Raw genomic sequence first — 126390 nt, forward strand, 5'->3', positions numbered from 1 at the left:
TTTTCAACGATTTCAAATGAATACGGTGATGGCGACGAGCGCGATACTTTTCCGCATAGAAATTCAGCGATGATGGCGAAAACCTCGGCAGCGGGACATTTCGCACCTAATTGAATATGCCCCTTAGAGTGGCGCTCGGCAAATGAGCAGCTGTATAAAGGAGAGTGCCAGGCTCCTAAATAAGGGACATATCATAGAAAAAGAAAAACAGCGCTTGCTGGGTGTATCTATATCTAATAAATTCTCATAGGCGGCTTGGTTAGTAAAAAACACATTTAATATAGTCTAAAACATTTCAATATACCATTTAAAGATATGGTTGGTAAAACAAATTTATATACAGTATATAGCCATGTAATTAGCAAACCTGTCCATGAGTAACACAGTGTGCACTGATCCAATGTAATCCATAATTCCAGAGTCCCGGTATAAATCACTCACACCAGTAATAGATTTATTAGTGTGGATTTAGTGGTATGTTCCGGTTTATTGTCCAGTAGAAAGGAAAACTTGTGTTACCCCTTGTAGATCTTAATTAGCAAGGCGTCCGCACAGAACGTTCCATCAAAGGATAGTAGATGATCTGGGCAGGTATCACCACTTGTATCACTGGTCCGGAAAACACAGGCAGGGAAATCCTATGTACAGTATATAACACAGACACATTTAGCAAAGTTGGTGGGAAAAGCATTTGGGTCCCTATGTGCCAGCTGATGAGAGGATTTCCGAGTTAGCCAGAACCAAATGTCCCGGTTCTGTGGAAGGGCAGCTGTAGGGGCAGCGGGACCGTTGTGGATAGACCATAGGGCTGCTCTGAGTACAGGACAGGACCCAGCCACACACCTCCTGTCAGGGAAAGCAGGATGCAGCGCCTGGATCCACCAGCAGCATCACTGCTCCTGTCTAGCAACCAGAAATCCTGACCTGCAGACCAACTACATCAGGTGATCAGGCAGCGAGCTTACAAGCGCTCTCACCGTTACACCACTGCATCACACATCCCCCACCGGCTGTATCCTCCCACAGCTGGACACACCCATCAACAGCGCAACGCTGTACACACCTGGGCACACCTGCTCCAGTACCGTGGACATTACAGTACCGTGGATATTACAGTGCCAGGCTTCTGTCAGTAACTACTTATTACCTGCATTGCGATAATCCACCGTCTCCCATATATTTTAATCGATTTAAATTGATGTAGAGATACAATTCTACCTTACTATCAACTTAATCATCACATTACCTTACCATGCTATACCGCCCTATACCATCCCATTACATTATCTTACCACCCTACACCATCCTACCACCTTATCTTACCACACTATACCACCCTACACTGTCCCATTACATTATCTTACCAAACTATACCACCATACACCATCCCGTTCCATTATCTTACCACACTATACCACCCTACACCATCCCATTACATTATCTTACCACACTATACCACCATACACCATCCCGTTACATTATCTTACCACACTATACCACCATACACCATCCCATCACATTATCTTACCACACTATACTATCATACACCATCCCATTACATTATCTTATCACACTATACCACCATACACCATCCCGTTACATTATCTTACCACACTATACCACCCTACACCATCCCATTATATTATCTTCCCACACTATACCACCATACACCATCCCATTACATTATCTTACCACACTATACCACCCTACACCATCCCATTATATTATCTTATCACACTATACCACCATACACCATCCCATCACATTATCTTACCACACTATACCGCCCTATAACATCTCATTACATTATCTTACCACACTATACCACCATACACCATCCCATTACATTATTTTACCACACTATACCACCATACACCATCCCATTACATTATCTTACCACACTATACCACCATACACCATCCCATTACATTATTTTACCACACTATACCACCATACACCATCCCATTGCATTATTTTACCACACTATACCACCATACACCATCCCATTACATTATCTTACCACACTATACCACCATACACCATCCCGTTCCATTATCTTATCACACTATACCACCATACACCATCCCATCACATTATCTTACCACACTATACTATCATACACCATCCCATTACATTATCTTATCACACTATACCACCATACACCATCCCATTACATTATTTTACCACACTATACCACCATACACCATCCCATTACATTATCTTACCACACTATACCACCATACACCATCCCGTTCCATTATCTTATCACACTATACCACCATACACCATCCCATCACATTATCTTACCACACTATACTATCATACACCATCCCATTACATTATCTTATCACACTATACCACCATACACCATCCCATCACATTATCTTACCACACTATACCGCCCTATAACATCCCTTTACATTATCTTACCACACTATACCACCATACACCATCCCATTACATTATATTACCACACTATACCACCATACACCATCCCATTACATTATTTTACCACACTATACCACCATACACCATCCCATTACATTATTTTACCACACTATACCACCCTACACCATCCCATTACATTATCTTCCCACACTATACCACCATACACCATCCCGTTACATTATCTTACCACACTATACCACCCTACACCATCCCGTTACATTATCTTACCACACTATACCACCGTACACCATCCCATTACATTATCTTACCACACTATACCACCCTACACCATCCCATTATATTATCTTCCCACACTATACCACCATACACCATCCCATTACATTATCTTACCACACTATACTATCATACACCATCCCATTACATTATCTTACCACACTATACCACCATACACCATCCCATTACATTATCTTATCACACTATACCACCCTACACCATCCCATTACATTATCTTATCACACTATACCACCCTACACCATCCCATTACATTATCTTATCACACTATACCACCCTACACCATCCCATCACATTATCTTACCACACTATACTGCCCTATAACATCCCTTTACATTATCTTACCACACTATACCACCATACACCAGCTCATTACATTATTTTACCACACTATACCACCATACACCATCCCATTACATTATCTTACCAAACTATACCACCCTATACCATCCCATTACATTATTTTACCACACTATACTATCATACACCATCCCATTATATTATCTTCCCTCACTATACTATCATACACCATCCCATTATATTATCTTCCCACACTATACTATCATACACCATCCCATTATATTATCTTCCCACACTATACTATCATACACCATCCCATTACATTATCTTATCACACTATACCACCATACACCATCCCATCACATTATCTTACCACACTATAACGCCCTATAACATCCCTTTACATTATCTTACCACACTATACCACCATACACCATCCCTTTACATTATATTACCACACTATACCACCCTACACCATCCCATTACATTATTTTACTACACTTTACCAATCTACACCGTCTTGTCACCTTATCTTATCCCACTATACCGCCCTACACCTTCCCATTACCGTATTTTACCACCCTACACCGTCCCATCACCTTATCTTACCACACTATACCTCCCTATACTGTCCCATCACCTTATCTTCCCACACTATACCACCCTACACTGTCCCATCACCTTATCTTACCACACTATACCGCCCTATAACATCCCTTTACATTATCTTACCACACTATACCACCATACACCATCCCATTACATTATATTACCACACTATACCACCATACACCATCCCATTACATTATTTTACCACACTATACCACCATACACCATCCCGTTCCATTATCTTACCACACTATACCACCCTACACCATCCCATTACATTATCTTCCCACACTATACCACCATACACCATCCCGTTACATTATCTTACCACACTATACCACCCTACACCATCCCATTACATTATCTTACCACACTATACCACCGTACACCATCCCATTACATTATCTTACCACACTATACCACCCCATTATATTATCTTCCCACACTATACCACCATACACCATCCCATTACATTATCTTACCACACTATACTATCATACACCATCCCATTACATTATCTTACCACACTATACCACCCTACACCATCCCATTACATTATCTTATCACACTATACCACCCTACACCATCCCATTACATTATCTTACCACACTATACTGCCCTATAACATCCCTTTACATTATCTTACCACACTATACCACCATACACCAGCCCATTACATTATTTTACCACACTATACCACCATACACCATCCCATTACATTATCTTACCAAACTATACCACCCTATACCATCCCATTACATTATTTTACCACACTATACCACCATACACCATCCCATTACATTATCTTACCACACTATACTATCATACACCATCCCATTATATTATCTTACCACACTATACTATCATACACCATCCCATTATATTATCTTCCCACACTATACTATCATACACCATCCCATTACATTATCTTATCACACTATACCACCATACACCATCCCATCACATTATCTTACCACACTATAACGCCCTATAACATCCCTTTACATTATCTTACCACACTATACCACCATACACCATCCCTTTACATTATATTACCACACTATACCACCCTACACCATCCCATTACATTATTTTACTACACTTTACCAATCTACACCGTCTTGTCACCTTATCTTATCCCACTATACCGCCCTACACCTTCCCATTACCGTATTTTACCACACTATACCACCCTACACTGTCCCATCACCTTATCTTACCACACTATACCTCCCTACACTGTCCCATCACCTTATCTTCCCACACTATACCACCCTACACTGTCCCATCACCTTATCTTACCACACTATATCACCCTACACCTTCCCGTCACCTTATCTTACCACACTATATCACCCTATACCATCCCGTCACCTTATCTTACCACACTATACCACCCTACACCTTCCCATTACCTTATCGTAACACACTATACCACCCTACACCTTCCCATTACCGTATCTTACCACATTATACCACCCTACACCTTCCCATTACCGTATCTTACCACTCTAGACCGAATTATCACCTTATCTTGCCACGCTATACCACCCTACACTGAATTAACACCTTATCTTACTAGAGACTGGAGGAAAGGCGCATTACATGGCTGCATCTCATGCAACCACACTAGATGGTTAAACACAATTTACATTACTCTTTGATTTCCATTGTGTGTCTGGGTGTTGGCAGTGAATGGGGAAGAAGGAAGGGTTGAGTGTGTGTGTCTCGGTGCTGCTGGTGTATTGGTAGTGAATGCAGAGGGAGAAGAGTATGTGTCTAGGTGCTGCTGGGGTGTTGGCAGTGAATGCAGGGGGAGGGGAGTGAGTGACTGGGCACTGCTGGGGTGTTGGCACCAAATGCAGGTGGAGGAGAGTGTGGATCTAGGTGCTGCTGGGGTATTAGAAGTGAATTCAGTGGGAGGAGAGTGCATGACTAGGGGCTGCTGGGGTGTTGGCAGTGAATGCAGGGGGAGGAGAGTGAGTGACTGGGCGCTGCTGGGGTGTTGGCAGTGAATGCAGGTGGAGGAGAGTGTGGGTTTGGGTGCTGCTTGGGTATTAGAAGTGAATTCAGTGGGTGGAGAGTGCATGACTAGGGGCTGCTGGGTGTTGGCAGTGAATTCAGGGGGAGGAGAGTGAGTGACTGGGCGCTGCTGGGGTGTTGGCAGTGAATTCAGGGGGAGGAGAGTGAGTGACTGGGCACTGCTGGGGTGTTGGCAGTGAATGCATTGGGAGGAGAGTGTGACTGGGCGCTGCTGGGGTGTTGGCAGTGAATTCAGGGGGAGGAGAGTGACTGGGCGCTGCTGGGGTGTTGGCAATGAATGCAGGCGGAGGAGAGTGGGTTTGGGTGCTGCTGGGCTATTAGAAGTGAATTCAGTGGGAGGAGAGTGCATGACTAGGGGCTGCTGGGGTGTTGGCAGTGAATGCATTGGGAGGAGAGTGTGACTGGGCGCTGCTGGGGTGTTGGCAGTGAATTCAGGGGGAGGAGAGTGACTGGGCGCTGCTGGGGTGTTGGCAATGAATGCAGGCGGAGGAGAGTGGGTTTGGGTGCTGCTGGGGTATTAGAAGTGAATGCAGTGGGAGGAGAGTGCATGACTAGGGACTGCTGGGGTGTTGGCAGTGAATTTAGGGGGAGGAGAGTAAGTGACTGGGCACTGCTGGGGTGTTGGCAGCAAATGCAGGGGGAGTAGAGTGTGGATCTAGGTGCTGCTGGGCTATTAGAAGTGAATTCAGTGGGAGGAGAGTGCATGACTAGGGGCTGCTGGGATGTTGGTAGTGAATGCAGGGGGAGGAGAGTGTGGGTCTAGGTGCTGCTGGCGTATTAGAAGTGAATGCAGTGGGAGGAGAGTGCATGACTAGGGGGTGTTGGCAGTGAATGCAGGGAGAGGAGAGTGAGTGACTGGGCACTGCTGGGGTGTTGGCACCAAATGCAGGTGGAGGAGAGTGTGGATCTAGGTGCTGCTGGGGTATTAGAAGTGAATTCAGTGGGAGGAGAGTGCATGACTAGGGGCTGCTGGGGTGTTGGCAGCGAATGCAGGGGGGGAGAGTGAGTGACTGGGTGCTGCTGGGGTGTTGGCAGTGAATGCAGGTGGAGGAGAGTGTGGGTTTGGGTGCTGCTGGGGTATTAGAAGTGAATTCAGTGGGAGGAGAGTGCATGACTAGGGGCTGCTGGGGTGTTGGCAGTGAATTCAGGGGGAGGAGAGTGAGTGACTGGGCACTGCTGGGGTGTTGGCAGTGAATGCAGGGGGAGAAGTGTGCATGACTGGGCATGGCTGGGGTGTTGGTAGTGGATGTGGTTTAGAGAGTGCGTGCGTGTGTGTTTACTAGATACTATGTTGTGAAAAATATCAGAAAATATTTTTCCAACATGAACTGTTGACTTTTTTTATTTTTAATATTCAGAGTAGTTGCGTGACATTACATGAAGATCTTGCAATATGTTGCTAGAATTTGTTACCTGTGCCGTTAGTTTCTGTGTTTGTTATTATGGCAGGAATTATCCAAAGTAGTAGAAAAATTAAGTTCAATGCGTTTATCATTTATTTTATCTGCCACTGTCTCAGTGTATGCAGACAGGTCATTTAGACTTGGACATACGTCCATTTACAGAAGCACATGTACTTCAGTATCTAGGTCTTTGTATAACAGTAGCCTGCATCGTTTTATGGCTCTTTAATAATCGAATGAGATGTAGCAGGGGCGCCAACAGCGGCAAGCCAAAGCCGGGTACAGTAAGGGCGTATTCACAAAATGATGACAATTAGTAGTGAACACATATATCTAGGCCCTGTAGGAGGTGTATAGCTTGTGGGTACTGGACGGCACATTGATGACGATGACTCCAGCTATACTATCCTTATACCCAGATCTATGTTATAAAGGAAGCTTCATGAGATGTTTCCAAGCCAACATATACATAGAATTGTGCATCTTTTCCAATGTATGTTTGGAGTGCGAATGCGTACACTTCTAAATGAGCCCCATAAAGTCTATTTTCTCCAAGTCTTTTAAATTGTCTTTTAAATAAAAATATCAAAAGGAATAAGAAAAATCTTAACGCACCGAATCCGTCTACTGTACTGTAGCGACCGATATCTATCAGCCATAATTATTCAAATGTACTATGTTCAGCATAAAAAGCATTTTTTGGGGGAAATGTTAAGAGAAAAAATAATGCTCTTACATACCCCGGAGATAAATGGCGCTCACTAATCATGTGACCTTTTTCCGTGGCTCCTGAAGTAGAATAATGATGAGATTATTTCCATTTTATTTCTGGTGTGAGCAGAGACGCTGGCAGCGTTTGTAGCTCGGCGTGATGGATTCCCCAGGAATACGTTTGGAGAATCAGGTGGTTGGGAGAGTTAACCCCTGGCCGGCTTCTCCTTTGTTCTCTCTCTCCTCTACATAAATAAGGGGTATTAGAATTGATGCGGTGCTGGTGACTTCATAAAGAAAGTGTCCATTAGTTTGGGGGAACTTCACACCCCTCCTTCCACCCGAAAGAATTTAATGTAATGAACCGTTATTTGTTATCATAAACGTATTGTACCTTGACTAATCGGTGTCTGGGCTTTTTGCACTTATTGCGTAAAGTAACCTTAATGCCGCCTGTCCCCGCCGTGCGTAAAGACACCTAGGATATATGTTACAAGATAGAATATTAATTGATGTAATATGTCACCATCCCAGACTATAAAACAATTCATTATTGGTCTATAACCATCTGGTCTGATAGCACCATCCTTGCCATGCCTAAGATATATCTATATATATATATATATATATATATATATATATATATATATACACACATCTGTGTCCCGCACGTGGTATCCGCTGGACGACCCTAAGGCGGGATATTTAATGGGAATGAGTCTTGCAGTAAATATACAGAGAGGACGGGTTTTGGCATAAATAGTTTAACCAGATACTGTAGCTGCCAGAGGTGGAGACATATAGCCTATATAGGGTCCTGGTCATTTACTCTGTCAGTAATATACATGGGAATTGTAGGTATTGGTTTTTATTATTATTATTATTATTATTATTATTATTATGTTTTATTTAAATAATTTTATATTTCTTACCGTTCTTCCTTATTTCCATTAAGTTACCCATAGTTTTATTATTTTGACACCACTCTTAAGCTTAACTTAACTAATAAATAAGACACAGACAACTATATAGAATTGGAAAAAGAGGTCACAGCCAAATTTATTTATATCAAATTACAATTGAATTAATTAGTCCTGGTGGCGAAAAATCAGCGCTACCTCCATCTACAGCTCGTAATTAATTGTTCGCTTTACCAAAAATGGGGTGGAGATTTTCCACCCCGTGCGCAAGCCATCCTGGGTAGTACCACCTCCCCTTAACTAGCGCAGTGCTGGTCCCTCCCTAGGATGAAGACCTGGTTCTCCCCTAAAGTAATAACCGACTCGCCTCTCTCAAAGGGGGAATGCTAGCCAAGCTCTGCTGCGCTAAACTGAGCCGCCGAGGAGCACTGCTTTCTGCCTGCTGCGCCCCATCTGTTGGAACAAGAAACACAATATATTCCAACGAAAACATATTCGTACAAACCAATTTCTCAGTATGCCGGGTGGGATCACAAACTGGAAAGAGGAAGTTGACTCCTCCTCCAGCCTTAATATACTAGTGCTAAACCCCGCCTCCACGGGGCAGGAGAGGCGTAATCAAGCTCCGGTCGTCTTAGTGTCATACAAGGGGTGCTGGGAAGCAGGCAACTGATGCCATAGTCATTCTGGAGATCTGATTTTCACAGATCAAATTGCCGGTGGACAAGCTGCTGAGCTGGCCAGGTGCTGGGCATACTGTAGCTTAATAGGGATAAGTAGATGAGGACGTATTGTGGGTGCATCAGGTGGTCTCCTTTGTCCTGATTTTTCAGTCGGCAGTGTTGGGAGATATGGGTTAGACTGCTGGTTTTGACTAGTAAGATGATTACTCTTCGTAGACATTTGATTAAAAAAACTAATTAAAAAACTAATTGGATTAGGAAGTGAACAAAAAGGAAAATCTAAAACGAGGTGTGAAGGCGCATTACCAATTGTTATAGACTCCAACAGCAGCAGAAAGTGCCCACACACATATCCTACGTCTGATATATGACAGTGCTGTCACCGTGTTATAGCAGCAGAAAGTGCCCACACACACATATCCTACGTCTGATATATGACAGTGCTGTCACCGTGTTATAGCAGCAGAAAGTGCCCACACACACATATCCTACGTCTGATATATGACAGTGCTGTCACCGTGTTATAGCAGCAGAAAGTGCCCACACACACATATCCTACGTCTGATATATGACAGTGCTGTCACCGTGTTATAGCAGCAGAAAGTGCCCACACACATGTCCTACGTCTGATATATGACAGTGCTGTCACCGTGTTATAGCAGCAGAAAGTGCCCACACACATATCCTACGTCTGATATATGACAGTACTGTCACCGTGTTATAGCAGCAGAAAGTGCCCACACACATATCCTACGTCTGATATATGACAGTGCTGTCACCGTGTTATAACAGCAGAAAGTGCCCACACACATATCCTACATCTGATATATGACAGTGCTGTCACCGTGTTATAGCAAGTGCCCACACACACATATCCTACGTCTGATATATGACAGTGCTGTCACCATGTTATAGCAGCAGAAAGTGCCCACACACACATATCCTACGTCTGATATATGACAGTGCTGTCACCGTGTTATAGCAGCAGAAAGTGCCCACACACACATATCCTACATCTGATATATGACAGTGCTGTCACCGTGTTATAACAGCAGAAAGTGCCCACACACACATATCCTATGTCTGATATATGACAGTGCTGTCACCGTGTTAAAGCAGCAGAAAGTGCCCACACACACATATCCTACATCTGATATATGACAGTGCTGTCACCGTGTTATAGCAGCAGAAAGTGCCCACACACACATATCCTACGTCTGATATATGACAGTGCTGTCACCATGTTATAGCAGCAGAAAGTGCCCACACACATATCCTACGTCTGATATATGACAGTGCTGTCACCGTGTTATAGCAGCAGAAAGTGCCCACACACACATATCCTACATCTGATATATGACAGTGCTGTCACCGTGTTATAGCAGCAGAAAGTGCCCACACACACATATCCTACGTCTGATATATGACAGTGCTGTCACCATGTTATAGCAGCAGAAAGTGCCCACACACATATCCTACGTCTGATATATGACAGTGCTGTCACCGTGTTATAGCAGCAGAAAGTGCCCACACACATATCCTACGTCTGATATATGACAGTGCTGTCACCATGTTATAGCAGCAGAAAGTGCCCACACACACATATCCTACGTCTGATATATGACAGAGCTGTCACCGTGTTATAGCAGCAGAAAGTGCCCACACACACATATCCTACATCTGATATATGACAGTGCTGTCACCGTGTTATAGCAAGTGCCCACACACACATATCCTACGTCTGATATATGACAGTGCTGTCACCGTGTTATAACAGCAGAAAGTGCCCACACACATATCCTACGTCTGATATATGACAGTGCTGTCACCGTGTTATAACAGCAGAAAGTGCCCACACACACATATCCTACGTCTGATATATGACAGTGCTGTCACCATGTTATAGCAGCAGAAAGTGCCCACACACACATATCCTACGTCTGATATATGACAGTGCTGTCACCGTGTTATAACAGCAGAAAGTGCCCACACACACACATCCTACGTCTGATATATGACAGTGCTGTCACCGTGTTATAACAGCAGAAAGTGCCCACACACATATCCTACATCTGATATATGACAGTGCTGTCACCGTGTTATAGCAGCAGAAAGTGCCCACACACACATATCCTACATCTGATATATGACAGTGCTGTCACCGTGTTATAACAGCAGAAAGTGCCCAAACACATATCCTACATCTGATATATGACAGTGCTGTCACCGTGTTATAACAGCAGAAAGTGCCCACACACATATCCTACATCTGATATATGACAGTGCTGTCACCGTGTTATAACAGCAGAAAGTGCCCACACACACATATCCTACGTCTGATATATGACAGTGCTGTCACCGTGTTATAGCAGCAGAAAGTGCCCACACACATATCCTACGTCTGATATATGACAGTGCTGTCACCGTGTTATAGCAGCAGAAAGTGCCCACACACACATATCCTACGTCTGATATATGACAGTGCTGTCACCGTGTTATAGCAGCAGAAAGTGCCCACACACACATATCCTACGTCTGATATATGACAGTGCTGTCACCGTGTTATAGCAGCAGAAAGTGCCCACACACACATATCCTACGTCTGATATATGACAGTGCTGTCACCGTGTTATAACAGCAGAAAGTGCCCACACACACATATCCTACGTCTGATATATGACAGTGCTGTCACCGTGTTATAACAGCAGAAAGTGCCCACACACACATATCCTACGTCTGATATATGACAGTGCTGTCACCGTGTTATAGCAGCAGAAAGTGCCCACACACACATATCCTACGTCTGATATATGACAGTGCTGTCACCGTGTTATAGCAGCAGAAAGTGCCCACACACACATATCCTACGTCTGATATATGACAGTGCTGTCACCGTGTTATAGCAGCAGAAAGTGCCCACACACACATATCCTACGTCTGATATATGACAGTGCTGTCACCGTGTTATAGCAGCAGAAAGTGCCCACACACACATATCCTACGTCTGATATATGACAGTGCTGTTACCGTGTTATAGCAGCAGAAAGTGCCCACACACATATCCTACGTCTGATATATGACAGTGCTGTCACCGTGTTATAGCAGCAGAAAGTGCCCACACACACATATCCTACGTCTGATATATGACAGTGCTGTCACCGTGTTATAACAGCAGAAAGTGCCCACACACACATATCCTACGTCTGATATATGACAGTGCTGTCACCGTGTTATAGCAGCAGAAAGTGCCCACACACATATCCTACGTCTGATATATGACAGTGCTGTCAGCGTGTTATAGCAGCAGAAAGTGCCCACACACATATCCTACGTCTGATATATGACAGTGCTGTCACCGTGTTATAGCAGCAGAAAGTGCCCACACACACACATCCTACGTCTGATATATGACAGTGCTGTCACCGTGTTATAGCAGCAGAAAGTGCACACACACATATCCTACGTCTGATATATGACAGTGCTGTCACCGTGTTATAGCAGCAGAAAGTGCCCACACACATATCCTACGTCTGATATATGACAGTGCTGTCATCGTGTTATAACAGCAGAAAGTGCCCACACACACATATCCTACGTCTGATATATGACAGTGCTGTCACTGTGTTATAGCAGCAGAAAGTGCCCACACACACATATCCTACGTCTGATATATGACAGTGCTGTCACCGTGTTATAGCAGCAGAAAGTGCCCACACACACATATCCTACGTCTGATATATGACAGTGCTGTCACCGTGTTATAACAGCAGAAAGTGCCCACACACATATCCTACGTCTGATATATGACAGTGCTGTCACCGTGTTATAGCAGCAGAAAGTGCCCACACACACATATCCTACGTCTGATATATGACAGTGCTGTCACCGTGTTATAGCAGCAGAAAGTGCCCACACACACATATCCTACGTCTGATATATGACAGTGCTGTCACCGTGTTATAGCAGCAGAAAGTGCCCACACACACATATCCTACGTCTGATATATGACAGTGCTGTCACCGTGTTATAACAGCAGAAAGTGCCCACACACATATCCTACGTCTGATATATGACAGTGCTGTCACCGTGTTATAACAGCAGAAAGTGCCCACACACACATATCCTACGTCTGATATATGACAGTGCTGTCACCGTGTTATAGCAGCAGAAAGTGCCCACACACACATATCCTACGTCTGATATATGACAATGCTGTCACCGTGTTATAACAGCAGAAAGTGCCCACACACACATATCCTACGTCTGATATATGACAGTGCTGTCACCGTGTTATAGCATCAGAAAGTGCCAACACACACATATCCTACGTCTGATATATGACAGTGCTGTCACCGTGTTATAGCAGCAGAAAGTGCCCACACACACATATCCTACGTCTGATATATGACAGTGCTGTCACCGTGTTATAGCAGCAGAAAGTGCCCACACACATATCCTACGTCTGATATATGACAGTGCTGTCACCGTGTTATAGCAAGTGCCCACACACACATATCCTACGTCTGATATATGACAGTGCTGTCACCGTGTTATAGCAGCAGAAAGTGCCCACACACACATATCCTACGTCTGATATATGACAGTGCTGTCACCGTGTTATAGACTCCAACAGCAGCAGAAAGTGCCCACACACATATCCTACGTCTGATATATGACAGTGCTGTCACCATGTTATAGCAGCAGAAAGTGCCACACACACATATCCTACGTCTGATATATGACAGTGCTGTCACCATGTTATAGCAGCAGAAAGTGCCCACACACACATATCCTACGTCTGATATATGACAGTGCTGTCACCGTGTTATAGCAGCAGAAAGTGCCCACACACATATCCTACATCTGATATATGACAGTGCTGTCACCGTGTTATAACAGCAGAAAGTGCCCACACACATATCCTACGTCTGATATATGACAGTGCTGTCACCGTGTTATAGCAGCAGAAAGTGCCCACACACACATATCCTACATCTGATATATGACAGTGCTGTCACCGTGTTATAGCAGCAGAAAGTGCCCACACACACATATCCTACGTCTGATATATGACAGTGCTGTCACCGTGTTATAGCAGCAGAAAGTGCCCACACACATATCCTACGTCTGATATATGACAGTGCTGTCACCGTGTTATAGCAGCAGAAAGTGCCCACACACACATATCCTACATCTGATATATGACAGTGCTGTCACCGTGTTATAGCAGCAGAAAGTGCCCACACACACACATCCTACGTCTGATATATGACAGTGCTGTCACCGTGTTATAGCAGCAGAAAGTGCCCACACACACAAATCCTACGTCTGATATATGACAGTGCTGTCACCGTGTTATAGCAGCAGAAAGTGCCCACACACATATCCTACGTCTGATATATGACAGTGCTGTCACCGTGTTATAGCAGCAGAAAGTGCCCACACACACATATCCTACGTCTGATATATGACAGTGCTGTCACCGTGTTATAGCAGCAGAAAGTGCCCACACACACATATCCTACGTCTGATATATGACAGTGCTGTCACCGTGTTATAGCAGCAGAAAGTGCCCACACACACATATCCTACGTCTGATATATGACAGTGCTGTCACCGTGTTATAGCAGCAGAAAGTGCCCACACACACATATCCTACGTCTGATATATGACAGTGCTGTCACCGTGTTATAGCAGCAGAAAGTGCCCACACACACATATCCTACGTCTGATATATGACAGTGCTGTCACCGTGTTATAACAGCAGAAAGTGCCCACACACACATATCCTACGTCTGATATATGACAGTGCTGTCACCGTGTTATAACAGCAGAAAGTGCCCACACACACATATCCTACGTCTGATATATGACAGTGCTGTCACCGTGTTATAGCAGCAGAAAGTGCCCACACACACATATCCTACGTCTGATATATGACAGTGCTGTCACCGTGTTATAGCAGCAGAAAGTGCCCACACACACATATCCTACGTCTGATATATGACAGTGCAGTCACCGTGTTATAGCAGCAGAAAGTGCCCACACACACATATCCTACGTCTGATATATGACAGTGCTGTCACCGTGTTATAGCAGCAGAAAGTGCCCACACACATATCCTACGTCTGATATATGACAGTGCTGTCACCGTGTTATAGCAGCAGAAAGTGCCCACACACACATATCCTACGTCTGATATATGACAGTGCTGTCACCGTGTTATAGCAGCAGAAAGTGCCCACACACACATATCCTACGTCTGATATATGACAGTGCTGTCACCGTGTTATAGCAGCAGAAAGTGCCCACACACACATATCCTACGTCTGATATATGACAGTGCTGTCACCGTGTTATAGCAGCAGAAAGTGCCCACACACACATATCCTACGTCTATTATATGACAGTGCTGTCACCGTGTTATAGCAGCAGGAAGTGCCCACACACACATATCCTACGTCTGATATATGACAGTGCTGTCACCGTGTTATAACAGCAGAAAGTGCCCACACACATATCCTACATCTGATATATGACAGTGCTGTCACCGTGTTATAGCAGCAGAAAGTGCCCACACACACATATCCTACGTCTGATATATGACAGTGCTGTCACCGTGTTATAGCAGCAGAAAGTGCCCACACACACATATCCTACGTCTGATATATGACAGTGCTGTCACCGTGTTATAGCAGCAGAAAGTGCCCACACACATATCCTACGTCTGATATATGACAGTGCTGTCACTGTGTTATAGCAGCAGAAAGTGCCCACACACACATATCCTACGTCTATTATATGACAGTGCTGTCACCGTGTTATAGCAGCAGAAAGTGCCCACACACACATATCCTACATCTGATATATGACAGTGCTGTCACCTTGTTATAGCAGCAGAAAGTGCCCACACACACATATCCTACATCTGATATATGACAGTCCTGTCACCTTGTTATAACAGCAGAAAGTGCCCACACACACATATCCTACGTCTGATATATGACAGTGCTGTCACCGTGTTAGAGCAGCAGAAAGTGCCCACACACACATATCCTACGTCTGATATATGACAGTGCTGTCACCGTGTTATAGCAGTAGAAAGTGCCCATACACACATATCCTACGTCTATTATATGACAGTGCTGTCACCGTGTTATAACAGCAGAAAGTGCCCACACACATATCCTACATCTGATATATGACAGTGCTGTCACCTTGTTATAGCAGCAGAAAGTGCCCACACACACATATCCTACATCTGATATATGACAGTGCTGTCACCTTGTTATAACAGCAGAAAGTGCCCACACACACATATCCTACGTCTGATATATGACAGTGCTGTCACCGTGTTATAGCAGCAGAAAGTGCCCACACACACATATCCTACATCTGATATATGACAGTGCTGTCACCGTGTTATAGCAGCAGAAAGTGCCCACACACACATATCCTACGTCTGATATATGACAGTGCTGTCACCGTGTTATAGCAGCAGAAAGTGCCCATACACACATATCCTACGTCTGATATATGACAGTGCTGTCACCGTGTTATAGCAGCAGAAAGTGCCCACACACACATATCCTACGTCTGATATATGACAGTGCTGTCACCGTGTTATAGCAGCAGAAAGTGCCCACACACACATATCCTACGTCTGATATATGACAGTGCTGTCACCGTGTTATAGCAGCAGAAAGTGCCCACACACATATCCTACGTCTGATATATGACAGTGCTTTCACCGTGTTATAACAGCAGAAAGTGCCCACACACATATCCTACGTCTGATATATGACAGTGCTGTCACCGTGTTATAACAGCAGAAAGTGCCCACACACACATATCCTACGTCTGATATATGACAGTGCTGTCACCGTGTTATAGCAGCAGAAAGTGCCCACACACATATCCTACGTCTGATATATGACAGTGCTGTCACCGTGTTATAGCAGCAGAAAGTGCCCACACACACATATCCTACGTCTGATATATGACAGTGCTGTCACCGTATTATAACAGCAGAAAGTGCCCACACACATATCCTACGTCTGATATATGACAGTTCTGTCACCGTGTTATAACAGCAGAAAGTGCCCACACACATATCCTACGTCTGATATATGACAGTGCTGTCACCGTGTTATAGCAGCAGAAAGTGCCCACACACATATCCTACGTCTGATATATGACAGTGCTGTCACCGTGTTATAGCAGCAGAAAGTGCCCACACACACATATCCTACGTCTGATATATGACAGTGCTGTCACCGTGTTATAGCAGCAGAAAGTGCCCACACACACATATCCTACGTCTGATATATGACAGTGCTGTCACCGTGTTATAGCAGCAGAAAGTGCCCACACACACATATCCTACGTCTGATATATGACAGTGCTGTCACCGTGTTATAGCAGCAGAAAGTGCCCACACACACATATCCTACGTCTGATATATGACAGTGCTATCACCATGTTATAGCAAGTGCCCACACACACATATCCTACGTCTGATATATGACAGTGCTGTCACCGTGTTATAGCAAGTGCCCACACACACATATCCTACGTCTGATATATGACAGTGCTGTCACCGTGTTATAGCAGCAGAAAGTGCCCACACACATATCCTACGTCTGATATATGACAGTGCTGTCACCGTGTTATAACAGCAGAAAGTGCCCACACACACATATCCTACGTCTGATATATGACAGTGCTGTCACCGTGTTATAGCAGCAGAAAGTGCCCACACACATATCCTACGTCTGATATATGACAGTGCTGTCACCGTGTTATAGCAGCAGAAAGTGCCCACACACATATCCTACGTCTGATATATGACAGTGTTGTCACCGTGTTATAGCAGCAGAAAGTGCCCACACACACATATCCTACGTCTGATATATGACAGTGCTGTCACCGTGTTATAGCAGCAGAAAGTGCCCACACACACATATCCTACGTCTGATATATGACAGTGCTGTCACCGTATTATAACAGCAGAAAGTGCCCACACACATATCCTACGTCTGATATATGACAGTGCTGTCACCGTGTTATAGCAGCAGAAAGTGCCCACACACACACATCCTACGTCTGATATATGACAGTGCTGTCACCGTGTTATAGCAGCAGAAAGTGCCCACACACACATATCCTACGTCTGATATATGACAGTGCTGTCACCATGTTATAGCAGCAGAAAGTGCCCACACACACATATCCTACGTCTGATATATGACAGTGCTGTCACCGTGTTATAACAGCAGAAAGTGCCCACACACACATATCCTACGTCTGATATATGACAGTGCTGTCACCGTGTTATAGCAGCAGAAAGTGCCCACACACACATATCTTACATCTGATATATGACAGTGCTGTCACCGTGTTATAGCAGCAGAAAGTGCACACACACATATCCTACGTCTGATATATGACAGTGCTGTCACCATGTTATAACAGCAGAAAGTGCCCACACACACATATCCTACGTCTGATATATGACAGTGCTGTCACCGTGTTATAGCAGCAGAAAGTGCCCACACACATATCCTACGTCTGATATATGACAGTGCTGTCACCGTGTTATAGCAGCAGAAAGTGCCCACACACACATATCCTACGTCTGATATATGACACTGCTGTCACCGTGTTATAGCAGCAGAAAGTGCCCACACACACATATCCTACATCTGATATATGACAGTGCTGTCACCGTGTTATAGCAGCAGAAAGTGCCCACACACACATATCCTACGTCTGATATATGACAGTGCTGTCACCATGTTATAGCAGCAGAAAGTGCCCACACACATATCCTACATCTGATATATGACAGTGCTGTCACCGTGTTATAGCAGCAGAAAGTGCCCACACACACATATCCTACGTCTGATATATGACAGTGCTGTCACCGTGTTATAGCAGCAGAAAGTGCCCACACACACATATCCTACGTCTGATATATGACAGTGCTGTCACTGTGTTATAGCAGCAGAAAGTGCCCACACACATATCCTACGTCTGATATATGACAGTGCTGTCACTGTGTTATAGCAGCAGAAAGTGCCCACACACACATATCCTACGTCTGATATATGACAGTGCTGTCACCGTGTTATAGCAAGTGCCCACACACATATCCTACGTCTGATATATGACAGTGCTGTCACCGTGTTATAGCAAGTGCCCACACACACATATCCTACGTCTGATATATGACAGTGCTGTCACCGTGTTATAGCAGCAGAAAGTGCCCACACACACATATCCTACGTCTGATATATGATAGTGCTGTCACCGTGTTATAACAGCAGAAAGTGCCCACACACACATATCCTACGTCTGATATATGACAGTGCTGTCACCGTGTTATAGCAGCAGAAAGTGCCCACACACACATATCCTACGTCTGATATATGACAGTGCTGTCACCGTGTTATAACAGCAGAAAGTGCCCATACACACATATCCTACGTCTGATATATGACAGTGCTGTCACCGTGTTATAGCAGCAAAAAGTGCCCACACACACATATCCTACATTTGATATATGACAGTGCTGTCACCGTGTTATAGCAGCAGAAAGTGCACACACACATATCCTACATCTGATATATGACAGTGCTGTCACCGTGTTATAGCAGCAGAAAGTGCCCACACACACATATCCTACGTCTGATATATGACAGTGCTGTCACCGTGTTATAGCAGCAGAAAGTGCCCACACACACACATCCTACGTCTGATATATGACAGTGCTGTCACCGTGTTATAGCAGCAGAAAGTGCCCACACACATATCCTACGTCTGATATATGACAGTGCTGTCACCGTGTTATAACAGCAGAAAGTGCCCACACACACATATCCTACGTCTGATATATGACAGTGCTGTCACCGTGTTATAGCAGCAGAAAGTGCCCACACACACACATCCTACGTCTGATATATGACAGTGCTGTCACCGTGTTATAGCAGCAAAAAGTGCCCACACACACATATCCTACGTCTGATATATGACAGTGCTGTCACCGTGTTATATGTGTGTGTGGGCACTTTCTGCTGCTATAACACGGTGACAGCACTGTCATATATCAGACGTAGGATATGTGTGTGTGGGCACTTTCTGCTGTTATCCTACATCTGATATATGACAGTGCTGTCACCGTGTTATAACAGCAGAAAGTGCCCACACACACATATCCTACATCTGATATATGACAGTGCTGTCACCGTGTTATATGTGTGTGTGGGCACTTTCTGCTGCTATAACACGGTGACAGCACTGTCATATATCAGACGTAGGATATGTGTGTGTGGGCACTTTTTGCTGCTATAACACGGTGACAGCACTGTCATATATCAGACGTAGGATGTGTGTGTGTGGGCACTTTTTGCTGCTATAACACGGTGACAGCACTGTCATATATCAGACGTAGGATATGTGTGTGTGGGCACTTTCTGCTGTTATCCTACATCTGATATATGACAGTGCTGTCACCGTGTTATAACAGCAGAAAGTGCCCACACACACATATCCTACGTCTGATATATGACAGTGCTGTCACCGTGTTATAGCAGCAGAAAGTGCCCACACACACATATAACACGGTGACAGCACTGTCATATATCAGATGTAGGATATGTGTGTGTGGGCACTTTCTGCTGTTATAACACGGTGACAGCACTGTCATATATCAGATGTAGGATAACAGCAGAAAGTGCCCACACACACATATCCTACGTCTGATATATGACAGTGCTGTCACCGTGTTATAGCAGCCGAAAGTGCCCACACACATATCCTACGTCTGATATATGACAGTGCTGTCACCATGTTATAGCAGCAGAAAGTGCCCACACACATATCCTACGTCTGATATATGACAGTGCTGTCACCGTGTTATAGCAGCAGAAAGTGCCCACACACACATATCCTACGTCTGATATATGACAGTGCTGTCACCGTGTTATAGCAGCCGAAAGTGCCCACACACATATCCTACGTCTGATATATGACAGTGCTGTCACCATGTTATAGCAGCAGAAAGTGCCCACACACATATCCTACGTCTGATATATGACAGTGCTGTCACCATGGTCAGTTATATCACAATGCTGTCGCCGTGGTCAGTTATATCACAATGCTGTCGCCGTGGTCAGTTATATAACAATGCTGTCGTCGTGGTCAGTTCTATAACAATGCTGTCGCCGTGGTCAGTTATATAACAATGCTGTCGCCGTGGTCTGTTATATGACAATACTGTCGCCGTGGTCTGTTATATAACAATGCTGTCGCCGTGGTCAGTTACATGACAATGCTGTCGCCGTGGTCAGTTATATAACAGTGCTGTCGCCGTGGTCTGTTCTATGACAGTGCTGTCGCCGTGGTCAGTTATATAACAATGCTGTCTCCATGTTTCAGCAGCAGGACCGGAGCGTAGCTCGGCCTGTGTACATGAGGAAGGGAACTCTTTCTGTGATATTAATTAAATCCATCCACAACGATGGCGAGGAGACCCTCCCCAGACACCACTTGAGCAGCGTTTAATAGCGTACATTATAAAACTACTCATTGCAGAATATTCTCTTTCCGCTGGGGCCCATAGAGAAATGATTGCTAAATTAATTGAGATAACCCAGTGTCTGAAAAGCCACCTGGAAAGAGGGCCCAGCTTGATCTTCTCTCCAAATACTGAGTGTCCCAGAGGGGCGCTTAGCACTTTATAATGCTGTCCGAGCATGAAGGCTGCACGCTTCATGGCGAGCCCCAGGAGAGTTCTCCATATGTACCATCCCTCCACAGTCCTATTTCCCTGACATAGCCTCGCTCCCAGGATGCCGCATTGTGCCCCCATCCAGAAGTGCTCTGATCATCCAAGAGAGCAGTATAAATAAATGTACTTTCTACAACTGGACATTTGTGCATCGCTGTAGGTTACTTATGAGTATATTAACCCTTGTGTACACCAAGAGAAAGAAATACTCACATTACATTACACAGACATTCTAATGTAGACTAGGAACCCAAGGATCCCTAGTCTTTATACTGGGGGCAATTCACACACCCCTACATGCCCCTTACATTATCTCAGATCTCCCTGCATGCCCCTTATAGGCCCCTCAGACATCCTCGCATGCCCCTTACATTATCTCTGACATCCCCGCATGCCCCTTACATTATCTCAGCTCTCCCTGCATGCCCCTTATATGCCCCTCAGACACCACTGCATACCCCTTACATTATGTCTGACATCCCCGCATGCCCCTTACATTATCTCAGATCTCCCCGCATGCCCCTTATATGCCCCTCAGACATACTCGCATGCCCCTTATTGGCCCCTCAGACCTCCCTGCATACCCCTTACATTATCTCTGACATCCCCGCATGCCCCTTACATTATCTCTGACATCCCCGCATGCCCCTTACATTATCTCTGACATCCACGCATGCCCCTTATAGCCACTCAGACCTCCCTGCATGCCCCTTACATTATCTCAGACCTCCCCACATGCCCCTTACATTATCTCTGACATCACCGCATGCCCCTTACATTATCTCAGACCTCCCCACATGCCCCTTACATTATCTCTGACATCCCCGCATGCCCCTTACATTATCTCTGACATCCCCGCATGCCCCTTATATGCCCCTCAGATCTCACCACATGCCCCTTACATTATCTCTGACATCCCCGCATGCCCCTTATAGCCACTCAGACCTCACCGCATGCCCCTTACATTATCTCAGACCTCCCCGCATGCCCCTTATAGCCACTCAGACCTCCCTGCATGCCCCTTACTTTATCTCAGACCTCCCCGCATGCCCCTTACATTATCTCTGACATCCCCGTATGCCCCATATATGCCCCTCAGACATCCCCACATGCCCCTTACATTATCTCTGACATCCCCGCATGCCCCTTATATGCCCCTCAGATTTCACTGCATGCCCCTTACATTATCTCTGACATCCCCGCATGCCCCTTATATACCCCTCAGATCTCCCTGCATACCCCTTACATTATCTCTGGCATCCCCGCATACCCCTTACATTATCTCTGACATCCCCGCATGCCCCTTATATGCCCCTCAGATCTCACCACATGCCCCTTACATTATCTCTGACATCACCGCATGCCCCTTACATTATCTCTGACATCACCGCATGCCCCTTATATTATCTCTGACATCACCGCATGCCCCTTACATTATCTCTGACATCACCGCATGCCCCTTACATTATATCTGACATCCCCGCATGCCCCTTATATTATCTCTGACATCACCGCATGCCCCTTATATTATCTCTGACATCCCCGCATGCCCCTTACATTATCTCTGACATCCCCGCATGCCCCTTACATTATCTCTGACATCACCGCATGCCCCTTACATTATCTCTGACATCCCCGCATGCCCCTTACATTATCTCTGACATCACCGCATGCCCCTTACATTATATCTGACATCACCGCATGCCCCTTACATTATCTCTGTCATCCCCGCATGCCCCTTATAGGCCCTCAGACTTCCCTGCATACCCCTTACATTATCTCTGACATCCCCGCATGCCCCTTACATTATCTCTGACATCCCCGCATGCTCCTTATATGCCCCTCAGACCTCACCGCATGCCCCTTACATTATCTCTAACATCACCGCATGCCCCTTAAATTATCTCTGACATCCCCGCATGCCCCTTATATTATCTATGACATCCCCGCATACCCCATATATGCCCCTCAGATCTCACCACATGCCCCTTACATTATCTCTGACATCACCGCATGCCCCTTATATGCCCCTCAGACCTCCCCGCATACCCCTTACATTATATCAGACCTCCCCGCATGCCCCTTACATTATATCTGATATCCCCGCATGCCCCTTATAGGCCCTCAGACCTCCCTGCATGCCCCTTACATTATCTCTGACATCCCCGCATGCCCCTTATAGGCCCTCAGACCTCCCTGCATGCCCCTTACATTATCTCTGACATCCCCGCATGCCCCTTACATTATCTCTGACATCCCCGCATGCCCCTTATATGCCCCTCAGATCTCACCGCATGCCCCTTACATTATCTCTGACATCCCCGCATGCCCCTTACATTATATCAGACCTCCCCGCACGCCCCTTACATTATCTCTGACATCCCCGCATGCCCCTTACATTATATCTGACATCCCCGCATGCCCCTTACATTATCTCTGACATCCCCGCATGCCCCTTATATGCCCCTCAGACCTCACCGCATGCCCCTTATATTATATCAGACCTCCCCGCACGCCCCTTACATTATATCAGACCTCCCCGCACGCCCCTTACATTATCTCTGACATCCCCGCATGCCCCTTACATTATATCTGACATCCCCGCATGCCCCTTACATTATCTCTGACATCCCCGCATGCCCCTTACATTATATCTGACATCCCCGCATGCCCCTTACATTATCTCTGTCATCCCCGCATGCCCCTTATAGGCCCTCAGACTTCCCTGCATACCCCTTACATTATCTCTGACATCCCCGCATGCCCCTTACATTATCTCTGACATCCCCGCATGCTCCTTATATGCCCCTCAGACCTCACCGCATGCCCCTTACATTATCTCTAACATCACCGCATGCCCCTTAAATTATCTCTGACATCCCCGCATGCCCCTTATATTATCTATGACATCCCCGCATACCCCATATATGCCCCTCAGATCTCACCACATGCCCCTTACATTATCTCTGACATCACCGCATGCCCCTTATATGCCCCTCAGACCTCCCCGCATACCCCTTACATTATATCAGACCTCCCCGCATGCCCCTTACATTATATCTGATATCCCCGCATGCCCCTTATAGGCCCTCAGACCTCCCTGCATGCCCCTTACATTATCTCTGACATCCCCGCATGCCCCTTATAGGCCCTCAGACCTCCCTGCATGCCCCTTACATTATCTCTGACATCCCCGCATGCCCCTTACATTATCTCTGACATCCCCGCATGCCCCTTATATGCCCCTCAGATCTCACCGCATGCCCCTTACATTATCTCTGACATCCCCGCATGCCCCTTACATTATATCAGACCTCCCCGCATGACCCTTATACATACTTGCCTACTTTTGAAAAATAATTTCAGGGAGATTGAGAAAGCAGCACCTATGAGTGCATGTTACAGTGGGCGTGTACTGATAAATCTGAGAGGCGTGTCATACATGTGATGGGCGTGTACTGATAAATCTGAGAGGCGTGTCATACATGTGATGGGCGTGTACTGATAAATCTGAGAGGCGTGTCATACATGTGATGGGCGTGTACTGATAAATCTGAGAGGCGTGTCCTAAACCTGACTTGCGTCCACATGTAACCCAGCCCAAAAGCAGTTAGTAAGATCTGTTTGTTGATGAAAACACACTAATACTTTGCAGAAATTCATAGGGATCATTGTGCCTTATAATAACCAATGCAAGGAAATGACACTAATGATCCCATTTGAATGTATATATCTCTGTTCTTTAATATAACAGCTTCATAATGGGGGTAAGGATGAAATGAGGGAGATTGCCAGACTCTTCAGGGAGACAGGGAGATTGCTACTATTTCAGGGAGTCTCCCTGACAATGAGGGAGAGTTGGCAAGTATGCCCTTATATGCCCCTCAGACCTCACCGCATGCCCCTTACATTATATCTGACATCCCCGCATGCCCCTTATATTATCTCTGACATCACCGCATGCCCCTTATATTATCTCTGACATCACCGCATGCCCCTTATATTATCTCTGACATCACCGCATGCCCCTTACATTATCTATGACATCCCCGCATGCCCCTTATATGCCCCTCAGACCTCCCCGCATGCCCCTTACATTATCTCTGACATCCCCGCATGCCCCTTACATTATCTCTGACATCCCCGCATGCCCCTTATAGCCCCTCAGACCTCTCCACATGCCCCTTACATTATCTCTGACATCCCCGCATGCCCCTTATAGGCCCCTCAGATCTCCCCGCATACCCCATACATGCGCCTCAGACCTCCTCACGTGCTCCTACGACCCTCCCTTGTGACCCTTACATGCCCATCAGACCTAATTGGGTGGCATATACATTCCCATCAGATCTCCCAGCATGCCACTTAAAGAAATATATGCAGTGGAGCAAGTACTGCCTTGATACTTGTTAAATAGGCTTCCCCATGCTAAGGCAGTCTTACCACCTACACCTTTCATGTGAGAGGAAGCCCTTATGATTGTAGTACTGTACCTGCCATGCTTAGGTTCCATTATGCAGCATTCAAGACCGTTGTGCGCTGTTCATCCAGCAGCCATGGTCCTACCTACAGCGTCCAGGAGAGGAGGAGGGAAAGGCGTAAAGAGGCGAGAGGTGCGACAGGAGGGGGAAGGGTGTGCTGCAAGAACAAAGTGAATGGGGGGAGTAGATGGGAGATAAAAGAGGAGGAACAGATGGGTTTAAGAGGACAGATGGGATAAGGGTAAAAAGAGGGATAGGCACACATTGGGGAAGGGTGGGACCGAGGCATCCATGAGTCATGGAGACAGAGGCACACATTGGGGAAGGGTGGGACAGAGGCAAACATTGGGGAAGGGTGGGACAGAGGCATCCATGAGTTGGGGAGAGAGAGACACGCATGGGGAAGGGTGGGACAGAGGCACACATTGGGGATGGGTGGGGCAGAGGCATCCATGAGTCGGGGAGACAGAGGCACACATTGGGGAAGGGTGGGACAGAGGTATTAATGAGTCGGGGAGACAGAGGCACACATTGGGGAAGGGTGGGACAGAGGCACACATTGGGGAAGGGTGGGACAGAGGCATCCATGAGTTGGGGAGACAGAGGCACACATTGGGGATGGGTGGGACAGAGTCATCCATGAGTCGGGGAGACAGAGGGGAAGGGTGGGACAGAGGCATCCTTGAGTCGGGAAGACAGAGGCATCCATGAGACGGGGAGACAGAGGCACACATTGGGGAATGGTGGGACAGAGACATCCATGTGTCAGGGAGACAGAGGCACACATTGGGGAAGGCTGGGACAGAGGCATCCATGAGTCGGGGAGACAGAGGCACACATTGGGGAATGGTGGGACAGAGGCATCCATGAGTCGGGGAGACAGAGGCACGCATGGGGATGAGTGGGACAGAGGCATCCATGAGTCGGGGAGACAGAGGCACACAGGGGGATGGGTGGAAAAATATATCCCATGTATAGGGGGGACAGAGGACTGCGTGCGCACCTGGTCTGGCTGGTTCCCTGAGTGAGGGAGGTAGAGAGGGGTTTCCAAATGCCTGATTATAGAGCGAGTGTGGCCAGTCCATGAAGAGGGCAGCATTAGCACTTAAACAGCTTTAATATACATCATACATAGTGTATTGTGTGTCATAATTCCAGCATATACAGGACCAGTGATCACAGTAACCCATTATATGTGTCATACATAGTGTATTGTGTGTCATATATCCAGCATATACAGGACCAGCGATCACAGTAACCCATTATATGTGTCATACATAGTGTATTGTGTGTCATATATCCAGCATATACAGGACCAGTGATCACAGTAACCATTATATGTGTCATACATAGTGTATTGTGTGTCATAATTCCAGCATATACAGGACCAGTGATCACAGTAACCCATTATATGTGTCATACATAGCGTATTGTGTGTCATAATTCCAGCATATACAGGACCAGTGATCACAGTAACCATTATATGTGTCATACATAGTGTATTGTGTGTCATAATTCCAGCATATACAGGACCAGTGATCACAGTAACCCATTATATGTGTCATACATAGTGTATTGTGTGTCATAATTTCAGCATATACAGGACCAGCGATCACAGTAACCCATTATATGTGTCATACATAGTGTATTATGTGTCATAATTCCAGCATATACAGGACCAGTGATCACAGTAACCCATTATATGTGTCATACATAGTGTATTGTGTGTCATAATTCCAGCATATACAGGACCAGTGATCACAGTAACCCATTATATGTGTCATACATAGTGTATAGTGTGTCATAATTCCAGCATTTACAGGAACAGCGATCACAGTAACCATTAGATGTGTCATACATAATGTATTGTGTGTCATATATCCAGCATATACAGGACCAGTGATCACAGTAACCCATTATATGTGTCATACATAGTGTATTGTGTATCATAATTCCAGCATATACAGGACCAGTGATCACAGTAACCCATTATATGTGTCATACATAGTGTATTGTGTGTCATAATTCCAGCATATACAGGACCAGTGATCACAGTAACCATTATATGTGTCATACATAGTGTATTGTGTCATAATTCCAGCATATACAGGACCAGTGATCACAGTAACCCATTATATGTGTCATACATAGTGTATTGTGTGTCATATATCCAGCATATACAGGACCAGCGATCACAGTAACCATTATATGTGTCATACATAGTGTATTGTGTGTCATAATTCCAGCATATACAGGACCAGTGATCACAGTAACCCATTATATGTGTCATACATAGTGTATTGTGTGTCATATATCCAGCATATACAGGACCAGTGATCACAGTAACCCATTATATGTGTCATACATAGTGTATTGTGTGTCATAATTCCAGCATATACAGGACCAGCGATCACAGTAACCCATTATATGTGTCATACATAGTGTATTGTGTGTCATATATCCAGCATATACAGGACCAGTGATCACAGTAACCCATTATATGTGTCATACATAGTGTATTGTGTGTCATAATTCCAGCATATACAGGACCAGCGATCACAGTAACCCATTATATGTGTCATACATAGTGTATTGTGTGTCATAATTCCAGCATATACAGGACCAGTGATCACAGTAACCCATTATATGTGTTATACATAGTGTATTGTGTGTCATAATTCCAGCATATACAGGACCAGCGATCACAGTAACCCATTATATGTGTCATACATAGTGTATTGTGTGTCATAATTCCAGCATATACAGGACCAGTGATCACAGTAACCCATTATATGTGTTATACATAGTGTATTATGTGTAATAATCCCAGCATATACAGGACCAGTGATCACAGTAACCCATTATATGTGTCATACATAGTGTATTGTGTGTTATAATTCCAGCATATACAGGACCAGTGATCACAGTAACCATTATATGTGTCATACATAGTGTATTGTGTGTTATAATTCCAGCATATACAGGACCAGTGATCACAGTAACCATTATATGTGTCATACATAGTGTATTGTGTGTTATAATTCCAGCATATACAGGACCAGTGATCACAGTAACCCATTATATGTGCCATACATAGTGTATTGTGTGTCATAATTCCAGCATATACAGGACCAGAGATCACAGTAACCCATTATATGTGTCATACATAGTGTATTGTGTCATAATTCCAGCATATACAGGACCAATGATCACAGTAACCATTATATGTGTCATACATAGTGTATTGTGTCATAATTCCAGCATATACAGGACCAGCGATCACAGTATCCATTATATGTGTCATACATAGAGTATTGTGTGTCATAATCCCAGCACATACAGGACCAGCGATCACAGTAACCCATTATATGTGTCATACATAGTGTATTGTGTGTCATAATCCCAGCACATACAGGACCAGCGATCACAGTAACCATTATATATGTCATACATAGTGTAATGTGTGTCATAATTTCAGCATATACAGGACCAGCGATCACAGTAACCCATTATATGTGTCATACATAGTGTATTGTGTGTCATAATCCCAGCACATACAGGACCAGCGATCACAGTAACCATTATATATGTCATACATAGTGTAATGTGTGTCATAATTCCAGCATATACAGGACCAGTGATCACAGTAATCATTATATGTGTCATACATAGTGTATTGTGTGTCATATATCCAGCATATACAGGACCAGCGATCATAGTAACCCATTATATGTGTCATACATAGTGTATTGTGTGTCATAATTCCAGCATATACAGGACCAGTGATCACAGTAACCCATTATATGTGTCATACATAGTGTATTGTGTGTCATATATCCAGCATATACAGGACCAGTGATCACAGTAACCCATTATATGTGTCATACATACTGTATTGTGTGTCATAATTCCAGCATATACAGGACCAATGATCACAGTAACCATTATATATATCATACATAGTGTATTGTGTGTCATAATTCCAGCATATACAGGACCAGAGATCACAGTAACCATTATATGTGTCATACATAGTGTATTGTGTGTCATATATCCAGCATATACAGGACCAGCGATCACAGTAACCCATTATATGTGTCATACATAGTGTATTGTGTGTCATAATTCCAGCATATACAGGACCAGCGATCACAGTAACCCATTATATGTGTCATACATAGTGTATTGTGTGTCATAATTCCAGCACATACAGGACCAGCGATCACAGTAACCCATTATATGTGTCATACATAGTGTATTGTGTGTCATAATTCCAGCATATACAGGACCAGTGATCACAGTAATCATTATATGTGTCATACATAGTGTATTGTGTGTCATATATCCAGCATATACAGGACCAGCGATCATAGTAACCCATTATATGTGTCATACATAGTGTATTGTGTGTCATAATTCCAGCATATACAGGACCAGTGATCACAGTAACCCATTATATGTGTCATACATAGTGTATTGTGTGTCATATATCCAGCATATACAGGACCAGTGATCACAGTAACCCATTATATGTGTCATACATACTGTATTGTGTGTCATAATTCCAGCATATACAGGACCAGTGATCACAGTAACCATTATATGTGTCATACATAGTGTATTGTGTGTCATAATTCCAGCATATACAGGACCAGTGATCACAGTAACCCATTATATGTGTCATACATAGTGTATTGTGTGTCATAATTCCAGCATATACAGGACCAGTGATCACAGTAACCATTATATGTGTCATACATAGTGTATTGTGTGTCATAATTCCAGCATATACAGGACCAGTGATCACAGTAACCATTATATGTGGCAGTAGGGCCATCATGCCTGAGCTGAATGGTTTTATTTTAGATGTGGGCACCTTCCAGAGCATTAGAGCGAGTCTGGGGGAGCAGCAGAATAACCTAGCACTGCCCTGGACATATATGTACTTAGTGGGCTCTATAGCAGCAAATTCCTATCAGTGCATGTTTTCCAGATCTCCTAGTTGGTGCACAGGTTATTTATTACTGACTGATACATGTTAAAAGATCCACAGGTGGTGCTAGTTATTTCATTTGTGATACTGAGAAGAACATGCAGCACTAGTAATCTATTATACTACTATTTCTATTGTGGTCATGGTGTGGGCTGGGGAGGGGGGTTTCCAGGCAGACGGAACCCTCCCCTGCGTTTGCCTATGGAGGGATACCCAGGAATGTGCCCCCCCGGTAATTGGTCTCTGCCAGTGCTGATGTTTACAGGTGGGATCATCAGTGCCGAAGGACCACGTTGATTGCGAATCCACATTCATGTTTGGGATTCAGTTTGTGAGAAACTCTTCATTGTTATACAAACTCACTAAGGGGTCTATGTACTGAGCCTTGGAGGGAGATAACGTACCAACCAACCAGCTCCTCACTGTCATTTTTCAAACACAGCCTGTAACATGGCAGTTAGGAGCTAATAGGCTGGTACTTTATTTTTGTTCACTTAATCTCCATCCAAGGCTTAGTAAATAGATCCCTAATACTTATAGACTTAGGACCCTATTATTAATATAAGCATTGTGGCCCTGATAAATTCCTCATTGATGCATATCACAGCGATACCAAATGCGTTTTATTGTCTCCTATTATCGGTCCCTCTGCACACTGACTGTACCGTATGTAGCGCCGCCGAGAGCGTCTGGCCAGCTCTCCCCTATCTACTGCCACTGGCCCCACCCCTTGTGTGATGTCACGTGTTTGGGGGCAGGGCTGACACAAAATGGCTGCTAGACCTGCTCTGGCACAGGTTAATGAGTCCATGATTGCGGCTAGATCCAAGTTGGAGAAAGGACCTCTCTGACGTCACAACCACGTGACCGCTGCCGCAAGGCTGGGCCGCTCCTGTGTTACCATCCACGTGGGCATAGAGAGGGAATCTAATTTTGTGGCGAGCGAAGCGAGCCTGTGAGGGGACACTTTGGGCCCCTTTGTAATCCTTGCCCCTCCCCCTTTTGTTGCGGGTCACGTGCGTGTGACGTCAGAGGTCCTTTGCAGCATCCGATTCTAGACATTACCATAAGTCCAGATCACAGTCCCCACTGACAATAGGGTAGACGACTGTCTGCAGCGTTATTTAGCCTAATACAGGGGATGTCTCTGCTCTCTCCCAGCTTATATAGCCCTGGTACCTAAATATACCATTTGCGTATGATTTTAAGATAATAGGGGCATGATAAACAGGGAAGAGGCCTAGGTCCAAACAGGTGTTACGGATGGCTCACAGGTCACTGACTCCCTAATACCTATCCATGTTATATACGGAGTCAGCTCATAGAGGACTATAATAATACGTAGTATGGAAATTCATTCTCCTGCCTGTCTGGAAGATGCACAAAATGATCAGACTAATAAATAGAGCATATTCTTATTTCCATCCTTCCTTCTCTTGTTACTGTAATCAGATGTGGGAGGTATTATACTGCACAGCTAGAAAACATATTATTAACTGCTTCTATTGTTGATTTTTTTTCAATTGTCCAAAAAAAAAATATATATGTGCAGAAATCCTCGTTATGTAATATACATAACATATAATAGTTATACACTCTGCTTTGCCACGTGGGCCATGGACATACGAGCGTCCCCGTCATGCAGAGCACCAGGCCTAAAGAGATGGATAATAAAAGCAAAGCCCACCAGCGGTTACTGAATGACTCTCATTACAACAGGCGGGATGTTTGTGTACAGCTAATGGGATGTTCTGTATACAAATGTTAATTCTCTTCAGTATTATTCAAGACACCAGCTGATGTGAGCTCTAGGAAGCCCCCTGGGGGGGACGCTGGCATCACTGCCTCCCTCCTGGGGGTCCTACATGTTGTCGCTTCATTAAGCACTAAATGGTTACATTAATCCTAACTGCCCTTCAGAGATGTAACTGTCACTAATGATTTAGTCCCCTCCAGATGAATGGAGCGTTTACACCTCTCTCAGTAACAGCCGGATGGAGTCACCGCTGAGATTACTGGGGGCACAGTTGGGGGCAGTGACATCGGCCTGAGGGTTGCTGGGCACAGTGTTAGTGTTAGTGGTAGGAATCCTATATAACAATATCTCAGTCAGATTCCATACAGCCACATCACCATTAATATTTGGATTAAATAAATATTTTTTTAATGTAAGACTTTGATATGTTGTTGTTATTGACATTTTTAACATTTATTTATATGGCGTCTGCATACGTCACAGCGCAGTAATATTTATTTATTATTAATAGCTATTTGTATAGCGCACACGAATGCCGCAGCGCATTACAGGGGGTATTTCATCATACCCTGCCCCAGTGGAGCTTACACTCTGTCTAGTAATACTGGGCCTTGCTGTATTATTACATAGACAAAGCGGTAAGAGGGCGCCGCACACAATCTTATATATCTGCAGGACTGTAGGAGTTTGCTGCATGGGGGGATACATTGGCTGGTATTGGTGAAAGCACATTACATGTGTACAATACATAGGTTCTTCCCACGCTCTAGCTGGGTCAGGTCTAACAAATATTCTAGATTGTGAGCGATGTTTCACCTTGATGGGACAAGAAAAATGGCAGTGTGAGAACATATAACATAACATATAACATCAGATATCGGACAGATCAGCTTTTTAGGGGACGTGGAGCCCACACATAATTCTTTCTTTCATCCATAACCCCTAGTCAATATTCATTGCAAAATCACTGTTCCTAATCCTTCTGCTGCCCGTGGGTGGGAATTTAAACCTATATTAAACGTGTTTCTAACCAATCTACTTGTGAGCTGATAATTCACTGCTACTATGTATCACATGAGTTTGAGCAGATATGTCTCCCCCCTCCTTTACTCCCACACCCCTTTTATTATTCACTGCGATGGAACCTAAAATTCCTGGAAAATCAGCAGCAGAAGAAGAAATGACATCTGCAGATAATGTTACATGAGGGTTGGTGATATGGCCATAAGTGGACATGAATACTAAGGGGAATATTTACTAACGTGCAGGTTTTTAGAAGTGGAGATGTTGCCCATAGCAACCAATCAAATTGTAGCTATTATCTAGAAGATACTAGATAAATGATAAGTAGAATCTGATTGGTTGCTATGGGCAACGTCTACATTTCTATATACCGCACTTTAGTAACTATACCCCTAAGGGTGCGTAAACGCTGGACACGCCTGGGCTGCATTCAGCGCAAATAGATCGGTACAGTTACGATGCCACCATTACACAGCCAGTGATCGTACTGTAAGAATTATCCATCTTTTTTCTAATGCTGACCACATACATAGCGATGTGCACACGATGAGCCCATGTGTACGATTAGGGTACGATTTCCCTTGAAACTCTCCCCGGCAGCTCTGCACATGATCTCCACACGATCTCCACACGATCTCCACACGATCCCCACACGATCCCCACACGATCCCCACACGATCTCCACACGATCTCTACGCGATCCGCACGTGATCTCCACACGATCTCCACACGATCCGCACGTGATCTCCACACAATCCGTACACGATCTGCACACGATCTGCACACGATCTGCACACGATTTGGTGACCAATCTTCATACGATCTCTCCTGCATCCAGACTGTCACAGTGCATCGCCTCCTAGATGGTCAGATGTGCCCTACTGCACGGCAGATCTGACGATGCGATGTGCGACCAGCGGGGACGCGCTTCGCATCGTGAGTGGGGACTCACGATTTACTGAGGATTTGGCCATATTTTACACGATCTGTCATTGCAATGTGTCGGAATCGGCCAGATCGGGTAAAATATCACTATGTGTGTGGCCAGCTTAAGATCTGGTCATATTTGGGTACTGCTAGACGTGGGAACAGAAGAAGATATATTGTATTGGGTGACATTATGGCTCAGTGACATTACTGCATTATTCTATGTTACAGACCCTCTCACCCCACATGTGCTGGTACAAGGCACAGAATGTAATTACAGAGCCTCTTCCTAATGAGAAAGGTAACACGGCCTCGCCACCTCTTACATCTTACACCATTGTACAAACCTAAAGTATTTTCTGCTCTATTGGAAAACCATAAAAAACTTTGTTTTTGTTTAAAACTTTCAGCAACTCTCAGGACGTCTGTGATTGCGCAGTTTTCTGTAACCATGAGCCACGTGGGAACATTAATGTGTATATATGTGTATATAAATGTCATTTCCAGTCTCCTCCTGTGAGGTCGGTCGCTGGTTATGTTTCATAGGTAACAATGGAGGTTTTAGGAAGCGTAGAGCTGACTCCGGAACGATGACGGTCATCTGGGGAGCAGGGAATATGACTTGTGTACACTGTTGTGCATTAGTGATGGAGAGACTAATAACACGCCTTACCTTACACACTGTGGACACCCCTTGTGGTTTTGTGTCACCTGAATTACCTGGTGTTAGATGGTGATTGTGTAAGGCTGGTGGGATTAACAAAATTTTCCACACATTACTCATTCATTTCCTCCTGTTGTGTTGCCGGCCATTGGGAATGAATCAGGTTACCCACCTGCTAGGGGAGGAAATCCCTGTTCAGTCTCTGCCATTCCAACTAGAATAACCTGATTATTGTGTCTTATTTATTTATCTTCCTTAATACGGACGCACGGATTGGTTGGGCCCTGCTGCCTCCTGAGCCAGGGTGAATTGACGTTACTAACCTCATCCTTGTCCTCACCTCACACCTCGTAAAATCACACGAAACAACTGATTATATAACATTTCACAATAACCCCAGAGTCTAAAACCCAGACAAACCAACTGCGCGCCCGCTTTGCACAAACCAGTGAAAGGTACACTGACTGGCTTCAGTCTGTGCAATCTGATTGTTCAACCGAAAGTGATGAAAAGATCAGATCAGATCTGAGAACACACAAAGAGGAGCACATTGCACAATGATTGTAGTTCAGGCCTCGGAGATGGTGGCTGATGACCGCCCACATGTAGCACTGAGAGTGACCAGCCACTCCTCTTTCCTCGTTTATTGCGTCCGGGCTGTAACAACGCGGCATAATTCATATAAATATTATAGATTAAACAGCAGTTTATCAGACGACATTTTGTTGAGATGCGGAAACTGCGGGCGGCCTAGGCCTGGCCCAGAGGAGGAAACAGCCACAGTCCACGTCTCCCCTCCTGCTAAGCAAGTTACTCACATGGTTCCATCCTCCCAGATTATGGGAATATTTCTTTCTGCATCAATTAATGACACCCGGGACAGCCAGATTGCTGAGGGCTCCCCTTCTCCTGCTGCCTCTAGACACACAATGTGCCAAGTCCAGCAATGCTAAGTGTATATGGCTTTCAAGATAAGGAATTGTTGAACAAAATGTCGCTCTTTAACCCTTCAGTGCAGTTGACATATAATCTTCACTATATAGTGTCCGGCTTCTCCAATAATGTCTGCAATGTGCACAATGGCAAGTTTCATGTTGTTTAGCTGTGTTGGCAGGCTGGTAGTTAGCTGTGTTGGCAGGCTGGTAGTTAGCTGTGTTGGCAGGCTGGTAGTTAGCTGTGTTGGCAGGCTGGTAGTTAGCTGTGTTGGCAGGCTGTGGTAGTTAGCTGTGTTGCCAGGCTGTGGTAGTTAGCTGTGTTGGCAGGCTGTGGTAGTTAGCTGTGTTGCCAGGCTGTGGTAGTTAGCTGTGTTGCCAGGCTGTGGTAGTTAGCTGTGTTGCCAGGCTGGTAGTTAGCTGTGTTGGCAGGCTGTGGTAGTTAGCTGTGTTGGCAGGCTGGTAGTTAGCTGTGTTGGCAGGCTGGTAGTTAGCTGTGTTGGCAGGCTGTGGTAGTTAGCTGTGTTGCCAGGCTGTGGTAGTTAGCTGTGTTGCCAGGCTGTGGTAGTTAGCTGTGTTGGCAGGCTGTGGTAGTTAGCTGTGTTGCCAGGCTGTGGTAGTTAGCTGTGTTGCCAGGCTGTGGTAGTTAGCTGTGTTGGCAGGCTGTGGTAGTTAGCTGTGTTGGCTGGCTGTGGTAGTTAGCTGTGTTGGCAGGCTGGTAGTTAGCTGTGTTGGCAGGCTGTGGTAGTTAGCTGTGTTGGCAGGCTGGTAGTTAGCTGTGTTGGCAGGCTGGTAGTTAGCTGTGTTGGCAGGCTGTGGTAGTTAGCTGTGTTGCCAGGCTGTGGTAGTTAGCTGTGTTGCCAGGCTGTGGTAGTTAGCTGTGTTGCCAGGCTGTGGTAGTTAGCTGTGTTGCCAGGCTGTGGTAGTTAGCTGTGTTGGCTGGCTGTGGTAGTTAGCTGTGTTGCCAGGCTGTGGTAGTTAGCTGTGTTGCCAGGCTGTGGTAGTTAGCTGTGTTGCCAGGCTGTGGTAGTTAGCTGTGTTGCCAGGCTGTGGTAGTTAGCTGTGTTGCCAGGCTGTGGTAGTTAGCTGTGTTGCCAGGCTGTGGTAGTTAGCTGTGTTGGCAGGCTGTGGTAGTTAGCTGTGTTGGCTGGCTGTGGTAGTTAGCTGTGTTGGCAGGCTGGTAGTTAGCTGTGTTGGCAGGCTGTGGTAGTTAGCTGTGTTGGCAGGCTGGTAGTTAGCTGTGTTGGCAGGCTGGTAGTTAGCTGTGTTGGCAGGCTGTGGTAGTTAGCTGTGTTGCCAGGCTGTGGTAGTTAGCTGTGTTGCCAGGCTGTGGTAGTTAGCTGTGTTGCCAGGCTGTGGTAGTTAGCTGTGTTGGCAGGCTGGTAGTTAGCTGTGTTGGCAGGCTGTGGTAGTTAGCTGTGTTGCCAGGCTGTGGTAGTTAGCTGTGTTGCCAGGCTGTGGTAGTTAGCTGTGTTGCCAGGCTGTGGTAGTTAGCTGTGTTGGCAGGCTGTGGTAGTTAGCTGTGTTGGCAGGCTGTGGTAGTTAGCTGTGTTGCCAGGCTGTGGTAGTTAGCTGTGTTGCCAGGCTGTGGTAGTTAGCTGTGTTGCCAGGCTGTGGTAGTTAGCTGTGTTGCCAGGCTGTGGTAGTTAGCTGTGTTGGCAGGCTGTGGTAGTTAGCTGTGTTGCCAGGCTGTGGTAGTTAGCTGTGTTGCCAGGCTGTGGTAGTTAGCTGTGTTGGCAGGCTGGTAGTTAGCTGTGTTGGCAGGCTGGTAGTTAGCTGTGTTGGCAGGCTGTGGTAGTTAGCTGTGTTGCCAGGCTGTGGTAGTTAGCTGTGTTGCCAGGCTGTGGTAGTTAGCTGTGTTGGCAGGCTGGTAGTTAGCTGTGTTGGCAGGCTGGTAGTTAGCTGTGTTGCCAGGCTGTGGTAGTTAGCTGTGTTGGCAGGCTGGTAGTTAGCTGTGTTGGCAGGCTGGTAGTTAGCTGTGTTGCCAGGCTGTGGTAGTTAGCTGTGTTGCCAGGCTGTGGTAGTTAGCTGTGTTGGCAGGCTGGTAGTTAGCTGTGTTGGCAGGCTGTGGTAGTTAGCTGTATTGCCAGGCTGTGGTAGTTAGCTGTGTTGGCAGGCTGGTAGTTAGCTGTGTTGGCAGGCTGGTAGTTAGCTGTGTTGGCAGGCTGTGGTAGTTAGCTGTGTTGGCAGGCTGTGGTAGTTAGCTGTGTTGGCAGGCTGTGGTAGTTAGCTGTGTTGCCAGGCTGTGGTAGTTAGCTGTGTTGCCAGGCTGTGGTAGTTAGCTGTGTTGGCAGGCTGGTAGTTAGCTGTGTTGCCAGGCTGTGGTAGTTAGCTGTATTGCCAGGCTGTGGTAGTTAGCTGTGTTGCCAGGCTGTGGTAGTTAGCTGTGTTGGCAGGCTGTGGTAGTTAGCTGTGTTGGCAGGCTGTGGTAGTTAGCTGTATTGGCAGGCTGTGGTAGTTAGCTGTGTTGCCAGGCTGTGGTAGTTAGCTGTGTTGCCAGGCTGTGGTAGTTAGCTGTGTTGGCAGGCTGGTAGTTAGCTGTGTTGGCAGGCTGGTAGTTAGCTGTGTTGCCAGGCTGTGGTAGTTAGCTGTGTTGCCAGGCTGTGGTAGTTAGCTGTGTTGCCAGGCTGTGGTAGTTAGCTGTGTTGGCAGGCTGTGGTAGTTAGCTGTGTTGCCAGGCTGTGGTAGTTAGCTGTGTTGCCAGGCTGGTAGTTAGCTGTGTTGGCAGGCTGGTAGATATACTTTCTTAGGCCTCACCACTTTGGGTCCTGTCATGTCCCCCCAGAAGTGCCCCCAGCATTTTTTATACTGGTCCCCATACAGCCCCTTTCCCCTCCCATGAAGACACTAATGCATTGCCAAGTGCACCTTCTTCCTACATGGGCATGGCAGGGGCAGCTGTCAGTGGCACATCTTCAAACTATTCTGGGATTGTGATAGGAGTCCTGACATCATATTAAGACTGTCCGCTAGATGTAGTGTATAACAGTCCTCCCCAGCTGATTAGCATGACCTGACCTTCTGTCCTGTAATAGTGATCAAGTCTCTGTAACTGGGCCAGTGTATCACTTGCACTGTGCGCGGTCACGTAATTCATGTTCATATTCATCACCAATGCCTCCACAGGTCAGGCTCATACTGAGCAAGTAAACGTTATTGTTATAATTAATGTAGGCAGCGCTAAATACTAAATCTGAAATAACTGGTCGCAGAGCTATAATGAGAGGTGTGCGAACCTTGCCACCACCAAGGGGGCAAAGCTGGGGGGTGGCATAATCGCTGTCCGTACAGCACCTGTTCCTAGCTTCCGGCGTGCCTTAGGAGGCTCCTCACTACATAGAATGCTGTAGGGCACATCCTTAGGGTGCTCCTCTTTCTGCTCTCCCAGAGCTTGTTGCATGATGTCATGACATGAAGTATGCCTGGGACAGGTTGTGCGATCACTGCATGGACTGTTTGTGCTTCACCAAATTTGCCTCACAAGCAGCCTTTTCAGAGAAAAAAATAAATTGTTAAGTCATTATAAAATAGGAAATGAAAAAAATCAGTGCTTGTGTAAGTGACCAGCTAGTTTGTAATGACAATGACACTCTATATACAGGCTGCTGATTAGTAGATTCACACAGAGCCAGTAACATAGCAAATCTCCAATTATAAAGTCTCCAAAAGGTGCGGCACTCAGGGCATATCCAAAGAAAGAACACCGACATGCACACTGAATTAATCACTGTTTGTGTCAGTGTTCTTTACATGGATATGCCCTGAGTGCCGCACCTTTTGGAGACTTTATAATTGGAGATTTGTGGAGGCACCTGGCTAAATTATTTCTTTATATGAGCGCCGGATTATTTCTGACCAGATTATATATATATATATATATATATATATATATATATATACACACACACACACTAACTTCTCGTGGGAGAATTTATGCCAGTAGTCTTTTTTAACCGAGGTTTTATTAGATTGCCTTGTAAATGACATTAGTCATTTTTACTTCTGAAGACAACAGAAAAGAGTTAGTTTTGACATGCAAAAGGGCCACGTAAAGTTGTCCATGAGCAAATAAAAAACAGTTTCCACTTAGGTCAACTCCTGCCACATTGAGGGGTATATTTACTAAAGTGTGGATTTTTAGAAATGGAGATGTTGCCCATAGCAACCAATCAGATTCTAGCTATTAACTTCTACAAGGTGCTGGATAAATGTTAAGTAGAATCTGATTTGTTGTTATGGGCAACATCTCCACTTCTAAAAACCAACACTTTAGAAAATATACCCCTGATCGTCTCTCCCTGTGCTTTTTTTATTGTCATGCCAAAGTAGATTCTTACTGGGAATTGTACTTGTTTGAAATTAAATAATTGTTTTTCACAAAAAAAAAAATTTAAATAGGAACTTTAAAAAAAAGGAAAAAAAATAAAATTTTGTATCAATAAACAGGGCTTACATCCATTTGTCTAAAGAAACCGGATAATATGTATCGATCTCTTCATGGCATAAAATAAAGTCAATCATTTTGATATATCTTTACTGGGTTAGGCAGCATAAGCCAAGAAAGCACTAAGATGTCCAGTTTTTTATTGACTTGCGTCACCAAAATTGTCACTGTTCGGCTCCCTTTTGTCATACATTAATGTTTCATACACCTAAACCTTCCTCAACAAATGCTCTATAGAATAGTGAAAACTGCATCAAAATACATCCAGTGGTTCTCGAGATTAGCCCGAACCAACAGACAGATGCCTACCATTGACTTTAATTTATACTAACTATGTGTGTATATACATACATACATTTATTTGTATTATAGTCCTTTATAATGATTCAGATAAAATTAATTATTAATAATTAAAATAAAAATATATTCTAATTTTCAACATGATTGCATTTGTCTCGTAGTGCATTTAATAATAATAATTATTATTATTATTAGTGAGCCTGGGCACATTACCACCTTATTTAACAAAAGTTGATGTAAGCAGTTTAAAAAATATTGTATTTTTGCATCTAAATTTACAATTTTTTCTTCCCATTACTAAAGGGAGTGCTGTGTTCTAATTATTAGACTAAAATTACTCTTTGATAATGGTGAAATTACAATGCTTGTAACCATTCTAGTGGTAATACGTTTAAATTGATAAAACAGTGTCAATAACGCAGTGAATATCATGTTAATAAAAATAATGAAATGATAAATCTAAATCTTTAGGAAGTGACTGTTCTACTTGATTTTACCATATTTGTTTTCTATCCAAAATAAATCTATTTTGGGAATGTCATTGTTCTTTAATTAACCATAGCTGATCCTCAAATCCTTTAATTCTTGTGTATATTTGCATAAAGCATCTACCTTGTTTTTTTTATAATTGTGTGTGCGTTTACTGTATGTCTGTGAGAGAGAGATATCGCACTCAATATATTACATAATATATTTGTGGAATTTCACTTCAATTTTGTTGCTAAATATTCTGTTTATATTAAAATTATATTATATCTCCTTCATTTAGTGTTCTACCCAATGCGGTCTTTAGTGTTTATTATAATACATAATATTCTAATGTATATTAAAAATAGTTTTGTTTATTATTTTTTGCTTGTGTTAGTCTGCATATTGTCAGTGTTTCTTCTTAGTATGTAAAACAACATTTAACAAAAAAAAATTTGACAATTCTTAACAAAGCGGGTTCATTCCATGCTAATAAATAATTTAATATTTAAAAAGGTTTGTTACTGGTTTCAAATAGTTTTTCCTAAAAGACTGTTAAATTATTTCTGGTTAGTAAATTTAGCCAGACAGAATTAGCATTTTTGCTGACAAATTTATTGAATGTCTTGAAATGTTTGATCATTAAGGAGCAAATAAATAATACACATTGACAAACACATATTCCACAGCATTCAGCGTACGAGGAACAATTTACATACTGAATTTTTAAAACCAATAAACCAAATTGCTTTTATTTGCCATTTTAAAGAGAGCAACGTTAAACGATACAACAAAACTGTTAACATAAAAATGATAGTATAAACTTAAATATTATTCTTTAAAAAATGCACTGGATGTTGAACTGGGGATATAACGATGTACAGTGAAAATGATATAGGAATATTTTTTATTTTTGGCAACAGATTTTAAGTGCAATTTCAATGCAATGAGATGTTGACATATTTTACACTGTGTGGAAAAAGTAACAAAATGTTGAGCAGTTGGTCCGCCGAAAGGAGATTTTGCAGGGGAGGAAAATCAACATCATTTAAGAGATGTCCAATCAGTTTTAGTTAAACAAAAAAAAAGTATATACCCCAGCTCATAAATTGATCTACAAAACGTATTTATTCATTTTCAGCTTCCCTGCAGCATTAGTTGCTATTGTAAATACGGGGATATATATATTTTTAAAAATTATATTTACTTTGTAAAGCAGTTGTCTATTATTGGACCACTCCTCCATACAAAGTCCTCCATGTACAGTAAATGGAGGCAGCCCCCTAGGGTTATTCCCACCTTATTTCTGCATATTACAGGCCACTTGTAGCCCTTGAATGGAGTTTCATAAATGGCCAATGTCCACCAGCCAAGTGACCATCGGCTTTGTCACAGAGAAACTCCTATGGTGATTCCCGCCCTATTGTCTGTATATGAGGGGCATGTTTCATTAAGGAGTGGATGTTCCTTTATGGTTTTCGATGTCACACAAGGTACATCAGTTCTGCTGCTTCCTTCTCCATTGCACCATGTTTTTAATAAGGAAAACAAATTGTGGGTATTATTCCACAGAAGATGGTGCTAGATAACTTGTATCATACATCACAAGGATAAAGATGTAAAAGATACATAGAAGTCTTTTTCTTTCATTCTGCGCACATTGTAACAACACAGAGTAGATCAATTATCACCAGAAATGTAGCAGTGGAGTCACAGAAGTCCTCGATGAAGATGTCCAATCTCCTCTTGGTCACAGTACCTGTCTGCGCCTTTATAGCCAACTCCCAGAGATACGTTCTGATTGCATTATGCCTTCCTGTCCTGTCCTTTCCAGAATAAAAAGTTTACCTCCAACTTTCATTTATATAAACAAGCTGGGTTCAAGTCTCGTCAAAACTGGGCATGGTCCACTTCATCTAACCAAGAGGCCGGGCTGGCAGGAAAGTCTGGGTATCCACCACTACTACCAGTAGAAAGATCAGAATTTGGTCCACTTGCTCCTAATACTCTCATAGAGGGGGCCAACACCTGCCCACCTTGAGCCATTATGCCCAACCCAGCATCTGGGAATGCCAAGCTTGAAATCAATGGCTGGTGGCCCGACATGGCCTGTAACGATGCTGGCGACTGAGGTATTCCATAGGGGCTGTTAGATCTCAGGTCGTGATACTGGTCTGATGCTGGGATGCCTCCATGTTCCAAGGAAAAAGCACTGTTGCTTCCAGCCTGTCTACCCAACACTGGAGACGCCTGGTTTAGACTGTTATAAATCCCATTGGAATGGCTCATCTCTGACATGGTGGGCTCATCTGCAATAACGAGAGATAGCAGAGTTTGTAAGATGATGCTTCATTTCTGTCTAACATAATGTTACTAAGGATCCATGTCCCATCATGTATTCTATACGTACCTAGCTTGCCAACACAATCTTCCTCTGACACCTATAGACTTTACTGCCTTAAGGTACCCCTCTGCTAAATGACCTAATTTTACTATTCCCAAAGCTACTTGCAGCCCACCTACCACCAACATATTCCTATGTAAGCGGGCGGCTCATTGTATAATACTCCTCTCACTACTGTAACCCTTCCCTGTAACATAGAGAAACTGCAAATACAGTTCTGCAGAAAGTGACTATATATAGAGATCTTACCTGACGTCGTGTGAATGGTGCCTATGCTGAAATGGGGGGAGATGGGGGAGACGCAAAACCCACCACTGGGAAGCAGAAAGTATAAATCTCCCCTTGGACAGGAATGAAATCCATCTCTGCTTTATTCTGCAGGCAAACAAGCGCTCAACTCAAACTAAGACGTCTGCTGGGGAAACTAATTACTTTCCTGCTGGGGTTTTGTCATCCATGTCATTTGTAGAGGAAACAGTAGTAGCTGGGGGCAAGTCTTGTATCTGGGCCCGGGGAGTCGCTACCTGCAGGCTATCTATCTAGATCCTCTTCAGGACAAGTTACTCATTATTACGTTGTATAAATGTATCCTGACAAAGACAGGTTTTGTGTACATACTGCGGACAAGAGACGTGGGACACATTTATCTTTGGATATTTGAGGTAAAACCCCCGAAAACACCTGTTTTCGGGGGTTTACCTCAAATATGAAGTATCCCCCTGATGTATTAATGAGGGACCGCAGCAGGGATCTCCGATCCCTGCTGTGATCCCTCCATTCCCGCAAGCAGTCACCTCCCTTATAGGTTTCTATGGGGAATGCCATGCTGCCAGATTTACCAATATCCGGAATGCCATGCCTTCCCGATACTGGCCCCCTCAGCTAACGCCACTGTAGCCTATGGGCTACCACCACATAATCAGCCGGCGGAGGGTTCCCCCGGAACCCTCCCCCGGCAATGGCTGCCAATCGGTGGGACTGCGCATGGGCAGCAGCCCTGGCACTGACCGGCAGCTCTCCGGAGACATCGCAGGGACGGGCTCCTTTCGGTATGCCCAGATCACATTGCAAAAGTAATCATTAGTAAATGGGCCCCAGTGTTGTACACCTCATCATACATACAGAAAACAAACAGACATCAGGCTATTGTACGCTCTGGGTTGTGTCACACGAGCTGTTTTCAGAGGGGTTTATTGTTTATTTCTACATTACCTGTGAAAGAGACCTCTGCATCGCTGTCTGGCCCCTCTTCCTGGATACTGTCCTTGTCGGATTTTGAATTCCCCCTGGACCTCTTCATGTTTCTGAAATACTGCCCCCATCTTTGTCTCCCAGCGTCCTTTTTCAAGCGTTTCTCCTTTGCTCTTCTGTTCTGGAACCAGACCTTTCAATACAGTAATGGGGAGGTGAACTGGTGGGGAAAATGCATCAGAAAACTGACAAAAAATACATATAAATTTACAGGTAATGTGTAAATATATTAAATGAAAGATAATAATGGCAATGTATCAACTTGGTGACTGTCAAAAGCAAGAGATAGGTTTAAAAGCAGAACAAACCATTAATGTGTAGATTAGTAATGTCCAAAAAACTAAATGATATAAATATATATAGTGCACATCTGTATGTGTTTTGCCTGCGGCTTCGCCCACAATGAAATTGCTTCTGCCATATTTTTTTTTATTTGAGGTGTTATAGTTATATTACGTTGCAGATGAGCCCTGTCGCGGGACTGGCACACATGACCAGCAGCTCTATACAGACTGGGGGCAGCAGTGCCTTCACCCACCACTCACAGCAATGTCACTGTGTGCCCTGTGCACAGACTGCTATGTAGCCTATTCATGTGACCGCAGGCCCAAAGCACCTCTCCCCCCATCCCCTCCCACCCCTTACTGGCCATGTGCTTGGTGACACACCTATCGCTTGCATTGATGATGTCAGTAAATTTTGTTGTTATTGCTCAGCTTTAACTGGACGGATGGAGATGAAACAAAGTGCAGGCTATTTTGAGGAGTCTCCATTACACAATGATGCAGATTTCATTAAAATCGGTTCAGTAATTTTTGTGCCAACTTGGAACAAACAGACACAACGTTCTTATAATATTAGTATAGATGTGTATGTGTGTGCGTGTATGTGAATTATGTCAGACAAGCTTCATTTATTTGTGCAAAACATATAATAGTTTTTTTTACCTCTAATAAATCCTAATGGTTTTAAGGTATGGTCCCAGAGTGTTTTTATATATCTGTTTCAGATAATTTTTATTAATGGACCATTTATCTCAGTGCAAATATACTTATAGAATCAATTTATTCACATGCATACAGAAATACAAAATCACAGAAATAGAAATGTTTAATTTAAGTTTCAATTCATTATGAAAGATTTCCTCCCCTCCCTGTATTTAAGGGCTGTGTTTCTCTGCGGTTACTGAATGTAAGTAAAGTGTTGTTTTCCTATCCACATATAATGAATATACATTTTCCTATTAACATGCAGATCAGTCCTTACCTGCACCACTCTCATGTCCAGGCCCGTCTCCGACGACAGCTGTTCTCTGACGTGTCTGGCAGGTTTCGGAGAGTTGTTGTAGGCATTTTTCAGTGTCTCCAGCTGCTTAGCAGTAATTGTTGTCCTTGGCCTTTTGGCTGTTGATTCTGCTTCTGCAATAAGTGGGAAATGAAGACTTTATAAACAAAAAAAAAATTATCAGATTTTTTTTTGCATTTAAAACCTTTTCATTATCAGAAAAATAATTGCTTTTAGAATTTTACAAAAAATATATTTATTAGTATTATAATAAAAATTAAATAATTGTCAGACAAGACAATTTTTAGTTTGTTATAATTTTACTTTGCAATTTGAATGTGATACATGAGGGGCTGATTTTGTTCTACATTTGATTCTATACCTGAGGTGGTTCATTCAGTTTTATGGTTTTGTTTGTATGCTTTTTTTTTTTAATTCCCAGATTACCACCAGTGCTCATAATAAATATAAGAATTGTATGACTATAAAATGTGATGTACAATGTAAACTGACAGAGCTAATTAGAGCAGATCACCACAGAAGTTTGGATTGAAACAACATATGATCTGGTCTCTAAAATGTAAACTTAAACAGTGACCAATCTTGAGGACTAACTATATTTTCAGCTTATTAAAAAAATGAATAATTTTCTATTTGCAAGAGTTCTGTGTTTTTTTTTTAATTGTAAGTAATACTTTTTAATTTATTACAGGTATTATTAAAAAAAATATTCATATATATGACTTTTTTGACAACATATTTACTGCACAAATATTATAAAAATTAAAACTGGATCAAATATTAACAAACTTAAGCTAATTAAAACCAAGAGGCAAGGTAAAAACTCATATGTTATGGAATTATTTTTATTTTGTTTATTTCACCTTATTCTTCTATTTAATTGCTTTGTCTAAATATTTGTTTTTATTTATAATTTTCCACATTAAATTATATATTGTTAAAATAAAATTGAATTAGAATTATTAAAGATTACACATTATTTATTACAATGTGTATATTTTATATTATCAACATTTTAATATTATATTGATGATGATATTAATAATTAATTTCAGCAGGAGTAGATTAGAGAAGGAAACTGACAACAGTTTAGTGTTGAGAGAAGGTATTTTCTGGCCTCTAAAAAAAAAAGGAGGAATTAATGATTTTTTTGTGTGTCTGAGGACAATCTAGTAGGACCGAGACCCATTTTTTCCCCCTGCCTGAATATTTTTAATGCGAGCATATAAACCCTCCTGTAAATTTCTGAACAGCAGCTGCAGGGGACATCCATATTGTATCCCTTTAATTTTTTTCACTAAATGTGCTTTATTCAACTGATGTCTATATATTGATAACACAGAACCAGCAATGTTAATATGGGAAATGACAGTACTTATTTTTCAATAAAACCAGTTTACAATACAGTGTTGCTGATCGATGCATGTATGTTGAGTGCTCTGTAATCTGTAATTTGCATGTAATTCGGGATCAGTATGTGTGCCGTGTAAGCCTGGTATGTCAGTCAAAGCACACATCAGATTGTAATGTGCATTTTGTATCAAATATATACAGAAGTGGGTCAACCAATGAGTGATCTAGGCTCACATCAAGGGCTAATTGGCCACATGGGGACCCAGGTTACCCTGGGGATTCTTTGACAAACAGGGAGAATGAGGCTGAAACCAGTATCTTGCCTACGGCCCCAATGGGCCATAATCAGGCTCTGAATATACCTGGACAATATACGTGTCCGCACAATGCTGGGTCATCTTGTCCAAGGAATCAGAGATGGAGCAGGTTGACTTACACACAGCACGAAAAGTGGTAATTCTCTCAATACAGTAGGGTACAACAAAAAGCACTGAGCTGTATTGTGAGGTTGGAGGTTGCCTGCCACAGGAAATTGTACCTCTCTGCTTTGCCGTCTCATAGTCCGCCTTGCAGACCAGCCTGCTGTCCTCCATTAAGTAGAACTCGTCCCCGGTGGCCAGCTGTCTCTTGCACACGATGCAGGAAAAGCAGTGTAGGTGGTACACAAACTCCTGTGCCCGCCTCACCACCTGTGTGGGGGGGATCCCTTGTTGGCAGGCTGCACATTTTGTCCCAAACCTCCTAAAGTGGGGAAAAAAACATCAGACAATAATAAAAACAGATGAAAAACAGGTTTAATTGATCCATATATAGGCACCAGCCGCTTATGCTCAGTGGAGTTGGCCGGACCAATATTTATCCTATCAATACACTAGGGCAGAAGTTCCCAAACTCTGGATATCCTTAAAACCTGGACTGTAATGGCATTCTTGAGCCAAGATGGTTAAATCAACTTGAATGAGGTGCTAATGAAGTCACCTGTGCTCAAGCATGGATATCCTTAAAACCTGGAAGGCAATGGCGGAGTTTGGGAACCTCTGCACTAGGAACTAGTGACATCACTGAGGCAGAAGTCAAATTGAGATAAGCTAAACATGAGTTTCATCTCACAGTATTTGCCACTATCATGACATGTAACCATTGATGTTTTGCCAGTGCGCATGTGCGGTCGGCAGCTGACGTCTGCGCATGCGCAAAAGGAGCTGTGATGAGCTCTCCCAGAGCTTCTCCTGTGTGGTGTTAGCCATCATATATAGGCGTGTGATGCGGCAGCCATTGTTATCCAGACATCAGATGGATAAAAGAATGTCCATCGGATCGGAAACATTGATGGTTGCCAGCCAGATGTACGCAACCCATAGGCCATTGATTGGCAGCTGTTTCCTGGCAACTCAGTGGTCCCATTTACAGGTCTGGCCCTTATAAAGGATATACGTCTGATTTTATACCGCCATGGCAACTTCTGTGGCAATGAACATTTTGGGCCTGTTTCAGAGGTGTACGTTAACTGCACACACTGCCAATATTCACGCAGTTGGCCGAAGTTGGATGTATAGCGCATACGTCCCGATGGTTATAGCTGGGAGACACAGAATGAATTTGGACACAAGAGCTGTGGATTTCAGTGGCTGTTCCTGCACGGTAACGGGGGCGGTTAGGCAGACACGGCATCTAAAGACGCAGTAACTCAGACACAGGATGCCATGGTCAGACGGAGAAATTATACCTGCCATAGAGTTGGCGCAAGCTTCCATGAACCAGCAATGTTGCTTCTAAAGATGCAGCAAGACGCAATAGCGCCGCTGCCAGAGGGCGACTCAGTAGGAACAATCAAAAAGTCGCAGCAAGACGGATTAGCGCCGCTGCCAGAGGGCGACTCAGTAGGAATTAACGTAAAGACGCAGCAAGATGGATCAGCGCCGCTGCCAGAGGGCATCTCTGTAGGAATTAGCGTAAAGACGCACACGTGGCCGCGGCACCCCTGAATTAGGTACTTTGTGCCAACCGGTATAATGTGAAGATTTAACCCCAGAAAAGTGAGAAATATAATAATTACAGCGCTGAGGTCCTCTCACAGACCAGGCTGTGTTGGGCCCTATTGTATAAACAATGTGTAATAAGATTGCGTTACATGAAGGGAAGGGGTTAAGGTGTTAATCGGTTACGCCTAGATTCAGGGTTGGGTAATGAGCCCTAGAGCCTGGCTCAGAGAAGTACGCCATTGCAGTTACCGCTGCGCTAATGACGCAAATGTCAGAATTTGTATTGAGACTCCCACAGGCGCCATCGCTAGTCTAAGCAACTTCATACTAATACGCGGCCGCATATGCAGATCCTTCAATAATCAGCCTCCTGAGTAACCCTATGATCGTGCAGAATAGCGGCCTGAACCGAGACACTGGAGCCATGTTTTGTGAGTGCGGGATGGCAGGCGCAGGCAGCGACATGGTCGTGATGTACCAGCGTTTTTGGAGACACACCCTGTTACCTTCCCCAAGAGGCCATTAATTGTCAATCACTCTGTGAATAAAAAGTCACTGCTTGCGACTATGGCAATGTACTTTGACGCATGCGCTGCGCAGTGTGACGGAAGCGGAGATAGCCGATAATCGCTCAACTGCAAAAATATCTGCATAGCGTACCTCTCTGTATCAGGCCCTTAAAGTGTACAATAATGTGTGATAAATAAGGTATCTCTGCCCTGAGGACTGTGCACCACTGTAGAATATGGAGCCTTTACATACATATAAATAATAATATAATAACTTACTTAAAGAAGTCGTCTTTGCAGTAGACGCTGTCCCCTCTGCTGAAGCACTTCTCTGCCAGCTGGACCTGGCAGTCGCTGCACTTCAGGCATTTACTGTGCCAGTGTCTGTCCAGCACCTTCAGGATGAATCTGTCCACAATGTGCTGATTACACCCAGCACACAGAGGGATCTCTGCAACACAAAGCGTCACTACTGAGACCCTGTCATGTGTCTGCGCCACGGTAACATCTCTGTACCAACATAAGTATTCTTCCCAGGATTCAGTCCTTTCCATTAGTATCAGGAGAAGCGCTACAGACGCTTCTCCATCATCCTCACACGCTACAGACGCTTCTCCATCCTCACACGCTACAGACGCTTCTCCATCATCCTCACACGCTACAGACGCTTCTCCATCATCTTCACACGCTACAGAAGCTTCTCCATCATCTTCACACGCTACAGAAGCTTCTCCATCATCCTCACACGCTACAGACGCTTCTCCATCATCCTCGCACGCTGCAGACGCTTCTCCATCATCCTCATACGCTACAGACGCTTCTCCATCATCCTCACACGCTACAGACGCTTCTCCATCATCCTCACACGCTACAGAAGCTTCTCCATCATCCTCACACGCTACAGACGCTTCTCCATCATCCTCACACGCTACAGACGCTTCTCCATCATCCTCACACGCTACAGACGCTTCTCCATCATCTTCACACGCTACAGAAGCTTCTCCATCATCCTCACACGCTACAGACGCTTCTCCATCATCCTCGCACGCTACAGACGCTTCTCCATCATCCTCGCACGCTACAGACACTTCTCCATCATCCTCACACGCTACAGACACTTCTCCATCATCCTCACACGCTACAGACACTTCTCCATCATCCTCACATGCTACAGACACTTCTCCATCATCCTCACCCGCTACAGATGCTTCTCCATCATCTACAGACGCTACAGATGCTTCTCCATCATCCTCACATGCTACAGAGCTTCTCCATCATCCTCATATGCTACAGACGCTTCTCCATCATCCTCACACGCTACAGATGCTTCTCCATCATCCTCACATGCTACAGACGCTTCTCCATCATCCTCACATGCTACAGACGCTTCTCCATCATCTACAGATGCTTCTCCATCATCCTCAAACGCTACAGACGCGTCTCCATCATCCTCACACGCTACAGACGCGTCTCCATCATCCTCACACGCTACAGACACTTCATCATCCTCACACGCTACAGACACTTCTCCATCATCCTCACACGCTACAGACGCTTCTCCATCATCCTCACATGCTACAGACGCTTCTCCATCATCTACAGACGCTTCTCCATCATCTACAGACGCTTCTCCATCATCTACAGACGCTTCTCCATCATCTACAGATGCCTGCTGATTGTATCAGTGTAACTGAAACCTATTTGCAGTGTTCAATCTGTCCCTTCCCAGATCTAATGGTGAGCATCACGTAGCTTTGTGCTGCTATGGAACTACAAGTGCCAGAACAACTGCAAAGTAACTGGCTTCTCTAATACATGATCACGTCCCCCCACCAAACCAATTCCCAGTAACATGCAGATTGTTCCTTACTGAGCATCCTGACATCATACAGCAGCTTCTCCCTCTCACCTGATCTGGCAGCTCCTAAATACAGGGGGTGACCATTGTACACCTCACAGCAATGCAGAGACCACACAGGCTCACTACATGGGGACTGTGTACATTAACTACAATAAAGTATAATGTACAGTGCCATTCTGTACGCTGTGTGCAGATGTGTTTCATGTTTGTGTATATATAATCTATACTAATATAATAAGAACGTTGTGTCTGTTTGTCCCAAGTTGGCGCAAAAGCAACTAAACTGATTTTTATGAAAAACTGCATCATTGTGTAATGGAGACGCCTAGAAATAATCTGCACTTTATTTCATCTCCATCCGTCATGTCGTAGCTGAGCAATAACAAAATCAAAATGTACTGACATCAATGCAATGAATAGGATAGGTTACATAGCAGTCTGTGCACAGGGCACACAGTGACATTGGTGAGATAGGTGTGGCACCATGTGTGTGGGGGGAGAGGGGCTTTGGGCCTGCGGTCACATGAATAGGATAGGCTACATAGCAGTCTGTGCACAGGGCACACAGTGAAATTGGTGAGATAGGTGTGGCACCATGTGTGTGGCCGGTAATGGGTGGGGGGAGAGGTGCTTCGGGCCTGCGGTCACATGAATAGGATAGGCTACATAGCAGTCTGTGCACAGGGCACACAGTGACATTGGTGTGAGTGGTGGGTGAAGGTGCTGCTGCCACCAGTCTGTATAGCGCTGCTGGTCACATGGAGCCACTCCTGCCACAGGGCCCTTATGCCAAGTATTACACCTAGAGCACCTCACATAAATAAATGTTGGCAGAAGCAATTTCATTGTGGGCGTATGTGTGTTTGTGTGATATGCGTGTGTTTAATGTTTGTATATACGAGGTATACTATATATATATATATATATATATATATATATATATATATTTCTATTCATGTATATTTAGCTAGACACAACGGGCCTAGTTTAGAGGTGCGCACAGTGTCGATGCCGCACCCAAGTGGACGATGTTTTCAATCTGCGTACAGGTGCCGATGGTTACTGCCAAATGTGTGGTGGGTAGTAAAGGTTTGGGGTTAGGTAATGACATTATGGAAGTGAATATCTGATAGGTGCACATTATTATATAAAGATATTGTACCCGAGCACAGGCAACCTTTCCTCTCCTCCTAATAACCAATAACTACCTGTGGGAGGTAAATTGTAGATATGGAGATTTCTTTCCCTGGTGTAGAAATATCTGTTATATGTATCTGCCAGTAGGCCAGGCCTGTGCAGCCAGGTGGTAAAGAACTACAAGTCTCAGCACACCCTGACATGCTGGGATTTGCAGTTCCACTCCCACTGTTCAACAGTTGCCTGCTCACTTTGTGGGGAATCCACCGGCAATTTGTCCATGTCATTTCCCTGGTGCTCAGGTGTAGGGAAGTGACAGCTGCAGATCTCAGAGGATGGATCTTATCATTCCTGGTGTAATAGTGGCCCTGTCTGGGCCAGGTGATCTGTACACAGGTAGATGAGCAGGACAGGTACAGGATGAGGATTTGCTGGTTAGTATATCGCTCAGGTGGAGAGGGAGAGAGAGGGGAGAGAGAGAGAGGAGGAGAGAGAGAGAGAGGGTAGAGGAGAGAGGAGACGAGAGAGAGAGAGAGAGAGGAGACGAGAGAGAGGGTATAGGAGAGAGGAGACGAGAGAGAGAGAGGAGACGAGAGAGGAGGAGAGAGAGAGAGAGGAGACGAGGGAGAGAGAGGGAGAGAGAGGTAGAGGAGAGAGGAGAGGGAGAGGAGAGAGAGAGAGAGAGAGAGAGAGAGAGAGAGAGAGAGTGTGTGTGTGTGTGTGTCTGTCTGTCTGTCTGTCTGTCTGTCTCCCTCCCTCCCTGATCCCGGTGATGGAGACTCCTGTCCTTTGTCTGGCTTATGTCTCATGCAAGTTTCATGCTGCTGCAGCTGTATAATAGGTCGTGCTTTCTGCCATTTCCAGGGTTGCCGTCATGAAGTTTAACTCATTAATTATTATTACAATTTATGTTACTATTGTCGTTATTATTATTATCATCACTAGTATTATTACTAGTATTATTATTATTATCATCACTAGTATTATTACTATTATTAGTATTATTATTATCATCACTAGTATTATTACTATTATTATTAGTATTATTATTATCATCACTAGTATTATTACTATTATTATTAGTATTATCATCACTAGTATTATTACTATTATTATTAGTATTATTATTATCATCACTAGTATTATTACTAGTATTATTATTATCATCACTAGTATTATTACTATTATTATTAGTATTATTATTATCATCACTAGTATTATTACTAGTATTAGTATTATTACTATTATTATTAGTATTATTATTATCATCACTAGTATTATTACTATTATTATTAATATTATTACTAGTATCATTATTATTATTATTTATTATCTTCGTTGCTTAATGTTACATGATGATGGTGATTGAATTCCTCTTATTATATCTCACCCCCCTCCCAGAGAGTGATATTTAGTATATAATAATAATAATAATATTTATATTAATACTTGCAGTAATAATAATATTAGTTCTAATAATAGTAAAAATAATAATAGATATAATAACAACAACAATAATAACAATAATGCACCATATATATTACACTGACAGTAGATAGTATGCCCAGCTCCGGGGACTCTTCATTCACAGGTGTTTGTTGAATTTTAATTTAAAATAATTAATAAACGTTGCATGAGTCAAAATTGTTAAGGTAGGGATGGCAAAAAAAATCCCAGTGTGAGTGTATAAGTATATATAGATTTTTTTTTGAGTTTCATATATATATATATATATATATATATATATATATATATAACTCATAAATACACTATGAATCCATACATATACACACACACACATATATATATATATATATATATATATATGTATATATATATATCTACACACACACTCTGGGATTTACATATACATATATGGCGATAGAAAAAAAATCCCAGTGTGTGTGCGTATATATATATAGATAGATAGATAGATAGATATAATCATGGATACACTATAAATCCATTGCAATATTATTTACTTCCATGATTTTATTTTAGTAGATTTAGTGGATCTACACCATTCATATTATATAAATCGTCTAGTATTTTACAATCACTATTTCCGTATTTGTGTCTGTCTGTCTCCTATCTCATATCTATCTATATATCTATCTGTTTATTTTTATAACATGCACACAACAAACATTTACAACGCATATATATAATACAGAAATATTCTCAAATTCTAGTTTTTGCAATTTCATAAATCTCTGCTTGTTATAACCTCATGGACAAAGTGTAAAAATTATATCAAACAAACAAACAAAAACCACCCCAAACAGGACGTGTGTAATAGTGATCAGCAATTATTGTATATGCGATAAGTACACCCGGTAACCACAGAGAAGCACATTGTGCAGCGGTTACTCTGTGCAAGGAGTCAGCTCAGCATCACCCGCACAGTAATAAACCGGCCCGCACAGAACCCGCAGTAATATCAGGAACATGACACAAGTGACCGGACTCTGGCGGATCTGCGCTGGCTTCTGCTTTCTATTAGGAAAATACATTTCATTTGTATAATTGAATGTGACCCAGATGGATCTGTTATATTGTCGTGATATGTGACATAACTGCAATACAGGTGTGTAGTAGGTGGTGTGGTGTGTAGTGTGTGGTGTGGTGGTGTGTAGTGTGTGGTGTGGTGTATAGTGTGCGGTGTGGTGTATAGTGTGTGGTGTGGTGGTGTGGTGTGGTGTATAGTGTGTGGTGTGGTGTATAGTGTGTGGTGTGGTGTATAGTGTGTGGTGTGTGGTGTATAGTGTGTGGTGTGGTGGTGTGTAGTGTGTGGTATGTAGTGTGTGGTGTGGTGTGTGAAACTAGAATATTTATTTAGCTATAATAATGCCTGTACTGAAGGCGCTTGTTATAAAGAAGCGATACCTATAATTAGATGCTGTGCAGAAACGTGTATTATTGTCGGGTTTATAATAACATTGTATATGAGGAAGGCTATAGTGATGATTATTATTTACTTCGATTCATAGGAGAATATAGTGATGATTATAATGAGGAGCGGTATATAGGGGACACAGGAATAGTTATAATATATAGCTATATACAGGGCATAGTGATATTAAAACGGATGGAGCGGTATATAGGGGGGGAACACATGAATAGATATAATAGCTATAGTGATATAACGGATAGAACGGTATATGGGGGACACAGGAATAGTTATAATAAATAGCTATATACAGAACATAATCATATTATAACGGATGGAGCGGTATATGGGAGGACACTGGAATAGTTATAATAGCTATATACAGTGCATAGTGATATAAGGAATGGAGCGGTATATAGGGAACACAGGAAAAGTTATAATAAATAGCTATATACACGGCATAGTGATATTATAACGGATTGAGCGGTGTATGGGGAGAAACATGAATAATTATAAATGGCTATATACTAATATATACTAATAATATACAGGGCACAGGGCATAGCGATATTGTAAGGAATGGAGCGGTATATAGGGGACACATGAATAAGTATAACAAATGGCTATATACACGACTAGTGTTATAATAAATATTAAATAGCTATATACAGGGAATAGTGATATTATAACGGATGGAGCGATATATGGGGGACACATGAATAGTTATAATAGCTATATACAGTGCATAGTCATATTATAACGGATGGAGCGGTGTATAGGGGACACAGGAATAGTTATAATAAATAGCTATATACAGGGAATAGTGATATTATAACGGATGGAACGGTATATGGGAACACAGGAATAGTTATAATAAATAGCTATATACAGGGCACAGTGATATAACGGATGGAGCAGTATATAAGGGACACAGGAATAGTTATAATAAATAACTATATACTGGGCGTAGTGATATTATAACGGATGGAACGGTATATGGGAACACAGGAATAGTTATAATAAATAGCTATATACAGGGCACAGTGATATTATAACGGATGGAGCGGTGTATGGGGAGAAACATGAATAATATACTAAATGGCTATATACAGGGCATATTGATATTATTGGAATGGAGCGGTATAAAGGGGAATAGAGGAATAGTTATAATAATTAGCTTTATATAGGACTTAGTGATATTATAGCGAATGGAGCGGTATATAGGGAATACTTATAATAAATAGCTTTATATAGGACATAGTGATACTATAACGAATGGAACGGGTTATAGGGGAATACTTGAATAGTTATAATAAATAGCTTTATATAGGACAGTGATATAAGGATTGGAGCGGTATATAGGGGTATACAGGAATAGTTATAATAAATAGCTTTATATAGGACACAGTGATATAAGGAATGGAGCGGTATATAGGGGTATACAGGAATAGTTATAATAAATAGCTTTATATAGGACACAGTGATATAAGGAATGGAGCGGTATATAGGGGTATACAGGAATAGTTATAATAAATAGCTTTATATAGGACACACTGATATAAGGAATGGAGCGGTATATAGGGGGCATACAGGAATAGTTATAATAAATAGCTTTATATAGGACACAGTGATATTATAAGGAATGGAGCGGTTTATAGGGGGCATACAGGAATAGTTATAATAAATAGCTTTATATAGGACACAGTGATATTATAAGGAATGGAGCGGTTTATAGGGGTATACATAGGAAGATGTAATGATTATTATAAATGACAGCGGTACAGCAGAAAGTTGTCTCCCGCATACAGGGATGAGCACAGTGAGGTATACAGGTGGGTGCATGGTGAGTATTATTATAACAAAGGGAAGCGGTATATAGGGGGATGCACAGACGGGATACAGGCTGGTACTAACCTTTTCTCAGGCTCTCATTCTGTGCCAGCAGAGCAAACAGCATGTCAGTGCTACCAGTGTCCCTGATGGGTGCCAGCTCCTTTATGCCATGGTCCATGTCTCATGCCCGCCCCAGGCCGGAGAGCTGATCAGAGACTGGGGCAGGGAGAGCTGCTCTGGGTGCAGGCAGGAGGGAGACTGGTGCTGAGTGTTGTGCGCCTGGCAGCCAGCAGGGGGAGTGCCTGAGCCGTCAGCACAGACTGGTGGTCCCTCGGGGACCACACTCTGTCACAGGGTTATCTGTCATCTCTATGTGGCCAGAACATACATGAATAACCCAGATTGTCTCTGCTGCTCACTATTTCACCAGATGCATGTCCCCAATCACACCTGGGTGAGGTACCCATCCTTGCAGCAATGCCCTGTACCCGGAGTATGATCAGGGGTAACTGCCCCAATCACACCTGATTCAGTTATGTGGTGAGGACAGGGATGTGCTGACCTGTCACCCTTAGGGTCAGTTATGTGGTGAGGACAGGGATGTGCTGTCACCCTTAGGGTCAGTTATGTGGTGAGGACGGGGATGTGCTGACCTGTCACCCTTAGGGTCAGTTATGTGGTGAGGACAGGGATGTGCTGACCTGTCACCCTTAGGGTCAGTTATGTGGTGAGGACAGGGATGTGCTGACCTGTCACCCTTAGGGTCAGTTATGTGGTGGGGACAGGGATGTGCTGACCTGTCACCCTTAGGGTCAGTAATGTGGTGAGGACGGGGATGTGCTGATCTGTCATCCTTAGGGTCAGTTATGTGGTGAGGATGGGGATGTGCTGACCTGTCACCCTTAGGGTCAGTTATGTGGTGAGGACAGGGATGTGCTGACCTGTCACCCTTAGGGTCAGTTATGTGGTGAGGACAGGGATGTGCTGACCTGTCACCCTTAGGGTCAGTTATGTGGTGAGGACGGGGATGTGCTGACCTGTCACCCTTAGGGTCAGTTATGTGGTGAGGACAGGGATGTGCTGTCACCCTTAGGGTCAGTTATGTGGTGAGGACGGGGATGTGCTGACCTGTCACCCTTAGGGTCAGTTATGTGGTGAGGACAGGGATGTGCTGACCTGTCACCCTTAGGGTCAGTTATGTGGTGAGGACAGGGATGTGCTGACCTGTCACCCTTAGGGTCAGTTATGTGGTGGGGACAGGGATGTGCTGACCTGTCACCCTTAGGGTCAGTAATGTGGTGAGGACGGGGATGTGCTGATCTGTCATCCTTAGGGTCAGTTATGTGGTGAGGATGGGGATGTGCTGACCTGTCACCCTTAGGGTCAGTTATGTGGTGAGGACAGGGATGTGCTGACCTGTCACCCTTAGGTTCAGTTATGTGGTGAGGACGGGGATGTGCTGACCTGTCACCCTTAGGGTCAGTTATGTGGTGAGGACAGGGATGTGCTGTCACCCTTAGGGTCAGTTATGTGGTGAGGACGGGGATGTGCTGACCTGTCACCCTTAGGGTCAGTTATGTGGTGAGGACAGGGATGTGCTGACCTGTCACCCTTAGGGTCAGTTATGTGGTGAGGACAGGGATGTGCTGACCTGTCACCCTTAGGGTCAGTTATGTGGTGGGGACAGGGATGTGCTGACCTGTCACCCTTAGGGTCAGTAATGTGGTGAGGACGGGGATGTGCTGATCTGTCATCCTTAGGGTCAGTTATGTGGTGAGGACGGGGATGTGCTGACCTGTCACCCTTAGGGTCAGTTATGTGGTGAGGACAGGGATGTGCTGTCACCCTTAGGGTCAGTAATGTGGTGAGGACGGGGATGTGCTGATCTGTCATCCTTAGGGTCAGTTATGTGGTGAGGACGGGGATGTGCTGACCTGTCACCCTTAGGGTCAGTTATGTGGTGAGGACAGGGATGTGCTGTCACCCTTAGGGTCAGTAATGTGGTGAGGACGGGGATGTGCTGATCTGTCATCCTTAGGGTCAGTTATGTGGTGAGGACAGGGATGTGCTGACCTGTCACCCTTAGGGTCAGTTATGTGGTGAGGACGGGGATGTGCTGACCTGTCACCCTTAGGGTCAGTTATGTGGTGAGGACAGGGATGTGCTGTCACCCTTAGGGTCAGTTATGTGGTGAGGACAGGGATGTGCTGACCTGTCACCCTTAGGGTCAGTTATGTGGTGAGGATGGGGATGTGCTGACCTGTCACCCTTAGGGTCAGTTATGTGGTGAGGACGGGGATGTGCTGACCTGTCACCCTTAGGGTCAGTTATGTGGTGAGGACGGGGATGTGCTGACCTGTCATCCTTAGGGTCAGTTATGTGGTGAGGACAGGGATGTGCTGACCTGTCACCCTTAGGGTCAGTTATGTGGTGAGGACAGGGATGTGCTGTCACCCTTAGGGTCAGTTATGTGGTGAGGACGGGGATGTGCTGACCTGTCACCCTTAGGGTCAGTTATGTGGTGAGGACGGGGATGTGCTGACCTGTCACCCTTAGGGTCAGTTATGTGGTGAGGACGGGGATGTGCTGACCTGTCACCCTTAGGGTCAGTTATGTGGTGAGGACGGGGATGTGCTGACCTGTCATCCTTAGGGTCAGTTATGTGGTGAGGACGGGGATGTGCTTACCTGTCACCCTTAGGGTCAGTTATGTGGTGAGGACGGGGATGTGCTGACCTGTCACCCTTAGGGTCAGTTATGTGGTGAGGACGGGGATGTGCTGACCTGTCACCCTTAGGGTCAGTTATGTGGTGAGGACGGGGATGTGCTGACCTGTCACCCTTAGGGTCAGTTATGTGGTGAGGACGGGGATGTGCTGACCTGTCACCCTTAGGGTCAGTTATGTGGTGGGGACGGGGATGTGCTGACCTGTCACCCTTAGGGTCAGTTATGTGGTGGGGACGGGGATGTGCTGACCTGTCACCCTTAGGATCAGTTATGTGGTGGGGACAGGGATGTGCTGACCTGTCACCCTTAGGATCAGTTATGTGGTGGGGACAGGGATGTGCTGACCTGTCATCCTTAGGGTCAGTTATGTGGTGAGGACAGGGATGTGCTGACCTGTCACCCTTAGGGTCAGTTATGTGGTGAGGACGGGGATGTGCTGACCTGTCACCCTTAGGGTCAGTTATGTGATGGGGACGGGGATGTGCTGACCTGTAACCCTTAGGGTCAGTTATGTGGAGAGGACGGGGATGTGCTGACCTGTCATCCTTAGGGTCATTTATGTGGTGGGGACGGGGATGTGCTGACCTGTCACCCTTAGGGTCAGTTATGTGGTGGGGACAGGGATGTGCTGACCTGTCATCCTTAGGGTCAGTTATGTGGTGGGGACGGGGATGTGCTGACCTGTCATCCTTAGGGTCAGTTATGTGGTGAGGACAGGGATGTGCTGTCATCCTTAGGGTCAGTTATGTGGTGAGGACAGGGATGTGCTGATCTGTAATCCTTAGGGTCAGTTATGTGGTGAGGACGGGGATGTGATGACCTGTCACCCTTAGGGTCAGTTATGTGGTGAGGACAGGGATGTGCTGTCACCCTTAGGGTCAGTTATGTGGTGGGGACAGGGATGTGCTGACCTGTCACCCTTAGGGTCAGTTATGTGGTGAGGACAGGGATGTGCTGACCTGTCACCCTTAGGGTCAGTTATGTGGTGAGGACAGGGATGTGCTGACCTGTCATCCTTAGGGTCAGTTATGTGGTGAGGACGGGGATGTGCTGTCATCCTTAGGGTCAGTTATGTGGTGAGGACGGGGATGTGCTGACCTGTCACCCTTAGGGTCAGTTATGTGGTGGGGACGGGGATGTGCTGTCATCCTTAGGGTCAGTTATGTGGTGGGGACGGGGATGTGCTGACCTGTCATCCTTAGGGTCAGTTATGTGGTGAGGACGGGGATGTGCTGACCTGTCACCCTTAGGGTCAGTTATGTGGTGAGGACGGGGATGTGCTGACCTGTCACCCTTAGGGTCAGTTATGTGGTGAGGACGGGGATGTGCTGACCTGTCACCCTTAGGGTCAGTTATGTGGTGAGGACGGGGATGTGCTGACCTGTCACCCTTAGGGTCAGTTATGTGGTGAGGACGGGGATGTGCTGACCTGTCACCCTTAGGGTCAGTTATGTGGTGAGGACGGGGATGTGCTGACCTGTCACCCTTAGGGTCAGTTATGTGGTGGGGACGGGGATGTGCTGACCTGTCACCCTTAGGGTCAGTTATGTGGTGGGGACGGGGATGTGCTGACCTGTCACCCTTAGGGTCAGTTATGTGGTGGGGATGGGGATGTGCTGACCTGTCATCCTTAGGGTCAGTTATGTGGTGGGGACAGGGATGTGCTTCGCACTCTGCTCCAGCGGCAGCCCGACAGGAGCAGAGTGCGAATCAGCGGAAGCCCGACAGCGCTGGAAATCCCGATCGTGGCTAGGTAAGTATCTGCTAACCTAACCTAACCCCCCTAACCCTAACTCTCCTTAGGGGTGCCTAACCCTAACTTCCCCAAGTGCCTAACCCTAATCCCCCCTCTAAGTGCCTAAACCTAACCACCCCCTTCCCGCTGCCTAAACCTAAGTCCCCTGGGGGGGTGCCTAACCCTAAGTCCCCTGGGGGGGTGCCTAACCCTAACCCTCCCAGGGGGTGCCTAACCCTAAGTCCCCCCCGGGAGCCCTAAACCTAACCCTTTCCCCCCGCGGCTGTCCGCTCACGGCGCCCGGCATCACTACGATCGTGATGCCAGGCGTCGGTCTCCTGGCGTCGGGGAAATGTGGGCGTCTACATCTAGACGCCCGGCATTTCACCCATGCCGGGATAAGACAGTCGGGAAGCCGGCTGCCGGTATTCAGGCAGTCGGCTTCCCGATTGCTTCCCGGATGTGCTGACCTGTCATCCTTAGGGTCAGTTATGTGGTGAGGACAGGGATGTGCTGTCATCCTTAGGGTCAGTTATGTGATGGGGACAGGGATGTGCTGAGCTGTCATCCTTAGGGTCAGTTATGTGGTGGGGACGGGGATGTGCTGACCTGTCACCCTTAGGGTCGGTTATGTGGTGAGGACAGGGATGTGCTGACCTGTCACCCTTAGGGTCAGTTATGTGGTGAGGACAGGGATGTGCTGACCTGTCATCCTTAGGGTCAGTTATGTGGTGAGGACGGGGATGTGCTGATCTGTCATCCTTAGGGTCAGTTATGTGGTGAGGACGGGGATGTGCTGATCTGTCATCCTTAGGGTCAGTTATGTGGTGAGGGACAGGGATGTGCTGACCTGTCACCCTTAAGGTCAGTTATGTGATGAGGACAGGGATGTGCTGACCTGTCACCCTTAGGGTCAGTTATGTGGTGGGTACAGGGATGTGCTGACCTGTCACCCTTAGGGTCAGTTATGTGGTGAGGACAGGGATGTGCTGACCTGTCACCCTTAGGGTCAGTTATGTGGTGAGGACAGGGATGTGCTGACCTGTCATCCTTAGGGTCAGTTATGTGGTGAGGACGGGGATGTGCTGATCTGTCATCCTTAGGGTCAGTTATGTGGTGAGGACGGGGATGTGCTGACCTGTCACCCTTAGGGTCAGTTATGTGGTGAGGGACAGGGATGTGCTGACCTGTCACCCTTAAGGTCAGTTATGTGGTGGGGACAGGGATGTGCTGAGCTGTCACCCTTAGGGTCAGTTATGTGGTGAGGACAGGGATGTGCTTCTAATAATGAGTCAATGTGACTTATTAATACAGTACTTAATACATTGCGCTGCAGCTGGCCTTGCGCTGTACTGTACACAGTAGGCGGACTGTCTGGCGGAGGAGGAGGGGGGCCTTCCCCTACTTGACCGAGTTGGCACTAGACTAGACTAGACTGACCAGGACCCAGCACAGCCCCTTCCCCCAAGTTCACATCCCCTCCTCTCTGTCCTACAAGCACCCCACCCCCAACCCCGAGACTCTGCCTCTTTCTCTCCAGTCTAGCGGCTAGCCTCTGTTATCAGTTACTCTGCCTCTTCCTCTCCAGTCTAGCGGCTAGCCTCTGTCATCAGTTACTCCGCCTCTTCCTCTCCAGTCTAGCGGCTAGCCTCTGTCATCAGTTACTCCGCCTCTTCCTCTCCAGTCTAGCGGCTAGCCTCTGTCATCAGTTACTCCGCCTCTTCCTCTCCAGTCTAGCGGCTAGCCCTCTGTCATCAGTTACTCCGCCTCTTCCTCTCCAGTCTAGTGGCTAGCCCTCTGTCATCAGTTACTCCGCCTCTTCCTCTCCAGTCTAGCGGCTAGCCCTCTGTCATCAGTTACTCCGCCTCTTCCTCTCCAGTCTAGCGGCTAGCCCTCTGTTATCAGTTACTCTGCCTCTTCCTCTCCAGTCTAGCGGCTAGCCTCTGTCATCAGTTACTCTGCCTCTTCCTCTCCAGTCTAGCGGCTAGCCTCTGTCATCAGTTACTCCGCCTCTTCCTCTCCAGTCTAGCGGCTAGCCCTCTGTCATCAGTTACTCCGCCTCTTCCTCTCCAGTCTAGCGGCTAGCCCTCTGTCATCAGTTACTCCGCCTCTTCCTCTCCAGTCTAGCGGCTAGCCCTCTGTCATCAGTTACTCCGCCTCTTCCTCTCCAGTCTAGCGGCTAGCCCTCTGTCTTCAGTTACTCCGCCTCTTCCTCTCCAGTCTAGCGGCTAGCCTCTGTCATCAGTTACTCCACCTCTTCCTCTCCAGTCTAGCGGCTAGCCCTCTGTCATCAGTTACTCTGCCTCTTCCTCTCCAGTCTAGCGGCTAGCCTCTGTCATCAGTTACTCCGCCTCTTCCTCTCCAGTCTAGCGGCTAGCCTCTGTCATCAGTTACTCTGCCTCTTCCTCTCCAGTCTAGCGGCTAGCCCTCTGTCATCAGTTACTCCGCCTCTTCCTCTCCAGTCTAGCGGCTAGCCTCTGTCATCAGTTATTCTGCCTCTTCCTCTCCAGTCTAGCGGCTAGCCTCTGTCATCAGTTATTCTGCCTCTTCCTCTCCAGTCTAGCGGCTAGCCTCTGTCATCAGTTACTCTGCCTCTTTCCTGGCCTTGGAGCCCAGCAGGGACCCTCTCCCTGGACAGGTGAGAGCCAGTGTCATGGCCTACAGCACAGAACTTACCCAGAAAGACTACAAGATCTCAATATGTATAGTTTGGAGCAGAGAAGGGATAGGGGGGACATGATAGGAATGTTTAAATATATAAAGGGTTATAACAAGGGACAGGAGGGAAGCATTCTTCAATGGAAGAGAAGTACAAGAACCAGAGGACATGATCTGACACTGGGGGGAGGGAGGCTCAGGGGAAATGTGAGGAAGAATGATGTCACAGAGAGGGTAGTGGACAAGTGGAATAGCCCCCATCAGGGGTGGTTGGAGCTAAAACGGTGGAACAATGTAAACACGTTTGGGATAGACATAAGGATATCCTTCAGAGAGACGTAAGGAGTAAATAGGGTTGAAGTTGCCTAAAGGATACATGAAAAGGGGCAGATTAGATGGGCCAAGTGGTTCTTATCTTCCGTCACGTTCTATGTTCCTATGTAGGGGGGTGGTATCTGTATGCAATGGGAAGGGGGGGTTAGGAGTGTGTTATCATACTGTATGTGGTGGGGTGTTGTGTTAATGTAGTGTGTGTGGGGGGGGTATTAATTTAATGTGTACTGTATGTGTGTGTGAGGGGCTCTATTTATATTATCTTCCTTACTTCATAACTTATATATGTGTCACTGGCGCACATTGCAGCGCTCTGCATTATATGGCGCTCTGCATTATATGGCGCTCTGCATTATATGGCGCTCTGCATTATATGGCGCTCACTGTGATACTCTATTATATTACGCACACTGTGACGCTCTCTGCATTATATGGCGCTCTGCATTATATGGCGCTCTGCATTATATGGCGCTCACTGTGATACTCTATTATATTACGCTCACTGCGACGCTCTCTGCTTTATATGGCGCTCACTGTGATACTCTATTATATTACGCTCACTGCATTATATGGCGCTACTGATACCCTATGTGCTGTGAGGCCACACCCTTTTTTCATGCCAAGGGTAAGTGCAGATAGTCCCTTGCTCGCTATCTGCACCTGGGCCCACTACTCACTAGTTCCACCACTGGGCTGTGCCAAGTAAAATGGCCATGGGAGGGCATGCTACGTATGCCCAGCTACTCCTCACCCCTCACAGCGACACCTCCATCAACTGTCCAGCACCCACCTAGCGCAGCAGGGACGGTCCAGGAGCTGGAAGACAAGCAGGGGGGGTCCGCGGCTGCCTTCCTGGCCCTGAGGAGAGTAAGTCTTAGGGCCCCATTTATTAATGAAGCTAAACACATGCAGCATTGTTCATTTAGTATCGCAGTGCTACAAAGGACAATGCCCCTGGGGCTTATCAGTACTTACCCCTCCGGCATGGTCCAGCGAATCCTCCTCGTGGGCGTGGTCCTCCGTTCAGCTGCTGGCAGTGTAATGCTGCCAGTGACCGACTTCTGTGTAAAGCGCATGCGCAACGGTCCATCTGGGCATGTGTGTGGCACTTAACTTGGCGGGGACCCGGCCGTGCAATGGGGGCTGCGATGCTGTGACAAACAGCTGTGATCTTAGATTACCGCTATTTTTTTAATACAGAAAGGATGATATAAGACATTTAGTGAATGCACTGGTGATAAATGGGGCCCTAAGTAAGTTAGCTGAGCTCATAGCTGGTAGAGGGGCGCTGCTGGAAGACTGAGGGGTGCTGACTGTGCAGGAAAAGGGGTGCATAGAGGCCAGCCTGGGCAGCGGTGGTGACTGTGCTGGGAAAGGGGTGCAAAGAGGCCAGCCTGGGCAGGGGTGCTGACTGTGCAGGAAAAGGGGTGCATAGAGGCCAGCCTGGGCAGCGGTGGTGACTGTGCTGGGAAAGGGGTGCATAGAGGCCAGCGGTGGTGACTGTGCTGGGAAAGGGGTGCATAGAGGCCAGCGGTGGTGACTGTGCTGGGAAAGGGGTGCATAGAGGCCAGCCGTGGTGACTGTGCTGGGAAAGGGGTGCATAGAGGCCATCCTGGGCAGCGATGGTGACTGTGCTGGGAAAGGGGTGCATAGAGGCCATCCTGGACAGCGGTGGTGACTGTGCTGGGAAAGGGGTGCATAGAGGCCAGCCTGGACAGCGGTGGTGACTGTGCTGGGAAAGGGGTGCATAGAGGCCATCCTGGACAGCGGTGGTGACTGTGCTGGGAGAGGGGTGCATAGAGGCCATCCTGGGCAGCGGTGGTCTGTGCTGGGAAAGGGGTGCAAAGAGGCCATCCTGGGCAGCGGTGGTGACTGTGCTGGGAGAGGGGTGCATAGAGGCCAGCCTGGGCAGCGGTGGTGACTGTGCTGGGAAAGGGGTGCAAAGAGGCCAGCGGTGGTGACTGTGCTGGGAAAGGGGTGCATAGAGGCCATCCTGGGCAGGGGTGCTGACTGTGCTGGGAGAGGGGTGCATAGAGGCCAGCCTGGACAGCGGTGGTGACTGTGCTGGGAAAGGGGTGCATAGAGGCCATCCTGGGCAGCGGTAGTGACTGTGCTGGGAAAGGGGTGCATAGAGGCCAGCCTGGGCAGGGGTGCTGACTGTGCTGGGAAAGGGGTGCATAGAGGCCAGCCTGGGCAGCGGTGGTGACTGTGCTGGGAAAGGGGTGCATAGAGGCCATCCTGGGCAGGGGTGGTGACTATGCTGGGAAAGGGGTGCATAGAGGCCAGCCTGGGCAGGGGTGCTGACTGTGCTGGGAAAGGGGTGCATAGAGGCCAGCCTGGGCAGCGGTGGTGACTATGCTGGGAAAGGGGTGCATAGAGGCCATCCTGGGCAGCGGTGGTGACTGTGCTGGGAAAGGGGTGCATAGAGGCCATCCTGGGCAGCGGTAGTGACTGTGCTGGAAAAGAGGTGCATAGAGGCCAGCCTGGCCAGCGGTAGTGACTGTGCTGGGAAAGGGGTGCATAGAGGCCAGCCTGGCCAGGGGTGCTGGATGAGTGAGGGGTGCATAGAGGCCAGCCTGGCCAGGGGTGCTGACTGTGCTGGATGAGTGAGGGGTGCTGTGCTGGAAAAGAGGTGCACAGAGGCCAGCCTGGGCAGGGGTGCTGACTGTGCTGGGAAAGGGGTGCATAGAGGCCAGCCTGGGCAGGGGTGCTGACTGCTGGATGAGTGAGGGGTGCTGTGCTGGGAAAGGGAAGCATAATTAATGAGGCCAGGGGTCCTGTGCTGAATGAGGGGAGCTGACTGTGCTGGATCAGGGGTGCATAATGTGGCCAAGAGTGCTGTTTGGATGAGGGGTTCTGGATGAGGCCTGGGGTGCTGTTCTGAGAGGATGGCAGAGAAGGGGGCAGTATGTGGTGCTGTGAGGTGAGATATTTGGCTGTAACAGAGGAAGTTTGTTCGCTGAAGGGCTGGAGAGAGGTACAATAATGAGTGTGTGCAGGTAACAGTGACACATGGTGGAGAGAGGTACAATAATGAGTGTGTGCAGGTAACAGTGACACATGGTGGAGAGAGGTACAATAATGAGTGTGTGCAGGTAACAGTGACACATGGTGGAGAGAGGTACAATAATGAGTGTGTGCAGGTAACAGTGACAGATGGTGTAGAGAGGTACAATAATGAGTGTGTGCAGGTAACAGTGACACATGGTGGAGAGAGGTACAATAATGAGTGTGTGCAGGTAACAGTGACACATGGTGGAGAGAGGTACAATAATGAGTGTGTGCAGGTAACAGTGACACATGGTGGAGAGCGGTACAATAATGAGTGTGTGCAGGTAACAGTGACACATGGTGGAGAGAGGTACAATAATGAGTGTGTGCAGGTAACAGTGACACATGGTGGAGAGATGTACAATAATGAGTGTGTGCAGGTAACAGTGACACATGGTGGAGAGAGGTACAATAATGAGTGTGTACAGGTAACAGTGACACATGGTGGAGAGAGGTACAATAATGAGTGTGTGCAGGTAACAGTGACACATGGTGGAGAGAGGTACAATAATGAGTGTGTGCAGGTAACAGTGACACATGGTAGAGAGAGGTACAATAATGAGTGTGTGCAGGTAACAGTGACACATGGTGGAGAGCGGTACAATAATGAGTGTGTGCAGGTAACAGTGACACAAGGTGGAGAGATGTACAATAATGAGTGTGTGCAGGTAACAGTGACACATGGTGGAGAGCGGTACAATAATGAGTGTGTGCTGGTAACAGTGGAACATGGTGGAGAGCGGTACAATAATGAGTGTCTGCAGGTGACAGTGGCACATGGTGGAGAGTGGTACAATAATGAGTGTGTGCAGGTAACAGTGACACATGGTGGAAAGAGGTACAATAATGAGTGTGCAGGTAACATTGACACATGGTGGAGAGAGGTACAATAATGAGTGTGTGCAGGTAACAGTGACACATGGTGGAGAGAGGTACAATAATGAGTGTGTGCAGGTAACAGTGACGCATGGTGGAGAGAGGTACAATAATGAGTGTGTGCAGGTAACAGTGACGCATGGTGGAGAGCGGTACAATAATGAGTGTGTGCAGGTAACAGTGACGCATGGTGGAGAGAGGTACAATAATGAGTGTGTGCAGGTAACAGTGACGCATGGTGGAGAGCGGTACAATAATGAGTGTGTGCAGGTAACAGTGACACATGGTGGAGAGAGGTACAATAATGAGTGTGTGCAGGTAACAGTGACACATGGTGGAGAGAGGTACAATAATGAGTGTATGCAGGTAACAGTGACAGATGGTGTAGAGAGGTACAATAATGAGTGTCTGCAGGTAACAGTGACGCATGGTGGAGAGAGGTACAATAATGAGTGTGTGCAGGTAACAGTGACGCATGGTGGAGAGAGGTACAATAATGAGTGTCTGCAGGTAACAGTGACGCATGGTGGAGAGAGGTACAATAATGAGTGTGTGCAGGTAACAGTGACACATGGTGGAGAGCGGTACAATAATGAGTGTGTGCAGGTAACAGTGACGCATGGTGGAGAGAGGTACAATAATGAGTGTGTGCAGGTAACAGTGACGCATGGTGGAGAGCGGTACAATAATGAGTGTGTGCAGGTAACAGTGACGCATGGTGGAGAGAGTTACAATAATGAGTGTGTGCAGGCAACAGTGACACATGGTGGAGAGAGGTACAATAATGAGTGTGCAGGTAACAGTGACACATGGTGGAGAGCGGTACAATAATGAGTGTGTGCAGGTAACAGTGACACATGGTGGAGAGAGGTACAATAATGAGTGTGTGCAGGTAACAGTGACACATGGTGGAGAGCGGTACAATAATGAGTGTGTGCAGGTAACAGTGACACATGGTGGAGAGAGGTACAATAATGAGTGTGTGCAGGTAACAGTGACACATGGTGGAGAGAGGTACAATAATGAGTGTGTGCAGGTAACAGTGACACATGGTGGAGAGAGGTACAATAATGAGTGTGTGCAGGTAACAGTGACACATGGTGGAGAGCGGTACAATAATGAGTGTGTGCAGGTAACAGTGACACATGGTGGAGAGAGGTACAATAATGAGTGTGTGCAGGTAACAGTGACACATGGTGGAGAGATGTACAATAATGAGTGTGTGCAGGTAACAGTGACACATGGTGGAGAGAGGTACAATAATGAATGTGTGCAGGTAACAGTGACACATGGTGGAGAGAGGTACAATAATGAGTGTGTGCAGGTAACAGTGACACATGGTGGAGAGAGGTACAATAATGAGTGTGTGCAGGTAACAGTGACACATGGTGGAGAGAGGTACAATAATGAGTGTGTGCAGGTAACAGTGACACATGGTAGAGAGAGGTACAATAATGAGTGTGTGCAGGTAACAGTGACACATGGTGGAGAGCGGTACAATAATGAGTGTGTGCAGGTAACAGTGACACAAGGTGGAGAGATGTACAATAATGAGTGTGTGCAGGTAACAGTGACACATGGTGGAGAGCGGTACAATAATGAGTGTGTGCTGGTAACAGTGGAACATGGTGGAGAGCGGTACAATAATGAGTGTCTGCAGGTGACAGTGGCACATGGTGGAGAGTGGTACAATAATGAGTGTGTGCAGGTAACAGTGACACATGGTGGAAAGAGGTACAATAATGAGTGTGCAGGTAACATTGACACATGGTGGAGAGAGGTACAATAATGAGTGTGTGCAGGTAACAGTGACACATGGTGGAGAGAGGTACAATAATGAGTGTGTGCAGGTAACAGTGACGCATGGTGGAGAGAGGTACAATAATGAGTGTGTGCAGGTAACAGTGACGCATGGTGGAGAGCGGTACAATAATGAGTGTGTGCAGGTAACAGTGACGCATGGTGGAGAGAGGTACAATAATGAGTGTGTGCAGGTAACAGTGACGCATGGTGGAGAGCGGTACAATAATGAGTGTGTGCAGGTAACAGTGACACATGGTGGAGAGAGGTACAATAATGAGTGTGTGCAGGTAACAGTGACACATGGTGGAGAGAGGTACAATAATGAGTGTGTGCAGGTAACAGTGACAGATGGTGTAGAGCGGTACAATAATGAGTGTGTGCAGGTAACAGTGACACAAGGTGGAGAGATGTACAATAATGAGTGTGTGCAGGTAACAGTGACACATGGTGGAGAGCGGTACAATAATGAGTGTGTGCTGGTAACAGTGGAACATGGTGGAGAGCGGTACAATAATGAGTGTCTGCAGGTAACAGTGGCACATGGTGGAGAGTGGTACAATAATGAGTGTGTGCAGGTAACAGTGACACATGGTGGAGAGAGGTACAATAATGAGTGTGCAGGTAACATTGACACATGGTGGAGAGAGGTACAATAATGAGTGTGTGCAGGTAACAGTGACACATGGTGGAGAGAGGTACAATAATGAGTGTGTGCAGGTAACAGTGACGCATGGTGGAGAGAGGTACAATAATGAGTGTGTGCAGGTAACAGTGACGCATGGTGGAGAGCGGTACAATAATGAGTGTGTGCAGGTAACAGTGACGCATGGTGGAGAGAGGTACAATAATGAGTGTGTGCAGGTAACAGTGACGCATGGTGGAGAGCGGTACAATAATGAGTGTGTGCAGGTAACAGTGACACATGGTGGAGAGAGGTACAATAATGAGTGTGTGCAGGTAACAGTGACACATGGTGGAGAGAGGTACAATAATGAGTGTGTGCAGGTAACAGTGACAGATGGTGTAGAGAGGTACAATAATGAGTGTCTGCAGGTAACAGTGACGCATGGTGGAGAGAGGTACAATAATGAGTGTGTGCAGGTAACAGTGACGCATGGTGGAGAGAGGTACAATAATGAGTGTCTGCAGGTAACAGTGACGCATGGTGGAGAGAGGTACAATAATGAGTGTGTGCAGGTAACAGTGACGCATGGTGGAGAGCGGTACAATAATGAGTGTGTGCAGGTAACAGTGACGCATGGTGGAGAGAGGTACAATAATGAGTGTGTGCAGGTAACAGTGACGCATGGTGGAGAGCGGTACAATAATGAGTGTGTGCAGGTAACAGTGACGCATGGTGGAGAGAGTTACAATAATGAGTGTGTGCAGGCAACAGTGACACATGGTGGAGAGAGGTACAATAATGAGTGTGCAGGTAACAGTGACACATGGTGGAGAGCGGTACAATAATGAGTGTGTGCAGGTAACAGTGACACATGGTGGAGAGAGGTACAATAATGAGTGTGTGCAGGTAACAGTGACACATGGTGGAGAGCGGTACAATAATGAGTGTGTGCAGGTAACAGTGACACATGGTGGATAGAGGTACAATAATGAGTGTCTGCAGGTAACAGTGACACATGGTGGAGAGAGGTACAATAATGAGTGTGTGCAGGTAACAGTGACACATGGTGGAGAGCGATACAATAATGAGTGTGTGCAGGTAACAGTGACACATGGTGGAGAGAGGTACAATAATGAGTGTGTGCAGGTAACAGTGACACATGGTGGAGAGAGGTACAATAATGAGTGTGCAGGTAACAGTGACACATGGTGGAGAGAGGTACAATAATGAGTGTCTGCAGGTAACAGTGACACATGGTGGAGAGAGGTACAATAATGAGTGTGTGCAGGTAACAGTGACACATGGGGGAGAGCGGTACAATAATGAGTGTGTGCAGGTAACAGTGACACATGGTGGAGAGCGGTACAATAATGAGTGTGTGCAAGTAACAGTGACACATGGTGGAGAGCGATACAATAATGAGTGTGTGCAGGTAACAGTGACACATGGTGGAGAGCGGTACAATAATCAGTGTGTGCAGGTAACAGTGACACATGGGGGAGAGCGGTACAATAATCAGTGTGTGCAGGTAACAGTGACACATGGTGGAGGGCGGTACAATAATGAGTGTGTGCAGGTAACAGTGACACATGGGGGAGAGCGGTACAATAATGAGTGTGTGCAGGTAACAGTGACACATGGTGGAGAGCGGTACAATAATGAGTGTGTGCAGGTAACAGTGACACATGGTGGAGAGAGGTACAATAATGAGTGTGTGCAGGTAACAGTGACACATGGTGGAGAGCGGTACAATAATGAGTGTGTGCAGGTAACAGTGACACATGGTGGAGAGCGGTACAATAATGAGAGTGTGCAGGTAACAGTGACACATGGTGGAGAGCGGTACAATAATGAGTGTGTGCATGTAACAGTGACACATGGTGGAGAGAGGTACAATAATGAGTGTGTGCAGGTAACAGTGACACATGGTGGAGAGCGGTACAATAATGAGTGTGTGCAGGTAACAGTGACGCATGGTGGAGAGCGGTACAATAATGAGTGTGTGCAGGTAACAGTGACGCATGGTGGAGAGAGGTACAATAATGAGTGTGTGCAGGTAACAGTGACGCATGGTGGAGAGCGGTACAATAATGAGTGTGTGCAGGTAACAGTGACGCATGGTGGAGAGCGGTACAATAATGAGTGTGTGCAGGTAACAGTGACGCATGGTGGAGAGCGGTACAATAATGAGTGTGTGCAGGTAACAGTGACACATGGTGGAGAGCGGTACAATAATGAGTGTGTGCAGGTAACAGTGACACATGGTGGAGAGAGGTACAATAATGAGTGTGTGCAGGTAACAGTGACACATGGTGGAGAGCGATACAATAATGTGTGTGCGCAGGTAACAGTGACACATGGGGGAGAGAGGTACAATAATGAGTGTGTGCAGGTAACAGTGACACATGGTGGAGAGAGGTACAATAATGAGTGTGTGCAGGTAACAGTGACACATGGTGGAGAGAGGTACAATAATGAGTGTGCAGGTAACAGTGACACATGGTGGAGAGAGGTACAATAATGAGTGTCTGCAGGTAACAGTGACACATGGTGGAGAGAGGTACAATAATGAGTGTGTGCAGGTAACAGTGACACATGGGGGAGAGCGGTACAATAATGAGTGTGTGCAGGTAACAGTGACACATGGTGGAGAGCGGTACAATAATGAGTGTGTGCAAGTAACAGTGACACATGGTGGAGAGCGATACAATAATGAGTGTGTGCAGGTAACAGTGACGCATGGTGGAGAGCGGTACAATAATGAGTGTGTGCAGGTAACAGTGACGCATGGTGGAGAGCGGTACAATAATGAGTGTGTGCAGGTAACAGTGACGCATGGTGGAGAGCGGTACAATAATGAGTGTGTGCAGGTAACAGTGACACATGGTGGAGAGCGGTACAATAATGAGTGTGTGCAGGTAACAGTGACACATGGTGGAGAGAGGTACAATAATGAGTGTGTGCAGGTAACAGTGACACATGGTGGAGAGCGATACAATAATGTGTGTGCGCAGGTAACAGTGACACATGGGGAGAGAGGTACAATAATGAGTGTGCGCAGGTAACAGTGACGCATGGTGGAGAGAGGTACAATAATGTGTGTGCGCAGGTAACAGTGACGCATGGTGGAGAGAGGTATAATAATGTGTGTGTGCAGGTAACAGTGACATATGGTGGAGAGCGGTACAATAATGAGTGTGTGCAGGTAACAGTGACATATGGTGGAGAGCGGTACAATAATGAGTGTGTGCAGGTAACAGTGACACATGGTGGAGAGCGGTACAATAATGAGTGTCTTGCAGGCAGCCTCCTGGCCGCTCGCATAGCTGTGAATGACCACACACAGCTATAGCGAGCGGCCAGGAAAATGGTCACGATGGTCAAGACCATCGCGACCATCGGGCTTGCGACGAGACCTTTGTGGTATGATCTCGTTGCCGAAAGCCCCAGAGAGATTTCGGCTCTAACAGAGCCAAAAACTCCCCCACTGACATCACGTGATGTCATTGGGGCCGGACCCAAACGGAGGCGTTCACATGGGAACGCCTCCGTTTGGGCAGCCACTCCACCGGCCCGCCCCCAAAGGGGGCGTGCTGTCACTCAACATTGACAGCACACCCACTTTAGTACGAGACCCGAAGCGACGGATTTCCCGTCGCTATACGGGTCTCACGCATGCGCACGACGGAGCCGGCTCCGTCGTGCGCATGCGCTCTGGGCCACCATTGACCCAGTTGCGAGCGCTCAGCGCTTTCGACCGGGTCTGAATCAGGCCCACTGTGTGCAAGTGTACCTAGGAGAATTGATGCTGATTTGGAGGCAAAAGAGTGGTCATCACATGAAATATTGATTTGATTTAGATCTCTCTTCTGTTTATTCACTTTGTTAATAGTTTATTTTTATCAATTAACAAAATGCAGTTTTATTTTTGACAGCTTTCTTACTTTGCAGCACTTTTTCCACAACTGCCTCAAAATTTTGCACAGTACTGTATACACACACAGCACAGTGTTACAGAGGTATATATACACAGCTCAGTGTTAGAGGTATACACACACAGTACAGTATTACAGAGGTATATACACACAGCACAGTGTTACAGAGGTATGTACACACAGCACAGTGTTACAGAGGTATATACACACACAGCACAGTGTTACAGAGGTATGTACACACAGCACAGTGTTACAGTACCCTGTGTAGATTGTATAAGGGAATTACACACATATATAAAATATATAATTACCCCCTTACTGAATGGAGTGCAAGCTGTGTGGACAGGGGGAGTCAGAGTCACATCTCCCGGAATAACATTTACCCTACCGGCAGCGGGCAGCTCGATAAAAGCCCCGTTACTCAGCGCCTGATACGTTTTATTGACACTGATGTGTGGAGTAAAGAGGTGTCTGGGGAAATCAGGGCTAGTGCTGAGGTGTGTGCTGGAGATGAATGCACAATCAATGCCCCATTTCCCTACATTTCCTCAGTATATGAAAGACATTTTGGTGAAAGGTGGGAGACGTTTCACCGTTATATCCAACTTTTACTCTTTAATAATAATTTTACGCCTTATTGATCTGGTACTTTGAAGGAGTCGGACGGCACTAATACCATAAAATGAGGATGGGGTGATTAATGAGGGACAGCAGGCAGACCGGTCCCTACCCTCCTATATACCTGCTTAATTATGGGCACATGATGTTCCTCACAGCACACCTCTTCCTCTCTCTCCCCCTCTCTCTCCCCCTCTCTCTCTCTCCCTCCTCTCCTCTCTCCCCCTCCTCTCCTCCTCTCTCTCTCTCCTCTCCTCCTCTCTCTCTCCCCCTCTCTCTCTCTCTCTCCCTCCTCTCCTCCTCTCTCTCCCCTCTCTCTCTCCCCCTCTCTCTCTCCCTCCTCTCTCCCCCTCTCTCTCCCCCTCTCTCTCTCCCCCTCTCCCCCTCTCTCTCCCCTCCCCCTCTCTCCCTCCTCTCCCCCTTTCTCTCCCCCTCTCTCCCCTCTCCCCCTTTCTCTCCCCCTCTCTCCCCCTTTCTCTCCCCCTCTCTCTCTCTCCCTCCTCTCCTCCTCTCTCTCCCCCCCCCTCCTCCTCATATCTATCCCTCTCTCTCATATCTCTCTCTGTCCCCCTCCTCCTCATATCTATCTATCTGTCTATCTCATATATATCAATCTCATATCTATCTATCTAATCTGTCTATCTCATATCTATCTATCTAATCTATCTGTCTATCTCATAACTATCTGTCTATCTCATATCTATCTAATCCATCTGTCTATCTAATATCTATCTAATATATGTCTATTTCATAACTATCTCATATCTATCTATCTCATATATATCAATCTCATATCTATCTCAAAACTATCTATCTCATATCTATCTATTATCTATCTATCTCATATATATCATCTATCTATCTCTCTATCTCATATCTATCTGAGATAGATATGAGATAGATAGTTTTGAGATAGATATGATATATATAGATGATATAGATCGATAGATATGAGATAGATATTATATAGATTAGATATATATTAGATAGATATCAGATAGATAGATATATTAGATAGATTGATAGACATGAGATAGATAGATATGCAATAGATAGATATGAGATATATAGATAGTTATATATGAGAGATAAATATGAGATATATAGATAGTTATATATGAGATAGATAGATATGAGATGATAGATAGATATGAGATAGATAAATTAGATAGGTAGATATGAGATAGGGAGATAGATAAATATTAGATAGGTAGATATGAGATAGATAAATTAGATAGGTAGATATGAGATAGATATATCTATCTAATTTATCTATCTCATATCTATCATCTCATATCTATCTCATATATATCTATCTATATATCTCATATCTATCTATCGCATATCTATCTATCTCATATCTATCAATCTAATATATCTATCTCATTTATCTATCTCATATCTATCTATCTCATATCTATCTATCTGATAGATATGAGATAGATATGAGAAAGATAGATATGAGAGAGAGAGAGAGATATGAGAGAGATAGACAGATATATAGATGAGATAGATCGATAGATATATATGAGGTAAATAGATATGAGATAGATATTAGATACATATGAGATAGATATTAGATAGATAGATTAGATAGATATGAGAGAGATAGTTATGAGATAGATAGACAGATTAGATAGATAGATATGAGATTAATATATATTAGATAGATAGATATGAGATAGATATGAGATTGATATATATATGAGATAGATAGTTATGAGATAGACAGATTAGATAGATATTAGATAGATAGATAGATAGATATGAGATAGATAGATAGTTATGAGATAGATTAGATAGACATATATTAGATAGATATGAGATAGATAGTTATGAGATAGTTATGAGATAGATAGACAGATTAGATAGATAGATATGAGATTGATACATATTAGATAGATATAGGTAGATATGAGATAGATAGATAGATAGATATGAGATTGATATATATTAGATAGATAGATATGAGATATGAGATAGATATATATATGAGATAGATAGTTATGAGATAGACAGATTAGATAGATATTAGATAGATAGATATGAGATAGATAGTTATGAGATAGATATATATGAGATACATAGTTATGAGATAGACAGATAGATTGGATAGATATTAGATAGATATGAGATAGATACTTATGAGATAGATAGACAGATATGAGATAGATAGATATGAGATAGATTAGATAGACATATATTAGATAGATAGATATGAGATAGATAGTTATGAGATAGATAGATAAATTGGATAGATATTAGATAGATATGAGATAGATAGACAGATATGAGATTGATATATATGAGATAGATAGTTATGAGATAAACAGATAGATTAGATAGATATTAGATAGATAGATATGAGATAGATAGTTATGAGAAAGATAGATTAGATAGATAGATATGAGATAGATAGAAATTAGATAGATATGAGATAGGTAGATATTAGATAGATTAGATAGATATGAGATAGATGATAAATAGATATAGAGATATGAGATAGATATATCTATCTATTTGTCTATCTATCTATCATTTATATCTCATATCTATCTATATATCTAATATCTATCTCTCTCATATCTATCAATCTATCTAATATCTACCTATCTAATCTATCTCATATCTATCTAATATCTATCTCATATTTATCTAATATCTCCCATATCTATCTATCTCTCTATCTCATATCTATCTATTTCATATCTATCTATCTCATATCTATCTATCTCAGATATGAGATAGATAGATGATAGATAGATAATAGATAGATATGAGATAGACAGATAGATAGGTAGATATGAGATAGATGAGATAGAGATAGATATATATATGAGAGAGAGATATATATATAGATATGATATAGATAAATAGATATGAGATAGATAGTTATGAGATAGATAGAATAGATAGATAGATATGAGATATAGATAGATGATAGATACATATATCTATCTAATATTTATCTATCATCTATCTATATCTCATATCTATCTATCTATATATCTATCTAATATCTGTCTATCTATCTTTTTCATATCTATCAATCTATCTAATATCTATCTCATATCTATCTAATATCTATCTCATAACTGTCTATCTAATATCTATCTCATATCTATCTATCCATCTCATATCTATCTATCTATCTATCCCATATCTATCTAATATCTATCTCATAACTATCTATCTAATATCTATCTAATATCTATCTATCTCATATCTATCTATCCATCTCATATCTATCTATCTCATATCTATCTCTCTCATATCTGTTTATCTCGTATCTATCTATATATCTACCTATCTATCTAATATCTATCGCTCATATCTATCTCTCATATCTATCATCTATCTATCTCATATATATCTATCTCATATCTATCTATTTATCATCTATCTAATATATATTTATCATCTCTCTCTCATATCTATCTATCTCATATCTATATAATCTATCTCATATCTATCTATATATCTATTTAATATCTATCTTATATCTTTCTCTCTCTCATATCTATCTCACATCTATCTCTCTATCTATCTCATATCTTTGTATTTATCTTCTATCTCTCATATATATCTCATATCTATCTAATATCTATCTATCATCTATCTAATATCTATCTATCTCATATCTATCTAATATCTATCTATCTATCATCTATCTAATATCTATCTATCTCATATCTATCTAATATCTATCTACAGTATCTACCTAAAAGCAAAAAGTAACTTTGTATCTGGACAAACCTTACTGCACTAAAAGTAGGCACATACATGTATTTTGCATGCAGGGTAAATACTGTCTGCTTTTGCATGAAGCCCAAACAGTGCCAGATTAATGTCCACATGAGCCTGGAACTGACATTTATGAAGGGCCTATTGTGTGTCATTGCAGGGGGTGTGATCAGCATTGCAGAGAAGTTCTCCTAGGCGGACAGGGGAGATATAGTGGCTCACTAGATCACTGCAGTACCTCCCCACACTGCATCCACGCACTATATCACTGCAGTGCCTCCCCACACTGCATCCGCGCACTATATCACTGCAGTGCCTCCCCACACTGCATCCGCGCACTATATCACTGCAGTGCCTCCCCACACTGCATCCGCGCACTATATCACTGCAGTGCCTCCCCACACTGCATCCGCACACTATATCACTGCAGTGCCTCCCCACACTGCATCCGCACACTATATCACTGCAGTGCCTCCCCACACTGCATCCACGCACTATATCACTGCAGTGCCTCCCCACACTGCATCCACGCACTATATCACTGCAGTGCCTCCCCACACTGCATCTACGCACTATATCACTGCAGTACCTCCCCACACTATATCACTGCAGTACATCCCCACACTGCATCCGCGCACTATATCACTGCAGTGCCTCCCCACACTGCATCCGCGCACTATATCACTGCAGTGCCTCCCCACACTGCATCCACGCACTATATCACTGCAGTACCTCCCCACACTATATCACTGCAGTACCTCCCCACACTGCACCCGCGCACTATATCACTGCAGTACCTCCCCACACTGCATCCGCGCACTATATCACTGCAGTACCTCCCCACACTGCATCCGCGCACTATATCACTGCAGTACCTCCCCACACTGCATCCACACACTATATCACTGCAGTACCTCCCCACACTGCATCCACGCACTATATCACTGCAGTACCTCCCCACACTATATCACTGCAGTACCTCCCCACACTGCATCCGCGCACTATATCACTGCAGTGCCTCCCCACACTGCATCCACGCACTATATCACTGCAGTTCCTCCCCACACTGCATCCACGCACTATATCACTGCAGTACCTCCCCACACTGCATCCGCACACTATATCACTGTAGTGCCTCCCCACACTGCATCCGCGCACTATATCACTGCAGTGCCTCCCCACACTGCATCCGCGCACTATATCACTGCAGTGCCTCCCCACACTGCATCCACGCACTATATCACTGCAGTATTTGCCGACACTGCATCCACACAGTATATCACTGCAGTACCTCCCCACACTACATCCCTATGCTACCTCACTGTGCTACATACTCAGAGTGGAAGAACTCAACATACTTCTCACAAAACAGAAGTCTTGAGCACAGCACTTACATTCAGTAATCACAGTGTCTCTCAACAGGCTACTGACCTGTTTCCCAGGCAGTGAGAGACTGACTACAGAAACACACCTTTATGAGCCTCGCACAGGTGGTCTGACAATCTAGGCTGCTATTCAGTTTCTATCTACCAGATAGAAGCTAAAGGTCTGGGGCATATATATATCTCCCCTTGACAACTGTCCCAGTGTTTTTGTCACAATTGTTACATGTGCAATGTATTTCTACTATGTGTATTGTATTGTTACATGTGTATTATTACATGTGCAGTATACTGTGACCATATGCAAGTAATTGTTATCATGTTAATGTTTTGTTACCATGCATTTTGTTACATGTGCAGTGTATTGTGACCATGTGTATTATATTGTTACCAGGTTTATTGTTCCTATGTGTATTAAATGGCAAGATCAGGGTAAGGGTGGAATCTCCTTAGTTAGAAGTAACCACAGCTAGTTTTATTAAAACCACAAAAAAAACAGAACATAAAAGTAAATCCTGGCCTGTCCGACTTCAACTAAACAAAATTATTCCCTCTTTCATAGTAGTAGCACCTAAGGTTCCTCTCATAAAACAGAATTCTTTAGTACAGCACTTACGTTCAGTAATCACAGTCTCTCTCAACAGGCATCAGACCGGTTCCTCAGGCAGTGAGAGACTAACATTCTCTTCATCAGCCTCTCACAGGTGGTCTGCCAATCAAGATTGCTAATCAGCTCCTGTCTACCAGGTAGAAGCTAATAACCTGGGGCATATATATCTCACATTCACAAACTTTACAGTGTTTTTGTTACAACTCTTACATGTGCTATGTATTGTGACCATGTGCATTATTACACGTGCTGTGTATTATGACCATGTGTATTACAATTATTACATGTGATGTGTATTGTTACCATGTGTAATGTATTGTTACCATGTGCATTATTACATGTGCTGTGTATTGTTACCATGTGCATTATTACATGTGCTGTGTATTGTGACCATGTGCATTATTACATGTGCTGTGTATTGTTACCATGTGCATTATTACATGTGCTGTGTATTATGACCATGTGTATTACAATTATTACATGTGATGTGTATTGTTACCATGTGTAATGTATTGTTACCATGTGCATTATTACATGTGCTGTGTATTGTTACAATGTGCATTATTACATGTGAAGTGTATTGTGACCATGTGCATTATTACATGTGCTGTGTATTGTGACCATGTGTAATGTATTGTTACCATGTGCATTATTACATGTGCTGTGTATTGTGACCATGTGTATTATTACATGTGCTGTGTATTGTGACCATGTGTAATGTATTGTTACCATGTGCATTATTACATGTGCTGTGTATTGTGACCATGTGTAATGTATTGTTACCATGTGCATTATTACATGTGCTGTGTATTGTGACCATGTGCATTATTACATGTGCTGTGTATTGTGACCATGTGCATTATTACATGTGCAGTGTATTGTGACCATGTGCATTATTACATGTGCTGTGTATTGTGACCATGTGTATTATTACATGTGATGTGTATTGTGACCATGTGCATTATTACATGTGCAGTGTATTGTGACCATGTGCATTATTACATGTGCAGTGTATTGTGACCATGTGTATTAGTATTATTACATGTGCTGTGTATTGTTACCATGTGCATTATTACATGTGTTGTGTATTGTTACCATGTGCATTATTACATGTGCTGTGTATTGTGACCATGTGTATTAGTATTATTACATGTGCTGTGTATTGTGACCACGTGCATTATTACATGTGCAGTGTATTGTGACCATGTGCATTATTACATGTGCAGTGTATTGTGACCATGTGCATTATTACATGTGCTGTGTATTGTGACCATGTGTATTATTACATGTGCTGTGTATTGTGACCATGTGCATTATTACATGTGCTGTGTATTGTGACCATGTGCATTATTACATGTGCTGTGTATTGTGACCATGTGTAATGTATTGTTACCATGTGCATTATTACATGTGCTGTGTATTGTGACCATGTGCATTATTACATGTGCAGTGTATTGTGACCATGTGCATTATTACATGTGTTGTGTATTGTGACCATGTGTATTATTACATGTGCTGTGTATTGTGACCATGTGCATTATTACATGTGCTGTGTATTGTGACCATGTGCATTATTACATGTGCAGTGTATTGTGACCATGTGCATTATTACATGTGCAGTGTATTGTGACCATGTGTATTAGTATTATTACATGTGCAGTGTATTGTGACCATGTGCATTATTACATGTGCAGGGTATTGTGACCATGTGTATTATTACATGTGCTGTGTATTGTGACCATGTGTAATGTATTGTTACCATGTGCATTATTACATGTGCAGTGTATTGTGACCATGTGCATTGTTACATGTGCTGTGTATTGTGACCATGTGTATTATTACATGTGATGTGTATTGTGACCATGTGCATTATTACATGTGCAGTGTATTGTGACCATGTGCATTATTACATGTGCTGTGTATTGTGACCATGTGTATTATTACATGTGCAGTGTATTGTGACCATGTGTATTGTTACCATGTGCTGTGTATTGTGGCCATGTGTATTATTACATGTGCAGTGTATTGTGACCATGTGCATTATTACATGTGATGTGTATTGTGACCATGTGCATTATTACATGTGCAGTGTATTGTGACCATGTGTATTAGTATTATTACATGTGCTGTGTATTGTTACCATGTGCATTATTACATGTGCAGTGTATTGTGACCATGTGCATTATTACATGTGCAGTGTATTGTGACCATGTGCATTATTACATGTGCAGTGTATTGTGACCATGTGTATTAGTATTATTACATGTGCTGTGTATTGTTACCATGTGCATTATTACATGTGCAGTGTATTGTGACCATGTGCATTATTACATGTGCAGTGTATTGTGACCATGTGCATTATTACATGTGCAGTGTATTGTGACCATGTGTATTATTACATGTGCTGTGTATTGTGACCATGTGTAATGTATTGTTACCATATGCATTATTACATGTGCTGTGTATTGTGACCATGTGTATTGTTACCATGTGCTGTGTATTGTGACCATGTGTATTATTACATGTGCTGTGTATTGTGACCATGTGTATTAGTATTATTACATGTGATGTGTATTGTGACCATGTGCATTATTACATGTGATGTGTATTGTGACCATGTGCATTATTACATGTGCAGTGTATTGTGACCATGTGCATTATTACATGTGCAGTGTATTGTGACCATGTGCATTATTACATGTGCAGTGTATTGTGACCATGTGTATTAGTATTATTACATGTGCTGTGTATTGTTACCATGTGCATTATTACATGTGTTGTGTATTGTTACCATGTGCATTATTACATGTGCTGTGTATTGTGACCATGTGTATTAGTATTATTACATGTGCTGTGTATTGTTACCATGTGCATTATTACATGTGCAGTGTATTGTGACCATGTGCATTATTACATGTGCAGTGTATTGTCACCATGTGCATTATTACATGTGCTGTGTATTGTGACCATGTGCATTATTACATGTGCAGTGTATTGTGACCATGTGCATTATTACATGTGCTGTGTATTGTGACCATGTGTATTATTACATGTGATGTGTATTGTGACCATGTGTATTATTACATGTGATGTGTATTGTGACCATGTGCATTATTACATGTGCTGTGTATTGTGACCATGTGTATTATTACATGTGCAGTGTATTGTGACCATGTGTATTGTTACCATGTGCTGTGTATTGTGACCATGTGTATTATTACATGTGCTGTGTATTGTGACCATGTGTATTAGTATTATTACATGTGCTGTGTATTGTGACCATGTGTATTAGTATTATTACATGTGCTGTGTATTGTTACCATGTGCATTATTACATGTGCTGGGTATTGTGACCATGTGCATTATTACATGTGTTGTGACCATGTGTATTATTACATGTGCTGTGTATTGTGACCATGTGCATTATTACATGTGCTGTGTATTGTGACCATGTGCATTATTACATGTGCTGTGTATTGTGACCATGTGCATTATTACATGTGCTGTGTATTGTGACCATGTGCATTATTACATGTGCAGTGTATTGTGACCATGTGCATTATTACATGTGCAGTGTATTGTGACCATGTGCATTATTACATGTGCAGTGTATTGTGACCATGTGCATTATTACATGTGCAGTGTATTGTGACCATGTGCTTTATTACATGTGCAGTGTATTGTGACCATGTGCATTATTACATGTGCAGTGTATTGTGACCATGTGCATTATTACATGTGCTGTGTATTGTGACCATGTGTATTATTACATGTGATGTGTATTGTGAACATGTGTATTATTACATGTGATGTGTATTGTGACCATGTGCATTATTACATGTGCTGTGTATTGTGACCATGTGTATTATTACATGTGCAGTGTATTGTGACCATGTGTATTAGTATTATTACATGTGCTGTGTATTGTGACCATGTGTATTAGTATTATTACATGTGCTGTGTATTGTGACCATGTGTATTAGTATTATTACATGTGCAGTGTATTGTGACCATGTGCATTATTACATGTGCTGTGTATTGTTACCATGTGCATTATTACATGTGCTGTGTATAGATACCATGTGTATTGTGTTGTGTATAGATACCATGTGTATTGTGTTGTGTATTGATACCATGTGTATTGTGTTGTGTATAGATACCATGTGTATTGTGTTGTGTATTGAGCTGTGTATAGATACCATGTGTATTGTGTTGTGTATTGATACCATGTGTATTGTGTTGTGTATAGAATAGATACCATGTGTATTGAGCTGTGTATAGATACCATGTGTATTGTGTTGTGTATAGATACCATGTGTATTGTGTTGTGTATAGATACCATGTGTATTGTGTTGTGTATTGATACCATGTGTATTGTGTTGTGTATTGTTACACAGAGAGCGGCAATATAAGTGAATCTTCCCAGTAGCAATTGATGGAAATTCATTCAATGTTCAGAGCTGTGTAATGGCAGGAGGACCATATGGCAGTGTGCGGAGGGCACAGTGCATGGGGGAGGCACAATGTATAACATGGGGAGATAGTATAAAGGTCACATGTAGCTTTATGTATTATGTCCAGCAGAAATAGAATTGTTACATGTGATAAATATTGTTACTACACCCACATCTGAATATAGATCAGAGACAGTTGGTCTATGCCCCTCCAGGTACCGGGGAACTACAAGTCCCAGATTTGCCTGGACAGTGAGTAATATATGTGCTGTCATACATGTCCATACAGTATAGGGGGGCTGCAGACGGGACTATTGATTGCCAATTATTAATATATTATTGGTAGGATCATCATGCAATAATCTATGGGGCAATGCACTACATGCTATCAATAATAGGGGTCATTCTTATTATCAGTACCACAGAAGTCAGACAATGGAGAAAACAGGGACATACACTGGAGATGCTGGGGATATAAAAGCCGGAATCTGCAGTGACTCGTAATATCTATAATCATTGTTTCTGAATATAAACATTTATACTACATTAACATAATACACAATGAATAGAATAAATGCCGGTCAGGTACACATACAGTATATCATATGTATTTATACCTTAGTGCTACTGCTGCTCTAAATTTGTACAGATATTATTTTTTCACTATTTATGTAGCGCACACATATTCCCCAGCGCTGTACACAGAGTATCTGGTCATTCACAGGTGTCCCCAGAGCAGCTTATGCGGGGGAGGGGGGATGGTGTCAGGCAGACTGGGATACCTGCATTCTCCCGCGGGGGGCCGGAAAGCGCGGTCTGATTTTTGGAAACCTCCCGCCTATTGTGGGAGAGTCGGCAAGTATGGCTTACGCTGTATATTCTCTCCCTACCACGTGTACGCACAGTCGCACACACCTTCATTTATTATTGTCATCATTCAATAAACCTACCAGTATGTTTTGGATTGTTAGAGAAAACCTGCTCAAACCTGGGGAGAACATACAAACAACACACAGTTAGGGCCTTGGTAGGAATGTAACCCAAGACCTCAGTGCTGTGAGGCAGTAATGCTGACCACTTCATCAACTGTGCTGTATTATAAATATTGTACCATAACGACTCTCAGAACCTCTTTAATGTTATATAATCACTTTATCAGTGTGTCCAATAATAGTCACGTTTTGCCCTGCAAACCCTGATCTGTGCCAACCACCCCTGTACTTGCCCAGACACCTGTAATAAAGAGATTATTTTACACCTTACACTTCTTATTGAGACCATGTCACTCATATTGAGAAGCGGTTTCTTTCTGACCATTATAACGACACACAGTACAGCACACACTAATATAACATACTGTGTGTGATATAACATATACTATTATCATGGGCGTAGCTACCATAGGTGCAAGGGATGCATATATTATACCAATTATTATGCTACTGTGTGTGTGATATAATATATACTAATTATTGTGTGTAATATAACATATACTAATTACTGTGTGTAATATAACATATACTAATTACTGTGTGTGATATAACATATACTAATTACTGTGTGTGATATAACATATACTAATTACTGTGTGTGATATAACATATACTAATTACTGTGTGTGATATAACATATACTAATTACTGTGTGTGATATAACATATACTAATTACTGTGTGTGATATAACATATACTAATTACTGTGTGTGTTATAACATATACTAATTACTGTGTGTGATATAACATATACTAATTACTGTGTGTGATATAACATATACTAATTACTGTGTGTGATATAACATATACTAATTACTGTGTGTGATATAACATATACTAATTACTGTGTGTGATATAACATATACTAATTACTGTGTGTGATATAACATATACTAATTACTGTGTGTGATATAACATATACTAATTACTGTGTGTGATATAACATATACTAATTACTGTGTGTGATATAACATATACTAATTACTGTGTGTGATATAACATATACTAATTACTGTGTGTGATATAACATATACTAATTACTGTGTGTGATATAACATATACTAATTACTGTGTGTGATATAACATATACTAATTACTGTGTGTGATATAACATATACTAATTACTGTGTGTGATATAACATATACTAATTACTGTGTGTGATATAACATATACTAATTACTGTGTGTGATATAACATATACTAATCACTGTGTGTGATATAACATATACTAATCACTGTGTGTGATATAACATATACTAATCACTGTGTGTGATATAACATATACTAATTACTGTGTGTGATATAACATATACTAATTACTGTGTGTGATATAACATATACTAATTACTGTGTGTGATATAACATATACTAATTACTGTGTGTGATATAACATATACTAATTACTGTGTGTGATATAACATATACTAATTACTGTGTGTGATATAACATATACTAATTACTGTGTGTGATATAACATATACTAATTACTGTGTGTGATATAACATATACTAATTACTGTGTGTGATATAACATATACTAATTACTGTGTGTGATATAACATATACTAATTACTGTGTGTGATATAACATATACTAATTACTGTGTGTGATATAACATATACTAATTGTGTTACTGTGTCTGTCCATTTATCCAGAGTTTGATACATTAGATGCAATTATATCTGTGTGTATTTTGCATAATGCATTAAACATGAAAATGGACAACAAATGAATAGAGGTCTGTTTACATTTTGGGGAGTTTTGAACCCTTTCGTTGTCCCTGTGGCCGGTGGTACTGGAAACGCATTATAGCACCAGGATGATTAGTTATTCTGACAAGTGTTGGATGCCAGGATGCTTGTTGGGGGGCTATGTGCATCTGTCCACAACAAGCCTGACAAGGCAGCTCATTAGCAACACATGTCACAGAAACACATTAACACCACAAAATGATCCCAAATAACCAGTATAACGAATTCGAGAAAACAGAAGACGCACATTCCTACCTGTAAACAAATTAACTAAATCCCACCGCTCACCCCTACTAACCTAAGTCACATCACATCCAGATACTAACCTAAATCCCACCGCTCACCCCTACTAACCTAAGTCACATCACATCCAGATACTAACCTAAATCACACCGCACACACCTACTAACCTAAATCACACCGCACACACCTACTAACCTAAGTCACATCACATCCAGATACTAACCTAAATCACACCGCACACACCTACTAACCTAAGTCACACCGCACACACCTACTAACCTAAGTCACACCGCACACACCTACTAACCTAAGTCACATCACATCCAGATACTAACCTAAATCACACCGCACACACCTACTAACCTAAGTCACATCACATCCAGATACTAACCTAAATCACACCACACACCTACTAACCTAAGTCACATCACATCCAGATACTAACCTAAATCCCACCACACACACCTACTAACCTAAGTCACATCACATCCAGATACTAACCTAAATCACACCGCACACACCTACTAACCTAAGTCACATCACATCCAGATACTAACCTAAATCCCACCGCTCACCCCTACTAACCTAAGTCACATCACATCCAGATACTAACCTAAATCACACCGCACACACCTACTAACCTAAGTCACATCACATCCAGATACTAACCTAAATCACACCGCACACACCTACTAACCTAAGTCACACCGCACACACCTACTAACCTAAGTCACATCACATCCAGATACTAACCTAAATCCCACCACACACACCTACTAACCTAAGTCACATCACATCCAGATACTAACCTAAATCCCACCGCTCACCCCTACTAACCTAAGTCACATCACATCCAGATACTAACCTAAATCCCACCACACACACCTACTAACCTAAGTCACATCACATCCAGATACTAACCTAAATCCCACCGCTCACCCATACTAACCTAAGTCACATCACATCCAGATACTAACCTAAATCCCACCGCTCACCCCTACTAACCTAAGTCACATCACATCCAGATACTAACCTAAATCACACCGCACACACCTACTAACCTAAGTCACATCACATCCAGATACTAACCTAAATCCCACCACACACACCTACTAACCTAAGTCACATCACATCCAGATACTAACCTAAATCACACCGCACACACCTACTAACCTAAGTCACATCACATCCAGATACTAACCTAAATCCCACCGCTCACCCCTACTAACCTAAGTCACATCACATCCAGATACTAACCTAAATCACACTGCACACACCTACTAACCTAAGTCACATCACATCCAGATACTAACCTAAATCCCACCACACACACCTACTAACCTAAGTCACATCACATCCAGATACTAACCTAAATCCCACCGCTCACCCCTACTAACCTAAGTCACATCACATCCAGATACTAACCTAAATCCCACCGCTCACCCCTACTAACCTAAGTCACATCACATCCAGATACTAACCTAAATCACACCGCACACACCTACTAACCTAAGTCACATCACATCCAGATACTAACCTAAATCACACCGCACACACCTACTAACCTAAGTCACACCGCACACACCTACTAACCTAAGTCACATCACATCCAGATACTAACCTAAATCCCACCACACACACCTACTAACCTAAGTCACATCACATCCAGATACTAACCTAAATCCCACCGCTCACCCCTACTAACCTAAGTCACATCACATCCAGATACTAACCTAAATCCCACCACACACACCTACTAACCTAAGTCACATCACATCCAGATACTAACCTAAATCCCACCGCTCACCCCTACTAACCTAAGTCACATCACATCCAGATACTAACCTAAATCCCACCGCTCACCCCTACTAACCTAAGTCACATCACATCCAGATACTAACCTAAATCACACCGCACACACCTACTAACCTAAGTCACATCACATCCAGATACTAACCTAAATCCCACCGCTCACCCCTACTAACCTAAGTCACATCACATCCAGATACTAACCTAAATCACACCGCACACACCTACTAACCTAAGTCACATCACATCCAGATACTAACCTAAATCACACCGCACACACCTACTAACCTAAGTCACACCGCACACACCTACTAACCTAAGTCACATCACATCCAGATACTAACCTAAATCCCACCACACACACCTACTAACCTAAGTCACATCACATCCAGATACTAACCTAAATCCCACCGCTCACCCCTACTAACCTAAGTCACATCACATCCAGATACTAACCTAAATCCCACCACACACACCTACTAACCTAAGTCACATCACATCCAGATACTAACCTAAATCCCACCGCTCACCCCTACTAACCTAAGTCACATCACATCCAGATACTAACCTAAATCCCACCGCTCACCCCTACTAACCTAAGTCACATCACATCCAGATACTAACCTAAATCACACCGCACACACCTACTAACCTAAGTCACATCACATCCAGATACTAACCTAAATCCCACCACACACACCTACTAACCTAAGTCACATCACATCCAGATACTAACCTAAATCACACCGCACACACCTACTAACCTAAGTCACATCACATCCAGATACTAACCTATATCCCACCGCTCACCCCTACTAACCTAAGTCACATCACATCCAGATACTAACCTAAATCACACTGCACACACCTACTAACCTAAGTCACATCACATCCAGATACTAACCTAAATCCCACCACACACACCTACTAACCTAAGTCACATCACATCCAGATACTAACCTAAATCCCACCGCTCACCCCTACTAACCTAAGTCACATCACATCCAGATACTAACCTAAATCCCACCGCTCACCCCTACTAACCTAAGTCACATCACATCCAGATACTAACCTAAATCACACCGCACACACCTACTAACCTAAGTCACATCACATCCAGATACTAACCTAAATCCCACCACACACACCTACTAACCTAAGTCACATCACATCCAGATACTAACCTAAATCACACCGCACACACCTACTAACCTAAGTCACATCACATCCAGATACTAACCTAAATCCCACCACACACCTACTAACCTAAGTCACATCACATCCAGATACTAACCTAAATCACACCGCACACACCTACTAACCTAAGTCACATCACATCCAGATACTAACCTAAATCCCACCACACACACCTACTAACCTAAGTCACACCGCACACAAATACTAACCTAAATCACACCGCACACAGATACTAAGCTAAGTCACACCGCACACACCTACTAACCTAAGTCACACCGCACACACCTACTAACCTAAGTCACACTGCACACACCTACTAACCTAAGTCACACCGCACACACCTACTAACCTAAGTCACATCACATCCAGATACTAACCTAAATCCCACCACACACACCTACTAACCTAAGTCACATCACATCCAGATACTAACCTAAATCACACCGCACACACCTACTAACCTAAGTCACACCGCACACAAATACTAACCTAAATCACACCGCACACAGATACTAAGCTAAGTCACACCGCACACACCTACTAACCTAAGTCACAGCGCACACACCTACTAACCTAAGTCACATCACATCCAGATACTAACCTAAATCCCACCACACACACCTACTAACCTAAGTCACACCGCACACAAATACTAACCTAAATCACACCGCACACAGATACTAAGCTAAGTCAGACCGCACACACCTACTAACCTAAGTCACATCACATCCAGATACTAACCTAAATCCCACCGCTCACCCCTACTAACCTAAGTCACATCACATCCAGATACTAACCTAAATCACACCACACACACCTACTAACCTAAGTCACATCACATCCAGATACTAACCTAAATCACACCGCACACACCTACTAACCTAAGTCACATCACATCCAGATACTAACCTAAATCCCACCACACACACCTACTAACCTAAGTCACATCACATCCAGATACTAACCTAAATCACACCGCACACACCTACTAACCTAAGTCACATCACATCCAGATACTAACCTAAATCCCACCGCTCACCCCTACTAACCTATGTCACATCACATCCAGATACTAACCTAAATCACACCGCACACACCTACTAACCTAAGTCACATCACATCCAGATACTAACCTAAATCCCACCGCTCACCCCTACTAACCTAAGTCACATCACATCCAGATACTAACCTAAATCACACCGCACACACCTACTAACCTAAGTCACACCGCACACACCTACTAACCTAAGTCACACTGCACACACCTACTAACCTAAGTCACACCGCACACACCTACTAACCTAAGTCACATCACATCCAGATACTAACCTAAATCCCACCACACACACCTACTAACCTAAGTCACATCACATCCAGATACTAACCTAAATCACACCGCACACACCTACTAACCTAAGTCACACCGCACACAAATAATAACCTAAATCACACCGCACACAGATACTAAGCTAAGTCACACCGCACACACCTACTAACCTAAGTCACAGCGCACACACCTACTAACCTAAGTCACATCACATCCAGATACTAACCTAAATCCAACCACACACACCTACTAACCTAAGTCACACCGCACACAAATACTAACCTAAATCACACCGCACACAGATACTAAGCTAAGTCAGACCGCACACACCTACTAACCTAAGTCACATCACATCCAGATACTAACCTAAATCCCACCGCTCACCCCTACTAACCTAAGTCACATCACATCCAGATACTAACCTAAATCACACCACACACACCTACTAACCTAAGTCACATCACATCCAGATACTAACCTAAATCACACCGCACACACCTACTAACCTAAGTCACATCACATCCAGATACTAACCTAAATCCCACCGCTCACCCCTACTAACCTAAGTCACATCACATCCAGATACTAACCTAAATCCCACCGCTCACCCCTACTAACCTAAGTCACATCACATCCAGATACTAACCTAAATCCCACCGCTCACCCCTACTAACCTAAGTCACATCACATCCAGATACTAACCTAAATCCCACCGCTCACCCCTACTAACCTAAGTCACATCACATCCAGATACTAACCTAAATCACACCGCACACACCTACTAACCTAAGTCACACCGCACACAAATACTAACCTAAGTCACATCACATCCAGATACTAACCTAAATCCCACCACACACACCTACTAACCTAAGTCACATCACATCCAGATACTAACCTAAATCCCACCGCTCACCCCTACTAACCTAAGTCACATCACATCCAGATACTAACCTAAATCCCACCACACACACCTACTAACCTAAGTCACATCACATCCAGATACTAACCTAAATCCCACCGCTCACCCCTACTAACCTAAGTCACATCACATCCAGATACTAACCTAAATCACACCGCACACACCTACTAACCTAAGTCACATCACATCCAGATACTAACCTAAATCCCACCACACACACCTACTAACCTAAGTCACATCACATCCAGATACTAACCTAAATCACACCGCACACACCTACTAACCTAAGTCACATCACATCCAGATACTAACCTAAATCCCACCGCACACACCTACTAACCTAAGTCACATCACATCCAGATACTAACCTAAATCCCACCACACACACCTACTAACCTAAGTCACACCGCACACACCTACTAACCTAAGTCACACCGCACACACCTACTAACCTAAGTCACATCACATCCATATACTAACCTAAATCCCACCACACACACCTACTAACCTAAGTCACATCACATCCAGATACTAACCTAAATCCCACCGCTCACCCCTACTAACCTAAGTCACATCACATCCAGATACTAACCTAAATCCCACCACACACACCTACTAACCTAAGTCACATCACATCCAGATACTAACCTAAATCACACTGCACACACCTACTAACCTAAGTCACATCACATCCAGATACTAACCTAAATCCCACCACACACACCTACTAACCTAAGTCACATCACATCCAGATACTAACCTAAATCCCACCGCTCACCCCTACTAACCTAAGTCACATCACATCCAGATACTAACCTAAATCCCACCGCTCACCCCTACTAACCTAAGTCACATCACATCCAGATACTAACCTAAATCACACCGCACACACCTACTAACCTAAGTCACATCACATTCAGATACTAACCTAAATCACACCGCACACACCTACTAACCTAAGTCACACCGCACACACCTACTAACCTAAGTCACATCACATCCAGATACTAAACTAAATCCCACCACACACACCTACTAACCTAAGTCACATCACATCCAGATACTAACCTAAATCCCACCGCTCACCCCTACTAACCTAAGTCACATCACATCCAGATACTAACCTAAATCACACCGCACACACCTACTAACCTAAGTCACATCACATCCAGATACTAACCTAAATCCCACCGCTCACCCCTACTAACCTAAGTCACACCGCACACAAATACTAACCTAAATCACACCGCACACAGATACTAAGCTAAGTCACACCGCACACACCTACTAACCTAAGTCACACCGCACACAAATACTAACCTAAATCACACCGCACACAGATACTAAGCTAAGTCACACCGCACACACCTACTAACCTAAGTCACACCGCACACACCTACTAACCTAAGTCACATCACATCCAGATACTAACCTAAATCCCACCACACACACCTACTAACCTAAGTCACACCGCACACAAATACTAACCTAAATCACACCGCACACAGATACTAAGCTAAGTCACACCGCACACACCTACTAACCTAAGTCACACCGCACACAAATACTAACCTAAATCACACCGCACACAGATACTAAGCTAAGTCACACCGCACACACCTACTAACCTAAATCACACCGCACACAGATACTAAGCTAAGTCACACCACACACACCTACTAACCTAAGTCACACCGCACACAAATACTAACCTAAATCACACCGCACACAGATACTAAGCTAAGTCACACCGCACACACCTACTAACCTAAATCACACCGCACACAGATAATAAGCTAAGTCACACCACACACACCTACTAACCTAAGTCACACCGCACACAAATACTAACCTAAATCACACCGCACACAGATACTAAGCTAAGTCACACCGCACACACCTACTAACCTAAGTCACATCACATCCAGATACTAACCTAAATCCCACCACACACCTACTAACCTAAGTCACATCACATCCAGATACTAACCTAAATCACACCGCACACACCTACTAACCTAAGTCACATCACATCCAGATACTAACCTAAATCACACCGCACACACCTACTAACCTAAGTCACACCGCACACAAATACTAACCTAAGTCACACCGCACACACCTACTAACCTAAGTCACATCACATCCAGATACTAACCTAAATCCCAGCACACACACCTACTAACCTAAGTCACATCACATCCAGATACTAACCTAAATCCCAGCACACACACCTACTAACCTAAGTCACACCGCACACAAATACTAACCTAAATCACACAGCACACAGATACTAAGCTAAGTCACACCGCACACAGATACTAAGCTAAGTCACACCGCACACACCTACTAACCTAAGTCACACCGCACACACCTACTAACCTAAGTCACACTGCACACACCTACTAACCTAAGTCACACCGCACACAAATACTAACCTAAATCACACCGCACACACCTACTAACCTAAGTCACATCACATCCAGATACTAACCTAAATCCCACCACACACACCTACTAACCTAAGTCACATCACATCCAGATACTAACCTAAATCACACCGCACACACCTACTAACCTAAGTCACATCACATCCAGATACTAACCTAAGTCACACCGCACACAAATACTAACCTAAGTCACATCACATCCAGATACTAAGCTAAGTCACACCGCACACACCTACTAACCTAAGTCACACCGCACACAAATACTAACCTAAGTCACACCGCACACACCTACTAACCTAAATTACATCACATCCAGAAACTAACCTAAATCACACCGCACACACCTACTAACCTAAGTCACATCACATCCAGATACTAACCTAAATCCCACCGCACACACCTACTAACCTAAGTCACACCGCACACAAATACTAACCTAAATCACACCGCACACAGATACTAAGCTAAGTCACACCGCACACACCTACTAACCTAAGTCACACCGCACACACCTACTAACCTAAGTCACACTGCACACACCTACTAACCTAAGTCACACCGCACACAAATACTAACCTAAATCACACCGCACACAGATACTAAGCTAAGTCACACCGCACACACCTACTAACCTAAATCACACCGCACACAGATACTAACCTAAATCACACCGCACACAGATACTAACCTAAGTCACACCGCACACAAATACTAACCTAAATCACACCGCACACAGATACTAACCTAAGTCACACTGCACACACCTACTAACCTAAATCACACCGCACACAAATACTAACCTAAATCACACCGCACACAGATACTAAGCTAAGTCACACCGCACACACCTACTAACCTAAGTCACACCGCACACACCTACTAACCTAAGTCACATCACATCCAGATACTAACCTAAATCCCACCACACACACCTACTAACCTAAGTCACACCGCACACAAATACTAACCTAAATCACACCGCACACAGATACTAAGCTAAGTCACACCGCACACACCTACTAACCTAAGTCACACCGCACACAAATACTAACCTAAATCACACCGCACACAGATACTAAGCTAAGTCACACCGCACACACCTACTAACCTAAATCACACCGCACACAGATACTAAGCTAAGTCACACCACACACACCTACTAACCTAAGTCACACCGCACACAAATACTAACCTAAATCACACCGCACACAGATACTAAGCTAAGTCACACCGCACACACCTACTAACCTAAATCACACCGCACACAGATAATAAGCTAAGTCACACCACACACACCTACTAACCTAAGTCACACCGCACACAAATACTAACCTAAATCACACCGCACACAGATACTAAGCTAAGTCACACCGCACACACCTACTAACCTAAGTCACATCACATCCAGATACTAACCTAAATCCCACCACACACCTACTAACCTAAGTCACATCACATCCAGATACTAACCTAAATCACACCGCACACACCTACTAACCTAAGTCACATCACATCCAGATACTAACCTAAATCACACCGCACACACCTACTAACCTAAGTCACACCGCACACAAATACTAACCTAAGTCACACCGCACACACCTACTAACCTAAGTCACATCACATCCAGATACTAACCTAAATCCCAGCACACACACCTACTAACCTAAGTCACATCACATCCAGATACTAACCTAAATCCCAGCACACACACCTACTAACCTAAGTCACACCGCACACAAATACTAACCTAAATCACACAGCACACAGATACTAAGCTAAGTCACACCGCACACAGATACTAAGCTAAGTCACACCGCACACACCTACTAACCTAAGTCACACCGCACACACCTACTAACCTAAGTCACACTGCACACACCTACTAACCTAAGTCACACCGCACACAAATACTAACCTAAATCACACCGCACACACCTACTAACCTAAGTCACATCACATCCAGATACTAACCTAAATCCCACCACACACACCTACTAACCTAAGTCACATCACATCCAGATACTAACCTAAATCACACCGCACACACCTACTAACCTAAGTCACATCACATCCAGATACTAACCTAAGTCACACCGCACACAAATACTAACCTAAGTCACATCACATCCAGATACTAAGCTAAGTCACACCGCACACACCTACTAACCTAAGTCACACCGCACACAAATACTAACCTAAGTCACACCGCACACACCTACTAACCTAAATTACATCACATCCAGAAACTAACCTAAATCACACCGCACACACCTACTAACCTAAGTCACATCACATCCAGATACTAACCTAAATCCCACCGCACACACCTACTAACCTAAGTCACACCGCACACAAATACTAACCTAAATCACACCGCACACAGATACTAAGCTAAGTCACACCGCACACACCTACTAACCTAAGTCACACCGCACACACCTACTAACCTAAGTCACACTGCACACACCTACTAACCTAAGTCACACCGCACACAAATACTAACCTAAATCACACCGCACACAGATACTAAGCTAAGTCACACCGCACACACCTACTAACCTAAATCACACCGCACACAGATACTAACCTAAATCACACCGCACACAGATACTAACCTAAGTCACACCGCACACAAATACTAACCTAAATCACACCGCACACAGATACTAACCTAAGTCACACTGCACACACCTACTAACCTAAATCACACCGCACACAGATACTAACCTAAGTCACACCGCACACAAATACTAACCTAAATCACACCGCACACAGATACTAATCTAAATCACACCGCACACAGATACTAACCTAAGTCACACCGCACACAAATACTAACCTAAATCACACCGCACACAGATACTAAGCTAAGTCACACCGCACACACCTACTAACCTAAGTCACACCGCACACACCTACTAACCTAAGTCACACCGCACACACCTACTAACCTAAATCACACCGCACACAGATACTAATCTAAATCACACCGCACACAGATACTAACCTAAGTCACACCGCACACAGATACTAACCTAAGTCACACTGCACACACCTACTAACCTAAGTCACACCGCACACAAATACTAACCTAAATCACACCGCACACAGATACTAAGCTAAGTCACACCGCACACACCTACTAACCTAATTCACACCGCACACACCTACTAACCTAAGTCACACCGCACACACCTACTAACCTAAATCACATCACATGCAGATACTAACCTAAATCACACCGCACACACCTACTAACCTAAGTCACATCACATCCAGATACTAACCTAAGTCACACCGCACACACCTACTAACCTAAGTCACACCGCACACACCTACTAACCTAAGTCACACCGCACACAAATACTAACCTAAATCACACCGCACACAGATACTAAGCTAAGTCACACCGCACACACCTACTAACCTAAGTCACACCGCACACACCTACTAACCTAAGTCACACCGCACACACCTACTAACCTAAATCACACCGCACACAGATACTAATCTAAATCACACCGCACACAGATACTAACCTAAGTCACACCGCACACAGATACTAATCTAAGTCACACTGCACACACCTACTAACCTAAATCACACCGCACACAGATACTAACCTAAGTCACACTGCACACACCTACTAACCTAAATCACACTGCACACACCTACTAACCTAAATCACACCGCACACAGATACTAACCTAAGTCACACCGCACACAGATACTAACCTAAGTCACACTGCACACACCTACTAACCTAAGTCACACCGCACACAAATACTAACCTAAATCACACCGCACACAGATTCTAAGCTAAGTCACACCGCACACACCTACTAACCTAAGTCACACCGCACACACCTACTAACCTAAGTCACACCGCACACACCTACTAACCTAAGTCACACCGCACACACCTACTAACCTAAATCACACCGCACACAAATACTAACCTAAATCACACCGCACACAGATACTAACCTAAGTCACACCGCACACAAATACTAACCTAAATCACACCGCACACAGATACTAACCTAAGTCACACCGCACACAATATTAACCTAAATCACACCGCACACAGATACTAACCTAAGTCACACTGCACACACCTACTAACCTAAATCACACTGCACACACCTACTAACCTAAATCACACCGCACACAGATACTAATCTAAATCACACCGCACACAGATACTAAGCTAAGTCACACCGCACACAAATACTAACCTAAATCACACCGCACACAGATACTAAGCTAAGTCACACCGCACACACCTACTAACCTAAGTCACACCGCACACACCTACTAACCTAAGTCACACCGCACACACCTACTAACCTAAATCACATCACATCCAGATACTAACCTAAATCACACCGCACACACCTACTAACCTAAGTCACATCACATCCAGATACTAACCTAAATCCCACCACACACACCTACTAACCTAAGTCACACCGCACACAAATACTAACCTAAATCACACCGCACACAGATACTAAGCTAAGTCACAAAGCACACAGGCCCTCATTCAGAGCCGAACGCTCTGAGCAGAGCGCACGCTCTGCATGAGGGCCGGGCTCCTTTTTCATGGAGCGTCCTCCTGGACGCTCGTATAGCTGTGGGTCACCACCCACAGGCTATACGAGCGTGCATTTTGATGGCCGCGATGGTCGTGACCATCGCGACCATCGAAATTGCGAGCCGGAGCCTGCGGTTGAGGTTTTCAACCGCAAGCTCCGGAGTGATTTTGGCTCTATCAGAGCCAAAATCACTCCCACTGACATCACTAGTGATGTCAGTGGGCCGGCTTCTGACGGGAGGCGTTCCCGTGGGAACGCCCCCGTTAGGGAGGCACGCCCCCGGCACGCCCACCAAAGGGGGCGTGCTGTCAATCAACATTGACAGCACGCCCCCTTTGATCGGACACAACGAGCGAAGGAAAGTCCTTCGCTCGTCGTGTCTGGCGCATGCGCACGACGGAGCTCCCTCCGTCGTGCGCATGCTCAGTGCAGACCATCGACCCACTTGCGAGCGTACAGCCGCTCGCGAGTGGGTCTGAATCAGGCCCACAGATACTAAGCTAAGTCACACCGCACACACCTACTAACCTAAGTCACACCGCACACACCTACTAACCTAAGTCACACTGCACACACCTACTAACCTAAGTCACACCGCACACAAATACTAACCTAAATCACACCGCACACAGATACTAACCTAAGTCACACCGCACACACCTACTAACCTAAGTCACACCGCACACACCTACTAACCTAAATCACACCGCACACACCTACTAACCTAAGTCACACCGCACACACCTACTAACCTAAATCACACCGCACACAGATACTAACCTAAATCACACCGCACACAGATACTAACCTAAGTCACACCGCACACAAATATTAACCTAAATCACACCGCACACAGATACTAACCTAAGTCACACTGCACACACCTACTAACCTAAATCACACCGCATACAGATACTAACCTAAATCACACCGCACACACCTACTAACCTAAGTCACACCGCACACAAATACTAACCTAAATCACACCGCACACAGATACTAAGCTAAGTCACACCGCACACAGATACTAACCTAAGTCACACTGCACACACCTACTAACCTAAGTCACACCGCACACAAATACTAACCTAAATCACACCGCACACAGATACTAAGCTAAGTCACACCGCACACACCTACTAACCTAAGTCACACCGCACACACCTACTAACCTAAGTCACACCGCACACACCTACTAACCTAAGTCACACCGCACACACCTACTAACCTAAATCACACCGCACACAGATACTAACCTAAATCACACCGCACACAGATACTAACCTAAGTCACACCGCACACAAATATTAACCTAAATCACACTGCACACACCTACTAACCTAAATCACACCGCACACACCTACTAACCTAAATCACACCGCACACAGATACTAAGCTAAGTCACACCGCACACACCTACTAACCTAAGTCACACCGCACACACCTACTAACCTAAGTCACACCGCACACACCTACTAACCTAAATCACATCACATCCAGATACTAACCTAAATCACACCGCACACACCTACTAACCTAAGTCACATCACATCCAGATACTAACCTAAATCCCACCACACACACCTACTAACCTAAGTCACACCGCACACACCTACTAACCTAAGTCACACCGCACACAAATACTAACCTAAATCACACCGCACACAGATACTAAGCTAAGTCACACCGCACACAGATACTAAGCTAAGTCACACCGCACACACCTACTAACCTAAGTCACACCGCACACACCTACTAACCTAAGTCACACCACACACACCTACTAACCTAAGTCACACCGCACACAAATACTAACCTAAATCATACCGCACACAGATACTAAGCTAAGTCACACCGCACACACCTACTAACCTAAGTCACACCGCACACACCTACTAACCTAAGTCACACCGCACACACCTACTAACCTAAGTCACACCGCACACACCTACTAACCTAAGTCACACCGCACACAGATACTAACCTAAGTCACACCGCACACAAATATTAACCTAAATCACACCGCACACACCTACTAACCTAAGTCACACCGCACACACCTACTAACCTAAATCACACCGCACACAGATACTAACCTAAATCACACCGCACACAGATACTAACCTAAGTCACACCGCACACAAATATTAACCTAAATCACACCGCACACAGATACTAACCTAAGTCACACTGCACACACCTACTAACCTAAATCACACCGCACACAGATACTAAGCTAAGTCACACCGCACACAAATACTAACCTAAATCACACCGCACACAGATACTAAGCTAAGTCACACCGCACACACCTACTAACCTAAGTCACACCGCACACACCTACTAACCTAAGTCACACCACAGACACCTACTAACCTAAATCACATCACATCCAGATACTAACCTAAATCACACCGCACACACCTACTAACCTAAGTCACATCACATCCAGATACTAACCTAAATCCCACCACACACACCTACTAACCTAAGTCACACCGCACACAAATACTAACCTAAATCACACCGCACACAGATACTAAGCTAAGTCACACCGCACACAGATACTAAGCTAAGTCACACCGCACACACCTACTAACCTAAGTCACACCGCACACACCTACTAACCTAAGTCACACTGCACACACCTACTAACCTAAGTCACACCGCACACAAATACTAACCTAAATCACACCGCACACAGATACTAAGCTAAGTCACACCGCACACACCTACTAACCTAAGTCACACCGCACACACCTACTAACCTAAGTCACACCGCACACACCTACTAACCTAAATCACTCCGCACACAGATACTAACCTAAATCACACCGCACACAGATACTAACCTAAGTCACACCGCACACAAATATTAACCTAAATCACACCGCACACAGATACTAACCTAAGTCACACTGCACACACCTACTAACCTAAATCACACCGCACACAGATACTAACCTAAATCACACCGCACACAGATACTAACCTAAGTCACACCGCACACACCTACTAACCTAAGTCACACCGCACACACCTACTAACCTAAATCACACCGCACACAGATACTAATCTAAATCACACCGCACACAGATACTAACCTAAATCACACCGCACACAGATACTAACCTAAGTCACACCGCACACAGATACTACTAACCTAAGTCACACGGCACACACCTACTAACCTAAGTCACATCACACACACCTAAGTCACACCGCACACACCTACTAACCTAATTCACACTGCTCACACCTACTAACCTAAGTCACACCACAAAAAGATACTGACCTCAGTCACACCGCACACAGATACTAACCTAAGTCACACCGCACACAGATACAAACCTAAATCACACTGCTCACACCTACTAACCTAAGTCACACCGCACACAGATACTAACCTAAGTTACACCGCACACAGATACTAACCTAAATCACACCGCACACACCTACTAACCTAAGTCACACCACAAAAAGATACTGACCTCAGTCACACCGCACACATATACTAACCTAAGTCACACTGCTCACACCTACTAACCTAAGTCACACCGCACACAGATACTAACCTAAATCACACCGCACACACCTACTGACCTAAGTCACACCGCATCCAGATACTAACCTAAATCACACTGCACACACCTACTAACCTAAGTCACACCTCACACACCTACTAACCTAAATCACACCGCACACAGATACTAACCTAAGTCACACCGCACACACCTACTAACCTAAGTCACATCACACACACCTAAGTCACACCGCACACACCTACTAACCTAATTCACACTGCTCACACCTACTAACCTAAGTCACACTGCACACAGATACTAACCTAAGTCACACCGCACACACCTACTAACCTAAGTCACACCGCACACACCTACTAACCTAAGTCACACCGCACACAAATACTAACCTAAGTCACACCGCACACACCTACTAACCTAAGTCACATCACACACACCTAAGTCACACCGCACACACCTACTAACCTAATTCACACTGCTCACACCTACTAACCTAAGTCACACCGCACACAGATACTAAGCTAAGTCACACCGCACACACCTACTAACCTAAGTCACACCGCACACACCTACTAACCTAAGTCACATCACATCCAGATACTAACCTAAATCCCACCACACACACCTACTAACCTAAGTCACACCGCACACAAATACTAACCTAAATCACACCGCACACAGATACTAAGCTAAGTCACACCGCACACACCTACTAACCTAAGTCACACCGCACACACCTACTAACCTAAGTCACACTGCACACACCTACTAACCTAAGTCACACCGCACACACCTACTAACCTAAGTCACATCACATCCAGATACTAACCTAAATCCCACCACACACACCTACTAACCTAAGTCACATCACATCCAGATACTAACCTAAATCACACCGCACACACCTACTAACCTAAGTCACATCACATCCAGATACTAACCTAAATCCCACCACACACCTACTAACCTAAGTCACATCACATCCAGATACTAACCTAAATCACACCGCACACACCTACTAACCTAAGTCACACCGCACACAAATACTAACCTAAATCCCACCACACACCTACTAACCTAAGTCACATCACATCCAGATACTAACCTAAATCCCAGCACACACACCTACTAACCTAAGTCACACCGCACACAAATACTAACCTAAATCACACATCACACAGATACTAAGCTAAGTCACACCGCACACAGATACTAAGCTAAGTCACACCGCACACACCTACTAACCTAAGTCACACCGCACACACCTACTAACCTAAGTCACACTGCACACACCTACTAACCTAAGTCACACCGCACACAAATACTAACCTAAATCACACCGCACACACCTACTAACCTAAGTCACATCACATCCAGATACTAACCTAAATCCCACCACACACACCTACTAACCTAAGTCACATCACATCCAGATACTAACCTAAATCACACCGCACACACCTACTAACCTAAGTCACATCACATCCAGATACTAACCTAAATCACACCGCACACACCTACTAACCTAAGTCACACCGCACACAAATACTAACCTAAGTCACATCACATCCAGATACTAAGCTAAGTCACACCGCACACACCTACTAACCTAAGTCACACCGCACACAAATACTAACCTAAGTCACACCGCACACACCTACTAACCTAAATCACATCACATCCAGAAACTAACCTAAATCACACCGCACACACCTACTAACCTAAGTCACATCACATCCAGATACTAACCTAAATCACACCGCACACACCTACTAACCTAAGTCACATCACATCCAGATACTAACCTAAATCCCACCACACACCTACTAACCTAAGTCACATCACATCCAGATACTAACCTAAATCACACCGCACACACCTACTAACCTAAGTCACATCACATCCAGATACTAACCTAAATCACACCGCACACACCTACTAACCTAAGTCACACCGCACACAAATACTAAACTAAGTCACACCGCACACACCTACTAACCTAAGTCACATCACATCCAGATACTAACCTAAATCCCAGCACACACACCTACTAACCTAAGTCACACCGCACACAAATACTAACCTAAATCACACATCACACAGATACTAAGCTAAGTCACACTGCACACACCTACTAACCTAAGTCACATCACATCCAGATACTAACCTAAATCCCACCACACACCTACTAACCTAAGTCACATCACATCCAGATACTAACCTAAATCCCAGCACACACACCTACTAACCTAAGTCACACCGCACACAAATACTAACCTAAATCACACATCACACAGATACTAAGCTAAGTCACACCGCACACACCTACTAACCTAAGTCACACCGCACACAAATACTAACCTAAATCACACCGCACACAGATACTAAGCTAAGTCACACCGCACACAGATACTAAGCTAAGTCACACCGCACACACCTACTAACCTAAGTCACACCGCACACACCTACTAACCTAAGTCACACTGCACACACCTACTAACCTAAGTCACACCGCACACAAATACTAACCTAAATCACACCGCACACAGATACTAAGCTAAGTCACACCGCACACACCTACTAACCTAAGTCACACCGCACACACCTACTAACCTAAATCACACCGCACACAGATACTAACCTAAGTCACACCGCACACAAATACTAACCTAAATCACACCGCACACAGATACTAACCTAAGTCACACTGCACACACCTACTAACCTAAATCACACCGCACACAGATACTAACCTAAGTCACACCGCACACAAATACTAACCTAAATCACACCGCACACAGATACTAATCTAAATCACACCGCACACAGATACTAACCTAAGTCACACCGCACACAAATACTAACCTAAATCACACCGCACACAGATACTAAGCTAAGTCACACCGCACACACCTACTAACCTAAGTCACACCGCACACACCTACTAACCTAAGTCACACCGCACACACCTACTAACCTAAATCACACCGCACACAGATACTAATCTAAATCACACCGCACACAGATACTAACCTAAGTCACACCGCACACAGATACTAACCTAAGTCACACTGCACACACCTACTAACCTAAGTCACACCGCACACAAATACTAACCTAAATCACACCGCACACAGATACTAAGCTAAGTCACACCGCACACACCTACTAACCTAAGTCACACCGCACACACCTACTAACCTAAGTCACACCGCACACACCTACTAACCTAAATCACATCACATCCAGATACTAACCTAAATCACACCGCACACACCTACTAACCTAAGTCACATCACATCCAGATACTAACCTAAGTCACACCGCACACACCTACTAACCTAAGTCACACCGCACACACCTACTAACCTAAGTCACACCGCACACAAATACTAACCTAAATCACACCGCACACAGATACTAAGCTAAGTCACACCGCACACAGATACTAAGCTAAGTCACACCGCACACACCTACTAACCTAAGTCACACCGCACACACCTACTAACCTAAGTCACACTGCACACACCTACTAACCTAAGTCACACCGCACACAAATACTAACCTAAATCACACCGCACACAGATTCTAAGCTAAGTCACACCGCACACACCTACTAACCTAAGTCACACCGCACACACCTACTAACCTAAGTCACACCGCACACACCTACTAACCTAAATCACACCGCACACAAATACTAACCTAAATCACACCGCACACAGATACTAACCTAAGTCACACCGCACACAAATACTAACCTAAATCACACCGCACACAGATACTAACCTAAGTCACACCGCACACAATATTAACCTAAATCACACCGCACACAGATACTAACCTAAGTCACACTGCACACACCTACTAACCTAAATCACACCGCACACAGATACTAAGCTAAGTCACACCGCACACACCTACTAACCTAAGTCACACCGCACACACCTACTAACCTAAGTCACACCGCACACACCTACTAACCTAAATCACACCGCACACAGATACTAATCTAAATCACACCGCACACAGATACTAACCTAAGTCACACCGCACACAGATACTAACCTAAGTCACACTGCACACACCTACTAACCTAAGTCACACCGCACACAAATACTAACCTAAATCACACCGCACACAGATACTAAGCTAAGTCACACCGCACACACCTACTAACCTAAGTCACACCGCACACACCTACTAACCTAAGTCACACCGCACACACCTACTAACCTAAATCACATCACATCCAGATACTAACCTAAATCACACCGCACACACCTACTAACCTAAGTCACATCACATCCAGATACTAACCTAAATCCCACCACACACACCTACTAACCTAAGTCACACCGCACACAAATACTAACCTAAATCACACCGCACACAGATACTAAGCTAAGTCACACCGCACACAGATACTAAGCTAAGTCACACCGCACACACCTACTAACCTAAGTCACACCGCACACACCTACTAACCTAAGTCACACTGCACACACCTACTAACCTAAGTCACACCGCACACAAATACTAACCTAAATCACACCGCACACAGATACTAAGCTAAGTCACACCGCACACACCTACTAACCTAAGTCACACCGCACACACCTACTAACCTAAGTCACACCGCACACACCTACTAACCTAAATCACACCGCACACACCTACTAACCTAAGTCACACCGCACACACCTACTAACCTAAGTCACACCGCACACACCTACTAACCTAAATCACACCGCACACAGATACTAACCTAAATCACACCGCACACGGATACAAACCTAAGTCACACCGCACACAAATATTAACCTAAATCACACCGCACACAGATACTAACCTAAGTCACACTGCACACACCTACTAACCTAAATCACACCGCACACAGATACTAACCTAAATCACACCGCACACACCTACTAACCTAATTCACACCGCACACAAATACTAACCTAAATCACACCGCACACAGATACTAAGCTAAGTCACACCGCACACAGATACTAACCTAAGTCACACTGCACACACCTACTAACCTAAGTCACACCGCACACAAATACTAACCTAAATCACACCGCACACAGATACTAAGCTAAGTCACACCGCACACACCTACTAACCTAAGTCACACCGCACACACCTACTAACCTAAGTCACACCGCACACACCTACTAACCTAAGTCACACCGCACACACCTACTAACCTAAATCACACCGCACACAGATACTAACCTAAATCACACCGCACACACCTACTAACCTAAGTCACATCACATCCAGATACTAACCTAAATCCCACCACACACACCTACTAACCTAAGTCACACCGCACACACCTACTAACCTAAGTCACACCGCACACAAATACTAACCTAAATCACACCGCACACAGATACTAAGCTAAGTCACACCGCACACAGATACTAACCTAAGTCACACCGCACACACCTACTAACCTAAGTCACACCGCACACAAATACTAACCTAAATCACACCGCACACAGATACTAAGCTAAGTCACACCGCACACAGATACTAACCTAAGTCACACCGCACACAAATATTAACCTAAATCACACTGCACACACCTACTAACCTAAATCACACCGCACACACCTACTAACCTAAATCACACCGCACACAGATACTAAGCTAAGTCACACCGCACACACCTACTAACCTAAGTCACACCGCACACACCTACTAACCTAAGTCACACCGCACACACCTACTAACCTAAATCACATCACATCCAGATACTAACCTAAATCACACCGCACACACCTACTAACCTAAGTCACATCACATCCAGATACTAACCTAAATCCCACCACACACACCTACTAACCTAAGTCACACCGCACACACCTACTAACCTAAGTCACACCGCACACAAATACTAACCTAAATCACACCGCACACAGATACTAAGCTAAGTCACACCGCACACAGATACTAAGCTAAGTCACACCGCACACACCTACTAACCTAAGTCACACCGCACACACCTACTAACCTAAGTCACACCGCACACACCTACTAACCTAAGTCACACCGCACACAAATACTAACCTAAATCATACCGCACACAGATACTAAGCTAAGTCACACCGCACACACCTACTAACCTAAGTCACACCGCACACACCTACTAACCTAAGTCACACCGCACACACCTACTAACCTAAGTCACACCGCACACAGATACTAACCTAAATCACACCGCACACAGATACTAACCTAAGTCACACCGCACACAAATATTAACCTAAATCACACCGCACACACCTACTAACCTAAGTCACACCGCACACACCTACTAACCTAAATCACACCGCACACAGATACTAACCTAAATCACACCGCACACAGATACTAACCTAAGTCACACCGCACACAAATATTAACCTAAATCACACCGCACACAGATACTAACCTAAGTCACACTGCACACACCTACTAACCTAAATCACACCGCACACAGATACTAAGCTAAGTCACACCGCACACAAATACTAACCTAAATCACACCGCACACAGATACTAAGCTAAGTCACACCGCACACACCTACTAACCTAAGTCACACCGCACACACCTACTAACCTAAGTCACACCACAGACACCTACTAACCTAAATCACATCACATCCAGATACTAACCTAAATCACACCGCACACACCTACTAACCTAAGTCACATCACATCCAGATACTAACCTAAATCCCACCACACACACCTACTAACCTAAGTCACACCGCACACAAATACTAACCTAAGTCACACCGCACACAAATACTAACCTAAATCACACCGCACACAGATACTAAGCTAAGTCACACCGCACACACCTACTAACCTAAGTCACACCGCACACACCTACTAACCTAAGTCACACTGCACACACCTACTAACCTAAGTCACACCGCACACAAATACTAACCTAAATCACACCGCACACAGATACTAAGCTAAGTCACACCGCACACACCTACTAACCTAAGTCACACCGCACACACCTACTAACCTAAGTCACACCGCACACACCTACTAACCTAAATCACTCCGCACACAGATACTAACCTAAATCACACCGCACACAGATACTAACCTAAGTCACACTGCACACACCTACTAACCTAAGTCACACCGCACACAAATACTAACCTAAATCACACCGCACACAGATTCTAAGCTAAGTCACACCGCACACACCTACTAACCTAAGTCACACCGCACACACCTACTAACCTAAGTCACACCGCACACACCTACTAACCTAAATCACACCGCACACAAATACTAACCTAAATCACACCGCACACAGATACTAACCTAAGTCACACCGCACACAAATACTAACCTAAATCACACCGCACACAGATACTAACCTAAGTCACACCGCACACAATATTAACCTAAATCACACCGCACACAGATACTAACCTAAGTCACACTGCACACACCTACTAACCTAAATCACACCGCACACAGATACTAAGCTAAGTCACACCGCACACACCTACTAACCTAAGTCACACCGCACACACCTACTAACCTAAGTCACACCGCACACACCTACTAACCTAAATCACACCGCACACAGATACTAATCTAAATCACACCGCACACAGATACTAACCTAAGTCACACCGCACACAGATACTAACCTAAGTCACACTGCACACACCTACTAACCTAAGTCACACCGCACACAAATACTAACCTAAATCACACCGCACACAGATACTAAGCTAAGTCACACCGCACACACCTACTAACCTAAGTCACACCGCACACACCTACTAACCTAAGTCACACCGCACACACCTACTAACCTAAATCACATCACATCCAGATACTAACCTAAATCACACCGCACACACCTACTAACCTAAGTCACATCACATCCAGATACTAACCTAAATCCCACCACACACACCTACTAACCTAAGTCACACCGCACACAAATACTAACCTAAATCACACCGCACACAGATACTAAGCTAAGTCACACCGCACACAGATACTAAGCTAAGTCACACCGCACACACCTACTAACCTAAGTCACACCGCACACACCTACTAACCTAAGTCACACTGCACACACCTACTAACCTAAGTCACACCGCACACAAATACTAACCTAAATCACACCGCACACAGATACTAAGCTAAGTCACACCGCACACACCTACTAACCTAAGTCACACCGCACACACCTACTAACCTAAGTCACACCGCACACACCTACTAACCTAAATCACACCGCACACACCTACTAACCTAAGTCACACCGCACACACCTACTAACCTAAGTCACACCGCACACACCTACTAACCTAAATCACACCGCACACAGATACTAACCTAAATCACACCGCACACAGATACAAACCTAAGTCACACCGCACACAAATATTAACCTAAATCACACCGCACACAGATACTAACCTAAGTCACACTGCACACACCTACTAACCTAAATCACACCGCACACAGATACTAACCTAAATCACACCGCACACACCTACTAACCTAATTCACACCGCACACAAATACTAACCTAAATCACACCGCACACAGATACTAAGCTAAGTCACACCGCACACAGATACTAACCTAAGTCACACTGCACACACCTACTAACCTAAGTCACACCGCACACAAATACTAACCTAAATCACACCGCACACAGATACTAAGCTAAGTCACACCGCACACACCTACTAACCTAAGTCACACCGCACACACCTACTAACCTAAGTCACACCGCACACACCTACTAACCTAAGTCACACCGCACACACCTACTAACCTAAATCACACCGCACACAGATACTAACCTAAATCACACCGCACACACCTACTAACCTAAGTCACATCACATCCAGATACTAACCTAAATCCCACCACACACACCTACTAACCTAAGTCACACCGCACACACCTACTAACCTAAGTCACACCGCACACAAATACTAACCTAAATCACACCGCACACAGATACTAAGCTAAGTCACACCGCACACAGATACTAACCTAAGTCACACCGCACACACCTACTAACCTAAGTCACACCGCACACAAATACTAACCTAAATCACACCGCACACAGATACTAAGCTAAGTCACACCGCACACAGATACTAACCTAAGTCACACCGCACACAAATATTAACCTAAATCACACTGCACACACCTACTAACCTAAATCACACCGCACACACCTACTAACCTAAATCACACCGCACACAGATACTAAGCTAAGTCACACCGCACACACCTACTAACCTAAGTCACACCGCACACACCTACTAACCTAAGTCACACCGCACACACCTACTAACCTAAATCACATCACATCCAGATACTAACCTAAATCACACCGCACACACCTACTAACCTAAGTCACATCACATCCAGATACTAACCTAAATCCCACCACACACACCTACTAACCTAAGTCACACCGCACACACCTACTAACCTAAGTCACACCGCACACAAATACTAACCTAAATCACACCGCACACAGATACTAAGCTAAGTCACACCGCACACAGATACTAAGCTAAGTCACACCGCACACACCTACTAACCTAAGTCACACCGCACACACCTACTAACCTAAGTCACACCGCACACACCTACTAACCTAAGTCACACCGCACACAAATACTAACCTAAATCATACCGCACACAGATACTAAGCTAAGTCACACCGCACACACCTACTAACCTAAGTCACACCGCACACACCTACTAACCTAAGTCACACCGCACACACCTACTAACCTAAGTCACACCGCACACAGATACTAACCTAAATCACACCGCACACAGATACTAACCTAAGTCACACCGCACACAAATATTAACCTAAATCACACCGCACACACCTACTAACCTAAGTCACACCGCACACACCTACTAACCTAAATCACACCGCACACAGATACTAACCTAAATCACACCGCACACAGATACTAACCTAAGTCACACCGCACACAAATATTAACCTAAATCACACCGCACACAGATACTAACCTAAGTCACACTGCACACACCTACTAACCTAAATCACACCGCACACAGATACTAAGCTAAGTCACACCGCACACAAATACTAACCTAAATCACACCGCACACAGATACTAAGCTAAGTCACACCGCACACACCTACTAACCTAAGTCACACCGCACACACCTACTAACCTAAGTCACACCACAGACACCTACTAACCTAAATCACATCACATCCAGATACTAACCTAAATCACACCGCACACACCTACTAACCTAAGTCACATCACATCCAGATACTAACCTAAATCCCACCACACACACCTACTAACCTAAGTCACACCGCACACAAATACTAACCTAAGTCACACCGCACACAAATACTAACCTAAATCACACCGCACACAGATACTAAGCTAAGTCACACCGCACACACCTACTAACCTAAGTCACACCGCACACACCTACTAACCTAAGTCACACTGCACACACCTACTAACCTAAGTCACACCGCACACAAATACTAACCTAAATCACACCGCACACAGATACTAAGCTAAGTCACACCGCACACACCTACTAACCTAAGTCACACCGCGCACACCTACTAACCTAAGTCACACCGCACACACCTACTAACCTAAATCACTCCGCACACAGATACTAACCTAAATCACACCGCACACAGATACTAACCTAAGTCACACTGCACACAAATACTAACCTAAATCGCACCGCACACAGATACTAAGCTAAGTCACACCGCACACAGATACTAACCTAAGTCACACTGCTCACACCTACTAACCTAAGTCACACCGCACACACCTACTAACCTAAGTCACACCGCACACACCTACTAACCTAAATCACACCGCACACAGATACTAATCTAAATCACACCGCACACAGATACTAACCTAAGTCACACCGCACACAGATACTAACCTAAGTCACACCGCACACACCTACTAACCTAAGTCACACCGCACACAAATACTAACCTAAGTCACACCGCACACAGATACTAACCTAAGTCACACCGCACACAGATACTACTAACCTAAGTCACACGGCACACAGATACTAACCTAAATCATACCGCACACACCTACTAACCTAAGTCACATCACACACACCTAAGTCACACCGCACACACCTACTAACCTAATTCACACTGCTCACACCTACTAACCTAAGTCACACCACAAAAAGATACTGACCTCAGTCACACCGCACACAGATACTAACCTAAGTCACACCGCACACAGATACAAACCTAAATCACACTGCTCACACCTACTAACCTAAGTCACACCGCACACAGATACTAACCTAAGTTACACCGCACACAGATACTAACCTAAATCACACCGCACACACCTACTAACCTAAGTCACACCACAAAAAGATACTGACCTCAGTCACACCGCACACATATACTAACCTAAGTCACACTGCTCACACCTACTAACCTAAGTCACACCGCACACAGATACTAACCTAAATCACACCGCACACACCTACTGACCTAAGTCACACCGCATCCAGATACTAACCTAAATCACACGGCACACAGATACTAACCTAAGTCACACCGCACACACCTACTAACCTAAGTCACATCACACACACCTAAGTCACACCGCACACACCTACTAACCTAATTCACACTGCTCACACCTACTAACCTAAGTCACACTGCACACAGATACTAACCTAAGTCACACCGCACACACCTACTAACCTAAGTCACACCGCACACACCTACTAACCTAAATCACACCGCACACACCTACTAACCTAAGTCACACCGCACACAGATACTAACCTAAATCACACCGCACACACCTACTAACCTAAGTCACACCGCACACACCTACTAACCTAAGTCACACCGCACACACCTACTAACCTCAGTCACACCGCAAACAGATACTGACCTCAGTCACACTGCACACACCTACTAACCTAAATCACACTGCACACACCTACTAGATAACCTAACATCACACTTGTGACACAGGACCCCCTGGTAGTATAATCTCAGTGGCAAAAGCAGGATTTCTAGAAGGGGGTTTCCAAATGCTTGATTTTAGAGTGAGTGTGGCCAGTCCATGAAGAGGGTAGAATTGGCACTTAACCAGCTTTAATAAGCGTCATACAAAGTGTATTGTGTGTCATAATTCCAGCATATACAGGACCAGTGATCACAGTAACCCATTATATGTGTCATACATAGTGTATTGTGTGTCATCATTCCAGCATATACAGGACCAGCGATCACAGTAACCCATTATATGTGTCATACATAGTGTATTGTGTGTCATAATTCCAGCATATACAGGACCAGTGATCACAGTAACCCATTATATGTGTCATACATAGTGTATTGTGTCATATATCCAGCATATACAGGACCAGCGATCACAGTAACCCATTATATGTGTCATACATAGTGTATTGTGTCATAATTCCAGCATATACAGGACCAGTGATCACAGTAACCCATTATATGTGTCATACATAGTGTATTGTGTGTCATAATCCCAGCATATACAGGACCAGTGATCACAGTAACCATTATATGTGTCATACATAGTGTATTGTGTGTCATAATTCCAGCATATACAGGACCAGTGATCACAGTAACCCATTATATGTGTCATACATAGTGTATTGTGTGTCATATATCCAGCATATACAGGACCAGTGATCACAGTAACCCATTATATGTGTCATACATAGTGTATTGTGTGTCATAATTCCAGCATATACAGGACCAGCGATCACAGTAACCATTATATGTGTCATACATAGTGTATAGTGTGTCATAATTCCAGCATATACAGGAGCAGCGATCACAGTAATCCATTATATGTGTCATACATAGTGTATTGTGTCATATATCCAGCATATACAGGACCAGCGATCACAGTAACCCATTATATGTGTCATACATAGTGTATTGTGTGTCATATATCCAGCATATACAGGACCAGTGATCACAGTAACCATTATATGTGTCATACATAGTGTATTGTGTGTCATAATTCCAGCATATACAGGAGCAGCGATCACAGTAACCATTATATGCATCATACATAGTGTATTGTGTGTCATAATTCCAGCATATACAGGACCAGTGATCATAGTAACCCATTATATGTGTCATACATAGTGTATTGTGTATCATAATTCCAGCATATACAGGACCAGTGATCACAGTAACCCATTATATGTGTCATACATAGTATATTGTGTGTCATACATCCAGCATATACAGGACCAGCGATCACAGTAACCCATTATATGTGTCATACATAGTGTATTGTGTGTCATAATTCCAGCATATACAGGACCAGTGATCACAGTAACCCATTATATGTGTCATACATAGTGTATTGTGTGTCATACATCCAGCATATACAGGACCAGTGATCACAGTAACCCATTATATGTGTCATACATAGTGTATTGTGTGTCATAATTCCAGCATATACAGGACCAGTGATCACAGTAACCATTATATGTGTCATACATAGTGTATTGTGTGTCATAATTCCAGCATATACAGGACCAGTGATCACAGTAACCCATTATATGTGTCATACATAGTGTATTGTGTGTCATAATTCCAACATATACAGGACCAGTGATCACAGTAACCCATTATATGTGTCATACATAGTGTATTGTGTGTCATAATTCCAGCATATACAGGACCAGTGATCACAGTAACCCATTATATGAGTCATACATAGTGTATTGTGTGTCATAATTCCAACATATACAGGACCAGTGATCACAGTAACCCATTATATGTGTCATACATAGTGTATTGTGTGTCATAATTCCAGCATATACAGGACCAGTGATCACAGTAACCCATTATATGTGTCATACATAGTGTATTGTGTGTCATAATTCCAGCATATACAGGACCAGTGATCACAGTAACCCATTATATGTGTCATACATAGTGTATTGTGTGTCATAATTCCAGCATATACAGGACCAGTGATCACAGTAACCCATTATATGTGTCATACATAGTGTATTGTGTGTCATAATTCCAGAATATACAGGACCAGCGATCACAGTAACCCATTATATGTGTCATACATAGTGTATTGTGTGTCATAATTCCAGCATATACAGGACCAGTGATCACAGTAACCTATTATATGTGTCATACATAGTGTATTGTGTGTCATAATTCCAGCATATACAGGACCAGTGATCACAGTAACCCATTATATGTGTCATACATAGTGTATTGTGTGTCATAATTCCAGCATATACAGGACCAGCGATCACAGTAACCATTATATGTGTCATACATAGTGTATTGTGTGTCATAATTCCAGCATATACAGGACCAGCGATCACAGTAACCATTATATGTGTCATACATAGTGTATTGTGTGTCATAATTCCAGCATATACAGGACCAGCGATCACAGTAACCATTATATGTGTCATACATAGTGTAATGTGTGTCATAATTCCAGCATATACAGGACCAGTGATCACAGTAACCCATTATATGTGTCATACATAGTGTATTGTGTGTCATAATTCCAGAATATACAGGACCAGCGATCACAGTAACCCATTATATGTGTCATACATAGTGTATTGTGTGTCATAATTCCAGCATATACAGGACCAGTGATCACAGTAACCTATTATATGTGTCATACATAGTGTATTGTGTGTCATAATTCCAGCATATACAGGACCAGTGATCACAGTAACCCATTATATGTGTCATACATAGTGTATTGTGTGTCATAATTCCAGCATATACAGGACCAGCGATCACAGTAACCATTATATGTGTCATACATAGTGTATTGTGTGTCATAATTCCAGAATATACAGGACCAGTGATCACAGTAACCATTATATGTGTTATACATAGTGTATTGTGTGTCATAATCCCAGCATATACAGGACCAGTGATCACAGTAACCATTATATGTGGCAGTAGGGTCATCCTGCCTGAGCTGAATGGTTTTATTTTAGATGTGGGCACCTTCCAGAGCATTAGAGCGAGTCTGGGGGAGCAGCAGAATAACCTAGCACTGCCCTGGACATATATGTACTTAGTGGGCTCTATAGCAGCAAATTCCTATCAGTGCATGTTTTCCAGATCTCCTAGTTGGTGCACAGGTTATTTATTACTGACTGATACATGTTAAAAGATCCACAGGTGGTGCTAGTTATTTCATTTGTGATACTGTGAAGAACATGCAGCACTAGTAATCTATTATACTACTATTTCTATTGTGGTCATGGTGTGGGCTGGGGAGGGGGGTTTCCAGGTAGACGGAAACCCCCCCTGCGTTTGCCTATGAATCTATGTAGGGAAGATGCACTGGTTGAGGCAGTACAGGACCCCCTGGCTGCTCGTGTGACACCAGCCTGATCATTATTAGCACTGAGACATTACATGACATTGGGAAACCAGCAGAAGCGAGCAGGAATCCTCTTACCTTCGGCACCGGGGTACCCGTACATGTCAGACGACCTCTGGGAGCCCCTCACCCTCTCCAGCAGCATGACGTCTGTCCTGGTGACTTTCTGCAGCTATTCCACAATGCAAACAGCTACAAAATGCCCCTCTAGTGTGAGAGACCCTCCAAGAGGCAGGTGAAGTCTTATCTGCCCCCTCCCTGGCACAAACCAGGGGTCTCAGGTGTCAGTCGCTGCTGCTCTCACCCCTGACCCTCAGCTGTGCAGGAGTGCTGTATAGGTGTCAGTCCTCAGCCTCAGGCGGAAAAGTGATGTTAGATGCTGCTCCTGCAGCCTATGAGCAGAGTCCTGGTGTCCAGGAGCTGGGAGATGAGCAGAGTATACAGGAGATGAGCAGAGTATACAGGAGATGAGCAGAGTATTGCTGTACAGAGTATACAGGAGATGAGCAGAGTATACAGGATCTGAGAGATGAGCAGAGTATACAGGAGATGAGCAGAGTATTGCTGTACAGAGTATACAGGAGATGAGCAGAGTATACAGGAGATGAGCAGAGTATTGCTGTACAGAGTATACAGGAGATGAGCAGAGTATACAGGAGCTGAGAGATGAGCAGAGTATACAGGAGATGAGCAGAGTATTGCTGTACAGAGTATACAGGAGATGAGCAGAGTATACAGGAGCTGAGAGATGAGCAGAGTATACAGGAGATGAGCAGAGTATACAGGAGCTTAGCAGAGTATTGCTGTACAGAGTATACAGGAGATGAGCAGAGTATTGCTGTACAGAGTATACAGGAGATGAGCAGAGTATTGCTGTACAGAGTATACAGGAGATGAGCAGAGTATTGCTGTACAGAGTATACAGGAGCTGAGCAGAGTATTGCTGTACAGAGTATACAGGAGCTGAGCAGAGTATTGCTGTACAGAGTATACAGGAGCTGAGCAGAGTATTGCTGTACAGAGTATACAGGAGCTGAGCAGAGTATTGCTGTACAGAGTATACAGGAGATGAGCAGAGTATTGCTGTACAGAGTATACAGGAGATGAGCAGAGTATACAGGAGCTTAGCAGAGTATTGCTGTACAGAGTATACAGGAGCTTAGCAGAGTATTGCTGTACAGAGTATACAGGAGATGAGCAGAGTATTGCTGTACAGAGTATACAGGAGATGAGCAGAGTATACAGGAGCTTAGCAGAGTATTGCTGTACAGAGTATACAGGAGCTTAGCAGAGTATTGCTGTACAGAGTATACAGGAGATGAGCAGAGTATTGCTGTACAGAGTATACAGGAGATGAGCAGAGTATACAGGAGCTTAGCAGAGTATTGCTGTACAGAGTATACAGGAGCTGAGCAGAGTATTGCTGTACAGAGTATACAGGAGATGAGCAGAGTATTGCTGTACAGAGTATACAGGAGCTGAGCAGAGTATTGCTGTACAGAGTATACAGGAGCTGAGCAGAGTATTGCTGTACAGAGTATACAGGAGCTGAGCAGAGTATTGCTGTACAGAGTATACAGGAGCTGAGCAGAGTATTGCTGTACAGAGTATACAGGAGCTGAGCAGAGTATTGCTGTACAGAGTATACAGGAGCTGAGCAGAGTATTGCTGTACAGAGTATACAGGAGATGAGCAGAGTATTGCTGTACAGAGTATACAGGAGATGAGCAGAGTATTGCTGTACAGAGTATACAGGAGATGAGAGATGATGTTGGGGGGGGGATGCAGAGTACTGGAGTACAGAGAACACTGGAGCTGGGGGGCTGGTGTCAGGTGACCCCTCTCTGCCTCTTGAGCTCCTTAGCATAAGAAAGCTGTAGATGGACGCTGTGCCAGGCGTGCCCCCCTCCTGTAGCCACTACATACCCATACACGTGTCTGCCTTTCACCTCAGACAATGGGCTCCGGGGGGCCCCAGCGTCTGCCCATTGTCTGCATGTAAATCTGACCCTTTCCTTCCAATGCAGCTCTTTTGTCTACAAAGTAACAGAGGACGGTATTGTGCCCCAGCCATTCCCTGCTCTGCCGGGTTATTATCCCGACCCTTCTGCTGTCTCCCCACTATTTCCATTCAGTGCAGGGAAACAGACAATTATTGGCAACCTGTTCATGTGTCAGATACAAGTTACTCATCCTCTACGGATACAAATGGCTTCAAGTTTAAAATGATCGCATCCATTATCATATTGTAGTGATGCAGTGTAATAAATAAATGAAGCGGAGCTAGTGTGTGTGTGTAATATATATATATATATATATATATATATATATATATGTGATAATAATCTGTGAGCTACGGTGTTATCAGTTTCGTCACATTTATCTTACAAAATACATCTGGGAGGCAGATTCTGTATTTAGTCGTTGTGTTTGGATTTCATAGATTTATTTATTATTATTATTAGTAGTATTATATTTAACATTATTTATTCTTTATTATTTTTATTTATTAGTGTGTTTGTTTATTATTAGTATGTTTATTATTAGTATGAGTTTATTATTAGTATGTTTATTATTAGTATGAGTTTATTATTATTAGTATGTGTTTATTATTAGTATGTGTTTATTATTAGTATATTTATTATTAGTATGAGTTTATTATTAGTATATTTATTAGTATATTTATTATTAGTATATTTATTATTAGAATGAGTTTATTATTAGTATATTTATTATTAGTATATTTATTATTAGTATATTATTAGTATATTTATTATTAGTATGAGTTTATTATTAGTATATTTATTAGTATATTTATTATTAGTATGTGTTCATTATTAGTATATTTATTATTAGAATGAGTTTATTATTAGTACATTTATTATTAGTATATTTATTATTAGTATATTTATTATTAGTATGAGTTTATTATTAGTACATTTATTAGTATATTTATTAGTATATTTATTATTAGTATGTGTTCATTATTAGTATATTTATTATTAGTATGAGTTTATTATTAGTATGTGTTCATTATTAGTATATTTATTATTAGTATATTTATTATTAGTATGAGTTTATTATTAGTATATTTATTATTAGTATGAGTTTATTATTATTAGTATATTTATTATTAGTATGAGTTTATTATTAATATTTGTTCTTAATTTGTATTTATTTATTAGTATTGATTTATTCATTTTTTTTTTTATGTTTTGGTGAATATATTATTTACTATACGATAATATTGTTTTGGTGATTATATTATATTACTATTCGTACAGACACATCTCCGTGTATAATCCAACCCAGGGTAAGGAAATGTACAGCTCCGATCTCACTTTCATGGCCTACATTGATTTCATGGATATTTAGTAAATCGTTTCTACTTGAGATGAAACAAATCTGTGTGACACAATGTACAGTAACCGTCTGATAATATACATTCTCTATATAATCGCAAATCTGTCACCCGCTGCTGTTTGTATCCTGTAACATTTACATTATGTAAGAATAATAATTCCTGGATTTTCTGTAGCAAAGTAATAAAACACCGGAATCACTTTATTAATTCCGTGGGACGGTAAAAGAACAAATACTGATAAATGAGTCCCTATAGATCAGCCCCGTTATCAGACATGGCGCAACGGGTGTCACAGGTACACTATGATGCAGGATCAGATGAGTGACAGGCGCAGATGCGCTATGATGCAGGATTACGGGTGACAGCCAGGCGTAGGTGCTGTATGACACTGGGTTGAGTCACCAGTGGGTGCAGGTGGTGAACGCCTGGCGCAGGGTAACTGGTAACAGGCGCAGGTACACTATGATGCAGGATCAGTTGAGTGACAGGCGCAGATGCGCTTATGACGCAGAATCACATGAGTGTCAGGTGCACTATGACGCAGGGTGGGGTTACAGGTGGTTGCGTTACCGGTCAGTGCGCACAGACATTAGACTCTCGCTTATTAGTGCGGTCTCGTCCTCTTTACACCCTACACACTCCCCAGACGCATTGTTGCCCATGGTTGTTGCGCTTTAGCTGGAACACGCATCCTGCACAATTAACCCCGTGTGTGCTGCTTTATCTGGACATCACTGACCTCCTGTTATCTCCCCATCCCGTCTCTGCTCTACTACAGCTCCTATCCTACAAGCTCTATATTTTAAAAATAAAAAACAGGGACGCTTCTTCTGCGGGGATCCCGCACCGCCCCTGGCTACATAAACCCTATAATAACCCCATAGTGTGAGACTTATAGGGCTGAGAGGGCAAAATCCAGCTGTACTGTACATAGAATTGGGTCGTGAGCAGAAACTGAAAGCACATTTAAGGCTCTCAATGTAGGTAGGTAGGTAGGTAGATAGATAGATAGATAGATAGATGTGTATTGTGTATATATATATATATATATATATATATATATATATATACACACACACACACACACACACACACACACACACACGTATACCGAATAACTTAGGATATTTTTTTTTAAAACACTCACATTATGAGATAGATGATAATGATGTTACTTCAGTTTTATTTTGGCTTAGAGCAGGGATGGGGAACCTCCTGCCCGGGGGCTGTATAAGGCCCTCTGCGCTTTTTTTGTCTGGTAGCCTCATCTGGACTAGAATGTCCCCCTGCAACCAGAATCTATGCAGCAGTGCCGCCTGGGATGTCCTTAGGAGGCTTCAGATAGTCACAGCGCTCTCCTTACAGCTCCCCGGAGCATCCTCAGGATGTTCCGAGCATTTCTGTAATCGCCTGTTATTGTGGCCCCGCCCCTTGTGACATCATACAGAGAGGGGGCGTGGTCTGCACCAGGCCTGCAACTAATGTTATATCAAAATTGCCCTCGGCGGAACA

The 126390-nt window shown here is 44.1% G+C and overlaps 1 protein-coding gene across 2 annotated transcripts; it reads right to left on the reverse strand.

Annotated features, from left to right (window-relative positions):
* Window positions 1–42988: 42988 nt before the first annotated feature.
* Window positions 42989–121632, reverse strand: LHX3 (LIM homeobox 3). Of its 2 annotated transcripts, none has more exons than XM_088461410.1 (6): window positions 121593–121632; window positions 51231–51402; window positions 48999–49201; window positions 47069–47220; window positions 45764–45935; window positions 42989–44456 (listed from the first exon to the last, which is right to left on the reverse strand). In XM_088461410.1, exons 1-6 carry the CDS (start codon window positions 121615–121617, stop codon window positions 44038–44040), a joined length of 1143 nt encoding a protein of 380 aa, XP_088317536.1. In that variant the 5' UTR covers window positions 121618–121632; the 3' UTR covers window positions 42989–44037. The 2 variants fall into 2 exon arrangements, with proteins under 2 accessions (XP_088317536.1, XP_088317535.1); XM_088461409.1 differs by lacking the exon at window positions 121593–121632 and adding an exon at window positions 58754–58863.
* Between the last annotated feature and the right edge of the window lie 4758 nt (window positions 121633–126390).

The sequence above is a fragment of the Taudactylus pleione genome, unplaced genomic scaffold, assembly GCF_031769625.1.
Source record: "Taudactylus pleione unplaced genomic scaffold, aTauple2 ptg001045l, whole genome shotgun sequence".
Lineage (NCBI taxonomy): Eukaryota > Metazoa > Chordata > Amphibia > Anura > Myobatrachidae > Taudactylus > Taudactylus pleione.

Bases quoted from the DNA above. Each gene is read 5' to 3' on its own strand.
- LHX3 (XM_088461409.1), bottom strand. From the start codon at position 58,850: ATGGACCATGGCATAAAGGAGCTGGCACCCATCAGGGACACTGGTAGC. The intron at 51,403-58,753 runs GTTAGTACCAGC...TTTGTGTTGCAG, and splicing joins GAATGAGAGCCTGAGAAAAG to AGATCCCTCTGTGTGCTGGG. The intron at 47,221-48,998 runs GTACAATTTCCT...CACTTATTGCAG, and splicing joins TGAGACGGCAAAGCAGAGAG to AAGCAGAATCAACAGCCAAA.